The following is a 115,894-nucleotide window of genomic DNA, read 5'->3' as shown; positions in this document are numbered from 1 at the left end:
AGAAATAGGGAGACAAGGGCAGAGAGAGAAAAAGAAGAGAGAGGGGAGCAGGTAGGGAGGAGACATGAGAGAACAGGGGTGGGAAAGGAGGGGCCAGCCAGGAGGAGTGTGGAGCAGCTCACCGACAGCAGAAAGCCCTCAGGACACCTGCTTCTCATCAACAGGCCAGGCTGCAGTGAGGTTTCCATGCTATGCTGCTCCACACCAACCTGCAGAAAGAGGTTGCAGTCAGGGCTTCAGGCTTCTCCCAACCCTGAGGGGCTTCCTAGGGTGTACAAGTGGGGAGCACCAGCTGGAGATGGAGGGAGGAGAGGAGCTCTGGCCAAGGCTGCTGACCACGGGGAGGCAGGGTCACAGGGCCATGCTGACCTCGGCCCAAGGCTACCTCTCAGGGGAAGACAAGGAGACAGGAGGCCAGTCGGCCTGGGGAGGTGGCATTGGCTGCAAAGACCTCTGGGAGAAGGCCAGGCAGAACAGAATGCTCACAGCATGGGGTGTAGGGGTTGAGAGAAGGGTGTGTGAGCTGGGGATCAGGAAGACTTAAGGGAGGAACTGGGAACTTGAATACTTTTCATAACAAAGTAAAGAATGCGGGCTTCCCTAGTGGCACAGTGGTTGAGAGTCCGCCTGCCCGATGCAGGGGATGCGGGTTCGTGCCCCGGTCCGGGAAGATCCCACGTGCCGCGGAGCGGCTGGGCCCGTGAGCCATGGCCGCTGAGCCTGCGCGTCCGGAGCCTGTGCTCCACAACGGGAGAGGCCACAACAGTGAGAGGCCCGCGAAAATCAAATGGACAGAGAGGCTTAATACAAAATACTACAGTCCTCTGCCTCCCACCCTTCCCTCCCCCATCCATTCCCCAGAGGCGACAACTTGGGATGTTGTCAGTTTTTAGTTCTGCTGTGGTTACACATATCGGGCCTGCCCAGAACATTTGCAGGACCTGGGGCAAGGGTACATTTGGGGATGCACATAACATATGTCTAAATATTTAAAAGTTGTAAATCCTGCAAGCTACATAATATGTTCTATTCTCCTACCTTTACAAATGTTCCTTCATTACCACTTGAAGGCCAAGTTCAACTTTAGAATTCTTGTACTCCTTGGAGTCCCAGCCTAGAACTAGACAGGCAGGCAGAGGACTCCCCCACCTACAGCTGTCCTATTTCTCTTCCCACCCCAGGCTCCATCCTGTATCACGAGGGGCCCTAGGCATAGGGAAGTGAACACCGCAGCCCTCACACCCAAGCTCTGTCCACATTCCCTACCTCCCTCGAACTGACTCAGGCCCAAGGGTACACACACCCTGGTGTAGTTCTGCCTGGGGAGGAGTGGTCAGGGTGAAAAGGTTTACAGAGGCCCTGGAAGCAGGCTCAGGCCGTTTTATTTGGGCAGAGAGTTCCATGGCCCCAGCTCCAGAAGTTGGGGTGTAGGATCTAGGTGGAAAAGTCCCCTTGAAAGGCATGTCTCAGGTAGGAATGCCAGACAAAATACAGGGCACCCAGTTAGACAACAATAATTTTTTAGTATAAGTGTGGCCCCAATATTACATGGGACATACTTATACTGAAAAAAAACCTGGCACTGTAGGCTAGAGTCAGGACCAAGCTCTCTAAAGCCTGGGGCTCAGGGCTGGGGCCCCACTGCCTGGAATGAAGTGATATTGACCTGCATAAATCTAAACTTTATGCATAGAATACCTTGTCTTGATACAGAAACTTTTAGACAATATCTATGACTCTTTGCTATGCGTTGAATTGTATTCCCCCCGGAAAGCTATGTTGAAGTCCCCCAGTACCTCAGAATGTGACGTTTGGAAATAGGGTCTTTAAAGAGATAATCAATTTAAAATGAAGGCATTAAGGGGGGCCCTAATCCAATAAAATTGGCGTCCTTATTAAAAAAAGGGACACAGAGGGAACACCGTGTAAAGACACAAAGGAGGATGCCTTGTGAAGGTGAAGGCAAGTATTAGAGTGATATCTACAAGCCAAGAAACCCCAAAGGTTACCAGCAAACCCCAGAAGCTAGGAGCCATAGAGCGGGTGTTCCCTCACAGTCTCGGAGGAACCAGCCCTGCCGACACCTTGGTCTCAGACTTCCAGCCTCCAGCACTGTGAGACAGTAAACTTCTGTTGTTGAAGCCACCTGGGTCTTGGTGCTTTGTTGTGACAGCCTTAGGAAACGAATACACTCTTCTACGGAAAATCACGTTTTAGCTCACTTATATGCTCCCATTCTTCTCTCCCCCATTCCTCCTGAGTTTTGCTAGTTAAAATAGTTTGGGTTCTTCTATCGGTTACATTTGCGCTCTAAACGCTGCATCTTCCTTCCTACTCCATAGAGTGGAGACACCATCTAATGCCTTCCCACTATATAAAATGAGAAATTTACCGCTCCTATCTCTCCTCTTCCCCTCCCCCCATTCATCTGCCTCTCAACCTGTCTGTAATAGTCTTACATTTTAAAAGATGATAATATTTAAATGCTGTTTTGAAATCATAATTATGACAGTTGCATTTGTCCTTAGATCGGTTTTAAAAGTTAAAAAAATCAATAAACCAATATTACTATGCGTATAGTCCACTGCTGAGTGAAGGAATATGTACCCAAGGATTATATCTCCTTCCCTTCCGATCCAGTGTCGTGAGGCCCAGGCCACTCAAAGGGTGGCTGAGAATACACCAAGGTCGCATGTATTCAATTTCCTTAGGCTCCATCAACTACGCGAAGGCTTGCCATATTTTCATTTGCTTTATATTTGGGTGATGGCTGTTTTGTACAGCTTTTGATTTTCCTGGAGTTTCTAATTGCTTTCTTTATTCTTATTGTCAAAAGAATAATGTGCCTTCACCAAATCCTAAAAATGACCCAGCTTTGTATGCGTCTCCTTGTGCTGACATTGCCTCCTATTAAAAGCCCCTACTTTCCTAATGCCTCGCCTTATTGACATACGAGCTTCTTCTGTTTATTTTTGCTTTTCAAGCAGCTGGAAACCCTTTGAAACCCTGAAGCCTTGTCAGTTATAGATCCCAGAATGAGGCCAGGCTTGAGAGGACGTCTCATCAAACAGCCCATTTGAAGCTTCATGCTCCACCCCGATGCTCCACCATAAAGTTCCCTCTGGAACACCATCAACGCTAGGGAACTTTCTATTCCAAGGAGGCCCATCGCTTTGGAGAATTTTTAGGGTCCTCTTCTTGGAAGAACTCCAACCATCATCAATGTTTTCTGGAGCCCTTTGCCCAGTCCCAGCTCAGTGACTGCCCTCAGGAAATGCCCGGTCTCTTGGTTTATCTTTGTCTTCCCGCTTCATGAGGGTCTCACATGAGAGAAACCTAACTGTCCACCCAGGAAAATGAGAGCTCTTCACTGGCTCTTCTCCCTACCACGTCCCATTGGGCACTTTGGTCTTTTAGCCCATGAGACCTCCCTCCCAAGCAGGAAGGCTGGTTGGGGGTGGGAAGGGGGCAGAGGGGAGATGGAGGGCACCTCGATTCACCAGCTCCTCTTTAAGGTGTGTGAGCCATTAGGCTGAGGGTGACCCCAAATGCCAGGGTGGGGACATTGTACTCAGAGGCAGCAACACCTACACTTGAAACCCTATGTTTTCCAGGCTGTTCCTCTGATGATTCTAGGGAAGAATCCTCCAGTTTAGGGCTGGAAAGGGGTTTGAAAAAAATTAATTAAGTATACCCCTGTTTTTAACCTTTTTTTTTCCTACTTGAAAAAAATTAATTAATTATACCCCAGTTTTTAACCTTTTTTTTTCTACTTGAGGCAGGAATTACCAATGATTTTTGATTATTACCAAAAATCATATCTACCATTCTGTATCTACCATGGGCCAGACCCTTTATACAAACCATCTCCTTGCAACCACACAAAAGGTAGGTATTCTTTTTTTTTTCGGTACGCGAGCCTCTCACTGTTGTGGCCTCTCCCCTTGCGGAGCACAGGCTCCGGACGCACAGGCTCAGCGGCCATGGCTCACGGGCCCAGCCGCTCCGCGGCACGCGGGATCCTCCTGAACCGGGGCACGAACCCGTGTCCCCTGCATCGGCAGGCGGACTCTCAACCACTGCGCCACCAGGGAAGCCCCAAAAGGTAGGTCATTTTATTGCCCATTCTAGAGAAGGGATCACTGAGGCTGAGGTTAAGGAATTTGTCAATGTCCCCTTGCTTAGGAAATAAGGGGACCAGAGTTCAAACCCACCTCTGTCTGGTTCTCAAGGAGCCCAACAGGCTGGATTGGTTGTGGCTTCAGCAGGAAAGGGGAGGATAAAAGACATGAAGGTGGAATTTGACCACAATGTCAAGCCCCAGAGGGCCAGTGGGAGGAAGGGAGCCAGACCCAGCCTGCCTGTTGGCTTTTCCCTTGTGGATACCTAGGAGCCGGTGCAGAAGCTTGGATGTGAGCGCTGCAGGATAAGAGCTGGGATTTATGAATTCAGCATCTGGTGCAGATGAGATAGACTAGAAAGGGGGAGAGAAGGGGAAGGCGGGTACAGGGAGAGTTGTTAGAAGGCTGTGTCAATCGCCCAGAGAAGAAGCAGTAGGAAGGCGGGAGCAGTGGAGTGGGCAGGGGTGAAAGGTGGTGAGGAAAAGACCAAATAGGCCACAAGTTGGACCTGGGGTGAGCAAAGGGGCTTTCCCTGGGCTAGCAGAGAGGGCAGTCACTGCTTCTGGGTGAGGTTCACAAAGGGATGGTGAGAGGGAGCAACTTAAGCAGTCCAGAGACCCTCATTCATTCATTCCACTCTATCTCTTGGGCTCCTGTGATAAGACAGTAGTGAGCCAGCTTCTGGGGACAGAGAGCAGGCGATGAGCTTGACAGCAGGCTGCCTTCATGGAGCTTAGGGATGCCTCTGAGAGAGAACTTTCTGAACAAGGGTTCTCCGCTCCCCTCCCCCATCCCTTCATTTACTCTTTGAGAATTTTCAGGGCTGGGGGTGTGAGCTTCTGGGGGAAGGGAGAGTCTGGCTGATTCCCCTTCCTGCTCTTCCCCAAACACAAGCTGACTCTTTACCCAAAATATGCTCCAAGTCACGTACATTCCCCAGGGCCCTTTCCACACCTGTCCCATTCTCCGGTTTCACTGGGGGACTTTTCTTTATGTTTTCTTTTTGTCTCAGTTCCATTCGAGGCAGTTGTGAATGTCCATCAAAATGACTGCTGTAAAATGTTAAAGTAATGAAGTAGCACTATTCATCTATTAAAATGGCTGAAAAAGGAACATTGTTTAAAACTCTAAAATGATCAGGTTCTAGCTGGGATGCAGAGCAACTCATACATTTCTGGGGGAATGCAAAATGGTACAGCCACTTCGGAAAACAATATGGGAGTTTATATTTACTGTACAACCTATCAATTCTACTCTTAGGGTTACTCAAGAAAAATAAAAATACATGTTCATACAAAAACCTGCATACATATGTTTAAAATAGCATCATTCATAATCACCCCAAACTGAAACAACATGAATGTCCATCAGCTAGTGAATGAATTAACAGAAACATCAGGGGTATATCCGTAATACGGAGTACTTCCAAACAGTAAAAAGGATTGAACAACTGATACGCACAACATGGATGAATCTCAGAAGGATTATGCTGAATGACAAACAGGATGACCAACTTTTTAGAAAGACAATCCAAGACAGCTATGCCAGGCCAGACCAAAAAAAGAAAAAAAATTAACAATATAATATGTAATAAATAGACACAGATGAGCTATTACTTTTTAAATTTTACTATACAAATATAAAAATAGGTGCTTATTTGAAATTATGTATCATTCTGTATTGTTTGCTTTCTGCTACATAAATGCTATTATTTAAACAAAACAATTAATAATAGCAATTAGTGGTAATTAATAGTAGAATTAATTGACATATGTATGAGAAAAAATAATATTTTCATACTCTTTCTATCCTCTGATACAGCAATTTAGTTTAACTTTTAAACTCTATTATATATTTAAATTTTATAGACTAGGGACTTCCCTGGTGGTGCAGTGGTTAAGAATCCGTCTGCCAATGCAGGGGATACGGGTTCGAGCCCTGGTCCGGGAAGATCCCACATGCCGCGGAGCAACTAAGCATGTGCGCCACAACTACTGAGCCTGTGCTCTAGAGCCCACGAGCCACAACTGCTGAAGTCCGCGTGCCTAGAGCCCATGCTCCACAAGAGAAGCCATCATAATGAGAAGCCCGTGCTCCGCGACTAGAGAGTACCCCACACGCAGCCACGAAGACCCAACGCGCAGCAAAAATAAATTTATTTTTAAAAATTTTATAGACTAATTATTGTATATTCTTAAGATACATACATGTAACACTTCTAAAAAGGAATATATAAATGTAATAGTATCAGTTAAACAGATATTACCTATATTTAATAAAAAGTAACGACATATTTCCTTCTATCCCATGCTATGGTGGCATATTTTTACTCTTTCAGCTTTCTTTTCCAGTAACACCTCTCTGAATTGCCTGCAGCCTTTATGACATCGTTCTTTTCCTTTATGTAGTGGTAAAATGGAATAGAGACAAATGCACACTTTGACCTGCAGCTCTGCTTTTATCAAGCTCGCACTACACTGGTTCCTAGTGTCAGCTCAATGTGATGACATCGTGCTAGACAGCCTCTCAAGAAAAGTGTTTGAGACTGGAATACTTAGGATTTAACTTCTTAGCATCAGCAGATTTTTCGACTTGTAGGAATTAATCTCCCCCACTCCAAGAATGCCCATGCTCTTTGTAGGTATAGGCTTGTTTTGGGAGACTAGCTGTTTGTCAATCAGGTCTTTTGTGTCCATAAATTCCTCCTGTAAGCTCTCCATGTCTAAAATGTCCATCATTTTTTAAAACATCTTGAAGCACATCAAATGTCGTTGCAAGTTAGACCTCATTTCTCAGGAAAAATGGCTTTAAAGCATAGAGGCAATTTGAACTTGTGAAATTGAACTTGGATTTCAAATAAGTGACAGCAAAGGAATCGAGAAAGTCCTCTTCAACTTGGCTGTCCTTTACTGATGATAAGTTTTTGAGTTCTGAAGCAGTCTTACTTCCAAGAAATGAGTCATTTTTTTCACTGGATGAGTTTTTGTCCAACCTACACCTGAATGGAACTAGTCAGGTGCCCTCAGTTCATCCTTTTCTGCAGCCTCTTCAAAGATCATCAAACAATTTTGGAGAAATGGCATGTAGACTTCCATTTCACAGTAATCCCTTTCTCCACTCTCATGCTCAATGTAATTTTTTTTTTTTTTGGCCAAGCCAAGTGGCTTATGGGATCTCAGTTCCCCGACCAGAGATTGAACCTGGGCCGTGGCAGTGAAAGCCCAGAATCCTAACCACTAGGCAACCAGGGAACTCCCTCTCAATGTACTTCTAAGTTAGAGAAGGACATCCTTCTGGTCCCACGCTTGGAAAATATTATTTTAGAGCAAGCCAATGTTTTGTTTTTGTTTTTGTTTTTTTTGCGGTACACGGGCCTGTTACTGTTGTGGCCTCTCGCGTTGCAGAGCACAGATTCCGGATGCGCAGACTCAGCGGCCATGGCTCACGGGCCCAGCCGCTCCGCGGCATGTGGGATCTTCTCGGACTGGGGCATGAACCCGTGTCCCCTACATCGGCAGGCGGACTCTCAACCACTGCGCCACCAGGGAAGCCCGCAAGCCAATGTTTTAACATCTATTCTATAAGACATCTTGTAAGCATATGTCTAAGGAGGCTATCTCCTCCTGCTTCTATAAATTAAAAATGTCATTAAGTGCTTCTTCATGCTTTCAGGAGATGGAAAAGTGACCTAAAATTTCATTATGAAAATCTCAATATCATAGGTAAGCAAATCAGATCTCTTTTTAGCAGTGTTATGTAAAAGGTGTGCAGGACATTTAGCTGGTAAGATTTTAAAATTTTTCTTTGGTGAGAAATTTTTCTTTGGTTCATAGACTGAATGGAATTTTCCAACATTTACATTTGCACCGTTTGCCAATATGCAGACAGATGAATAAAGTTAGCATTTGGGTAAGATAACAATCTTTTGTTTCATATAATCTGTGATTTCTCTAAGATCTTCAGAGAAACCCAGAAAACACTTTAAAACTCTATCTTTCAACTCAAAATACCTTGGAGCTTGGGAGAACCTGTTTTGGTTGCCATGTTCAGCGCGCTGCTACAGAATGTGTGCTTGTTGGGACAGCTTACAGAATCAGTTCTGCCCTGCAAAGGGCCGACACATCTGTTAAGCAAAATTTCCCGGGCTTCCCTGGTGGCGCAGTGGTTGAGAGTCCGCCTGCCGATGCAGGGGACACGCGTTCGTGCCCCCGTCTGGGAAGATCCCACATGCCGCGGAGCGGCTGGGCCCGTGAGCCATGGCTGCTGAGCCTGCGCGTCCGGAGCCTGTGCTCTGCAATGGGAGAGGCCACAACAGTGAGAGAGGCCCGCGTACTGCAAAAAAAAAAAAAAAAAAAAAAATTTCCCCATTTGTTTCCCCAAAGGACATTTTCGTCACAACCTCTGAATCAGGAAATGTAACTTAGTTTCACAAGGCAATCGAGAAAACAATACAATAATCAGAGTTCATTTGTGTGATGTGCCCAGTCTAATTCAGTGGCTGCTGTGTTCACTTGAGCATTAGTGTCTTTTGGGATATGAAAAGTTTTGATTGATTTAGAAGTACCTGTCTCATCCCAGACTTGTAAACAGATCCCTCCCTCCCCAGCCAGGCTGCTGCACTCAGCCTGTAAGGTACTCCCCATTGCAAGGACCACAAAACAAGAGTGGAACAAAACAAGAGTGTGTCATCTCCCCAAACTAGAGCTGGGTTTCAGGGTGACTTTCCTAGACTGATGCACAGCTGGTCAACTGTGTAGCTGGAAAGATAGGAGGTGATGCTGTAATCAGTGTAGCTGCTTCTGGGCCTTACACATGACGGAGAGAAGAGGATTTCACTAACATGGTATCCTCAGTTCTCTGCATGGGGGAGGTGGGCAGGGAGAGTGAACAGATGCAGCTACTGGAATGCAGCCCACATTCATGGAAGAGGGAGCACGTTGGGTGCACAGATCAGTTGCACCTTTGTCATCAGTTACCCGTGGGCAGGCCTCTCTCTGCTCCATTCAGCTGCTCCTCCCCTACCATCCCACTGCGGACCAAGAAGATGCTCTGTCAGAGTGAGTTGGACCAGGGAGAGGTCAGCTGTTTGGAAACAGGCTAGGCCACCAGACTACAGGTTAGCTACAAGTGAGGTCAGTGGGAGGAGAAAAGTAAACCCCAGCCTGCGGGCTGATCACAGAGAGCCCACACCAGATGACGGGGAAATATCTCTTGCTGTTAATAATTACATTGTCTCTAGCTGTTCTAGGAACAGCTCAGAGAAGGAATAATCAGCTAAAATGGATTTAAATGATTTTTTTTCATTTAAATCGTCTCATTTAAATCAAGTAAAGGGGAGAGAAAAATCCATCAAAATTAACATCAGAGCATAAAAATGCATGGAGATGGGTGTTTGCAAAACCTCTCCGTGGGGAAAACCAGCGATTGGGGATGTTTAGTGACTAGGGACATTCATGTGTGCTCAAATTGCTTTGGACAAATATATTTTTTTTGCCACAGCGGAATGCTGGTTCAGTTGGACAATGTCATTTTTCCATGCCTCTCAGAGTTACAGACACCAAGGAGCTGGTGGAGATGTGGGATTTGTCAGAGGACAGATATGGGATCCAGAAATAGTCCAGAGCCAGTCAAGAGAGATGAAAAGATAAACAAGGCCTGACAAAGCCACCAAGGGAATGGGGACTTGCCATAGCAGCAGCTCTGGGGGAAGGGTGAACAGATTTTAGCCCACGGGGCTTTGTCAAGAGCAGCTGAGACTAACAGACCAGCTTCCTGCCTCAGTCACTAGGTTGGGCCAGGCTGCTCCTGATACACACGTATGCAATCTAGTTGCAAGAAGTTGGAGACGGTAAACATGGAGAAAGCAAGGCCAAGGTGACAGGGAACTCAAGTAAGTGGCAAAAATGTTTGCATCTCTAGCTATTGTTTTGGCTTTACTTGAGACTGTCATCATTAACCGTGTGACTCCATTGTTGTCACCCAGTCATTGTCTCCTGCAGGAGCAAGGACTTTAGAGATCTTCTTCCAAACGATGTAGCTCTTTTAAGTAACAAAATTTCCCACTCTGTGACTACGCATATTTCCAAGGTAGAGGATGTGTTTCCAGATTTCTGGTAGTTACAGCTGTGAACGGGCAGAATCTAGCTTCTAGGGAGAAGAAGGACGAGGGACCAGGCACCAGGTCTCCCAGCCTCCTTCTCTGTCTCCTGAGTTGAGCAACTGTTTGTTCATTCATTCATTCATTCATCCATTGAGGAAACACATATTTAGTACATCATGTTTCAAGAGCAGTCTAAGTTCTTGGAAAGAAAAGTAAGGGGACTATTCCTTCTGCCCTTAAGGAGTATACCTTCCAGGTTTCTGATGTTATCCAGGATTTTGGTCTCAGCAAATGATGACTATATCTTGTCAAATAAACGCAAATCCATGGGCTTCTCCAGTGGCGCAGTGGTTAAGAATCCGCCTGCCAATGCAGGCAACACAGGTTCAAGCCCTGGTCAAGGAAGATCCCACATACCGCGGAGCAACTAAGCCCATGCTCCACAAATACTGAACCCGCATGCCACAACTACTGAGCCCGCGTGCCACAACTACTGAAGCCCGTGCGCCTAGAGCCTATGCTCCGCAACAAGAGAAGCCACCACAATGAGAAGCCCACGCACCACAATGAAGAGTAGCCCCCCACTCACTGCAACTAGAGGAAGCCCATGCACAGCAACGAAGACCCAACGCAGCCAAAAATAAAATGAATAAATTTATTAAACAATAAATAAATAAATAAATAAAATATGCAGTTTAAAACACACACACACACACACACAAATCCAGACTTAGGTAAGAGACTTAGATAGAGACTTTAATTAGAAAGACTATTGCAATAGGGAGAACACTCGCATCTCAGAAATCTGCAAATGTATTAAAATCAAACAGAAAAAGGGTTTTCTTTTATAGGGTAGAGGAGAGGCAAGTATAGATAAGCATAATCTTTGGAGGGAAAGCTGAACATGCAAGGGGAAATACCAGTGAGGTTTGGCAGGAAAAGTGTTCCGTTGTGGTCGGGCAATTCTCAGGAGAGGCTGATGGTGGGGGGCATATCCCAGTGTTTTTGTGCTTGCTCAAGCTTGGGGGAAAGCAGGGTTCAGGGGCCTGGAGTGAAGACAGAAGCCTGCCTAAAGTGTGGTCAAGGTAAAGCAGAGGTTAACCAAGAGGCAATTGTGGACCCTTGGTCCATCTGCAGACACTTTTTTTTTTTAAATGTTGGGGGTAGGAGTTTATTAATTAATTAATTAATTCTTGCTGTGTTGGGTCTTCATTTCTGTGCGAGGGCTTTCTCTAGTTGTGGCAAGCGGGGGTCACTCTTCATCGCGGTGTGCGGGCCTCTCACTATCGCAGCCTCTCTTGTTGCGGAGCACAGGCTCCAGATGCGCAACCTCAGTACTTGTGTCTCACGGGCCTAGTTGTTCCACGGCACGTGGGATCCTCCCAAACCAGGGCTCGAACCCGTGTCCCCTGCATTGGCAGGCAGATTCTCAACCACTACGCCACCAGGGAAGCCCTCTGCAGACACTTTTGATAAGTGTCGGGTGGGTGGCCGAAGTCCAAGACCAGTGCTGATGAGCTGCCCTCCTGCCATTTTCCAATAACCATCCACTCACACACACACACACGGACAGACCCATAGGGCTCCTCTCCTGTGGCGATTTTGATTGCTTTACTCTATATTTTATATTTTTCTAGGCCACAAGCAGTAGTTTTGCTTCCAATGGGTAAAATTCAACCTAGTTATCCCCAAAGCACACCCTATAGCCAAAGAAAATGAGGAAACAGGTTCAGATATATTCTTCTGTCTCCTGGATAGAAAAGTCAGAAGAATGAGAATAGAATTTGTAACTTTCAAATCATGAGACGAAAAATAAAATAAATAAAACTTGACCAATCTAACAAAAAGCAAGAAATAAGGAGGGGGAAAAGGCAAGAAAAAAAAACACGGTAGAGAGAAAACTCAAAATAAGGTATTAGGAAGAGATATGAACATATTAAGTACAATAAATTATGAACAATTTGTTATCAAAGAAAAGAAAGGTGTTCAATCTGGATTTTGAAAATCCAGTTACATGGAATTGTGTGATTTACAAGCGTTCAGTTATCTATTGCTCCATGACAAACCACTCCAAAACTTAGTGGTTAAAGACAAAAATGTTTCTCACAGTCTTGTGGGTTGGCGATCTGGGCAGTTCTGCTGGTCTCGCCTGGGATCACTCACATGGCTGCTGCGTACCGCAAAAAAAAAAAAAAAAAAGGAGACATAAATAAACAGCATTAGGAGCAATACTGAGGACTTGATCATGTGGATAAATAAATACAAGAATTGGCTATAAAAACAACATTAACATATCACAGAGGAAATCCCAAGGAATCTGCAAAACATTCTTAGAATAACTGAGTTCAACAAGGTTGCAGAATGTCAGACTGACACACACAAAAATCATCACATTTTTATATACTAATAATGAACATGTGCAAACGGAAATTAAAAACACAGTACCTTTAATGATCACACCAAAGAAAATGAAATATTTATGTATACACTTAGTAAGATATGTACAGAAACCGCATGCTGACAATTACAAAATGCTCATCAAAGAAATCAAAGACAACTGAAACAAATGGAGAGACATATCATGTTCATGGATTAAAAGACTTGACATAGTAAAGATGTCCATAAGTTTAATACCATTCCTATAAAAATCCCAGCAAGTGTTTTTTTTTTTTTAAACATAGACAAGCCTATTCTAAAAATGTTAGGGAAAGGAACAGCCCCTAGAATCATTACAAGGAAAAGTAAAATGGAAAAAAATCACTCTACTTGACACTCAGTACTACTGTCTAGCTACAATAATTCATAGAGTAAGGTATCAGTCAGTGGAGGGATAGATACATAGATCAATGGAAGAGAATAGAGAACCCAGAAATAGACCCATTCCAATATGCCCAACTGATTTTTTTTTTTTTCCGGTACGCGGGCCTCTCACTGTTGTGGCCTCTCCCGTTGCGGAGCACAGGCTCCGGACGCGCAGGCCCAGCGGCCATGGCTCACAGGCCCAGCCGCTCCGCGGCATGTGGGATCTTCCCGGACCGAGGCACGAACCCGTGTCCCCTGCATCGGCAGGCGGACTCTCAACCACTGCGCCGCCAGGGAAGCCCCCCAACTGATTTTTAACAAGGGTGCAAAAGCAGTTCATTAGAGGAAGGATAGCCTTCTCAACAAATGGTGTTGGAGCAATTGGATATTCACAGGCAATGGGCTCTCCGCCTAAACCTCCCACTTTATACAATAATTAACTTAAAATGACTCATAGATGTAAATGTAAAACCTATAACTAGAAAACTTTGGGGGAAAAATAAAAGAAAATCTTCAGGATCTAAGGCTTGGCAAAGAGTTCTTCAACTTGACAGTAAAAACACGATTCGTAAAAGGAAAAATTGCTAAATTTGACCTCATCAAAATTAAAAATATTTGCTGTATGAAGAACTCTGTTAAGAGGATAAAAAGAAAAACTACAGTGTGGGAGAAAATATTTACAAGCCATATATCCAACAGAGGACTAGTGTATGGAATATACAAAGAACTTTCAAAATTCCACAGTAAAAAACCCAAAAAAATCTAATTAGAAAATGGGCAGAAGACATGAACAGACAGTTAGCTAAGAAGGATATGTAGATAGCACATAAACACATAAAAAGATGTTCAGCATCATTCACCACCCAGGGAACTGCAAATTAAAACCATACAATGAGATATCACCACACACACATCAGAATGACTAAAATAAAAAATAGTGACGGCACCAAATCCTTGTGAGGAGGCAGAAAAACTGGATCACTCATTGCAGTGGGAAGAATAAGGGCCCTCCAAAGACATGTATGCCCTAATCCCTAGAACCTGCGCATACGTTAGGTTACATGGCAAAGGGGAACTAAGGTTGCAGATGGAATTAAAATAGTTAATCAGCCGAGTTTAAAATGTGGAGATTATCCTGGATTATCTGGGTGGACTCAATGTGATCGCAAGGATCCTTAAAAGTAGAAGGGCACAGAAAAGAGACACAGAGATATGATGACAGAAGTAGGATCAGAGAGTCTAGAAAAACACACACATATATATATGTGGTCACCTAACCAATGACACAGGTGCCAAGGCCTTATACTGAGGGGAAGATCATCTTTTCAATAAAAGAGGTAGAGTCAACTGGCTATCCACATAGAAAAATATGAATCTGGACCTCACCTTACTCCATACACAAAAATAACTTCCAGATGACTTGTAGATCTAAATGTAAAAGGCAAAAAATAATGCTTTTAGAAGAAAACATAGGAGAATACTTTCATGATCTTGGGATGTGCAAAGATTTCTTAAACGTGGTCCAAAAAAGTTCTAACCCTATAGAAAAAAAATCAATAAATTGGAATACATTAAAATTAAGAACAGCTTTTCATTTAAAAAAAAAAAAACACATGAAAAGAGTGAAAAGAGAAGCCATAAAGAGGGAGAAGACATTTTAAATACAAAGGCTTCCTATCCAGAATATATAAAGAACTCAGGAATCAATAAGAAAAGGATAGACAACCCAACAGAAGAATGAGTAAAAGACACTTTACATAAGAGGATATCCAAATGGACAATAAATAAGTGTTCAACTTATTAATCATCAGCGAAATGCCAATTATAACCACAGTGCAATGCTGCTGCACATCTAACAGAATATCGAAAACCCAAAGCAGCGCTGAGTGTTGATGAGGACTCACTGCTGGTGCAAGTGTCAGTTGGTATATATTGCAAAACTGTTTGGCAGTATCCACCAAAGCCAAGTATATGCACACTGTATTGACTTGCAATTCTTTTTTTTTTTTTTTTGCGGTACGCGGGCCTCTCACTGTTGTGGCCTCTCCCGCTGCGAAGCACAGGCTCCAGACGCGCAGGCTCAGCGGCCATGGCTCACGGGCCCAGCCGCTCCGCGGCACGTGGGATCTTCCCGGGCCGGGGCACAAACCCGCGTGCCCTGCATTGGCAGGCGGACTCTCAACCACTGCGCCACCAGGGAAGCCGTTTTTTTTTTTTTTTAAAGGAAGTATTCCCTCTGCTTTTTCTTTTTCATTTTTTTTTTAATTGGAGTGTAATTGTTTACAATGTTGTGTTAGCTTCTGCTGTACAACGAAGTGAATCAGCTATATGTATACACATATCCCCTCCCTCTTGGACTTCCCTCCCTCCCCATCCCACCCATCTACGTCGTCACAGAGCACCAAACTGAGCTCCCTGCGCTATATAGCAGGTTCCCACTAGCTATCTATTTTACACATGGTAGTGTATAGATGTCAATCCTAATCTCCCATTCGTCCCACCCTCCCCTTCCCCCCTTCCCCGTGTCCACATGTCTGTTCTCTATGTCTCTATTCCTGCCGTGCAAACAGGTTCATCTGTCCCGTTTTTCTAGATTCCATATATATGCACTAATATACGATATTTGTTTTTCTCTTTCTTTGCCTTGCAATTCTGCTCCTATAAAAATGTACAAATTCTCCAAAGATATATACAGGAATGTTTATAACAGCACTATTTCTTTTGTCTTCTTTTTCTTTTTCTTTTTTTTTTTTACAAAACTAAACCAACTCTCAAAAAGTTTATTCATATTAATTTCTTTTAATTTATTGGAGTACAGTTGATTTACAACATTCTGTCAGTTTCAGGTGTACAGCAAAGAGATTCAGTTATATATATACATATATCCATTCTTCTTTAGATTCTTTTCCCATATAGGTTATTATAGAATATTAAGCAGAGTTCCCTGTGCTATACGGTAGGTCTTTGTTGATTATCTATTTTATATATAGTAGTGTGTATATATAACAGCATTATTTCTAATAGCCCCAAGCTGTTGCATAAATGTCCATCAACAGTAGTACGAATAAATGAATTGTGGTATATTCACATGATGGAATACTATACAACAGGGAGAATGAATATATGCAGTGATGTGGATGAATCAATCTCACAGACACTATAAATACAGAAAAAACTAATCTATGTTGTTAGAAGTTAGGATAGAGGGGGAAGGGGAGTGACTGGAATAGAACATGGGGAGGCTGCTAGGTGCTAATAATTTTCCTTTTGTTGATGTGAGTGCTGGTATACATGCTTTCTCTTTGTGAAAATACATTTCTGTATGCATGTTATACTTCAATAAAAATCTAACTGAAAAAGAATACATCTTCTGACATGCCTCAAAAATACACAATGTGAAATGAGCAAAATACAAGGAAAAATACATAAAGCCACAATCGTAGAAGGAGATTTGAATACATCTTTCTCAGAAATTAATAGGACAAGCAAACCAAAAAACTGGTGAGGAAATAGAAGATGTAAACAATAAAATTTAAAAACTTGATCTAATGAACATATAATCATGAGCCCAACAATTCAATAGTAAACATTCTTTTCAAATATATATAAACATTTACAAAAATTAACTACATACTATTCCTCAGAGCAAGTTTTTTTTTTTTTTTTTTTTTTTTTTGCGGTACGCGGGCCTCTCTCACTGTTGTGGCCTCTCCCGTTGTGGAGCACAGGCTCCGGACGCGCAGGCTCAGCGGCCATGGCTCACGGGCCCAGCCGCTCCGCGGCATGTGGGATCTTCCCGGACCGGGGCACGAACCCATGTCCCCTGCATCGGCAGGCGGACTTTCAACCACTGCGCCACCAGGGAAGCCCCAGAGCAAGTTTTAATAATCAAATAACCAACATCATACAGTCCTTATTCTCTGAATATAATACAACTATTAGCATCAAAAACAAAAGTGGTGGGGAAAAATACATACATTTGGAAATTTAAAAGCACATGTCTAAATAATTCATGAGTCAAGGAACCAATCTCATGGAAAGAAAATATTTAAAACTAAATGACAACGCAAACGCTCTCTATCAAAAATTGGGAGATGTTGTTAAAGTGGCACTTAGGGGGTCATTAATAGCTATAAATGCATACGTTGAACAATTAAAATATATTAAAATGGAGAAAGTTTTAAAATTAATGAATTAAGAATGGAACTCAAAATGTAAACACCGCGAGTTGTATTGGTCTGATTCCGAGGAAGCCTGTGCCACGAGTCCCTGCTGTGCTGCTCAGAGAGAAAAATATGTCGTTGGTACCAACAGGATCCTGGGCAGCCTCAAAAAAGAGTTCCGTGCTCCACTGTGGTGTGAAAGCAGCAAAAGACCTTTGTGCGAGGCCCCAGTGGAAGCTGAGTCCTGCCTGCAGACCTCCCAGATTTCACCCTAGCAAGCACCACCATCAGTCAGGCTGGCCCTGGGCCACAGGCTAGCTCCCTCTCCTGGGAGCACCTCTGCGCTGAGACTGTGCTTGGTCCCCTGTCTGACCTGCTCCAGGTGACATTTGTTCTTACAAAACCCTGGACCACAGTAGCTCAAGATGGAGGGGAGTAGAGCCCTAGACCCCTGGTGGGGTGTGGATAGTGGAGGTAACACCCTTCACAAGCACGGGGGAAACTGAACTGAATGAGATGGAAGCTCCCTGAGCTGGGGTTGTGTTAATGACACTGCTTATATTTCCATACAGATACATACATGTTTACAAATACATGCAAAAAAGGTCTGAAAAGATACATGCTACCCCAGTAAGAGTGGTTATCACTGGGGAGAGCTCTGAGATTGTGGGTAGTGGTCAAGGGGTTTCAGTTAATCAGCATTTAATTTAGGGCAAGAATGCATTCATATGTCACTTAATTTGTCACTTTAATTTCATAAAAATTCTTTCAGAATGAGACTGGATGGTTTTCGTTCGATGGGGTACTATAAATAATGCTATTTTTCTATATACTTCTGTATTTTTCAATTTTCTATTGAAACACTACCAATAGAACTCTCTGTGATGATGGAAATGTTCTATCTCTCTGCTGTCCAATATACAGTAGCCGCTAGCCATGTGTGGCTACTGAGTACTTGAAATGTGGCTAGTGTGACTGAGGAACCAAAATTTTCATTTCATTTCATTTGAACTAAGTAAAATTTAAATCTAAATAACCACATGTGGCTAGTGGCTGCTGTATTGGACACTGTGGTTCTATAATGACGTATGACTTTGTTGCTTTATTTCCAAGGGTTATTTTTCCACTTTTAAAAATCGAGGTATAGGGCTTCCCTGGTGGTGCAGTGGTTGACAGTCCGCCTGCTGATGCAGGGGACACGGGTTCGTGCCCCGGTCCGGGAAGATCCCATATGCTGTGGAGCGGCTGGGCCCGTGAGCCATGGCCGCTGAGCCTGCGCGTCCAGAGCCTGTGCTCTGCAACGGGAGAGGCCACAACAGTGAGAGGCCCGCGTACCACAAAAAAAAAAAAAGAAAAGAAAAAGAAATCGAGGTATAACATACAATAAAGTGCACAAATTTTAAGTTTGTAGCTTGATGAATTTTGACAAACCACCACCTAGATCCAGATATGAAACATTCCTTGCACCTCAGAACACTCCTTTGGTGGCTCCCACTCCTAGTCAGTGCCTTCCAATACTATTCTGACTTCTTTCACCAAAAATTAGTTTGACCCGTATTTGAACTTCATGTAAATGAAATCATGCATTGCATATTCTTCTTTCACTCAACATTATGACATCCATGCCATTGTATGTAGTTGTAGCTTTGTTCTTTTTCGTGGTTTCTTTTCGTGGTTGTGTGGTATTCCATTGTATGAATGAATATACCACAGTTTCCACTCCCCACCCCCAAATCTACTCTTGGTAAATAGTGGGTTATTTCTAATCTGGGGCTATTACAAATAAAGCCACTGTGAACATTCTTCTACTTGTGTCCACCAAAAGACTCGTTTGTCTTTGGTGGACCTAAGCATTCATTTCTATTGGGTATATGCCCAAGAGAGAAATTGCTGAATCACAAGCTATATGTATCTTTACCTTTAGCATACTGTCAAAATTTTCCCAAAGTGGCTATAACCATTTACATTTAGTCATGCATAACTTTTATAATTGGGGGGAAGCTATTTTGAGAAATGAGAGAGACAGCAAGAGAAACCCTTTTTCTAGACAAACTCCATAATTAGCAGCAAATTTAGCAATACTATGTAAAATACATCATCCCTCGCTGAAACTGATTTATATAAGTATTGGGAGGGAGTTTGGCTTGGTGTCTAAGAGCTCTGATGTTGGAGTCAGATAACCAAAGTACAAACCTCAACCCTGCAAATCACAGCTGTGTGACCTTCAGCAAATGACTAACCCTCTTTGCTCTTTGGTCTCTTTGCCTGAAAGTGGAAATAATATCACCTCACAGGATTATTTTAAGGATTAATAAAATAATGCTTATAAGTTCCATAGTATGTGTCTTAAATATGGTAACAGTTCAATAAATGTTAGCTACTATTGGTATTATTTGGTTAATTTTTTTTTTTTTTTTTTTTTTGTGGTACGCGGGCCTCTCACTGTTGTGGCCTCTCCCGTTGTGGAGCACCGGCTCCGGACGCGCAGCGGCCATGGCTCACGGGCCCAGCCGCTCCGCGGGATGTGGGATCCTCCCGGACCGGGGCACGAACCCGTGTCCCCTGCATCGGCAGGCAGACTCTCAATCACTGCGCCACCAGGGAAGCCCTGGTTAATATTTTTATTAACATTTGGTGACCAGTAGCATTTTTAGCCCGTCTTAATACATGATAGGCCACTTTTATTACAAAGTGTTGTTAATTAATTCTCCATTCCCATTCTTTCCCCATTTCACCACTGACCAATTCTTATGAAGTTCCTATCTGAGCTCTATGATTGTGGCAGTTTTTCTCTCAAATGGTTGGATGCCTTGAATGGCTTTTAGACTCAATTTAAGGACCAGTTTGCTCGAGTGTTGCTAAGAGAAAATGCATCTAATTTGCCAAAACCAAATTAACTCCTAATACATGAGGGGAAATGTTTAAGTAGTAAACAGTTGATAAAAAATATAAACACTTTTATTCTCCTTATTCCATGCGGGCTTAAACTAATTATTGAACTTACATTCACATGTCCAGACAAAGCATATGCAATTACCACAATTTAAAAAATCATACCATCTTCAAATTACCTAAATTACTTATTCAACCAATGGATGACACAAAATCTCTCCAACTAATTTAACCCAACAAGTCTTCCCATCATGGGGTCCTTGGATGGCTCTTTTCTTTTTTTTTTTTTAAATCCATATCAAGTCTCATGAGGAATACTGGCCATATTTTGAAACAAACACTAATATTGTAAGACATTTTATAATTCAATCTCTTTTATATGCCAGTCAGAGTAGATCTTTCATTTTCAATATAACGTTATTCTCTATTGAGTCATAAGGCAAAATCTTGTCATTGAACACATATGCATGGGTGGGAGTGTTGTAAATGCAATCAATTAATTGACACATTACAACTGAAGTGGCTCTGCTTGCTCCATCCTCAATTTTCCAGAATTTCTCTTCTTAATATCTTTATGTTGGAGATTTACAAGGTAAAGGTATTTGTCAGGTCAGACTTGGCAATTTATGGTCTCTACTTGGGGCCTTTCTTGGGGCTTGGCTTTTTCAGGAGAAAATGCATCTAATCCCTAAAAGAACAAGGTCTCCCAGTTTCTTTTGCTCAGTGCTCTTGCAGTCATGGTTCTTTCTCTGCAGATGATGCCTCCTGTTGTGCAGACAGAAGGTTCCTCTTTCCCTGTGGAGTGTCTCATAACTGGGGCTCTGATATTGACAAACCTGGAGCAAGGCAGTGGTAGCAAGATGCTACCTCCCTTTCCTCTGTGTATCAAAATGCATCATTCTGATATCCCGGAAGGAAAACCAAGATTAGCATCACAACCAGGGAATAGCAGTCCAAACATTTACTGACCCAAGTAATCTTCAGAGATGTTAGCTTTAGTTGTGGTTGTTATTAAGGTGTCGTGGGCAGGGCTGCATTCCAGACACAAGATCAGGAAGCAGAGGACCCTACACCAGCTGCTTCTTCCTCGAAGAAGCCCTGCCTCCCTTTGTCCTTTTATTAATGGACTTTCTCAAATGATCTTCAAGATGATTCTCATTCCAGCTGATTTTTAGGAGACGCTTGCTGGGGAGGACTCCTTTCAAATCACCTTTCTGCAGACAGTTTTCCAATCTGATTCAAGGCCACATCCTGGGCATCTGGTTTCTGTAGCTCAAAGAATTACTGCTCCTGACAAATTGCTCTGAGTTCCAAGGCTACTGCTGTCATATTGCATTCTCTGACCATTTTCCAGGTCCCCTCATACACACTCAGATTCTCTCTCTCTGTCTCTCTCTCTGTCTTCAACCCATTAGACTCCATTCCCATCCACATAAGTTTTATGACAAAATACACTGGAGAGAGTTAGCTAGCGCAGCACCTGAAGCATATAGCAGAGGCTCAAATATATGCATTGAAAGAAAAGCTTTGGAGCCCTGAAGTGAGGGATGGAGGTGGGGATCACATCTCCACACCTCTGCAGGTTCTCACAGAGCATGTGCCAATTGCAACATCAGGCCTGGGGGGTGGAAGTGAGGAAACACATTTTAAACTGCTCAACAACTGATTCCTTGGCGGGAGGGAGTGAATAGTGAGTCCCCATGTCTGGATAAATATAAACTGAAATTGCACAACCACCTGATGGGGACTGTGTAGAAAAGAATTAAACCTCAAGTGGGTAGTTGAATTAGTAAGTATTCAGTGTCCCTTCCAACCCTGGGATTTTATAAGATTCCTTAAGGAAGAAAAAAAAGGAGAGGCAGAAAAAAAGAGAACAGAGAGGCGAGAAGGGGAGGAAATGAAAGAATAAAATTTAAAAGGAGATAAGAAGGAAGGCCAGAGGCTGGGGACCGTTCTGTTCTTGAGCCAAACATTCGGACAGAAGATACAGAGTTCCTGAGAGGGCTGGTATCTCAGTGGGCAGTCGGCAGAGTGTCACAGCACCATGGTCCTCAGCCTCCAGCACCCACCCATTCCTGTCCTATGGGCCAAGCCTTTGGGCCTGGCTTCGTCCAGGGAGCATGAGGCCGAGCAGAGCAGTGATGTGTTCATTAGAAAGCTTGGCCTGGGACAAAGAAGGGGCAGAACTCTCCGCAACTCTGCACAATCCCTTGGGGGCACTCAGGATCCTAGGGGGTCTCCAGGAGGGTTCTCAATCCTTAGGACGGGGGGAAAAAGAAGGAGGCCTTCCCTCTACCCCCTCCTCCCATGAGGAGAGGATTGGGTGGGACGGACATTGGTAAGCACTCACCAGCCCAGCCAGGCCTATGCCCAAATGCAACTGTGTGGGTGGCTTCCTGAACCACAGGAATTGGGCCAGTCCCTGCCCCCTGCTCAAAGGCAGCATTTGCAGATAGAACAAAGTAGCCCTCTTCCTAAAAGATATTTCTGAGCTCTGTCCCTGACAGTGGTGTGGGCTGCAGTGGTGGGGCTTGGGCTGTGGTCCTCAGAGGGGAATTTTTCTCAGAGACCGCTTTGCTGGTCTGGGAAGGGAACCTGGGCTCGGCCCTGGGAAATGTCCCAGCTACTGCCTCTGCCAGGAGACAAGCTAGGACAGGATGCTGGGTGTCTGGACCTGGGCCTGGTCCCCAGACTGGCCTGGTCCAGTTAGGAAGACCTGCTACCCACAGAGAGGGTGAGGGATGACAAGAGATTAGAAGCAGGAAGAAAAGAGAGCAGAGATGGACTCTTCACCTGCCCCCCTCATTTCTATTCCTTTCCTCTTCCACCACTCTTCCTGGCTGCTCCCCATCCCCTGGGGGGATTCAGCTGAAATACAACCGGCCCAACCCCAGCACTGTAGGCTGGAGCATCCACTTTGGATCTCTCTGTCTCTCCTGTTCCCCACCCAAGAAGCCCCATTTCTAGGACTATTAAATCAGTGCGCTTCCAACCCTGATGGTACCTGCGCACCCACCTCAGCCCACACCAACAGGCACACGCCCTGCCAGGTGTCCATGCATCACTCACTGACCATAATCCCCCAACACACACACACACACAACCACACGCACACACACACACAACCACACGCACACACACACACACACACACGCATGGCTCCTGGGTTAAAAGCGTCAGCTTGTTCTGTGGAATCAACCTTGCCGATTTCCCCCTTTGCTGCTCTCCCTCATTTGCCTGCTCTGTAATCTGTGTTACTTGTGACATCTTTTGTGCACAAGTCTTGCCCCTATGCATCTTCAGAGAACCAAAGATGGTGTTCAGACACAGAAAGTAGGCAGTCCTCACACGCACAGCCACACCCCATCATAGTGACAGTGTCAACCCAAGGAGGACTGTGCACTCGCACGCACTCACACACACACACTCTGGAGCTCCCCGCGTTCAGTCTGCAGAGAGCCACCCCTCTCTCTCTGCAAGCCCTCCCCCACTCACTTCCAGCCTCCCCCATCCCACCTGGTTTCCCCCCTCCATTCCGGAGCTGGAGGCACCAAGAGCAGGCACCAGGTGCAAACACCTGGTAAAAATCACAAGCCAGTCAAACAAAAAATCACACAAAGGATCCCAACGGGAGGATCCTATGGGCTCCTTCCTTCTGCTGTTTCCTCCTGCATCCTCCAGGCTTCCTCCCCCTGTCCCCCGACAAAGAGTCACCAAGGCCAGTTCAAATCGATTGTTTTATTGACTGTTTACATACAGACGCCTTTAGAAAAGGGTGCGGACTCCAGGGGGCTATTCTGCCCCGGGCCGCACTTGTGCTGCGCTTCACGGACAGGGCTGGTCCCGATGCCCCAAACCCCCCACCCCAACCCTTAGGCTTTTCTGCAAGAAAGAAAAAAGACCAGCGCCCGAGTCGTCGCGCCGCGTCCCCTCTCCCCGCCCTCCCTCCCGCCCGCCTCCCTACACTACCCTTGACACACTTTTACAGGACACAGACTTTTCTCCTACAGAGCACGCTCGTCTAGGACTACAGCCGCGCAAATGTTACTATTCTCGCGGAAGGAGGGGCGGGGCGGGGGGGGGCGCGAGGACCGAGGGGCCTTTCTCCATCCGGATCCCGCCGCACGGTCACGCGCAGGCTTTGTGCGAACCGAGACGCTCGCCCCTCACCAGAGACCCGGTCCAGGAGGCCGGGGTTGGCTTCCGGCGCCCCTGGTGCTCCTCGAGCTGAGGTCTGGGCCGCATGCAGCAGCGGAAGCGGAGCTGTCGAGTCTCCAGAAATTCCCGACTCACCTACAACGAAATTGGCCCGGGACCAAGGCCGCACCCTCCGCGGAAACAGGGCGCGTGGTTTTGCGGCGCTTTAAGTTAGGAGAGAGGGCGAGAGAAGACGGATTCCCCCCATCCCCAGACACACACACACCCAGTTTTCCCAGAGGCTAGCAAGGGAGTGTTAGCACCAGATCCGGAGTGTCACTGTCTTTGAAAACAACGAAAATATGAAAATCGGAGCGCGGAGCTGAAAGGCGCCGCAGGCACCCGGCTCGGCTCCAGCTGGTCAGAAGCGGAGTGGGGGACGGGGGACAGAAGCGTTTGGTTCCCAGTCATAAGGGGGATTTGAAACTAAAAACTGGGGAGTTGCCACAGAATCCTGGCTTCTGGGATGTGCACCCCGGAAAGGGCGGAGTAGGGGTTGAGGCGGGACCCCATAGCGCTCCACGCTAAGGACATCTCCTGGGGGACCCGGGCTGACCCCCGAGCCGCAGCATGCCCATCAGATGTTTCCAAAGTCTTCTCCCATTTCCTCTGGCTTCCGAGCCCACTGTGGAGCGGGCTCGGGGCGGATTTCGCAGATAATTGCACTGGGAACGGAGAGGCTTGGATTTCGCCTCACGGTCAGCGGGTGGTGTCTTACCCAGGGAGGGAGGAGCGGGGAACTGTGCTCGCCATGGAGGGGAATTCAGCCCTCGAGGACAATGACCGTCGTGGATGGGACTGGTAAAATCGTCCCACTCCCCACTAGAAGTCCCCAGTAGTCAAGGTTAGGGGGTGGTAAGGGGGTGGAGTAAGTGAAAGTTGGGGGTCATAAATCCTGCCAGCCCAAGGCTTCTGCTCCCAGGCACCCAAGGTGGGGGATGGGAATGGGCTGCCAGACGGGCTGGGGGTTCAGCCCGCTGTCTGCCTGTAGTTGCCGTTAATCTCCTGGGCGATGTTGACCGCTTCGGCACCCAGGGGCAGCCGATCACTGTACTCGGAGCCCGCCTCGAACTCCTCTTGGTTGGCCTTGGACTGGCATTCCACCAGCGAGCAGGCCGCCAGGCTCTCCTCCCTCTGCAGGTCCCCACCTGGGTCGCCCTGCTCTGCTTCTTCGTCAAGACCCTCCCCGGGGGTCTCCTCTGGCTCCTCGCCGCCCGCCTCGCCGCCTGCAGGGTAGCTTTTCTCGGACTCGAGGTAGGAGGCACGCGGGTCGAAATCGGCGGCGATGCGCTTCTCCATGGGATCCGGGGCCTGCGGCCTCAGGATAAGACGGTAGGGCTTGCCCGGGTGTTTGGCCAGCAGATGGCAGCAGGCGGCGCCCAGCAGGGGCACGGTGGCCAGCACCAGGAGGAACACGCTCACCGCCACGATAACCAGCAGTGAGGGCAACTCTTTCTTGGTGGCGAACACCACTTGCACGTGGCAGGCCTCGCCTGCCAACGCCAGGCACACGGAGTAGTTGGTGCCGGGCCGCAGGCCACGGAACCAGTAGGCGTTGACGCCCTCCTCTACACGCGACCACTGCACGGCTGCGCCGCCCCCCGCCGGGCACAGATAGAGCAGGCGCAATGGCCGCCGTCCGGGCCGCCCTGCTCCCGCAGCCCCGCCGGGCCCAGGGCCCCATCTTGCCGCCAGTGGCGTCAGTTGCACCCGCGCCTCGCGCTCCGCCACGTCCAGCGCAATGACGCCCAGCTCAAAGACATGCGGCTTGAGCTCGGCGCTCTGGTTGAACGCGTGGTTGGACACGTACCGCGAGGGGTCCCCGTGGCCACAGCGCTGTTCCTCCACCGGGTCAGCAGAGACCTGGTCTTCCGCCTCTTCACCCTCACCTGCCTCCTCGTCCCCCTCCGGCCCCGCCTGTGTCTCCCCGAGGACGCTAACCCGGCCCAGGCCTTGGCTTTTGATTTTGCCCTCGGGCTTGGAAGGTAGGACACTGTTGCCCCGGGTTTTGGCTGTGGACTTACGCTCAGAGGTTGGAGCCTGCCCATCAGGGTCTCCCCCTGCGCCAGGAGCGTGCTTTGGGGGCCCTGCAGCTGCCACTGCCACGCGAACTGACGTGGAGTTGGCACCCAGCTCGTTGTGCGCACGGCATGTGTAGATGCCTGCCTCCTTGGCACTCAGGAGGGGCACCAACAGGGAGCCGTTTGTAAGGGCCAGGAAGCGCGGGGTAGCTGGGGGCGCGGGCCAAGCGGGTGCTGGAGTCGGGGTTGGAGCCTCTGTCTGCGTTGGCCCGTCCCCATCTCCTTCCTCCTCACCGTCTTCCCCTCCGTCCCCGTCGTCCTCCCCGCTCAGGATCGGCGGCACTAACACTACGGTGCCCCCCGGAATCTGAAGCTGCCATTGCAGGCGGGGCGTGGGGTGTCCTTCGGCGACGCAGTGTAGCATGAGCGTTAGGCCGGAGCGCAGGGGGCTGCCCGGCGCCTCAGGCGGCGGCTCAACACTCAGATGCACACTGGGAGGTGCACAGGACAGGGCGGGCAGGCGGTGCACCGGCACCCCCTGCAGAGCAGGAGGAGAGGCGCACGCGATGGAGTCGGGCTCTGGTAACGAGACCCGGGTGCTCGCCGCCCAGGCCTGTAGCCACACAAGGCTGCAACCGCAGTGGAAGGGGTTGTGATAGAGTTGCAGATGTGACAGCGCGCTTAGCGCATCGAAGGTGCCAGGAGCCAGTGTACGAAGCCGGTTGTTGTTGATGCGTAGGGAGCGCAGGTCGGGCAGTGCACCGAGTGCGTCCCGGGGCAATGAGCCCAAGCGGTTGTGGTTCATCTTGAGTAGTTGTAGAGCGCTCAGGTTACGCAGGTCGCTCCATGGGAAGCTGGATATGAGGTTGTGGCTCAGGTCGAGGTTCTTGAGCTGGCTCAGCACCGCCAGCGAGCCCAGCTCCACGGTGCGCACCTCATTGTGCGCCAGCCACAGCGACGTGACCTGCGTGACGTCGGCGAAGGCCCCACGCCGCAGCACGGTGATTTTGTTCGCCGACAGACTAAGCGTGGTCACGTTGGCCGGTAGTCCTTCCGGCACCTCGTGCAGCTCCTTGTAGGCGCAGTCGGCGAATTGGTGCGCGTACTTGTCCACACAGGCGCACGGCTCTGGGCACGCTCCGGCCACTCCTAGCAGCGCCCAAGCCAGCCACAGGGCCCTCAAGGGCACCATCGCGGATCCTGCAGGTGGAAGCCGGGGGAAGAGAGGAGAAGGTGACTCACTGAGCCCCAGCTTCCCTTCCCTAACCGTCTGCCTCCTCCGTAAACCCGTCTAGGGCAGGTTCCAGGGCTGCGGTAACTTTCTCCTCTGTGCCCAGGAGCCTCTCTTAGGCACGAGTTGGAGCTCAGTAAAAGTATTGGGATTCAATGCTTGCTCCCTCTCAGGGCCCTGACTTCCTTTTCTAGCCGCCTCGTATCTTGCTCTTTTTTCTCTACCTATCCCATCAGCCTGGGGCTGAGCCCTCCACAGAGTGGGCCGCTAGCAGGTCTGCCCTGGGCTTTGCATCGAGCCCTGACTATGTTTCTAAGCCTTCGTTTAACTCAGTGAAAGGGATACATAGAAAGGGTATTTTTGTCCGTGACCGCCTGTCTTCCCTTGAACTCTTTGTCCCATGGCACGGCACTTGCCCACACACGCCCACACACGCCCATACAAGCGCACAACAATACAAACACACGCCCAGGCACCTGCCATCAAACCAACAACTTCTGCAGGGGCTTAGGGGTTCACAACACATTTCCTAGACATACAAACACAAAGGCACCCAGACACAGACACAATATATCTGGAGACCTCATTGTTCTCTCAACTGAACACAGCATTTGTCCAGCGTTCTCCACCACGGGGCAAAGTGCTTTCCTGTTCATTGTGAGAATTGACAGACACCAGGGCACAAGTCCTCACACAGACCAACCCACACAGAGGGACACAGGCGAGCACTTGCGCCTGTACACAGCCCTCTCAGACTGAAATCCCAGCGGATCAGCAAATGCTGAGAACTTGCTGCAGGTGGCAAGAGGCTTGTGACTGGGGAAACAGACTAGTCAGGTCCCTTTTCGGCCGCAACTGAAGCCGCCTGCCCTGGGCTGCAACTCCTAGGAGGGGAAAACCATCAGGGCCCCTCGATCAACCTTCCTTCTGAGGAAGGAGGTCCTCCGAGCTGGGACCAAGAGCAATGGAGGGAGGTCACTAAAGATTCTCGCTCCCCCCTCTGCATCTTCCCAGACGGCTCCCATGGGGGCAGGGGAGTCCCTAGCCGATGGGTCAAGGGGGCTGCCACTAGCTAATCAAGTAGAAGGTTCAAGATTCTGCCTCTTTTCTGCAGCCCACAATGCCTGAGGACAAATCCCCCCCCCCCAATAAAAGATTCGTATCCGCAGTCATACAAACGCACTTACAAACAGATTCTCCGCTCCCACTTAGGGCTCCTGGCAGGTTCGGCAGAGCCCCTCCCACCCTCTGGTCTTTGGAACCCGCGTTCCCCACTCCCTCTCGCTCCGGAGGGAAGGCCCCTCCCCTCTTCTCCCCGGTCTAGCCTAGAGAGAGCCGGCAGGGTCTGGCGCCCTGGACGGGATTTACCGCCATCTGGGTCAGCGTTACGGGGTGGTCTCCGCTGCTTACCCGCTGCTCGCCGACTCTCCGCGCGCTGCCCTCGGGCTGCAACCCCTTCTCCAGACTTGAGGTCGCGGAGCCAGGACGACAGCTTAAGGGCGCTTCCCACATCTGTTGCTGCGACTGTGGGGAAGATGGGGGAGAGGCAGAGAAAGGGACAGGTAAGTTGTGGACTCCCCTGGCCCTGAGGTCCCACTTCAGTTTTTCCTTTCGCCTCTGTTCCCCCCACCTCTCACTGGCTGCAGATTGAAGAGTCCTTGCGCGCTCCCGGGCTCAGCAGGGACGCGCACAGCCTCTCCCACCTCCCGCATCATCTACATTTGTTAAAGCCATAGAGACTTCCCCTGGCCAAGAGACGTTGGTCACAAAGGGGCGCCCCCACGCCCAGCGCCCCGGCTTGGCTCTTTCCAGTTCACCACACTCCCATAACCCTCGTCCCCCCCCCATTTACACATCTGCAGACATTGTCACTATCCCTAATCACACGACTCCCTCCCCATTCAAACGCGTTGGCACAGACACAGACCCTCGCACCCTCCACACAGTCGCTCTTCATATGTTAGAATTACCCATCATCATGTAATAATCGCATCAATGTGTTGAGATCTCGCTACGTTCACACACATTTTCAAAGGCACACCTTCAACCGGGACGCTCAGCATTCCCCCCTCCTGCACGCACACACATTCATGCGCACTCACCCTCACGCGCGGGTCCCGCCAGAGCCCGTTAGCTTTGCTGCTTAATTGAATGCGAGCCTCTTTTACGCCCCGCAACACGTGAGACAAACCATCTTTAAGGAATTTGGGGGAAGGAAGAGCTCACGCCTGAAGGGGGAAAGCGTGTCTTCGCCTTAAAACTCTTTTTGCAAAGGCAGGCGGTGGCGCAGAGAGTCCTCGCGCGGGACCGGGTGAGCTGCGCGCCGCAGGGGTCGCGCGGACTCTTCCTTCCCGCACCCCCGCTGCTAGCCGCCTCCTCCCCGAAGCCACGTTCAACACGATGCATAATTGATAGTGTTAGCAGAGCGCCTCACCCTCCCTGCTATTTTTGCCTGGCTCTGGGCAGCTACGAGCCCTGGTTTCCCCAGCTCCCACCTCACCTCTTGCCAGTCCAACCTGAAGACTAGAACGCACCGCCCTACTGGGCGCTCCCCTGCCCAGCCTCCTCAGGTCGACTCTGTACGTCTCGCCTTTTGTGGCTAAACCAGCGCTGAAAGCCCACCGCCCAGCTCGAGGGCCCGTGCGCACCGCTGGGTGGGGCAGGGCGCGTTGGTACCAGCCTCCGCTCCCAGGAAGCCGGCCCGGACGCAGCCAAGCGCCTCGCCCTCAGGACTTGCCAGCTAGGGGCGAATGGGGCTCCGGGGCTGCAGCAGGCGGCGGTATGGAAAGGGATGGTTACAAAACGTCTGCTCCTTTTGAGCACTGTGGGTTGGAGACTTCAGGCTTGAGCATCTCTCTCCCTCCTCCGCCCCCGCCATCATCTTCACGGTCTAACGAGCAAACACACCATCAACCCCACACACTATCCCGCAAAGCCTCTGCGGCCCGATACCGCCCCAATGTTTCACACCCTCACACAACAACGGGCCTCAGCAGACTCGAATATTTGCTGTTCCGGACTCTCGCTTCCTGTCTCTGGCGAAACCCCGATATTTCTTTTGGCGACAAAGAAGTGGAAGCCCAGGGATGTCGAGGCATTTGTATAAAACACGATTTCTGTTCCCCCTCAGTGCCCATGGCAGCCCTGGAGACAGAGTTGCTGACCAGAATCGGAAAAGGGGTGCAGGCTTCGGGAAACACGCAGAGCACCTGCCTTCCCCGTTTTTTCCATAGACACTGAGCGCTCCGGGCGCACGTGTCCCCCCAGGCCTCACTCGGGCCGTGGCGGTCTCTGGAGGTGGGTCGGTTTGGGGCCTCTGAGATCAATCTTCCGATTTCAGTGTTGAGCATTTTAATGAGCTGGGGAGGTGGGGGAGAGAGACGGGTGAGGAGCTCTGCCTCTAAAGAGACCACCCGATCGGGGTTCTGAGGAGCCTTTATAAATTAAATATGAACAGACTGGCGCACACACACTTCGCATCCTTCCCTCTCTTCTGTTCCTGCGGTCGCTACAGGCAGCCCAGCCATCTGGGACCAGCGCATCTCGCTCAACCCAGAATTCAGAACCCAGAACTTCATTCCACCTGCCTGTGCCTGTAGTTCCCACAGACGCCCCGGGGGAGGGGCGCGGGGGCGCCCTGAGGGAGAAGGTGTCTTCGAGGAGGGAGGAGGAGTAAGAGGATCTTGACCCTGCGGTGGGGGCAACGAGAGCAGGTCCCGGGCGGTTTGGGCCTGACTGGGCGGGGGAATGGCGCGGCCGGCTGGCCCGGCACAGACTCTTTGTCTGCGGAGCAAGGGGGGCGTCCTGGGTGTGTTGGCCACGCGTCTTGGTAATCCTGAAGGCCAATTCGAGGAGCCTTGGCCGAGGAAGAGGGATCTGGGGAGCCGGGGACCCAGCAGCGAGGTTAGAGAATAGGGTCCTGTATAGGGTCCTGGAGACTTTCCCTGGCGGGGGGAGGGGAGCCTGGCGTAAAGGCAGTGACCGAGGCTCAGGCACGGAGGCGCGCGACTTGTGGACCCTCCACCCATTTTTCACCTCTCTTTATTTTGTGTGTTGGGGAGTTCTCTTTGCTTTCGGCTAGGAGGCGTACAGGGAGGCAAGCAGGGGATAACTTGGAAGGGTTGAAGGACTGGAAGACAGAGGGTGGGGAATGGAAGGAAAAATGAGCTCGCTCACTCTCAGCGGAGAACTTCCCGGACCACAGGGACCCCATCCGCCCGAGTCCTGGGAACCTTTGGGGCCCGAGAGCCAAGAAAGACCCACTTTCCTTGCTCTTTTGTCGGGGATGCAGAAACCAGGGGAATTCTGCAGGGAGACACGGCGTCAGGCGCCTGGAGGGCGACTAAGGGCGCAGTGGTCACCCAGGCGAGTGCGCCGACTCCCGCGGACCCCCGCAGCTCCCGCCCACTCTCCAGCAAGCGCTTTTGTTCCCCAAGCCTGCCCTGGGGGAAAGACAACCCTTACCCCCGCCTTGGACCCTGAAGAGGTCAGTGCCCGCCCTAGCAGGGCTAGACCCCGAGTCGCCCCGGGCAGAATCCGCCGAGGTCTGGGATGGGAGGTACGACTCCAGGATCAGCCTCCGAGCTCAGCTAGAAGACTGAGAGCATCTCGACTGGCGCCGCCGGGCGCGCAGGGGCCTCTAATGTCTGTAATGTTGATAATGGTACAGTTACTGAAGGGCTGGGGAACCGGGAACGAAGATAGCACCCCCACCGCCGCCCAAGCCTTTGATGGTTAAAGAAACAGACACCTAATTAGGTGTGTGGAAGTAGGGGAGAGGAGGGATATGAGGTTCCAAGACACCAGCGTGGAGGGCCCATATTTGGAATCTACCGAATCCGGGCTGAGGCTTTTTGACCAGGCTGGGGTGCCGACCCTAGATACACCCAGGGCGGAGAGCTGGAGCTCTGGGCAGCTTTTTGTGGACCTCTAACTTCGACCTTGCCGGCCCGCACGGTCTCGAGAGTAGGGCGGGTTAAACCCCCCCGGATCCCGGCACCAGCTACCCGGGTTCTGTCTATTCAAAGTCTCGGGCCCAGGCCTGGTTCGCGCGCTCCCCCTGCTGGAAACCGCCTGCCGGGCTCAGAGGCGCGGAGAGGCGCGGGGCAATGGCTGGGGTACCCTGGGCCCCGACGATGGGCGGCTTGAGCCCGGGACCCAGGCGTGCACTGCTCCCGGCTCTGCATCCTGTGGCGCAAAGCTCCGAAGTGGGAGACGCTAAACCAAGGCACCGAAGCTTTCCTTTCCATGCCCACCCAGCGTGTGTCCCAGGAATCTGCAGCCTCCTCACCCCTGCCCAACACAGGCACAGCCCCGGCGTCACACCCCATTGTGTTTTCAACGCCCAGGGCACAGTAGGCACCTTCTGGATGCTCGTTGAGCAAGCCAGTAAGTTTAGTTCTCCTGGGACGAAACCGTCCTGTACTCCTCCCCACCCTTCCCTGTGTGGCGTGAGTGCTTTCTCTTTGAGTCCAGTACCCAGGCCTAGAAGCCAGTCCTTAAGTCTTCTGACTTTGCCAGGGATTTATAAAATGCCCGAGATCTGAAAAAGAAAATCTTTTTCAGTCTCTAAGAGGGGAATAGAAAACTGCAAAGTTGGAAGTAATAGATGTTTGATTAAAGGTTTAGGACATGTAACACTGTGCAGACGATTCAGTTGCACCTGCACTCAGAGCTGTACATGCCCTTGTATTTAACGTGCCAGGTGGGTGATTTAATGAATGAGAGAGAGCCCCTGAGAGTAAGAAAGCCAGGACCCAGAAGGGCATCACAGATCCCCAGCATAGCAGCCTACTCAGCAGACCCTTCCCACCTGCCCTCCAACCAGAATCTCCTAAACACACAGCTTCCCACCTTTCAGCTTCTGGAGTCCCCGTTTATAAACACCCCCCCCCAACCCCTGCCAACTTCCATCTCTCCTTTCCCTCATACACATGCTACATAGTGGTTAAGAGGGAAGGTTCTAGCATGAGGCTCCACCATGTACTCACTGTGTGACCTTGGCCAAGTTACTTAACCTCTCTGTGCCTGGGGGTGGGGAAGGGGTATAAATAAGAATACCCATTTTATTGGGTTGCTTGAGGATTAAATGAGTCAATGCATGCAAAGCACCTAGTACCTGGTGCTTAGGTAGTGCTCAGAAATGAGCTTTTATTTTTTTCAACAATAGCTAGAATTAGCCATCATTATTACCTTGCAGCATTGGGTACAGGTATGATGAGATGTTCTGCTGAACCTGCTCCTACATGCTTGTGTCCTTCTTCCCCAGTAGGGGGAAAGACCTTGGCCCTTCCCCCAAATATCTCTCTTCACGCCCCCCTACACCTCCCACACACCATGGCATAGGTAAAAATCAGAATTACTATTATTATTTGTAAAGATCTCTCGTCTCAGATACTTAAACCCAGATTCTGACGTTTGCAGCTGTCAGCAGTGTGCCTCTTTGGGAAAAGAGACCTGCAGGTGCAGGCTTGGAGAAAGGTTTTTAATTAAAACCGCAATCTGTTGAAGTATTTATTGGGTTCTGTAACTTTAATTATTTTCTAGGGAAATACAGAAAAATCCACATCTGCATATGGGAAGACTGTTGATTTCTAAGGAGAGTAGCAACCTGTGGCAGTTTGCTGGAGGCAACTGGGAGGAATTTCCTGAATGGTTCAAATGAAGCTCGACATTATTAATAAGCTGGGATCCAGTTCATGACCTTCCTCCCAGTGCTTTCATGAAATGAGCTTAACTTTCTGGCAAGGCTCTTTATTGCCATCAAAATTAACGACAGCTCTTCCAGTGGCATCTCATGTAATTATCTGGCTCTGTGCTTGTCTCACCAAAGATGGGGAACTCCTGCCTGGAAGAGGCAACACTCCTGCCTGGGCAACGTGCTTAGCTATTCTACCCAGCCCAGGCAGGACTGGTTCCCCCAGAGTGGGAGTCCTGGGCAGCCAGCCCCTCCATGGCAGGGAGAAGCAGGGGAAGGGAGGTCAGGGAATTATTTATGATGCTTCCATCTGCAGATAACAAAATTCCTATCTCAGTGTTTTAAACTATTGAGTGTATCATCTCACAAGCAGGAAGCCAGGCTGGCGGCTTCAGGGCTGGTTGATTGAGTAGCTCAATGACATCGGCAGGCTCGGGTTCTTTCTGTCTCTCTCCTCTCCTTTAACAGGGCTTCAACTTGAGACTCATGTCCCTCAGTGTCATTGGAGGGCTTCAGCAGCAGCTGGAGTAACATGCTTATCAGTAGCAGATTCGTGGAAGAGAGAGACTCGATTCCCTTTCCAGAAGCCATCACCTCTCCTGAGGTCTTCTTGATACATATTGGCTTAGGACTCCCCATCTTTGAGCCAATCACTGGCAAAGGGGATGGAATTGATTGGCTTAGAGTAATCATCTAGCCCTGAAATGGATGTTGAGGAGTCAATCCCAAGATTCACTACAAGAAAGAAATCCCCTTGAAATAGAGGTTGGGGAATTGCAGGATCAGAGGAATCTAACATTGTATCAAAATGAATTGAGAGTGACATAATTATAATGAACTATAGTAGATACCCCCTTACCTGGAAGTTAGACCAGTCTATGGCCACAGTCCGTGACGAGGGTCAGGGCTCAGTGTGTGACCAGGATCAGGGAGCTCTTTTGGGTAGACATACAAGCGATTCTCTGCTTTCATAGAATTCTTGAAAGGATAAAAATCTGTTCTTGGAAATGCCTGTGCTGGGATCCAAAGCTATTTTGGGAGCAGTGGAAGTTTCAGTCGTTAGTTGGATATTTATGAACAGGAGACTTTTCTGAATTCAAAGATGTTCCTACATGACTTCGCATCCTGAACATGTCACCGGGTCCCATGGCAGAGGAGAGAGGCACGTTACTGTCGAGGTGGAAAACAGGAGGAAGAATTCTACGGGTCTTATGAAGAATGCAGAGACAGCACAAAGGTACCAGCTTCACAAATCTGCTGCGTGATCTTAAGCAACCCCTTGGCCTCTCTCATTCTGAGTCTCTACCATTGCGAAGGTAGAAGAATGGGCTAGATGCGCTCTGGGGCCCTTCCAGGGCTGCTGTCCTGGGGCGCTGTGGCTTGAGAAGCAGGTTTGCAGGTTGAATTGGGGCCTCTAGGGAGCGTCTGCCAGGGCTTCCTGCAGGAGGAGGTCTTCAGAAAGTCTGGGGATCACCGCTTACCCTCCTCCTCATGCCCCTGGGCAGTTTCTTTGTTTTCCCCACCACACTGCAGCCTGCCTCATCTCTTGAGACAGTCAGCACACCTGGGCCCAGGAGCTAACCACACCCTTCCCCAAACTGCTACGCACAACTCTGTGGGTAGGGGAGTCCTGCTACAAAACACTTCCTTCACATAGTAGGAGTGTGTGTGTGGCGGGGGGTGGGGGGGGGTGGGGGGGGCGGCAGAGCAGGTGATGTGATTAGAGATTAAATCTGACCAATGAATGTTTCAGGAGCCTGGTGTGTAGGCCCAGGAAGAAAGGCCAAAGCTGCCAGGAGCTCCCTGGCTGCTGGGGTGGGGTATGGGGGGGCGTGATGCAGAAGGGAGACACAACTCTTCCAGCAGTTGAGGCCACTCCTCTCTGTTCTGGGGCCCTCGACTGTCCATTGCCTGGTACCATCAGAGGACACGGAGAGAGGTCATAATAAATATGTAGTCAGAGACTCCCTCCCCGCAGCCCAGTGTGGTCCCCAGCAGAGCCCACAAGGGCAGGGCCCAGGGAATCTCCTCCTCCATCCCTCAGACTCAGAGCTCTTGGAGGGTCACCCAAGGTCTCTGCATCCACTGTCCCCATCAAAGCCCATGGGGGCACATGGCGGCATGGACTAAATTGAATTTCCTCCTGGATATCTTCAGTCTCTTGCTGTCACCAGGCTTTTCATTTGTTTTTGGATGTGGTTTCCCAGAAGCAGAGCTGAGACAAGGATTCACCCACCAGTGATCTATTAAGGAAATGCTTTAGCAGAAACCAGCAAGGGAAAAGGGAAGCCACGGAAGGGGAGGAAGCCAAGCCAGGGTGTGATTTCAGGCAGTCTCGGCCTGACCCCAGGAAGCTCTAGGCATAATCACACCTCAGTTTGCCCTGATTTGGGTAGGGAAGCTTGGCTTCCACAGACGCACAGCAACCGGACATTCGCTAGGGGCTGCCCTCGGGGATGGAAACTTCCAGGCATTTCCCTGTCTCTGTGCCTGTAGGCAATCAGTTCCAGTAGCTGAAGGACAGGCCTCGGAAGAAAGTCACAGGTATGAGCTGTCAGAAGTAAAGCACACAGAAGCAGAGGGATGGGCATGCAGAAACAGGTCTGCTACGCCATTCATTCCACAAATAGTAATTCAGTACCCCCCCCAACCCATGTTACCAGGTGCCCTGATTGGCCTGGGTGCCGCTGTGAACCAGGCAGAGAATGTCTCTGCCCTAAGAGAGCTTACAGACTCCCGCATCTCCCAACATGTTCAGACATGCTGTGTGCGTGAACCTTGGGGCTCCTGAAAGGCTAGCGTCCCTTGGACAGGCTCCGTCTCCTCCATCAGGTCACCTGGGGCCAAAGCCGGAAGGACTCTCTGAAACCTACACTTGTCTTAGACAAAGGACAGACAGGGAGTTGTCCAGAGTTGCAGAACATCAGAGCTCAGGGCCTGGAGGTCTTCTCTCCCTACCCCTCTGCTTTATTGGAGAGAAGACAGGCCAAGAGGGAGGTCACAGAGCAGGTAGGGCCGGGAAATGCCCCCAGCACTCAGCTTCTCTGAGTTGCCCTCCCCAGGGCAGTCTGGTCAAAGGCAAGCTGAGCTCAGTGGCCATCGCTGACCTTGCTGGTTAGGAAGCCCTTGAGACTCTCTGGAGTTGTGGCCTCTCCAATGGCAGAGGGCAGCTGTTTCTGGAGTGGGACGGGTGCCCCTACTTCAGGTGTCTTTTATTAGCCTGCTGCAGTCCTCCTCCAGGGCTCGTGGGCACCAGAAGCAGAGCCATGCACATGTCTGGGAGGGAGGAGGTTGTGCCCCGGATTGGAGCAGCCCTAATCGCAACACGCTGCTCCCCAGCCAGGCTGCCAGCTGGGGCAGAGGTTTGGAGGAAGGAGAAGAGCCCCGCCTAGGGTGGGTCTTGGCCCGATGCAGACGTGCCTTCAATCTGCACCCGGGCAAATCCAGTTCTAATGGCCACATCTCGGTAACAACCAGGCAGAGTTCAGTGTAAGGGGATCCAGAGCAGGCGATCAGGGGTTGGGGGCTTTTCCACTGACTTCCTGTGAGACTTTTGGAAAAGCTTCTCTCCCTTCTTGGTTCCAGTGTCCTCTTCTGTGCCTTGGCGCTAAGAATCCCTCCCCACTGCCTCAGCTGGGACAGTAGTTCACATTCTCCCTCATCAGGCCTAACCCTACCCAAATTCATCCCCAGGAGGGACAGCCTCCCCCGACCCCCCCGCAGTTCTCTGCAATGTCCTCTTTGAAGTTCCCCCAATAGGCTTTCCTGCCGCCTGCAAAACCTGCATGGACAGGCTGGGAAGGGTGAACCGGTGCAGCGCCTGAGATACCTCAGCCTGTCTCCCCATCAACCCCCCACCCCCAGCCCTTATCTCCAGACCCAGCTGGAAACTTGATGTGTTTATTTGCTTCTCCCAGGACCTCCTCTGTTCAACCCACATCTTTGTTGGTGCTGCCAGAAAGTGACCTGCCTGTAGATGGCTGTGTCTGGTACCCAGGTCGGGGCTGAGGAGGGAGGGGACCGTAAATCCCTCCAGCCTGTAGGGTGACTCCGTCAGGGTAGAGGAGACAGTGGAGGAGGTTTGGAGAGATGGGGACAGAGGCACCAGGAGAAGGATTTAGGGACAGAGTTGCCCAAATCCTAAATGGACTGGAACCAGAAGGGAGGGAGGGGAGGGAGGAGAGGAGGGGAGAAGCCTGCAGTGCTTTCCGGGAGTCAGCAAATGCCTTCTCCTCTGTGGCGTTGGATGTATAGAGTTATTTTTTTTTATTGAGGATTGCCAATTCACAAACTTTAGTGCTTTAATGACTCCTTTTTTTTTTTTTTTTTTTTTTTTGCGATACGCAGGCCTCTCACCGTTGTGGCCTCTCCCGTTGCAGAGCACAGGCTCCAGACACGCAGGCTCAGCGGCCATGGCTCACGGGCACAGCTGCTCTGCGGCATGTGGGATCTTCCCGGACCGGGGCACGAACCTGTGTCCCCTGCATCGGCAGGCGGACTCTCAACCACTGCGCCACCAGGGAAGCCCTAACTTTAGTGCTTTATGTATCTCATTTAATCTTCACAATTTTCTAAGTATGTATTGTCACCCCCAGTTTGCCTATGAGACCACAGAGGCTAAGTAGTTTGTTCAAGGTCACACAGCAGAGCTGGGATTTGAACCAGGTCCCTCCAATTCCACGTCCTAACTACTGCTCAGCATCCTTGCCCACCCCAAGCAGACTCAACGAGGGCACCACCACCGTGGGCCCAGCCTCACCCACCCACTGCCTCCTCTTTGGTTGGTCTGATTTACTCTAGAATCAGTCCACTGTGGTGTCCAGCCAGGGCTTTCTGGCTGTAGAACTCCAGGAGAGTGTCAGCCCTCGGGTAAATTCTACCCCCGGGCCCTCTGAACTTGGTCTGCACAAAGAACTCAGTTTTAGACGATCAGACAAGCGACACAGGATTTCACAATATTTCCCATCACACTGGTTTGGCTGGATAACTTTCTGGAAAATTTCTGTGGTTTGCTAGCTAGCTTTTGTAATCTGCTTGGCTATCGACTTTGGGATATTTATAATATTTATAAACTGACTTTAGCAAAGTCCAGGCAGCTGGTCTTTAAAGAATTCTTCTGGGCTGAGTTTAAGGAAGTTCCTTGAGCCAAGAATGAAGGAATTTCTCCCTGTGTGGGCAGCAAATGCATTTTGTAGGAGTGGGTAGAGATTTTCAAACTTTTTGTTTTGTTTTTCGAGAGGGGGAGTCAGTTGAAATTCTTGATCCTTCTCTCAGTAGAGTCCCCACAGGCATTTGCTTTATTCAGGTCCAAAAGGTTTGGAGCTGACACCTGGTTTCCGAGACAAAAATAAGTGCTGGTGCGGACCCCGTCCCTCCCTGTCCCCAGGCTCATCCTGGACCTGGGCCTGGAACTGAGTCCAGGACCAAGGCCACCCCGGGAAAGCATGTCCTCAGAGACCTCTGCCCACGTTCCCTCCCAGCTCCCTGTAGCCTATTCTCACCTCACCCCAAGCTGTGAACTGAGCCACGTGGAGGGACTAACACCCACCATGACGCTTCTTACTTGCATTATAACTGGGGATAGGCTCTTACCCTAAATCATGCATTCTCAACGGGGACATTGCCCCAGAGAGGATGAAAATTGGTCCAGGGTGGAGAGGGCACTAACAACCTTAGATATTCCAGTGGTTTCTGACCCTCCAAAGGACCACAGAACATAAACAGATATACAGTACATCTGTGTAAGGAAGAAGCAAAATGATCTCTATTTGCAGATGACCTAATCTTGTATATAGGAAATCCTAAGGAATCACAGTACTAAAATTTCATTGGGGGGGTCATGACTAGGAAAAAATTTGTCTAAAAAGCCTCCTCAAGGGGGCAGTAATGGGCAAAAAAGTTGGAGAAGCACAGTCCTTAAAGAAAAAAGTAGAATTAGGATAAGTTCAAATTCTGGGACACTGGGACCAGAAGGTTGGGGTGTGAGTTTGCTGGGCCCTGCATCATGTGAGATCAACAGACCAGGAGGGCACGGGAAGGAGAGGGTGGAAAACCACCCCCCCAAATGCATGGCAACGCATCGGGCAGTGTGGCCCACAGAGGGCTCCAGTGTAGGCACAGTCTCCCTGTGGGGCAAATCCCAACTCTGCCACATTCAAGTTGAATGACCTGGAGCAAGGTACCCCACCTTCCTGCCCTAACCCCCGTCCCACGTCTTGGACAGAACGAGGATGATGATGTAACTGCACAGGGTGTCTGGGGAGACTAAATGAGGTTAGCTGTGCTGAATGAGAAAAGAGTGTCCAGCACGTAGTTATCTTTCAGTCGTGTTAGCTGGGAGCTTTATTCACCTGCTTGTCCAGGAGGCTTTCACACCTGGATGGGATGGGTCATTGTGCTCTCTCCAGGGTTCAGTGAGCTTGGGTGGAACCCCTGCTGGATGCTTCTAGAAGAGGATGGGGAGGGAGTCTGACTACGCTTGAGGCTCTGTAGTAGGGGGTCCTCCTCAGAAGCTCCTGCCCATCTGTCCACAGTTTCATGGACTTTTCTGTTGCTAAAGTGACACCTGTATCTTGAAGAGTGACTCTAACTCCATTCCTTTTTTTTTTTTTTTTAAATATATTTTGGCCATGCCACGAAGCTTGCAGGATCTCAGTTAGTTCCCCGACCAGGGATTGAACCCAGGCCACAGCAGTGATGGCACTGAATCCTAACCATTAGGCCACCAGGGAACTCCCTATCTAACTCCATTCCTAATTAAATTCCTAACTCAGTTCCTAACCTTAATGACCAAATATGACCCTAAATTTGATATAACCCCAAATCTTAACCTTAGGCCTCACCCCAACTCCTAACCCCACCCCATCTTATTCCGGTTCTAACGTGGGCCCTAACCTTAGCTCTAATCCTCACTCGAATGCCCCTGGTAACGCAGTATTTCCCAAAATTAAGTCCCCCACTTCCACAGTCACAAGTTTTGCTATACCTGTGTTCCTTCGGAGCTTGTAGTTACTTCATATTTGTCTTTAAATTAGACCTGTAAAGAATCCCATTTTAGCGTCATTCTGAGCAACCGTGTTCCAGAAATCACGGTGTTGATGGGCTGGCTCTATTTTTTCTAATAGATGTTAAAATAAATACAAATAATAAAATACATCTAATAGATGTTAAAATAAATACAAATATATTTATATTATAAATATAAATAAAATAAATACAAATACACGTTAAAAATGTTTCTCCATGCACCATCTACCTAAAGATATCTCCCACACCACCGGAAGTATGCGTGGCACTTTGAAAAAGACTGCTGCTACCCAGAGCCTTTATCTGACACCACACCCCTCGCCATCCGCGGGGAGCAGCAGCCTCGACACCAGACCCTGTGGGGCTGCAGCGCCCTCTGCTGGTGAGTCTGGGAGCTGCTCTGGCTCAGCTCCCCTTCCATCTGGGCAGGATCCACAAGGTAGGACTCTCTCTGACTTGACATTTCATGTCACTAGCTGTGTAGTTCCCTTAATTGTGAGGACTGAAGAGAGGTGAGAAAGGACCCCTTCCTCTAGGTATAGGGCAGCCGGAGTGTGAGGTGGAGACAAGCCTAAGGTCAGAGGAGGTGGAGGGGGGAGCGAGGGGGGGCGGGACCTGCGGGAGGTGTAGGGTGAAGGGTCAACTCTGAATTATGGAGAATTGTCAAGATAGGGACTAGGGGTCAGAGTGAGTCTAGGGTAGGAATAAGGGTGGAGGTGGGGCCGGCCAGGGCTGGATGAGGGGAGGGTGCAGGGTGGGGGAACAGCAGGGCCAAGCACTGGAGCAGCAGCTGAGTTTTGTGCAGTTAAAAGGAAGAGCACGGTTGAGGTTAAAGCAGATTTTCAAGCGACCTTCCTGGGCGTGTCCCTGAGCTCTTGGGCCTCAAAAAGGGGCCTGAGAGTAGGGGAGGGCTGGGAAGGGCTGAGCTGGGCTGCCACAGGAAAGTTGTTGTCTGCTCCAGGGCTGTGTGGCTGAAACCTCCCATCTGGGTATTTTTGGGACACAAAGCCACCTACTGCTCAACCACTCCAAGGCAGACTCCCCTGCTCTCCTTCCTGGCTCCCTGGGACCCAGGACCCTCCAGCCCCACTAAGTTGTCTGCTCCATGCCAGATCTTGTTCTTTATTCCCCTGAAGACAAGCCGAAGTCCTCTGTTTGCTAAGATCCAATATCTGTTTATTTTTCTGTAACTTATAAAGCAATAACACTGTCATCTTTGTTGTCAGTAAAATAAGATCTTACATTTGTGTGGTTCTTCATACATTAAAAGGCTACTTTCAGAAACATTTTCTCATTGGTTCACACGAGATCCTATGAGGTAAAAACAACCCATATTATACCATTTTACAGAGTCAGAGCCTAAGCATCGACGAGTTTGATGTACCAGACTAGAGTCAGAGGCAACTAAGTGGGGATTGAAACTCAGCGCCCTGACTTCTAGCCCAGCAAACTTGTGGTTAGTTGACATGGATAAACCTGAGATAGGATTCAAAGATGAAGCACAAGAGACATATTTGGATTTGCAATTAGACACTAAAACTCCAGGACTGGAATTTGGGCACCTGGGACAGGTAGGTGGGGCTAAGGGCAGTGGCACTGCTCAAATCACATTACCTGGCTCATCACCCAGGCCAGGGGGGTTGCTAATTCCTACACTGCCTGTGCCAGGGGAATCCCTGCAGGCACTAATGAGAACTCCATCTGTGACAACCAGGGTACAGGATTTTCCAGCAGAGGTAAAGTTCCTACAGACCCTGGTCTCTGACTCCCTCTAGGGGGTAATTCTTGAAGTGGGTGCTTCTTTCCCTCCAGGTGGCTCCCCGCTTTGGACATGATCCCAGACAGGCCCACCCTGGTCTGCCCACTTGGAATGGGGTTTCTTATCCTGGAGGCCCATACCTGAGCAACAAGGGCCTCTCAGCTCTGCTAAGTCCTGAAAGACACCCCACAAAGAACAGATATGCCAGCAAGTGCCCCCTTTGCCAGGCAAGAGGCTGCTCAGTGGCTCCTGGGGTGGGCTGAGCAGAGTTTGGGATTGGGGCATCAGGCTTTGACGATTCACATCTTTATTAGAGGCTGTGACAGTGGAGAGAGGGCAGAACAGCCCTTTGCTGTAAAACCTGTGATCAACTCCATCTGAAGGTAGAAAGCATTGTGAGGCTGGGCTTGGCAGGCTCAGTCCCGAGGTGGGGCTGAGGGGAAGATGCCGTGAGGAGTGGTCCAAGCGCTGCCTTGCTGTTGCCAAGATGGTCATCACAGCCAGACTGAGGCTCCAGCCCCCTCCTCCCCTCACCCACCAGCCTGTTTTACTGAGCTTCAGAGCCAGCGCCTACTTTAAATCGGAATCTTATTTGAAATGCATCCGAGTTCACTGTTAGGGCCACAGCACTCTCAACGTGGCGGCACGTTCCTGCGTGACCCCTCAGTGGGTCTTCAGGGGCCCCCCGCTGGATGGGGGCAGGGGTGTGCGTGCAAAGCCTTCACCCACGTGAAAGCTGAAGCCATGGAGGCACCCCAGTATCAGGGGGCCAAGGAAGAGGGATGGGAGAGGGGCAGAGGGGAAGGGACCGTGGTTCTGCTAGTCACACGAGACTGGCCTGACCTGCCCGTGTTCTGCTGCTGACCTCTAGCGTGACCACAAGGTTGGGGACCTTAGCTTAGGGCTGGGACCAAAGGTTCAAGAATGAAAACCTCCTTGACCACTGCCTCAGAGGCCTGCTGTCCATTCCTAAAACCCCAGAATGGCAGAGCTGGATGCGAGCTCTAGGACCGTGCTGGCTAACCAGCCCATTTCACAGGTGGGGATGTGGGGGCTCAGGCCCTCCCCCGGGTTCCACTCAATGCACACAGTCAGGGCCAGGGCCGGGACCTTCTCTGCTTCTCCCTGGAGGAGAGTCTATCAGAGCAATGCTTCTGAAACTTGGCAGGCAACAGAATTGTCTGGAGAATGCACTAAAGCAGCTTGCTGGGAGATTCCAATGCCGTGGGTCCCTGGAGTCCACTGAAAGTGGCGCTGGGTTGGAGGACGCACCTCAGGAGGGCTGGGGGCCGGGGACAGTGCAGAGAACGTGAAGGGCAAAGCCTCGACTAAGGGGAGGCATCTGTGTAGGCAGGAGGAGGGAAGCAGGCTTGGAAGGGTTGCAGTCTGGAAGCACGGACAGGCATGGTGCAGCAGCCCCTGTCTCTGCTGAGAGGAGGCCCTCTGTGGGTGAAAATACTCCAGAGGGGAGGTGAACAGAGCTGGCCTCCGGGCAGGCAAAAGCTAGGAGAACCCAAATCCCTAAGGGGTGGTTTGGTTTGAAAGGCACTTATGTACCCGTGGGACCACTGGTGTTGCAGGCAGTGTCTGTGGGTGCTGTCAGAAGGTCCCCCCGGGGCCACGGCCAGGGGTCAGGGAGGAGCGGCAAGGACACCCTTGGGAGTGGGAATCGGGTGGCTGGGGCAATACAGGGGCCACTTCGAGAGCCCAGCGGCCAGGCCTTCTTCACCAGGGACCTCCCTGGTTCTGGCACCTGGAGGAGAGGGGCCAGGGGTCTGGTGAGCTAACTTTCCTGCGCTCCCAGGGCCGCACAGGGATCTGTGCGGTGGCTGCTTGGCAGGTGGCTGCTTGGCCTTGGAACCTTCTCTGTGGGATTTTTAGAGGAGAGGAATTTGGTCCCAGAGAAGGAAACTGATTCTGGACCAAATGACAAAGGAGAACTGGGGACCAGGACCTGGGATTGCTGTGATGGGCAGGGCCTGGCTCAGGGACCCCATCCTTCTCTGTCCCCAGAAGGGTCTGAGCCAGTCATCCCTTCCTCTCAGCTCTGCTGGGAAGCCCTTTCTGCCAAGCTATGGCCAGCCAGAGGGGGTTGCAATGCCTCCTGCCCCTGCGGAGGCCGGCCCTTCCAGCAGGCCTTCGAAGTAGGTGCCCAGAGCCTGCAGGTTGAGTGCAGGCTGGCTTGTGGGCAACGAGGGGGTCTGTAGGCTCAGGAAGCGGTTGTACTTCTTCAGGCCCCCCTGCGGGTCATGGCGGTGTGCGGTCAGCAGCTCCTTGAAGCTGACCAGGTGGAGGGCCAGCAGGCGGGCCTCAGCGCGGGGCAGGACAGCCGCCCGCACCAGGGGCTGCAGGGACGCAAAGCACTGCAGGCTCCTGAAGGAGTGGACGTGCGGGGCCAGCTGGGGGCCCGGGGACACCTCGAGGAGGCGGCACAGGTCGCGCATGGTCAGGACGGCTGCCAGGGCGCTGCGTCCACTCACGTTTCTCGCCAGGTAGGTCTTGGCCAGACTCTTGAGTTTGAAGCTGCTGGCCCCGGGCACGCACTCCCGGATGAGGGGCAGGGCGGCCAGGAAGCCTGAGATGGCGTTCTGGAACTCCCCCAGCTTGTTCATGTTCTCCAGGGCCTGGAAGAAGTTGGGGAGGCTGGGCCCCCACAGCTTATAGCAGGCCAGGATGGGCCGACGCATGCTGCCCAGGAAGCACAGGAAGTGCTGCAGCCCCACCTCCAGGGAGACGGCCTTGGAGTAGATGTTGAAGGCCTCGGGCTGGATGATCACGCGGAACTGGCTTTCCTGGTTCACGGCTGCCAGCTGGCTAATCTTCTGGGCTGGGCAGGAGAGAAGGGCAGCGTGAGGCCCCAAGGGCACCGCAAGGTACCACCGGGAGCAGGGGGTCCTCTAGGGCTGCCGATCCCCCCATCCAGAGACCCCACCTTGGGGCCTGCTGGCAGGAAACAAACATCAGCCTCACGTGCAGCTCTGACCCTGGCTCCCAAGGGGAGGCGGGGCTGCCCTCCACGCCCCCTTGCTCCCCTGCTGGGAGTCCAGCTCCCTCCTGCCCCGCCACCTTCCCGAGCTCACCAAACGCTTTCACTCCAGGCCCCTCCTGTCTGTCTTCTGCCAGCCTCCACCCACCTGCACTCGAGACCCCTCGCTGCCTCTGCCTAGCCCTCCACTCCCTTTCCCCTGGCCTCCAATCCCATCAGTCACATAGCTAAGGCCCTCAGCTGTCAGAGCACTGGGTCAGACAGCACACCTGCCCAGTCCACTCCATGCAAAGCATGGCCCAGAATCTTCCAGTGAGGTCTGCAAACTGCTTCTCTGTCCTGTGGAAACACCTGCTGCTTCCGTCTGCCTGGGCTGAGCACCACATTGAGTCCAGGCCGCAGGACAGGGCCTGGCCTTCTGCAGGGCCAGGGCAAACACTGTGGAGTTGAGGGAGAAGGGGTCATATTTCCCTGGGACCTTGGCTCTGCTGGCCTCCCCGTGCAGCTACCGGGGAACGAATGGGCCCTGTGTTCAGAAAGGTGCAGTCATGGCCTAAGGCTGTGCTTGGACTGCTGGTCTCACAGCAGCGACTTTCACATCGTGCTTCTGTTTAGAAGCGTGTTCCCAAGGCTCCCTAAGATGGGGGTGGGGTGGGCGGGAACCCCTGGAGGCTCTTGCCTTAAGCCTTTAGGCACTGGTCAAAGCAGATGTCCTTATTCAAAGAACCAAGTTCAAATGCCTGGGAGGCCCAGTGCTCTGCCCACTCTCTGGCTGCAGCCATCGGCCAGAGCTCAGGGCTCTCCCGGACTCGCAGATGGCTCTGTCTGCACTTATCCTGGGGACTCAGGGACTAAGCTAGAAAGGGGTGGGGGGTGGTCATTGGAGAACCCACTTTCATGGTCAATCTTGAGGTCAAAGAAAACCAGGGGCCTGTCTTCTGCCCGGGAGTCCTCAAGGCTGTTGTCCAGGACCCCGAGGGACGTGGGGCCCTCCAGCTGGAGGTCACTGGACTCGCTGCTGCTGTCGGCCAGCTCTCGGGAGGACTGCAACACAGAAAAGCCAACAGGTCAGGGGTCTGCGGGGGACGAGAGGGAGCGCAGTGGCGATGTGAGCCTGCGCCCGTGAGCAGGCGTGCATGCTTGTGCGTGCATGAGTGTGGCAGGGGGGACTCAAGCACATGGGTATGGTGGGGGATCTGTGTGCACTTGAGGGAGGGCATGTTACTGGGAAAGGGAAGATGGGTCCCCAAGTGAGCGCATGAATGGATGTGAACGTGCACGTGTGAGGGCTGTGCTTGTGAACCAGGACGTGCGTTAGTGCGTGAGTAGGATGAGATCACGTGAGCAAGTGTGAGTGTGCGTGAAAAATGTGTGGGAATGAATGCAAATATCGTGTGTGTGTGCATCTGGGTGTGCACAAGGGGTGTGGGATTGTGGACCTGTGTTGACACAAGTGTGTATGAAAGGGGTATGCACGAGGGGTGTGGGGCTGTGGACCTGTGTTGACACAAGTGTGTGTGAAAGTGTGATACTTTGTGGGCGAGTGTGCGCATGTGCGAGCAGGGCTGGGTGTGGAGGATTAGGGAAGGCACCAGGGCCGAGGCTGGCAGGGCCCGACGTGTCTGCCCCTGACGTCGTCTCTCTGAGCAGACTCAGAGCAAATATCATAAACCTGGGACAGGGGGAAGGAGGCTCATCTCGAACCTCAGGTGTCTCTCTGGAAGGGGCAAGGTACCTGGCTTTTCCTGTCCCCCAAGCGAGCTGAGGTCCCAGTGTCCTGCACAAAGGAGAGGGAGGGCTGCTGGGCCTCTGGGACGCCAGCCACATCTAGGGGTACACACAGAGCCTGGCTGTGAGAACAGTAGAGAGAAGACTCCCCAGGTCTGGCGTCCAGGAGATGGTGCTTAGGGAAGCCGGAGGCCAGGCCTCCTCCAGGCTGGCACCTGAGGGTCTGTTCTCTCCCTCACCAAGGCAAGAACACTGTTGCAAGGCCTTGGGGCTGGGGAAGAGCTCTGGCTAGAAGAGTTTAAACCCCGGGGCTGGGACTAAAGAGAGGGGTGGAGTCTTTCATAATGTAGATTGCACACCTGCCAAAGCCAGACGTTCAGTCTTCGGTGGCCTGCTCAGAACCTCCTGTGAATGCCACCTGTGGACACTAACCAGACACTGGGAGGGACAGGGCCAATGTCACAGGGCCAGTTGGGGGCACTGCTGGGACAGAGTCCAGAGAAGACCTCGATCGTTCCCCCTTAGGGACTGTCCCTGGTGGCTGATGGAGTCAGCCTCACGTGGGGCCATCTGAGGCCTCCCTGAACTCTGGCCTCTGGCTAACGTCCCTGGTCTGGGGCAGAATTAGCATACTTAGGCCCTTCCACCCTCCAGGTGAAACATTTGTTTTACCAAAACTTCAGCCAAGAGCAAAGTCTTTACTAATCACAATTAAAATGTGCTTCCTGAGAGGGGCTGATCTGTATTTGCCTTTCACAGCCCTGCCCCAGGCTCACCAACTTCCTCCTAGTCACTGATAGAAACATTCACTATGAGTCCATCTAGAGCTGGTGTTGCTTACAGCAGCCTGTGAGTTCTGGGACTTTATACCTGAGGCCCTAATTTGACAAAAGATATGCCTTGCATATCTGTATTCTCCATTTGACCATACATCCATCTGGCCTGTCTTGCTCTGAGTCTCTGTCGCGCTGTCACGGCTCCCTTGCCTCCCTATGAGGAGCCTTCTCCAGGAGTCTTCCTTAAAGTTGCTAGCCTGTAGACAGGAGACGCCGCCTTCTTCCCCCATGGGAGAATCAAGTTGTTTTCTATCTCCAATCTTCCAGTGCCTGTTCTGATCACAAGGCTGGGGTGCTCTCACACTTGGGCTGGTGGAAAGAGCTGGACTCCCCTTGCTATGGCCTCCCCTGGGCTTCGGCTGAAGAGCTGTCCCCTTGGCCAAGTCCTCTCTGCCATCCACCGACACAGTACGCTGGGCTTTTTCCCTTCTTCCTTCTTCTCTTTGCTCTAAACTGCAGAAGCCCTTGCAGTGGCCCAGGGTGCTTCCATCTGTCTTCTGGTACTGTCTCTTCAGGCTGCAGGGCCAGAGTCTTCTCTTCAGATATTCTCCTCCAAGGGTTGAGCTCCCTGGCAAGCAGCACACCTGCATCCTTGAGCTAACTCCCCCATCTTTATACCAGGGTCATCTATGATAGCCATGAGAACCTCATTTTTTAAGAGCCTCCCGAGGTCCTGGGGTCATTTTCTCTTTTATAGTCATGGAAATATCCTTCGTCCTGAACTTACTGAAGACCTGCTTGCTCCCTTCATAAAAGGACACTCCTTTCCACTGAGTTGTCGAGGGAAGGAGGGCTGAATCTTCCAGCCGTGACTCCTTTTCCTCCCAGATTCCTCTTGTCCTTGGGAACTTCCATAAAGTATGGCTACCCCATGGGACTGGTCTCACTGGAATGCCTCCCACTGAACTCCAGCCAGGTGTAAAGGCAATTCCCCCTCCCTGCCTTAAATCCCAGCAGTACAGCTGGGAAGTACTGACACAATTAAAAAAGACTTTTTTTAAAGACCCAGACTTAACAGAATCAGCACATAGAGGCTCCAGGGCAGGATGTCTTTCTGGCCCTGCTCATTTTCTGCCCCTGTTCCACACCCCGACACTGCCACTTCCCGACCTTATTCCACAATCAGGCTAATGGGGAGGGGGGGATAGAGAGGGAGAGTGGCAGAGACCAGAACCCAAGAATCTAGGAGAGGGCCTTTCACTGGAAAAAGCTGAGATTTGCTTGGAAGGGAAAGGAATGGCAGCAGAAGGAACTGGAGTGGGGAAGAGACCAGAGCCCATGTGTGAGGACTCTAAGTGAAAAGTGGGATGAGGCTTTGAGGGACCAGGGAGTGGCAGATGGTGAGGGCTGGAGTGAAGTGGTGGAGGGTTTAAGGAGTGCTGCTGTGAGCTAGGAGTTGGATCCCCTGTAATAGTCTCTGAAAGATGTGAGTAAATACTGGACACTTGGTTAATGGACTGTGTTTCTTTGACTGCAAAACTGTGTTCAGACTGAGCCACGTGGGATCTGGGATTCTTTTCGGGCTACACAGGCAACTAGGACACACAGGCAATCGGGTTCATGAGCTCTATTTCACTTATCTTCATCACAGTCAACTTAGCAGATCAGTCACATCCCAACTCAACACAGCAGGTGTAACAGCCATTCCAAGGTGCTCATAGGAAGCAGCTGGGTTGACATCACCTTCCAGAAGTCTAGGAGGTTTATCTGGGAAGAGCCAGTATTTCCCCTCCACACCTGGATCATAGCCCAGCAATGTACACCTCACCTCTGCTCAAGGCTGATACGTATACAAATGGACGGCATTTCTCTGACACACAGATGTGCAATTGACTCCCCCAATTTAGTGAGTCTCTACCTTGGTTGTGCATAGCAGCTTAAAAACATCTTGACGTCCAGGCTGCACCCCAGACCAAGTCAGTTAGAATCTCTGGGGGGTGGGACCCAGGAATCTGTCCTTGGTAAAACCCCCCAAGTGACACCAGTGTGCAGCCAGGATTGGCAACCACTGTCCTCATGACTGATGTATTCCACGTTCGGGCATCAGCAAATCAGACAGGAGCCAAACTCTTTGATATTTAACATCCTCACCTGAAGATACCTGTCTAGTATCTGACATTAATACTAATCGAGAGTCCGCAGCTCCTGAGGAACCTTCTTAGCACCCGAGCTGAAGCAACAGCTGGGATCAGTGGGGCAAGACACACACTGGTGTATTTTGCAAACACAAAACCACAGCTCTTGCAAAGCCTGAAGGCCCCAGAGATATTTCACATGTTATCTGTTAACCTAAACGATCCCATTAGCCAGCCTGTGGCCCCTACTGCCCTCTGCCCACTGCTCTGCGGGCTGCTGCTGCCCATTGGAGGACACGGCTCCCATCTTCGCAGCTGAGCACCTGTTTACTTTTCTGATACACTCATTCACCAGCATCACAGTCCCTCCCCTGGATCAGGTGCTCCCCACAGGCCTCCCTTCCACGGCTGGTCACCACTGCCACTCCTGCCAGGGGCTGCCCCCTTGGCTAGGCCGCCTGCTGATTCCACTTGGTCCTGCTGCTATCGGGCACGGGGGTGAGTCTTCCGTCCGAAGAGTGGAGGAGAGCATCTATCTTTTTCTGCTTCGGATCCGTTAACACAGGGCCCGCAGCAGACATGTGTCTGACCCACCTCGTTTTTAAGCACAGCCCTCACTCCAGGTCTCCAGCATCAGACCTGTGTCTTGCCCCTCCACCCCAAGACTACAGCCCCACTGCCTCTCCCGGCAGGGGCGAGGTCTCCTACAGAGCACCCCTGCTGCCCAGGCAGCCTCTCCCCAGCCCTGCCCACCACGCCAGGTCTGTGCCAGAATCGACCTGCCCCCACATCTCGATTCCAGCCACTGACACAGCTGCAGCCCGAGCAGGGGGCCTACACACCCCGGTACACTTGGAAGCATAGTATCTTAGCAGACCAGTTTTCTACAGCTCTCACACACTGGCAGGTTAGATAAAGGCTGCAGGGAGGGGAGGACAGGGGAGTCTGGAGCACCCTGCAAATGTTGCCCTGCTCCCTTCCTCCAAAGAACTCTGGGAGCACCAGGGATCTGGAAGGGGGTATCGAAGGTGGGTGAGAGATGCACCTACTTAGGGGGATCTAATTTGTGTTCTTTTAAATTTTTTTTTCCCCCAACAAGTTTTGGACTCGTGTAATGGTTGATTTGAAAAACTTGTCTGAAGAAGCCCTACACAAAGGCAGTGATCCTCTGGCTCTCTTGCCTCCAGACTGGCTCGCCAAAGGTGAGCAGCTGCTTCTAATCGTCTAATTCTTCCTAACCTGAAATGTGCTTCTCCTTCCTGAGTTGATCAACCTCAGATATCATCCAGTGGCTCCTTGCTGACAGCCGAGCACTAGACTAACCACCCCTGTCCCACCCCACCCCCCAAATATTGCTGGTTTCAGTGCCTCCACCTGGCACTCATGACGTCTGGCAGGACTAAGGGCGTTCTGATCCTTTCCTCGCTCTTTCCTTCCCAGGCTTCTGTCTCTACCCAAGGTCAGTCTTGTTTTAATGTTATCAAGATTATGGAATAGAAAGAAGTGTCCAGATTTCAGAGGAATTTAGAACATGGAAAGACTCAAAAAGTGATTGGCTGTGAGGAATAATAAAAAGCACAGGGGGGGTCCTGGGCAGCTCTGGGGTCTTGGATTCTGTAACTAGGCAGATGGTGCAATTTACTGAGAGGAGAGGAGGAGAGGTGAGTTCGAGGCTTCTATGGGGCATCTGAGTGGAGCTGTCAGGACGCCATTGGTTCTGTTGGTCCTGCGGGCATGAGCCCATAGTGAAGACGTGGGTGTGGCTGAGATCACGGGGAGTGGCGGGGGGGGGAGTACACAGACTAGAAAGAGAAGAAGGCCCAGACCTAAGCCAGAGAACAACAGTTAAAAGAACACAGAGACCTGAAGGGGGAGTAGGGAGGAGCAGCCAGAGCTGCAGGAGGAAGTGTCCTGAACCCAAGGGAAGCAGAGTCTTTCGGGGAGTTAGGACTGAAGGCGACCACTGGACCCGGAGGTGTGGAGGTTACCTTGGCGCTGGTGGCAGGGCTCACTGGCATGGTGGGGAAGGGCAGGGGAGTGGGGTGAGGAAGGAGCACCAAGGGGGTGAAGGTCCGGGGTGGGGGTTGCCGAGATAGGAAAGACTTTCTTCAGGGTGCCTAGCTGTAGCCCATAGAGAGTGTCTGAAGACACAAATGAGCATGGGGGGATGCAGTAGGCTCCCGAGGAGACAGGAGGGTGGGGCCAGGAAGAGGGGGCGTGAGTCCTACAGGGAGGTGGCCATCCCCACCATCCTAACAGAAGGAACGGGGGAAGGATGTAACCAGGTCGGGTCAATCTGTCATCAGAGAGTGAGACAGGGGCTGCTCCCATGCCACCTGTCAACCTCCGAGGGCAGAAGGTGCAGCCACCTGGCAAGAGCGAGCGGGGCGGGGATGAGGGACCAGAGCTAGGGAAGTGGAGGTGCAGTGAGGGGCCGTGGAGAGCAGAGGGGCGTGCTGAGGCAGGAAGCCAGGGAGCCCAGGAGACAATCATTTGTAGCTTTCCTCGCCTTGACTTTTCTCCAACACAAGTCGGCCTCCTGGTGGCGGCGTGGAGCAGGGGAACGCCACCAAATCCTTCCAGGGTTGTCTTTGGAGGACAGGCTACCAGGAGGCCGGCGGGTGGGGGAGGCAGGGCACTGAGATCCTGGTGAAAGGTTGGCTGAAATGGGGGACCTTGCTGGCTGGTGGGCAGGAGGCAGAGGCAGAAGGAGCTGGGAGGGAGAGGGCAGAGGTCCTGGAAGGAACGGGTTGAGAGCTCAAGCAGGAGGCTGTGGTCAGAGTCTGCGTGGGACAGTTTAGAGATGGAAAGTTCTCAGTGATGGCGAGGTCTGGGCGGAGGGGGCATGGGGGATGGGATTGGCAGCTGCAGGGGAATGGGGCAAAGATCCCTGAAAGCTCAAGGTGAGGAGAGACCAGGGTGGTGGATGTTGAAGTCACCCAGGAAGGCTGGACCTGCGTGGGGAGAGGAAACCTAGGAGGCAGTCTTCCTACGTGGGGGAAGGCAGGAGGATGTCTGAGATGAGCTGGGGCAAGTGGGGTTCATCTGGAGAGCCCAACCCTCAAAGGCACAGGGGATCTTGCCAGACGGTGGGACCCAAACAGGAGGCACAGACGGCCTGGACCCTACCTCCCACCTCTGATGCTCCCAGGATGTGGGGGAAAGAGGGACATAGCAGCCCCCCAGGTGAACCAAGCGTCAGTGCAGGGAGGAGACAAAAAACACCTGCAGGTAAGGGCTAAGCCCAGCAGGGAATCTGATGGTCATGGAAGAAGGGTTTGCAAGGGTGATCGTTCAACAAGTATTTATTGAGCAGCCGCACCTGCCAGGGCCTGGGAGCGACATAGTCCCTGCCCTCGTGGGCTTACATCCTGGCAGAGGCCCAGTGGGAAGGCTTGGGGTGGGGGGATGGGGCAGTGGGAGGTGCAAAGGGTGAGAGAAGCTTCCTTGTCTTGGGCAAAGAGGCCTGAGGATGTGAGGAACAAGGGCCTGAATCTCAGTCACACCCCCCTGGCTGTGGGAGGACTTGTCTCTTTACCCAGAGGTCCATGGAGCCATTCATGCCCTTGTTCACTCTCTGATGATGTATTGGATGCCTCCTGTGTGTAGGGCCTTCAGGTGCGTGGGCTGGGCTGGGTAGCAGGGTGGAGGGGCTTGGGGAGCAGAGGGGGTGTGTTGGCCACAAGGTTACAAGAGGAAGGTGACCAGGGTCAGGGCTGCAGAGGAGGGAGGCACTTGGGCTCTCAGAGGCTTGTCTGCGGGGGGCCCGTGCTCGTGGGAGGCCTATTTGGAGGGTGGGGTGGTGGGAATGCATTTGGAGGGACTTCCAGTGGGACCTGGACTTGGGGATTCTCCATGGGGGCTCTGCCAGAGTCCCCAGGAGAGACTCCTGCTCCAAGAGCCTGGGGTGCTCTGCCTCCCCCGACCCCCCCCCTGAGAGAGGCATCAAGTTGGGGAGCCACAGAGGAGAGCGGAAGGGCAAAGAAGTTGTTGAGCCACTGGGCCACGCGCGAGGAGCCCCGGAGGGAGCGGCCGCGGGATCGTGCTGCCCGTCCTGCCCGGCGGGGTTGGCTGTTGGCCATTGTGAGGCGGGCAGGACACTCCTGGGGACCGGCAGGTTGGCTGGGAGTCCCGGTGGTGGCCGGGGTGGTGGCCTGGACTGGCCCTTGGGAGGGAGAACAAGTCCACATGGGGGCACAATACACTCTGAGGGGCAGGCGTAAGATATGGCGAAGGCGCGGGTTTCTTTGTGCTCTGCGTGATAGGAAGTTGATCCCACGGTGGACGGCAGCTTGCTCCTGGTGAGCGGCAGGCTGTCCGGGACACACAGCATCAGGGACGGCAGCTTGCTCTGCAGGATGGTGGGGAGGCCAAGCCGGGGGTTGGCATGTGCCACGGGGCAGAAGAGAGGCCCAGCAGGGGTGGGACGCTCGGCGAGCTCTCGGCGTAGGCTGGGCTGGCGAGGAGGGAGGTGCGACGGTCTCCGTGGGCTCCATACGCTTTCCAACACAGAACCTCAGACTGAGGGCTGGAAGGGACCTCAGGGGCCACCCAGTCCAACCTTCCACTCTATTCCGATCCCTTCTGCCCCTGGACAGGTGACAGCCCAGCCTCCATTAACAAACCTCCAGGGACAGAAGGGTCACAACCCGTAAGGTCACTTGTTCCATTGTGGGATGGCTTTAAAGAAGTTCTTCTTACATGGAGTCACCACGTGCTTGTTTGGGCCCTGCATGGGGCTGCCCTGCGCCCTCACACCCCCAGAGAGCCCTCAACAGCTGCCATTAACCAGGGAATGAACGCTTGTCCACCCTCCTCACCGAGGACTTAAGAGGGCAGGAAACGCATAAGGAAGCTCCAGACACAGGCATTGGCTAGTCCAGAAATGAGACAGAGCCCTGGAAGGAAGCCCGCTCCCAGCTTTTCAGAAGAGTACATGTGATTACTGAAGGCTGCTGCCCTGGTATGGAGGAAGGGTCAGAGCGATCCAGACCACAGCTGGCATTTGGAGACTATCCTCTGGACAGCTCAGGACTCACTGCCTTGCTGGTAAATTCCCCAGGCGCAACGCGAGTCTGAGAGTCACCTGCTGTGGCTGCGGCCCCTGGGACCTGGAATGGGGGGAGGCAGGAGTCCTAGGCCGAACTTCTGAGCCACTCACCGAGTTTTCGGCATCTGAGTCTTCCGAGCTGCTGATCACCACGACACGCTCCTCTGAAACGGGGTAGGGGAGACAACGTTAGGGCCTGCCAGGGATGCCCGTGGACGGGGCCCAGGGTGTTCTCCCGTGGGAATCCTTGCAGGCCAGTGAACGGGGTGGGTGACGTGTGCCCTGCAACGGGGGATGTGAATGTTCAGCGTGTGTGCCAATGTGCATCTGCTTGTGCAGAGGGGTTATTCAAGGTGGACTTCCATCACTGCGTACTGTGCCTTGCCTGTGAACGCTTAATTCAGCTGTTGGCCCTGGAGTGATTCAGAATTTATTACCTGTGGAGGGGGCGTGACAAGCACCACCTGGTTTGGAACCTTTGGCCGTCCTAAAGCGGCACACTGGTTTGTTCCACTTCTCAGCTCCGTAAGCCACAAGACGTTTGAGTTAAAAGATACTTTATCGGGCTTCCCGGGTGGCGCAGTGGTTAAGAATCCGCCTGCCAATGCAGGGGACACAGGTTTGAGCCCTGGTCCCGGAAGATCCCACATGCCCCGGAGCAACTAAGCCCGTGCACCACAACTACTGAGCCTGCGCTCTAGAGCCCACGAACCACAGCTACTGAGCCCGCGTGCCACAACTACTGAAGCCTGCGCGCCTAGAGCCCGTGCTCCGCAATAAGAGAAGCCACCACGATGAGAAGCCCGCGCACCAGAATGAAGAGTAGCCCCCGCTTGCCACAACTAGAGAAAGCCTGTGTGCAGCGACAAAGACCCAACGCAGCCAATAAATAAAGAAACAACTTAATTAGTTTTAAAAAAAGATACTTTATCTAGGTTAATCAAAACCTTCTGATTACCAATAGTATTTGTGAGCAAGGATTAACAGTCAGGGCTGAGTGTGTGACCAGGGTCGGGGTTCAGTGTGACCAGGAACAGGGGTCAGTGTGGGACCTAGAATGAAAATAAAGCTGGACTCTGGGTAAAACAGATCCAGGAAGAACTGTCTTGAACATTCCAGAATTCTATGGGCTGACCTCAACTCACATGAAAGGACTCCCTCTCTGGCAGGGGCCGTAAAAGGTATCTAGGACAAACGAGGTACCTTAGGCAGGTGGCAGAAAAATTGGGGAACCGATGGGTGTGGACTTTACCCAAGTCCTCTCTGGGCACATACCAGGCACCCACCAACAAACATTTCTTGGGGAGACCCACCCCATGCAGAGGCACAGTGCTGGGTTCTGTAAGAGTGCGAAGACTGTGTTAGGGGAAGGAACTAAGGAGATGTGGTCTTTGGCCCGTCACGCTCGTCTCATTGGCATCCCAGCAAAACACAGGCTAGCTGAACTATCCACTCTCACCCCCCAGACAAACCCTGGGCTCTCCCTTCCCCGTCTGGTGGCAGCTGAGGGCGGGACACACAGGGAATGCTGTTGGCTTTGGGCTCCGTGGGGAGGGTCAGGATGCAGAAGAGGGGTCCCACCCAGCCCCTGGAGGACAGCGTGCAGGCCTCAGCCTCTGCTGCCCACGCACCTCCCTACCTGCCTCCCCAGGGTCGCTGGTCGCATGGTTGCTGTCGGGCAGGAAGGTCTCATTTCCTATGACGGGGGTCTTGGGGCTGGGGGACCTGTCCAGGTGGGGTGGCGAGACTGCCTTGGAGGTGCTGGGCCGGGGCTGCTCAGGGGAGCTCCGAGCCAACCTTGACTCCTTCTCCTCCTCAGACTCCATCTTGATGACCTTCCTGGGGCACTCGGTCTGGCAGGACTTCCTCTTCTGTGGTGTGGCTGTGTTGGAGACCTCCTGTGCAGCGGGGAGTCACAGGGTAGGGTCAGGAGCCTCCCACTGGGGCAGCGGGCAGAGACCAGACCTGGTGGCAGGAACATGTGCCCCCCGTGCCCTTTGCTCCTGCTCTTCTCTCTGCTGTCTGCCACCCAGATCACGCCTCTCTATAAAGGATGGCCTCCCAGGTCAGCATGCACACTGGCCCTGCTGGTGACCACTGACCACCGACCTCTGCTGGCCTCTGACTGCCCTGGGAGGGGCTCATGCTTGGAGAGGAGCTTCCTGACAGGGCAACCAAGAGCAGGGAGAGCGGAGAGTAGGTGCCTATTGAGGTCTGGATTCTCACTTCAGCTCCACCTCTTACCGCCTAGGAGGCTCTGGGCCCTCGGGAGGGGAGGGGGGAGGGCGGGGGAGAACCTTACCTCTCTGCAGGAGGGGTCTTTGATGGAGTAGGCGTACACTGGCACGGGGTGCGCCCCTGGCACCGGCTGTACCACAGTCAATCCTGGGGCCTGCACCTGGGCCCTCTGCGCCGCCTCTGGCTGCACAGTCAGGAAATGAGGGTAGTCAGAAATGACCAGGCAGCAGGACAAGGGCCAGGTCCCCAGGCCTGGGGTCAGCCCATTCCCCAAGGCCTCACCCAGAAACAGGTGCAGGCTGCCCAGTCCAAAGCCCAGAGCCTATTGGGGACCAGAAATCCTCCCCACAGCCTCCATGACTTCACTCCCTTGTGACCCTGAGGTGCTGGCATCCAGGGACCACTTCAATGCCTGTGCATCCTAACGGGGCTGAAAGATGACCTCAGGGATCACACTGCCCAACAATTCAAGGCACGTGTGACAACAGGCCCAGCCTAGACAACTCCAGGGACAAAATGCTCACTACTAATGGAAGCAGTTCGTCTCCAGCTGCAAAGTCATAACAGGGAGGAAATCCTTCCACTGAGCTGACACTGGCCTCCCCGTCACCTGTTCGCAATAGCCAAAAGGTGGAAACGACCCAAATGTCCATCAGCTGATGAATGGATAAACAAAATGTGGGACAGCCATTCAGGGGAATATTATCCAGCCATAAAAAGGAATAAAGTTCTGACACACACAACGTGGATGAACCTTGAACACATCAGGCTAAGTGAAAAGCCGGCCACAGAAGAATACATACTGTATGATTCCATTTACATGAAATATTCAGAGGTGCCAATGCACGGAGACAGCAGATTGGTGGTTGCCAGGGGCTGGGGGAGGGGAAGTGAGGAGCGACTGCTTCATGGGTACCGGGTTTCCTTTTGTGGTAATGAAAGTACTCTGGCACTAGAGGTGGGATGGTTGCACCAGACTGTGTGTACTAAATGTCACTGGATTGTACACTTTAAAATAGTTAAAATGGTGAATTTTCTTATGTGAATTTTACAATAAAATTATCGTTAAAAAAAAGAGGATGGTACTATATTACGATTATTGCCTATCCACAGAGAAGGAAACCGAGGCACAAAGAGGTGAACTGATTTCCTAAGGTCACATACCTAATAAGGGCCTGGACCAGGGCTTGAATCGTGTTTTTGAAATGCAAGCTCCCTTCCTGCACCCACTGTATCCTTTAACATCCCTCTGCACCATCTTTCTCTACCGTGTGACACTGAAGAATAAGCCGGACCTTTTGCTGAAACCAAGTGGGTGACGTGGGGAGTGTCCCTCCGAAAGGGGAGGCCCAGCCTCCGGGGCTCAATCCAGGGGCCCTGGCCTGCCACTCCTGCCTGCAATCCTGACCTCACAGGCCCTGTGCGCTCAGTGGATGACCATCCATCAGGAGCCTGCGGTCGGCCCACCCAGTGAAGGAAGGGGATTCCCACACAGCTGGAGGGGGCTCTGGGTTGAGCAGAGAAAAGCCAGGCACTGGGCTGTACGAGGATGAGGCCAGGGATGTGCCTTCCTCAGGACAAGCTCTGTCCCTCCCATGTGGTGGGGCCCACCCTCACGGGGTGAACAGCAGGGATTACCTGGCCGAGCCCAGGCTGGGGAAGGCAGGGAAAGCCCCGCACGACAGGCCACGTGCTGGGGACTGGGACCCTGAGGTGGGGCTCTTCTTGGTATCGAGTGCTTTCATGTGAAATGTGGGCTCCCAAATCATTGGCTATAATGGACTGATTTCCTTCCCTCCTCGTTTCCCGGGTTGCTTTTTCTCAACATCTTTACAGAAAGGGAGGAAGGCCGGATCAGAGAGCGCACCTGTGTGTGGGAAGGGGCGAGGGGATGATCTCCCAGGTCATATTCTCCCAGGCCTCTAGGGAAGGTACACAATCTCCACAGCACTCCCTGTGCCAGTGTTCTGCAAGCTACAGCTGTGACCCACGAGTGGATCATGAAAGCAATGTCATGACTAGCATTTTTTGGTATTACATGGAATAGTACAGAACAGAACATTAGAGTACCTCCCATGTTTATAAGTGTAATTTCTTTTGCAAAACTTCTGTTTTAGCTACAGGTATGTGCATGTGTATACCCTGTAGGTTAGACGTAAACTGTATTTTTTACAGTGGGTGGTGGTCAAAAAAGTTTAAACCACTCTTCACATTCATTAAGACGGCCACTATTAAAAACAAAGTGTGAATGAGAAATGTAGAGAAGTTGGAACCGCTGTGCACTGTCGGTGGTAACGCAGAATATGACGCAGCCACGACGGAAAACCGTATGGTGGTTCCTCAAAAATTAAAAACAGAATTAGTACATGATCCAGCAATTCCACTTCTAGGCAAATTTTATGTTGTATGTATTTGATCACCATTAAAAATGAAAGAGTTGAAAAGGTCCTGGTCTGTCCTTCATGTGTGTCTCTGTAAACTGCTTGGCATGTAAGAGAACCTCTTTCCACCTGGGCTGTGAACTCCCCCAAGACAGGGCTGGGCTCCTCTCCACCTCCGTTCCATCCTCCCTGACACCCCCTGCAATGTTAATGAAGCAGGGGACACACATGAGGGCTCAGTAAAGAAAAAAAGTCATGATGCCTGATTTATAGTTGTTTTACAGTTTTAAAACAATTTATTTTTTTCTCCATTGTATTGTGACATCATTGCAAAAAGAGCCTGTGAGAAATAGAGGAGGGAAAATGTCCGAGCCACTGTCCCACCCACGTGCTCCTAGTTAAGCCAGTTGGTGTTTTTCATCCTCTCTGCCTACAGGCACAGGGTGGCGATGAAAGTACACCAGCAGTTTCAAGAGGGATGAGTGTTGGCCCTAGGAGCCCAGTTCCTGCCTCCTAAGGCAGGAATGTGGGTCCAAGTGTTGCCTTTCTTCTGGTACAACCAGACCATGCCTGCCACCCTCAAGCGGCCACACCTGTCCTTTGCACGCGTGGTATGTGACCCACTTCCATTCCCCAGCTCTATCCACCCTCACCCCCAAGCCTATTACCAAAGTGAAAGCAAGAGACTTTTCAGGAAGAGGATTCTTCTGAGGCTCCAAGTTCAAACTGCTTAGTAGCTGGTAGTGAGAGGTCACAAGACAAGACCTGGCAAAACGCCTAGACCTTATTCACACAAGAGTACGGGCTCTCTTGTTGTTCATTAACCAGCGACTGGCACCTGGAAGACAGTGCACTCTGTGGACCCAGGGCACTTTCAACTATCATTCATAAGATTTCTTTGGGGACATTTTTCATTCTAGCACTGTTTGTAATGCCAAAACAACCTAAATAGCCAAGGAGTCAGCTAAAAATAAACATGCTACATCCACCAGTGGACCACTGTGCAGATGCAAAAAGGCATCAGGAAGCTCCCTGTCTACTGATAAGGTAAGAATTCCCAAATACTGGGGCTTCCCTGGTGACACAGTAGTTAAGAATCCGCCTGCCAATGCAGGGGACACGGGTTTGAGCCCTGGTTCGGGAAGATCCCACATGCCGTGGAGCAACTAAGCCCGTGCGCCACAACTACTGAAGCCCGCGCCCTAGAGCCCGTGCTCCGCAACAAGAGAAGCCACTGCAATGAGAAGCCCGTGCACTGCCATGAAGAGTAGCCCCCGCTCGCCGCAACCAGAGAAAAGCCCACACGCAGCAATGAAGACCCAACCCAGCCAAAAAAATAAAATAAAATAAAATAAATTAAAAAAAAAAAAAGAATTCCCAAATACTATTATGCCTAGGGCACAATACTATGTATATGTGGTAGTGTGCCACTTTTGTACAAAAAAAAAAAAAGGAAAGCAAATATATATAGTCATATTTGCTTGTAATTACATAAAGAAATTTTGGAAGGATATATAAAAATTAATAAAGATAGGAATAGGGGTATAAGAACTGGACAGACAGGGGACAAGGTGGGAGAGAGACGTTATTACTTTTAGGTTTTTGTTTCTGACCATGTGATTGTATTGCTTATCCAAAAAATGGGCGAACTGAAACTTGAATCATCTGTGCCTCCAAGAGGCTGAGAATGGGAGAGTTTCAGAAAATAAGGAGTGACGTATGCCTGCAAGTAAAGAATTGAGTGTGTGTGCAAAGCTTATTTTCTTTTATCTGGGCAAAAATTAAAACACATTCCTTGGAACAGAGCTGTTGCCGCCTGTTCTGCAGAGAAACTTTTCTTTTTGAGGGCTGTGGTGAATGGATGAACCTACGTAATAAAACTCACAAAATATTTTAAAAATATATAAAACAAAATCAAGTTGCTGGTCAGTCTTAGTGTTTTACAGTATTTGGGAAAACAACTGTTACAGTTTTATTGCTCTGAGTAACTGACAAAGTAGAAACTATCCAGTTTTTGTAGCAAAGGCGTCGCACGCAAACAAGCAAGATGAATGAAAAAGTCAAATGGTTTGCCTCATTCTCCAAGAGCCACAACTCACGCTGAACCGTGAAAGTGGTTTACCACTATCCTAGGTGATCTTTTTTTCCCTCTTCTGGTTTATTTTTTGGTTTGTTTTATTTATAGTCTGATTTAAAACAATCAGATTCAAGTTGGTTAATTTTAGTTATGTAACAACCTGACATGATGGAGGAAAACAACCTTTAAAGGGATTGTGTCTATGGTTTGATTCACTTAGAAATTTTATTTTCTTATAACTTAAGCGCAATAAAATGTGTTTTTTCATGTTAAAAAAAATGGGCTCAAATGTCCTTTTTTAACTTTTTTTTTTTTTTGGCTGTACCATGTGGCTCGCGGGATGTTGAACCCAGGTCACGGCAGTGAAAGCCTGGAATCCTAACCACTAGATCACCAGAGAACTCCCCTGGTGTTTTTTGGTTTTATTTATTTTTTTAATGGTTTTTGTTTTATTTTATTTATTTATTTTTATCGTTTTTTTTTTTTTAATGCACCATCTTATTTTATTTTTATTTATTTATTTTTTTAGGGTGTGCTGCGAGGCACATGCAATCTTAGTTCCCCAACCAGGGATCGAACTTGCACCCCCTGTAGTGGAAGTGTGGAGTCTTTACCACTGGACCACCAGGGAGGTTCCCCCCTGGTGTTTTTTACTTTTGTATATGGGTATATGGGAATGCAGTACCCAAGGCAGTTAGGAAGTGGCTTCAAGTCCTGCCCCTAGCTTGCTGTGTGGCCTCAGGTTAAGTCACACCCTCTCTGGGAGCCTTAGCTTCATCCTCTGTACAAGAGAAGGTCAGAATCCAAGATATCTCCTAGCTTTGAAACTCTCAGATCCTAAGTTCTGCCTCCTAACAGGAAGCCTCTCCTGATTGCCTCAGCGTACAGCAACCTCTCTCTCCTATAGGCCATGCCATGGCAAAGCTAGAAAGGCTGAACACCCTCACCCTAAGACTTGCTCTCCATGGAGGACCAGTCAGTCCTGGGCCCAGATCCTCAACAGGCACGTACACCTGCATGACCAGGATGGGGAGCAGACCAGATGCCCGGTCCAAGAAGAAACTGAAGAAGCTTATCCTGGCAGAGAGGAGCCACGCATGCAAGCACCCAAGAGGACAGGCTAAAGGGATGCCGCTGCATTTCCACCCAGGGACGCACTCTAAGAGCAGTCCAGCGATGGGGGTGGCTGCCTCAAGAATGAGTGAGCTTCCTGTCCCTGGAGGGTGTGCATGATAGCTGGACAGCCACAGGTCAGGGGTGCTGCAGAGGTAATGCCAACATTAGAGAGAGTGTGGGCACTTCCAAAGCCTGAAAACTATGGTCCTTGGAACTATGCTGGCCCTGAAATCACATCGATAGAACCCAGGCTGCTGTGATCACTGTCGGACTCCTGGCCCCATTCTCCATTTGTCTCCAAGATCCATGTGTGGGGGGAGACGAGGGGAAGGTCCACATACCTGGGGTGGGGCACATGGAGGGGAGGGTCATCTGCCGCATCTCTCAAGGGCCTGCCTACCAGCGACCACCTCCTTTATCTCCTGTCCATCCCTGGGCCTAACCCCTCCTGAACCCATCAAGAGCTACTTTGGCATTTAGGAGCCCAGAGCCAGCCAGCCAGCCCGCCCTTTGTTCCCTCCCACTGAAGGCTCCAGTCCAGGTCCTTGCTGTCCCTCTCTCAGGTGCTCTCTCTCCTCTACTGCCTGCAGACACAGGGAGAGCAAGACTCAGTTTCCTTCCTTACACAGGGGAACTCCCAACCCACCTGACCGGCAGGACATACCACATCCCCTTCAGACCTCAAGCCCATCTCACCGGGTCAACGTCAAAAGTGTCTCTGGGAGTGCGGGAAGCTTCTGGGCTGGCTCTCCTGTTAACAGCTGCATCTGGAGAACACAGAGAAGGTCACAGGCAGGTCAGAGACATCCCTGGTGAGAAGCATCCTGTCTCAGGACAGTGACAAAGGAAACATTCCCGTTGCTTTTCCTGGAGACCCATTCTCCAGGGCCTCTGGCAGCACTGGGGAAGCTCCATGGAGGGGCTGTAATTGGAAAGAAAGCTCCCTGACTATAATGGGCATGAACTCAGCCAGAAGGAAGAGAAAGGTAGCACTAGAGAGTGCTTGCCTTTGGCTCCAAACCCCAAGCACAGCTCTCTCCATCTTGGGGCTACCACCAAGGCAAAGCATGGACAATCCTAACACCGTTTACTGCTTGCTGATTTCTCTGCATAGTGAGAGCTCCGTGATACTCTTCTGACCTGCACCCTGTTTCTATTAAATCTAAATCTCTCATGCTTCAGAATAAAATAACTCCTTTCTCTGCCACTTCCCGGTTACAACACCCAAGGCAAGCTGTTTAAACTCTATGCAGGTCATTTCCTGTACATGGGTAACAGTCACCACCTAGGTGGAGAAGGCTAAGTCCATGCTCACTCTAGCACTGCACTGTTATAAGCCCACGTCCACTATCTCCAAGGGCAGGAGTGAGCAAGGTCTCCATCACTGGCACCTACCTGAGAACTCTCAGATTCTGTAGCCTCCCTCCCCTTACCCAGTAAGGGCATCCTCACACCAGCTGACCAGACCTCAGAGTCCAGCCTAGAGATTTTGCCAAAGAGCCATTAAAGCCTCCCCACCCTGGAGACCCTCTAGTGTACCCCCTGTGTCTCTTGGAACCCCCCTGATATCTCCAGCTCCTATAAAGGTGCTGCAACTCCTGGATTTGTATTGCAGAGCCAAGCACTGTCTCATTCCTCAGCTATGTCATGGGCCCCACCCAACCTTGTCTCCCAGTTGGACTGGACAACTCCAGGTCAGGAACTGGTGTGCTGTCTCCATACTTCCCAAGTGCCCAGTACAAGTCAGGGCCCATAAAGGTTGGCAGCTGGTCCAGATGGCGGGCCATCCCAGGGGAAAAAGGTCTCCTCCACGGAGCCCTAGCATGGTTCTGGGTAAGCACCCAACCACAGGGGACAGGGGGAGTGGTTTTCAGCTCCTCTGCCCATACCTCATGTTCAAGTTAACTTCTCTGTTGCTGGACACAGGTGGCTTAAGAGAACCTCCTAAAGTGGTTGGTCCCTCTGGGGCTAAAATGATACAGGGTCTGGTTCTCAGCTTTGCCGTTTCTTAACTTCCTCTAGGGTCACAAGATCGCAGCTAATCCACAGGACCTTGTTAATCAGTCAAACGTGACCCCTCCGGGTGGCTTCAGCCTCCTGTCAGTGCCTCCTCTCCCCCAGATTTATCCTGCACCCTGTAACCTATGATGTGATCAAACCCAAGAGACAATAAAAACCCCAGTTTCCTTTTCTGTCATACGGAACTGATCTTCTCTACCCCGCCTTTCCCAAGGGACAGTGGCAAGGCCCAAGCCCTTAAACGATAAACAGGCCAGCCATGAGGGTGGCTTACCTGTGCCCTGGGTGATACGAGAGACGAGATCCTGCAGGCGCACCTTGAATTCGTCGAAGCTGTACGTGCGCACAGCAGCTCGCAGGCTCTGGGGCTCCTCCTGGCGCAGCTGGTGGAGTGCCTCACGCAGGAAGCCGTGCATGTCCAGCACCTCCTGGTCGGAAGCATAGAGCCTCATCCTCTGCACAAGCATGCTGCCCGTACGGATGCGCTGCAGCACAGCATCCAGGCGGCCCAGTTGGCCTGCTATCTCTTCGTAATTGCGCTGGTACCCTGCATTCAACTCCTCCAGCAGTTGACGCTCCTGATCTAGCACGTGCTCCACCACCTGACGCACGCCCGCGCGGATCTGCTCCTCGATGTCCGCGCGCACGCGGCCCAGCTGGCTGACGGCCGAGGTCATTTGCGCCTGCGCCGCGCCAAAGGCGCGGTCCTGCTCCTGCAGGTCCTGGGTTATGACGTCCAGCTCCTCCTGCCGCTGCTGGATCTCCGTCCTGATGTCGCACTTGAGCTCGCTGTGGCCCCTATCCAGGAGCGCGCACGAGCAGCACAGCGGCTTGGAGCAGCCTCGGCAGTAGATGCTGCGGACACATAGGGCTGGCCTGAATTAGGGCTCGCCTGCTTTTTTTCTCTTTATATTTGTTATTAAATTCCCCTTCAAAAATTACAAAACTTTGAATCATGGTACGTTCCTACGTTCGTGCTTTTCTCAATTCAGTGTTTGTAGTTATGGTGATAGTATCCAAACTACCAATAAAACGTATTAGAACATCAAAAGTTACTAAAGTAATAATAGCTAGCCTCCATCCGTGAAACAATGCAAAGACGTACAACAAGAAAGTTAATCATCTCTTCCCAGCCTTTCCGAATTTCCTTTCCCCACCTCGGAGGCAACTAGGTGAGCACCCTGGGTGCATCCTTCACACCTCTCTCTATTCAAACAGCTTTACATAGATATGCAGATTATGCTGCTGCTAGCAGAATTCTAAGGACTTGATACATTTCATTCCACTTAATCCTCCGTTGAGTTTCTTAAGGGAGAATTACTATTATCCTCATTTCACAGATAAAGAAACCAAGACATTCAGAGTTTAAATAACTGGCTCAAATATCTACAACACTTTTGGGCAGGTTGATGTTCTTAAAAAAAAATAAGAACATGCTAAACCTTTGCAACTTCCTCCTTTAATTGAACTTTTGTTCAGGACACTCCTCTAGGTCTACAAGTATGGATCTGATGTATTCTCGTTAATAGCTTCTTTACGTTCCAGATGGACCACACTGATTCATTCATCCTGTTAATGGACATTCCAGTGATTTCCTGTTTGTGCATTTTTCCCCAATATGCACAATGCTTTCTGTAGCCTAATGCATGCATCCTTTTGTTTCTATGAAATACATTACAAAATAATAGGATTGCTAGATCAAAGAGTACGTATATTTTTATCTATTTAATATATTTTAGCCAGCAGACACTTCCATAGCATTTACTATGTGTCAGACCCTATTATGAGCATTTGACAAATATCAACTCATTTAATCCTTCTAACAATCCTATGGAGTGGGGATTATTATTATCCCTATTTTAAGGATGGGGAAACTGAGCAAGAGGTACAATAACTTGTCCAAGGTCACACAATTAGTAAGCGGTAAAGTCTAGGTGCAAATTGTAGTAGGCAGAATAACGGCCCCCATCCAAGTACTAATTCCTGGAACCTGAATATGGTACCTTACATGGCAAAAGAGACTTGACAGGTGTGATTACATTAAGGATTTTGAGATGGGGAGATTACCCTGGATTATCTGGGTGGACCCAATGTAAGCACAAGAGTCCTCATAAAGGAAAGAGGCAGGAGGCAGGAGAGTGAGAGAAGGGAGAGGTGATGATGGAAGTAGAGGTCACAGTGACACTACCCTGCTGGCTTTGAAGACGGAAGGGGATCATGAAATACAGAACGCAGGCAGCCTCTAGAAGCTGGAAAAGGCAAGACAATGGATTCTCCTCAAGAGCCTCCAGAAGGAACACAGCCCTACTGACGTCCTGATTTTAGCTCAATGAGACCCATTTCAGACTTCTGACCTCCAGAGGTACAAAACGATATATCTCTAATGGTTTAGGTCCCTAAATTGGTGGTAAATGTTACAGCAGCAACAGGAAACTAATATAAAAACCCAAGCAGCCTGGCTCAGAGTCCATGCTCTGAAACACTGCAGTGCTGCTTCTTCAAATATTACCAGGAAAAATATTAGTTACTTCCCTAGAAATACTGCTGTAATTTACTCTCACCAGGAATGAAAATAATAAGTTAGCCCACCTGAGGCCAGGAGAAAGGATTTTAGCTGGGGCCACTTTGGCTTGAATTACTGAGATCAACTTGTCCCAGAGCCTGCTGGCCGACCCAATTCTAAAATCTTGAAACCAGGTACTAGTCCCTCAGCTTTGCCAGCTCTCAACCTTCCCAAGTCACCCAAGGTGGTAAGGTCCCAGGGCTCGACCCTCCTGCTCAAACACAGGAGACTTATGCCACGATAGCAAAGCTTTTCTGGAGACAGAAAAGTGTGTGGAAAGTGGGATGGGGGTTGCCACTGGGTCATGAGCCTGGAGCTCCTCCAGCCTCAGGAAATCGGATCTAAGTAACAGAGACCCACATCACCCAGAGGCAGGACCAGTGGCTGTGGTAAGTGGCAGGTGGAGCAGAGAAAAAAGCCGGGCAGATGTGGATCTGACCTCAGCTCTGTGCCCTTCCTTGGCAGGTCATTTAACCTCTCTGCACCTCAGTTTTCTTACCTGTAAAATAGGGATAATTCCTACCTCATATGGGAGTGCTGGAGAGGATCAAATGAGGTAAGCCCTACATGAATGTTTGTTTAAAAGACTATGATTATAATTGCCTGAAATATTAGTGCTCCCTAATTAGACACTACTAATGAGAAATGTTAAGCAATTATGAAAGGAATGAATAACTCTACAGAGGGCAATTTGGCAGTATTCATCAAAATTACAAATGTATTTATCCTTTGACCCAGCACCCTCCCCCCTTCTAGATATCTTTTCTGCAGCTCTATCTCCATACATAAAAAATAACATTTGTACAACGTAACACAGTCCATAATAGCAAAGAATAGAAACAACCTAAGTGCCCATCACTAGGCAATGACTTACATAAATTACAATGCACCTGTACAATGGAGTACTATGCAGCTGAAAAAAACTGAGAAAGTTCATTATATGGAAAAATCTCTCTGGCAAAATAAGGATGATAATAGGAGTATTAGGAGGATTCGATGAGTTAATATATATAAAAGGTTAGAACAGTGACTACCATAGAATGTGTTCAATTATGACAATGTGTATTTTAAGTAAAAAAATCAAGGTGTAGAAGTGTATTATAGGGGACCTCTCCTGGTGGCGCAGTGGTTAAGAATCTGCCTGCCAAAGCAGGGGACACGGGTTCAATCCCTGGGCCGGGAAGATCCCACATGCCATGGAGCAACTAAGCCTGGGCGCCACAACTACTGAGCCTGCGTGCCACAACTACTAAAGCCCGTGCGCCCTAGAGCCCGCACACCACAACTACTGAAGCCTGTGTGCCTAGAGCCCATTCCCCGCAACAAGAGAAGCCACCGCAATGAGATGCAAGTGCACCACAATGAAGAGTAGCCCCCGCTCGCTGCAACTAGAGAAAGCCCGCGTGCAGCAACAAAGACCCAGTGCAGCCAAAAATAACACAAAAGTGCATTATAGGATGCTGCTTTTTGTGTAAGAATGGAAAAAAATAAGAATATATTCATATTTGATTGCATCTGAATAAAGAAACCTTGAAAGGATACAAATTAATAAAAGTATTTACAGGATGGGGCAGGGAAGAGGTGGAGTGAGGCATTTCACTGTATGCCTTTTAGGTTGCTCTCATGTTTGAACCTTGTGAATGTATTAATATTACCTATGTTTTTAATTAAAGAACAGAATTCTAATAGATGTGGGCAATTAGATAGGCTATAGAAATAAAGGGAGAACTAGAACCAGTTGTCATTTTCCTAGCTTTGGATCCATGGGAGAGGGGCTGAGACCGAGGTGAGTGACCTTTCCTTAGAAAGAGTGTTCCAGGCCTGGGAAGGGGACCCCTAGGGTGGCCTGGAGGGAGAGCAAGACTTGCTGGGGAGACCACAGTCTCTGCTGGGTCCTCTTCTTAAGCCCCTTCTGCCCCAAATGGGGTCTCCCCAGGGAAACCAGCCACCCCTGCCCCTCTGGATGGAAGGAGACAATTGGCTTCAGGTCTCTATTGAGGGGCCTGCATCAGACGCCCTGGGGTCCAAAGCCCCCAACTTTCTGATAAGACTGAGATGCAAACCCTGAATCAGAATGACCCATTGTGGGCCTGCCACCCAAGACCAAGGATGACCTCCTTGGCCTATGGTTCCTTCACCCTCATTCAAAGGACACTTACTGAGCACCCACTGTGTGCTTGGCACTTTTGGGGGAGACAGAGGTGAGGTGGGCACCTACCCACAAGGAGCTCCATGACAAGGACCCAGACTTAACACAGACAGAGAGGTGTAGCTCTGGAAAGCAAAAGGGCACTTATTTGCTTCTGGAACACTCGAAAGAATGAACTAAAACACCACAGAATCAACAAGAAGTTGCTCAGCAAAGTGGCTGGATTATACCAGAATTAAGAGAAGAAAACAGCTTAATTTTTTTCCAGCAAAGCAAATGAAAAGACATATGGAAAAATTTTCCATGTTCTCATTCACAACAGCAATTTTAAAAATGCTAAAAAAAAAAATACCTAGACATAATCCTAGCAAGAAATACATAGAACTTATATGGAGTAAATGACAAAAACCCACTAAGAGAGAAAGTCTAAAAACAGAAAATTGTATCAAGGTCCTGACTGGAGAGACTAAATAGTATAATATTAATTTTCCTCAAGTTAATATAAAGGTTTAAAGCAATTTGAGCCAAATTAAGAATGAGATTTTAAAACTTAACCAACTGATTCTAAATTTCACATGATGAAAAAAAAGAAAAAAAGAAAACAGAATAAATTTCACATGAAGGAGTAAACGGATCAAATAGCTAAGAAATTGTTTGAAAAATCAGTGTAAGGAAGGGGATTTTCTCTGCCACTGACAACATTATAGAACTACCATTATTAAAACTGTATATACTAGTCTAATAGTCAAGAGAACAATCAGCACAACAGACCACATAGTCCTGAAAGAGGCCCTGGCACCTATCAGAATGTAATATTTTATTTAATAAAGAAATGTCCAAACTAATGGACATTAAAGGATTTTCAACAATTATATCATGAAAACTGGCTACAGGGGGGGAAATAAATCAAGTTAGAGCTTTGCTTCATACACTACACCAAGATATATTTTTTGTTTTGTTTTGTTTTTTGGTTTTTTTTGCGGTACGCGGGCCTCTCACTGTTGCGGCCTCTCCCGTTGCGGAGCACAGGCTCTGGACGCGCAGGCTCAGCGGCCATGGCTCACGGGCCCAGCCGCTCCGCGGCATGTGGGATCTTCCCGGATCGGGGCACGAACCCGTGTCCCCTGCATCGGCAGGCGGACTCTCAGCCACTGCGCCACCAGGGAAGCCCCACCAAGATGCATTTTTGATGAATCAGAGATAAATATGAAAAATAACACCATGGAGATATAATAGTTGACTATTTACTCTCATGACGGTAAAGACCTTATAACCACTGAAGACGTGGATGAAATCGTACTATTAACAGACGCAGCTGCCTGAAAATTCAAAACTATTTTTTGGAAAGACGTTCATGACCTCCTATTATAAGAAAAGCACACTTTGTAACACTAAGTGTTGTTCATTCTGTTTTAGATGATTACAGAGACAGCAGGAAGGAAAGGAAAAAGTCTAGACTGATAGTAGTTACCTCTTTCTCTTCCTCCCTCCCCCTTTTTACTTATTGAGATTTTCCAAAAGTTTCCGTAATCAATTCTAAACAAATGAGTTTGGACTTTAAACAGGAGGCAATGGGGAATGGTAAAAGAACATCCCCTCTAGGAATTACAACAAGCTCTTTCTCTTCTGCCTTGTGATATATTGTTTCGTTTATCCCTTTATGACTGTTCAGCGAATTGACTGCATGATTAATATTTTAATAGAAACCCCAACATGTTTCCTCGGTTCTCAGTCTTCCCATCCAAAAGCTGCCTGTGTCTAAACCACCATCCCAGAGGCCACGTGACAGCAGACAGGATATGGGTTCTGGAGGCAGCCCGACCTAGGCCTGAATCTGAACTCTTCCACAATTCCTAGCTATGAGGCCTTGAGTAAATTACTTTCTCTCTCTGAGTCTTAATTTCCCCATCTGTACAATGGGCCTAAGGATGCTCTCTCATAGACTGTTACAAAGACAAGGGGCTGGTGTATGTGAAGTGACCAGCACAGTGCCAGATACACATCAGACATTCTGGAGCTGTGAAAGAAGAGGGGGCATTAACCACATATGTACACGTGGCAGGGGAGAGCCCTGCTGCTGGTGGGTGAGCCTCTCAACCTCAGGCAGTAAGGAAACATCACCACTGAGTGTGGTCTCTGGGCTCTTCCCTTCCCAGTAGGGACATGCCGCCCTAGACCAGCCACACTTCCCAGTAGGACCAGAGCAGCATGGTACTTCTGCTGTACTAGGAAACAGGGTAACTCAGAATGCAGGAAGCAAAAATCCTATGAAAACAGGACTAGTGGAGGAGAGATGGCCCCAGAGCAAAACTCCAGGGCAGGGCCTGGCTTGCCTGAATGGTGACAGAAAAAGTCTCCACTTCACTGCCCCCATCTCAACAAGGGTTGATGGGAGCTCTCACTTTGGTGGAGTATGGAAAGGAGTAGCCTCCTTTGGAAATTCAAATAATTAGCTAGAGAGTAATTAAAGGGATCCGTGGGTCATTTACACAGTAGTATGGATGCATTTAATGAGGCTGGTTTCCTGCCATCTCCAGGGTGACACAGTTGAGGAAATAAGATTTCTGAAACCAGGAGAGGAGATGAGTAATTGTAGAGACTGGGATGCTCAAAGAGAGTGAAAGCATTATTCCTGTTGATCTCCCCTCCTCCAACTATTCATTAATTGAGAAGGTGGTGACAGAGACAGGAAAACCTGCCGTCTCAGAGAGGAAGATAACAGAAGTTAAGAGAAGCAGCAAAGAGGGGCTTCCCTGGTGGTGCAGTGGTTAAGAATCCGCCTGCCAATGCAGGGGACACGGGTTCGAGCCCTGGTCCAGGAAGATCCCACGTGTCGTGGAGCAACTAAGCCCGTGCGCCACAACTACTGAGCCTGCACTCTAGAGACCACGAGCCATAACTACTGAGCCCATGCGCCACAGCTACTGAAGCCTGCACACCTAGAGCCTGTGCTCAACAAGAAAAGCCACCACAGTGAGAAGCCCGCACACCACAACGAAGAGTAGCACCCGCTCGCCACAGCTAAAGCCCACGAGCAGCAACGAAGACCCAACACAAACAAAAGTAAATAAATAAAATAAATTAAAAAAAAAAAGAGAAGCAGCAAAGAAAGAGGAGAGGAGGAAGCCTTGTCTATTTCACACTATGGTCTTATGCTGGTCCCACACCCAAGAAAGAAGAGAAAGTTTGTAGTGTTCCTTCCCCGCTCTTTTCTATGTAGGTCTCTGCTTTCAAGACTGGCACATCCATGGTGGACAGTGTTCTGCTGGGCCATGTCACTCATTCAGTAGGTAGCAGGTGCACTGCTGCATGGGTGCCCTGCCTCTCCTGCCCTCTCTATGGCAGTGAATGGCACTGCTGTTCAAAGGTCACTCAAGCCAAAGATCAAGGGGAATTCCAGATTCCTCCCCTCTTCGACTGCTTCAACAATGACTCATTATTAAGTCTTGTTAAGGTCTACCTTCATTTACTTAAAAAAAATTACTGAGTACCAGCTAGGTACAGGTATGGGGCTAGAATGCAGAGATGATTAAGGTAGAATTCTGGTTCCTAAATCTGTCACATCAGTTCCCATTGATACTGCCTTTGTTCTTGCCCCAATTATGGCTTATCTCCTTTAGCACTGTCCCCTAATAGGCCTCCTTGCCTCTGGTCTCTCCAATCAACCTTTCCCAGTGCCACCACATAGTATTTCTAAAATGTGATCATCTGGGAATTCCCTGGCGGTCCAGTGGTTAGGACTCCGTGCTTTCACTGCCAAGGGCCCTGGTCTGACCACTGGTCGGGGAACTGAGATCCTACAAGACGCGTGGAGCAGCCAAAAAAAAAAAAAAAAGTTATCATCACCATACACTGAGGTGACTGCAATGATGCCCCTTGGAAGTACAGTCAGAATAGCATCAAGTGCAAGAAATATCTTAAATAACACATAAGTAATATGTTAATGAAGGAGATTCAATTTTTGAACAAAGTTAGATCACTTGGGCAAATTCACTGAGTTTTATAATAATGCACTATAATTATATAGTATTGGATATTAGTGAACATGAACACAATTTGGATTTACATGCCAGTAAATATTGCAAGAGGACAAGGCAAAGTTTACATACAGTGATTACTTATTAATCTGATTAGGCTATTTCATTTAAATCCAACCTAATTTCAATAAATAAAACGGCAAAAGAGATGGAAATAGCTGAAACAATCAATTAACTAAAGCCGTGAATAAGAAAAATGCTACTGGATATTAAGATAACATTAACATAATACTGTATTAAATAACATATGGTATAAACAGACAGCTCTTCTATTTAGTTGTATCTATCTCAAAATACCTCCCCAACTCTAACAGCTTTGGCAGAACAAATCCAAACTGTAATACATGCCAAAGCGGGCTTCCCTGGTGGCGCAGTGGCTGAGAATCTGCCTGCCAATTCAGGGGACACGGGTTCGATCCTTGGTCCAGGAAGATCCCACACGTCGTGGAGCAACTAAGCCCACGTGCCACAACTACTGAGCCTGTGCTCTAGAGCCCGTGAGCCACAACTAGTGACCCCGCGTGCCACAACTACTCAAGCCCGTGCGCCTAGAGCCCGTGCTCCACAACAAGAGAAGCCACCGCAATGAGAAGCTCCGCACTTAAATGAAGAGTAGCCCTGGCTCGCCGCCAACTAGAGAAAGCCCACGCACAGCAACGAAGACCCAACACAGCCAAAAATAAAAAAATTAAATAAATAAATTTATTTTAAAATAAAAAGCCAAAGCAGGCATTTGTTACAAAATTCAATGACTATAAAGTTAATCATTAAATGTTAATAGAATCTGGTGACATAGGAAACAAGTTTGTGTCCTTATGTGACACAAACAATTTTGATATTCTCCAGAAGTACTTTTATTAAAATAAGTATAAAATGATTTCATGTAGCTCTGAGAGTATACTGTGGTTCTGATCTTTGTTACTCATTCAATACTCACTAAATATTTAAGTTTCCCCCAAACTGTGGTAATACTCTTAAGATTACTAATAAGAAAAAAAATAAAATCATAAATTAAAAACTGTAATACTCATGGTAATAGAGCAAGAGGAAAATGAGAAGGAAAGGAAGAGGAAGAAAGAGGAGGAGGGGTTATGTAAGAAAATTTCATTGAAATAAACAGAATTTTTAAACTAAAGGAGCAAGCCGGGTTTCAGAGTAATTTGATACAATACGTTCCACACCAAGACAGCTTGGTTAAATTGATACACTTAAGGAATGAAAAATATCTTTAGGCATCGAGACAGAAAAAGGAAATAAATTTGGCCTCAGGTCTCTCCTGGTAGACGTTTGATGCTGGAAGATAAGACAGGAAAGTCTACAAAGCTCTAAAGGAAAGACCGTGACCAGGTATATTACACCCAGCCAAAATGTCATGCAAGCGTAACTGACAGACATTCTCAACACCACGCTAGGAATTCAGAACACAGAAGTCCTTCTTGAGAAAAACTGCTAATTGACAGCATCCGTCCAACCAAGAGCTGAATCAAAACAAAGACTCCATGAAAAGTGGTATTAAAGTGAAAGGACCAGTGCTGTGCATTAGAGCCATTGTGATGTGGAACCAAGACTACAAACACGGGAGTGGACCATCCTGATCTTTCACGGCAAAGACTTCGTTACTGTCTAAAATGCATTCATTTCATTAAAAACTATAATGACTCCAGCCTCTTGATGCCTTAGTCATTTTTTTGCTTAATCTTAGAGAGGTCTTTTAGGAAATGTTTTAGGATGAAGAAATATTTCTTTGAAGTTTAGCAAGTCTAATTTTACTTTAGTATCTTTTTCTTTCATCAAAGTCAAGGAAAATTAAATTTAACATTGCTTAAATAGCATGCTTCCTTTGAATAAGCTAATTGTAAGGGAAGATACACTCTTGAGCTCGAAACAAGTAACTTGTAGAATCCTTTTTTTTTGCAACTCGGCCAGGTTGTTAGTTGAAAACTACCTGTATGTGGAGGCCGGCAGCACCAGGACAGACTCTGCAGAGTGCAGTCAGGAAATCCTGCGTCCTGTCCTGGCCCTGGCTCAGACAAGATCTCCTATTTGGGGATGAGCTCCCATTAATGTTCGAGCCTCTTGCAACAATTCTCTCTTCCTCAATAATCTTATAGGAAGGTCAGGGAAGTAAGGTAATAGCACAGGAAAAAACATCTCAAAAGACAGGAAAGTGCTTTATTGTGTTAAGAAGAGGTCAAATCCAACCAGAAGAGCCCATTCTCTGACCATATTGGAAAACGTTTCAGTTTCCTATTGAAAGGCGCTGCCCAGGTACCAAGGGATCGGGAAGCGTCACTCAAGGCTGGTTTCAAGCCTGTCCCCTGCACTCTGGTTCCTGCCACCACCGCGTGATGTCCACCTCTGCCCTGAACCCTCCCCTGGGCTGCCCAGGATGCCTCTCCCCACCTGTTGCCAATCATTCCAACTTCTGGTCTTGGGCTGTCTTTTCCCAGTTTATGATCTTATCATACGTCTCAAACTTGAATAATAGGTCTTTCATTTTCCCCACTCAACTGTAACTAAAGCTCTTCCCGCTACAAGTTTTGATGGTCCTCGATTAATTCCCCTACCCCATCCAGCCAAGCTTTGGGATCTGACACCCCAACATGGGTCTCAGCTCCATCAACAGTCCTAAACCCCCATTACCCTTGGCTGCAAGGCACTCCCCAGCGCTCCCCAGCACATGTGATGAAAAGGCTGGCAGCCACCTTGACCTCCAGGTCAGGCAGGCCATGGCCGTGTGACACTCTGGCCTTCTCCCCATGCTGCCACCTCTGCATTCTTGCAGGCCTCACCCCCACCTGCACCATGGCTCAGCCTCCTAATGTGGCTCCCTTTCCCCAGGTCCAGATTCTTTGCTTCAGTTCCGCTTGGGTCATATATCCAACAGTAAGGTGGTAAATCTCAAATTCTTTACAGAATAGGGTAAAATGTAAATAAGCACGCAGCCAAAGAAAAAAAATCCTGGTCTCCTTGCTCCTCAACTTGCCCAGTTCAATCAAAGTACCAGAGTGCAGAAAGAGGATCTGAACATTATCCCACTCTCTGCCTCAGTACCACCAGTGGGTTTCCAACAGAGTCCCCAAAGGTCCATTCACACTGTGTTCTACAGGATACTCACTGGTACAAGAGTAAACTGCAGGAAAACGGAGCAAACTGAGAACATTCTTTGTCCCGGAAATTGTAGGACAGAGTCCAAACTCTAACTCTCCCATGTTTGACCCTAGCTCACCCTTCCAGCCCCTGCCCTCCTGCACAGCCTTTACTTGCAGTTCCTGAAATGCAGCAGACTTGCTGGTGCCTCTGCCTTTGCACATGCTCCCTCCCCTTTCTGCTTCCTTACAGGCCAGGCTAAGTGTGACACCCCCTTGGAAGCTGCCATCCCCAGACAATCAAGGCTGGGCAGGTGGCCTTTTCTGAGATCCCATGCCTGGTGCCAGCCTTCCTTCTTCCTTCTGCCCTTAAATAACTGAGCACACACGGGATGTCAGCCGTCTGGCAAGGGAAAATATGAGGGAGAGGATGGTGTCTTATCACACTGTCCTAAGGGCTACTAGCAGCACAGAGTGACAATGGTAAGCAGGCTTCCTTGAAGCACTCTGCAGCCTTGATTGTTAACTGCAGACCTGGTTCCTCCACCAGGCTGTGACCTCAGAGGGCCAGGGCTGCATGTTTGTATTTATACCCTAGCACCTAGCAGAGGGCTTGCTACATAGTAGGAATGTGGGCTGAAAGAATGGACTCCACAGGTGTGGTTGATCAAATGCCAATGGCTCCAGGGAGGATACTCCCAGGCTAAGTTTGAAAGTTTAAAGCCACTTCCGATGCTGCTCCCCACTGTGAGCCCTAAGTCAGCTCAATGTCAAAGAATGGAACGGTTTATTACTGACTTGTAACTTGCAGGAAGTTGTCGGTTATTTATGACACTGAGGTTTTGTGCAGAAGAAACAAGTTGTTTTTCCAGTAACCACCGGTAGATTGTGAAACAACTGTGAATTGTGACTGTGTGTGTGCGATTTTTAAGCAATACTGTCAGGTTTTTGAAGCCATCTACCATGCTCAAGGGAAAAGAATCCTGTTCTCTTGCTGGCTGGACCTCCTTGCCCCTTGTACCTTGCCGACTGTGGAGAAATCCACCCCCCACACTAGAGGTGAAGCACTCTGTAAGCTACCACCATCTGGGGCTCTGGGAGAGGCCCCATCCTCACTGCAGGGTAGGAGATGTAAACTGTGGTTTATACAGTTGCTGCCAGCCCCTATCAGCTACTAAGACTGTGCAGTCTAGATGTCCACATTTACATGTGAGCAGACAACACAGAACTACAGGACCTATGAAGAGAATCAGCAGGCAAAATGGGGACCAAACTGATTCCTGGCTCACACTGAAAACAAGGGTAATATAGGAAACATAAACCTTCTAAAAATTCTAAGTTTGCTTTTCAGGGGGATTTAAGAACATACACTGAGAAAACAAGAACAGGATGACAAGAAAAAGCATCCTGAGAACACTGACCTTGTTTGGCAATTAAAAAAACATGACTGCAACTGTGGCAGCACCATGCATGGACCTAGAGACTGTCATACTGAGTGAAATAAGTCAGGCAGAGAAAGATAAGTATCATATGATCTCACTTATATGTGGAATCTAAAAAAATGATACAAATGAACGTATTTACAAAGTAGAAACAGAGTCACAGATGTAAAACGCAAACTTAAGGGTTATGGGGGAAAGTGGGGGAAGGGTTACAGGGGAAAGTGGGGGAGGAGGGATAAATAGGGAGATTGGGATTGACATATACACAGTACAATATGTAAAACAGATAACTAATAAGGACCTGCTGTATAGCACAGGGAACACTACTCAATACTCTGTAATGACCTGTATGGGAAAAGAATCTAAAAAAGAATGGATATATGCATATGTATAACTGATTCACTTTGCTGTACAGCAGAAACTAACACAACATTGTAAATCAACTCTACTCCAATAAAAAGTTAATTAAAAAAAAGCCACACACACACAAAAACGATAGTTATAAAAAGAAAAAATAAGCAAATGAACAGAAATCAATATATAAAAAAGTAGAAAATTTCTTTGAGCTGAAGAAAGACTTGAATTTTCAGTTCAACAATGTCAGAGAGGATTACTGAAAAAAGAAAAGACCTATAGCTTGATCAATCATTTTCAAGAATAAAGAAAAATTATATAAACATCCTTAGCAAACAAAAACATTACCCACAGGGGCAAAATAATTAGATAATAATTAAATTTCTCATCTGCAGCACTGGAGGCCACAAATTTATGAAGCAATGTGTATATACTCCAAGATGAAAGATTTGTGATTGTGACCTCAGAATTTTTACACCTAGCTAAACTTTCCTTTAAATGTGACAGCAGAGAAGTCCCTGGCGGTCCAGTGGTTAGGACTCCATGCTCTCATTGCTGAGGGTCCAGGTTTGATCCCTAGTCAGGGAACTAAAATCCCACAAGCTGTGTGGCATGGCCGAAAATAAAAATAAAAAATGAATTAAAAAATAAATGTGACAGCAAATGAAGGACATGCAAGTTAAGACAATCAAGATTCCAGAAAGTAACCTCTGAAAAGCAACCAAAAAAAAATTACTTGAAGTATTCCAGCCAAATGGGAAATTAATAACATTAAATAATTGAAGGAGAAGATATGTTATAGAAAAAATTATTGTGAGCAATGAAACTAATTAAAATCTAAGATTATAGATAACAAGTGGGTTATAATGTGATGATGACAATAACTGTCAAAAAAGGATGCTTAGAATAGAAAAGACAGAAAATTTGGTAATATCTAGAACTAAAATTTCATGTTATTTCAACTATATCTGAATGTGGGAAGAGAAAGAGGGGAGAACAAAAAGTATGCTAAAAGTTTTATCTTATCTGGAAGAACAGTTGTAATATACTCTTGATGGTGAGAGATACAGACACACACACACACACACACACGTGTGCACGCACGCGTTCTAATATGTTTGTTAAAAATTTAAACCAGAATAGAAAGAGGAGAGAGATATATGATATATCTCTACAAAAAATACACATTTTAAAAAAATCCTAGGAATATGCTAGTCCACAGAATATGGTCCAAGGCCCCAAAGAAAACATCAGTCCCAGATATAACTCAAATACTAGGTGACCATACTGTGGAAATTAACATCAAATATTTAAATCAAACATCACAAGCCACTTGAAAATTTTAGAAAACTCCCTCGCCCAAACTCTTCTATCAAAGAAAAAATGTTTAAAAAGAGAAAAGACTGAAATTATAGATATTTGAGAAATGACTGACTATGATTACACTACATCAAAGTTATGGGATGCAGCCAATGTCATACTCACAGGAGAAGGTATTAAACAATAAGGATAACAAATAAATGAATTAAATGTTCAGTTAGATGATGAATAATGAGAGACAAGTAGAAGAGAGAAAATAATGATGATAAAAACAAAATGATTAGTTAGGGCTTCCCTGGTGGCGCAGTGGTTGAGAGTCCGCCTGCCGATGCAGGGGATACGGGATCGTGCCCGGGTCTGGGAAGATCCCACATGCCGCGGAGCGGCTGGGTCCGTGAGCCATGGCCGCTGAGCCTGCGCTCCGCAACGGGAGGGGCCACAACAGTGAGAGGCCCGCGTACCGCAAAAAAAAAAAAAAAAAAAATTAGTTAGAAAAAAGGAAAACATTAATATCAGTAAGCAATAAAAGGAAAGACCAAAAAGCTAGTGCTTTGAAAAGATCACTAAAATAACCACAAATATACATTATAAAAAAGAAAGGGGACACAATTACAGGTATAGATGAGAGTTTTAAATTATAAAAGATAACTCAGGATGAACTAGAAAACATTCCAAACAATCTGATTCAAGATCCAAAAAAAAGGGGAAAAAACCCTACTCTTCAAAAAAGGTACCTGTATCAGATAGTTTTTCAAGAAACCTCTATAAGCTTGAATTGCTATGTTCTTTAAACTAGTGTACAGCAGAGAAATTCTCAGAGTAGCATTTTAACATTTATTGAGTATTTAATAGGTGCCAGGCACTATGCTAATCAATTTATACATATCATCACGTTCAAAAAAGCTTGCAAACTCATTGAAAGAGTTGTCTTATCAAATGAATAAGAAAACTTGACAAGGAAATCATACATATTCATAAAATTAAAATTAAATTTTAATTTTAAATTAAAATTAAAATAATAGTATATCATGACCAAATAGACTTTTTCCTCCCAGGACTTAAAGAATGGTTCAACATAAAGAAACCTATTGATATAATTCATCATACTGAAAGGTGAAAGGACATCTTCAGAGTCCAAAAGAACACCTATTCCTGAGTTAAAACTAAAACGAAATAACAGCAACAACAAAACTCTAAGAAAACTAGAAGTGGGAGGCAACTTTCTTAATGTGATTTTTAAAAGTCACCTACGGAAATCAATAATAAGCATCATACTAAACAAGAAAACATAAGAAACTTTCTTATGAAAGATAGGTACAAGACAAAGTTGCCTTTTCTAACCACTGCTTCACATTATTCAATACTGTCCTGGCAGTGCTGGCCAATCCAATGAAACAAAGCTACAAAGAGGTAATATGTATAAATACTGGAAAGAAAAAAGGTTTTATTATTTGTAGGTGATATGACTGTTTACCTAGAAAATCCAAAAAATCAACTGAAAATCTTACAAGAATAAAAGAGCCCAATAAGATGGCTAGATGTAATATAAATATACATAAATTAATAGCATTAGTGAATGTTAATGATAACCAGTTAGAAATTATAATGGAAAAAGATTCCATTCATAATATTATTACATATTATAAAGTTAACTATAATTTAAAAGTTCAAGATGTTTGTGAATAAAACCCAAAGATATAACCAGAGATGAGGACAATTCTTCCAAGATTTAATGTCACCTCAGTCAAAATCTCAATGAATATGTAACTTCTGAAACTGCATGAATTGTAACAGCAAAAGCAACTGTACAAATTGTGAAAGTAAAATTATTTTTGAAAAAGAATGGGAATTCACCCTATCAAATATAAAGCTACAGAACTCCTTACAGTAGTAAGGATTAGCATAAGAATAGTTTGGTGCAGAACAGAGATTTACAAACATATTCATGACTACATGGACATTTAGTACAAGATTAAAAGGGCATTTCAGATCAAAGCAAGAGTGGAGTATTCATAAGCTACAAGGATATATTGTACAACATGGGGAATATAGCCAATATTTTATAATAACTATAAATGAAGTATAACCTTTAAAAATTGTGAATCACTATATTATACACCTGTAACAAAATACTGTACTTGAATCAACTATACTTCGATTTTAAAAAATGGGAAAAAACAAAAAGAGTGAATTATTCAATAAAAGTTGTTGAGAGAACTGGCTTTCCATTTGGAGAGAAATGCAAAGCAAGGGTTCTTACCTTATACCACACACAAAAATAAATTCCATGGGAATGAAAATTTTAACTATAAAAACAAATTATTAAAATAGAGTATAAGTAAATATTTTCAACATTGGCATAGGAAAAATCTTTCCTAGGATGATCAAAGCCAGATACCACAAAGGAAGAGATTGAGGGATTGGACTACATAAAACTAAAAACTTAACACACAACACCTCATATTGAATGAATGACAAAGGTCAACACAGGAAAAATATCTGCACTATAACAAGCTCTTACAATTAAAGACTAATTCCTAAGAGTAAAGAAACAAACAAGCAAAGGCCCTCAGGATGCAATTTACAAATGAAGAAGCTCAATGGCCAAAAAACATATGAAAAGCCACTGGACCTCAACCTTAACAATAAACAAAGAAATCCAAATTCAAACAATAGTATCAGCTGTGGAGGAATCTGGTAGTACAGGTGGTAAACCTCCAAGCAGGAAGTAAGTTTAGCAGGAATGGAGCTCTGAGTGTGCCCCAACGGGCAAAGAATACTTTCACTTTGCAAGCAGATCCCCAAGAATCTTATACAAGCTATCTATGCGGGGGAGGGAGGATTAAAAGTTCACATAGGTATGCTACCTTTTGCTTAAAGGGGGAAAAATAAGACCTATAAGACTATATACTCCTACCTGTGTGTATATTCACAAACTCTGGAAACATTCAAAACTGGTAACCGTGGTTAAACGCGGATGGGGGAGGGAGAAGTGGTGGGTATTAGGCAGATGGGGGACAGAGTGGAATGGAGACTTTGTCCTCTCTATAAATTTTGTTTGTAATTTTTTGCACCATATAAATGTATTATCTATCCAAAAAATCCTGAATTAAAATCCTGTGCTGTTTAGTAAAAATCATTAATATTGGACATGACTTTTTTTTTCTCATACAGACACTCCCAGGAAGTGCATTGTTCCGGTTTTGACTTTTCAGACAGAAACTAACTACCCACATCTCATCCTAGAATCCAGCTATACTGAGACTCCATGGCAATGCTTCTGGAAAATTCCTCTATAAGACTTTCTAAAGGGCAGTTTGGCAACATGTATCGAAATGTAAAACTTTCATAACCCTTCATCTAGAAATGGCATTTCTAAAAATTTATCCTGAAGAAATGACTGGATATGGGTGAAAAGATGTTTCTGCAGCATTATTTCTTATAAGGGGAAATTGGAAACTACTGCTATCCATCCATTCGCACGGGACAGCATAAATTGCGGTCATCGCTATCGATGCTGCTGGTCTGTGGACCTTATTTTGAGTTGCAAGACGTTAGAAGCTCCTTTACCCACGTTCCCGGCTGTGAGACTTTGGATCTCTGCTCCCCGCAGCCTCTACCTCGCTCTTAGAAGCTTCACCCCACCCTGGGCAGGCCTGCTTACCTGGTCAGCGTAGGGTCGCGGTGGTTAGGGTTGGAACAGAAGATGTTGTTGGATTTGCGCGTGCTATCCAGAAACTCCCGCGCCGACTGGCTGCGGAGTTCCGCCAGTGGCCGGGCCTCGTGCTTGAGGAACCACTGGTGCGCCTCGACGCACTTGGCACAGAGGAGCTGCTCGCACTCGAAGCACCAGTAGTCGGCCAGCTCTTTGCAGCGGGCGCAAAGGGCCTGCGCGTCCACGATTTGCCGGTACACATGCAGGCGCCGCTGCAAGCTTTCGAAGAAGACGTTGTCCAAGGCCTGCACATCAGGGCCTGGGGGCCAGGGCGCCTGGCAGATGGGGCACTGCCTGCCAGTCTCCTCCAGGCATCCTGAACACAGCGTGTGCAGACAAGGCAGCAGCTTGGGGCACTTGGCTTCTGCCCGGCAGCCCTGGCAGTGCAAGAACTGGAACTCTTCCTCCGTGGCTTGCTGGGGGATCAGAGAGGGAGGCGAGATCTTAAGTCCCAGGAGTCCCCACCCAATGGACACCCGCCCCTATGGCTGGAGGCTGAGAGTGGGACTTCCAATGCCATACCAGGCTGTCATTGGATGATGCAAAACCCAGGCTTATCAGTACCCCAATCCTCCACTTACTCAGGCCTTCCCACTCTCACTCCACAATTTACTGAGCATCTACTTCTCCTAAGACACAGTACTAGGCCCTGAGATAAAAGGATGTATAGGACAAATCCCTGCCTTCAAGGAACTTAAGTTTAAAAATGAGATTCATTAAGTGTATATCACATAACCGCACATAAAGTGCTTAATACACTTTGATATTTCCTCAGAAAGTTAAACATAGAACTACCATATGATCCAACAATTCCACACCTAGATATATACCCAAAAGAACTGAAAACAAGTACCCAGATCCTTGTACACTCATTATTCTGTACACAGCATTATTCACAATAGCCAAAAGGTGGAAACGACCCAAGTGTCCATCAACAGATGAATGGATAAACAAAATGTGGTATATACACACAATGGAATATTATTCAGCCTTAAAAAGGAAATTCTGACACATGCTACAACATGAATGAACCTTGAAGACATTATGCTAAGTAAGATCATGCAGAGACAAAGGGGCAAATATTGTAGGAATCCACTTATAGGAAATATCTAGACTAGGCAAATTCACAGAGAAAGTAGATTAGAGGTTACCAGCCACTGGGGGAAGAGGGGAATGAGGAGCTATTGCTTAAAGGGTACAGACTTTGTTTGGATAAAAAAATTCTGTAAATAGACAGTGGTGAGGGCTATACAACATTGTGAATGTATTTAATGCCACGGAATTGTGTACACTTAGAAATGGAGAAAACATACATAATATATGTATTTGATAACATTTTACCACAAGAAAAGTGCTTAATACAGTACCTGGCCCATGAGAAATATTCACAAATCTTAACTAGTATTGTTAATATTATTCTGAGGTGTAAATGCAAATAATGAAAGTTACTGCAATTTGGTGTTATTTGTACTTTCATGAAGGACAGTAAAAAGGGCCTGGAAGAACATAGAGCAACTGATCTAAGTAGTTCCTTTGGGGGTCGGGGGTGGCTAGGGAGTTTGTGCAGGAGAAGACTAATAAACCCCTAATAAACCCCTTGGGGATGGGGGTTAGGGGAGCAGGGTGCTCCAAGAAAAGGACCCAAGAAGCTTCCTAAAGGAGAGGCCACAGGAACTCTGAGGCCTTAGCCAAGGCAAGACACCTCTCTCCCACTTTCTGATCTGGGAACTAGGGTTCTTGTTTTTCCACACCTGGGACATGCTGGGGGTTCCCAGGCCGGTGCAATATGGCTACTACTCTCCCTAACAGGTGGTCCTTCGTCTGAGGCAGGGGACGTCTGAGGCAGGGGATAAGAGGCAGGTCCCAGCGTGGGGGCGGAAGAGTCCGGTCCGGGGTGCCACTGACCCTCAGCATCTTACCCCCCTGCTCGTGGAGAATCGCAGCCCAGAGAGGCCCCCCCACTTACTTATCCTCGTCCCATTTTCTACCTTCCGTGACCGCTACCCCAAACCGAGAAGGTCAGGACCTCATGCCTGGTCTTCCTTCTTTGTGTCACTCTTTAAGGTGCTTGGCCAAGTTCCCCTGTCCCTCCCCACATTTCCCCCAACCAAAATCAACAAAGCCTGAACCCCATCTCCCCAAACGCAGTACTAGTACCTCTGTGGGGCTGTGGCTGTGCTCGTGGCCTTCGGAGAGGGACTCCGGGGGAGGCATGGTGGGGGCGTGGGGCAGTGCGGGGTCCTGCTGGGGCCCCGGAGATCCGGCGGGTTTAGGCTCCTGCTGCATGGAATCCAGCGCAGTTTCGATTCTCGGTTTTGATGCTGAAGGGCGGGAGAAGCTGAACCAGAGGCTTGCGGCTGATGTCTGAGCTCCCGAAGCGTCCGAAAGGGGAGGGGCCCCCAAGCGTCCGCCTCCCGAGAGGAAGTGAGACACTAGCTGTGGGCGGTTCTAGGGGCGGAGAAGTAGACTGTGGGTTCTGAAGACTCGCCTCGAGCAGGGAGGAGGGAGAGGGAGGAGAGGGGTAGACGCACAGCTGGACAGTGTCAGAGCTGACCGGGAAGGAGGCAGCCCCCGCCCTCGGTTTTGAAACATTCATTCATCTCACACTGGCATAGCTTTGTGCCAGCCCTCAGCTGGGAGCCGGAGACGCAGAGGTGAGCCACACGTGGCTCCTACTTTGGAAGAACCCCAGATCTAATGGAGGAGCAGGCCGCCAAAAGGAGATTTTCACACAGTATTGAGACTGGCTGGAAAGGAGATCCCTCAGCTGGGACATGAAGGAATGGTGGGAATTCGCCAGGGATTCAGAAATTGGAGGGACACTTTAAGCAGAGAGAACAGCACATGCAAAGGCATGGAGGTTTGAAACAGGAGAGGTTGTTTAGAAACTAGTTTTGAGAAAAAACAACTAGTTTTCAGTTTCAGTTTTGGTTATTTTCAGATTTAAGAGGGGACCCATGAGTAATGTTGACCCAGGAGTGCGCTGGGGCAAGGTGATAGCTAAGCAGATGGACAAGTACTGTGGGCGACAGTCGGTGAAGGGTTTGGAAACGAGGAACAACATGATCTGTAGTGTATATTGGGACAGTCATTCTGACAACCTAGGGGCAGGTGGCCTGGTCTAGGATCGTGGCCGTGGGATGTGGGGAGAGACCAGTGTCAGAGACACTAGGAGGACACTGAGTGGAGATGAGGGGAACAAGACGATGCCTTGTGTGACAGTTGGAAGGGCTGGTGAATCTGAGGCAGTAGGGAGTGGGGAGGGAATGGGAAGAGCTGGTGGGCAGGTATGAGAAGAGTGAGGAGAGACGCAGAGGTTAAGAATCCTCCTGCCAATGCAAGGGACAGGGGTTCGAGCCCTGGTCTGGGAAGATCCCACATGCCACGGAGCAGCTAAGCCCATGTGCCACAACTACTAAAGCCCGCGCCTAGAGCCTGTGCTCTGGAACAAGAGAAGCCACCGCAATGAGAAGCTGGTGCACTGCAACGAAGAGTAGCCCCCACTCACCGCAACTAGAGAAAGCCCGTGCACAGCAACAAAGACCCAACGCAGCCAAAAATAAATAAATAAATATATTTATTAAAAAAAAAAATGAGAGAGCAAGTTAGCTCTTGGCCAAAGGAGAAGCCCAGCTCCAAGCTGGTGAGGGGAGAAAGCACAACTCCAGGTGGCATCACTGGGCCAATACCCCTGTCTTCAAACTTCAAAGCATCCCAGTCATTGTGCTGACTCCCCTGTACCCATTTTGTGCTCAGTTCCAGTCCGGGACAGACTAGAGGGATGGTGATGGGGCCTATCTCTTGTAAAGTTTATAGTCTGGGGTGGGGGTGGGGGGATGCGGGGAGAACTAACTTCCCAGGGACAGTGCAAAGCCTCAGGAGCCTACCCTACCCTGCAGCTTGATCAGTGCCTCCAGAGGTTTAGAATCAGGCCATCAAACCAGTAAAAGCCAAAGATGGTAAGCAGCCATCTGCAGAAGGGACCTGGAAGTGGACTGAGGCGCCTGAGGGCTGGCATGTGTGAGACAAGGAAAGCTTTATTAATTTCTTTGCCCGCTTTGGAAGACAGCCTGCCCAACACCTTGTTGGAAATGAATGCTTCTCAGAGTAAATTCACCATTTGCATTTGGGTTTTCTCAAGCCATGGAGAGACAAGTTACCTCTGGGTACCTGGATCAAGGGGCATGCTGCTTCTGCAACTGCAAGACTGAGGATCTCACCTCTGTGATGCTCTGGAGGGCTGCCCTGGGTTAGCACTGTGCAATCCCCTCCTTCCTTACTCTGCCATGCTCCCTGAGGTCTGCACATGAAATTTCTTTCTTTTTGTGCCCAAGTTCAGGCCCTCCTGCCCCACCTTGACCCACAATGATCTGGCTACTCCTTCATTCAACAGATAAGCACTGAGATCCACTCTTTGCCAGGCCCTGCTTGCTGGGCTGAGGGGACACAAAGAGGAATAATTTGTTTATCATGCCTTGGAGAAAACCTAATTCCATATAAGGGCAACCTTCCCAAAATCCGTCCCTAGTTTTTGAGTTCGTGCTGAGAAGGCTGGTAGCATTTCCTTGCTTCTGGAGAAGATTCAGCTCCTGAATCTTACAAAGTTGAGCCCCTTACAAAGCTCAACTTCTCTTCCTGCTCCTTTTCTAAGGCCTAGTGGGAGCAAGGTGTAGGAGGACGGACTCCTGCGGGCTTCCAGGAACACAGACTACCCTCCCTCCCTGCCCCGCGGCCGCATTTCGGTCCTCCCAGCGCAGGGGGCGCTGTGCGACGGTGAGAGCCGAGCCCGTCCTGCCTCCTCCTTCTGCGCCAGGGCCACCGCCCATGGCCGCGCAGGCGAAACCGGGAACGGCGACCAGCAGGGGTGGGGCGGTGTAGCGGCCGGCTGGTCAGGCTGCGTACAGTGCTGGGGCGCGGGGCGTACCCCCGTTAGGAGTCATGCTCGGCAGGTCTGGGTACCGAGCGCTGCCCTTGGGGGACTTTGACCGTTTCCAGCAGTCGAGCTTCGGCTTCCTGGGCTCGCAGAAGGGTTGCTTGTCCCCGGAGCCGGGCGGCGTGGGGCCTGGGGCCGGTGAGTGGCCGCCCAGCACAGCGGACCTGGGAGAGATCGGCTGGCAATCCTGGGCCCGAACCCTCTGCCTCTCGGGAGTCAGCCGGTCTTGCGCGCTCACATCCTTACAGGAGGGACCGAGAGGAGGTCTCCACAATGTGGAGAAGGGCTTGCATCAGGCGCTGGGATGCTACTGCTAATCCAGCTCTCCTAGGGCCACGGGGCTGCAGCACCACAGGTCTCTCATCTTCCAAGAAGCGTCGCCCCACCTCGTTTCTCCTCGGCTTTTATCAGCCCAGAGATTTCAGGTTTCCATTTTGCCTAGAAAGAAACTAAGGTCTAGGCATAGGAGGTCACCAGCATGCCAAGGGCACTTGGCTGCAGAGAAATGGCAGAATCTTCACCTCAGGGGGCACCTCTAGACTCCCTAAGCTTGAGCATGTCCCTGTTCCCTGGTGGAGATGTGCAGGCCCTCAGGTGCCTGTCATGTCTTCCGGGCCCTGTCTTGCTCCAAATCCTTGAGTAATTCCCTTGGCCCATAGGCCAGATCCCACATGCCACAGCCTAACAACCAAAACCCCAGAGGATGTGGCCCCTATGTGATCCTCCTCTAATGACAGATGCCCCTATCCAAGGGTTCCTTTCCTGCAGGGGCCACATGGGTCAGAACGAGGCAGGAAAGGAGATTTAGCATTCTGGGGCCCAGAGAGCCCGGAAGTACAGGGTTCCTGGAAGTGTGGAGCCGAGGCTCCTGTCTGCTCTCTGTTCAGGGTTGGGAGAGGAAAGAGAGCAGAAAATAACCTCTCCCAGATTCTGGGGTTTTCTCAGCTTTCACTCCCATCTGGGCTTCTGGTTCACGGGGGAAGGGACCTGTGGTTCAAATGAATCTCATTTTCCTAGCTCTCCGTCCCCCACCTCTCACCTAAAGCTGCTTCAAGCGAGGCATGGCCCAGAGGGCATTAAAGGGGGGTGAAGAATTGTGAACTAGGAAAGAACATCTTTGCCCTCATCTCTGGCATCTGTTGAAGAGCAATTGATGCTTTATCCCTTTAAGCTAAGGTCCAGTGATGCCACCCTCACCAGATAGCCTTAGGCTGTCTCCAAAAGGACTCCTTGAAAGCACACTTCTGGGGCTGATAGTAGAGGAGGTGTTATGCCAGCAGCATTCAGTTCAACCCAGCATGTGCTTACAGATGCCCAGGTACTCCTGGCTTTGCCAGCTATGGGAGGCAATATAAATCAGACAAAAGGATTGACTCCTGCTCAGCCCAGTGAGGAGAGCATCATGTGATTGGCTTCTCAATTCCAGTGACTACTGTCTCGCAGAGAATAGGCCTTGTGAGGGTGGGACTTGGGACAGATTTGTTTTGGTGTATGGGAGGAAGGAACAGTCCTTAACTAGCACCTGCCCAAAGATATGGGAGTAGTATTAGGTTCTTAAGGCACGGCACTAAAGTGGAGTGAAGAACTGTGAGCTTGGAAAGAACATCTTAGCCCTGAAAAGGAAGGAGCCACTGAAAGGGGAGGTGGGCAAAAGGTACACTTGACTGAGTTCACCCAGCCAGCAGCTGTCCTGCCAGACCCAGTCGGTATTCCTTGACCACCTCTGCTCTCTTGTCCCCAGATGCACCTCAGAGCTGGCCTTCCTGCCTCTGCCATGGCCTCATCAGTTTCCTGGGGTTCTTGCTGCTGCTGATCACCTTCCCCATTTCTGGTTGGTTTGCCCTGAAGGTAAGGCTGGCTGGATCAGCCCCCAGAATGGTTGGGCCATGTGGAGAGCTTTGGCATTGGTGGGTGAATTCCCCATCCTCTGCCCCCTTCCCCCAAATATCACAGCTCTGTGAAATGGGCTGGAAAATAATTGTTCATTCTCACCTTTCAGATGAGGAAACTGAAGCTCAGACTTGTCCAAAGTCATACTGGCAGCCAGTAAGTGGCAGAAACAAGTCTTCCCAAACTCCCAAGTTTGGGGGTCTGAACACTGGCTTTAAGGTGCACACAAATATCTTCCTCCCTTTGGGTTAGGCTAAATTAGAAATGAAAAACACTCAACCTGGCCCAGCAGGTGATGAGTAATAGGAATTTCAGGCCTCGTTTTCAACAAGGGATGGTGCAGATGGGAAAGGATGAACTAGAGTTGAGGATTGCACCTGAGAACTGCAGTGAAGGTGGAAGCCTACCCTCGTGTGGCCCCAGGCAACAGCCAGTGTCTCTAGAAAGCTTGGGGTTTGGTGTGGTCTCGAAGGGAGTCCTTAGAAGGTCCTAAATCCTAGTCCCCAAACTGCCACTGAAACAAGTATTATGTGACCTTGGGCAAGTCACTGCCTCTCTAAGACTTCATTTCTCAATTTGGACATATTTCCTTGTTTGAGGATTCCAGGAACCTGAAGTTGGCAAAGCCCTTTGCTCGGGGCTGCTATTAGAGCAGCCCAGCTTTTCCCTTAACTAAGACAGGGCAGACAGTTTCCTGGTTTGAGTCATGTCTAGCTTCAGATCACACAGGTGAAAGGTTTCACTGAGGATCAAGTCAATACAGTATGGCAGTTGAGGGCGTGGCTTTTGGAGTCATTCAGAACTGCGTTCAGATCTCGTGTGTTTCACTTGGGGGCTTTGTGATTTTTGAGCACGTCAGTTAACCTCTCAGAGCTTTGTTTTTTTCATCGGAAGACAGAGCTCAGGATACCTGACACTGAACAAGGCCAGAGGGAGAGAGGAGAGGGAGGGACCTGGGGAGACATCATTGCCAGCAGCAGCTCAGTGCTTTCAACCCTTTTCCTTGCTGCTGTGGACAGATCGTGCCCACCTATGAGCGCATGGTCGTGTTTCGACTGGGCCGGATCCGCACCCCTCAAGGACCCGGTATGGTTCTGCTCCTGCCCTTCATTGACTCCTTTCAGAGGGTGGATCTGAGGACACGAGCCTTCAGTGTCCCTCCTTGCAAGGTGAGGGGCTTCTTGGCTCCTGTGGACAGAGGGAGTGGGGGCTTATGCTGGGTGTATTGGCCTGTGAGTAGCCATTAGGGGTGAGGAATGAGGAAGATACCAGAAAAAGGGGGAGGGGGCTGGGAGGACAGCCTTGATCCATATACCTAAGCCCACGCACTTGGGGATACCATTTTGCTCCTGAGGAGCTAGTGACCAGGCGAGTGGGTCAGGTTGGGTGGTCTCAGTGGGCCTGGCCTCCCTGCGCCCCCAGCCCCTCTTTCATGGCCTCCCCCAACAGTTGGCCTCTAAGGATGGGGCTGTGCTGTCTGTGGGGGCTGACGTCCAGTTCCGCATCTGGGACCCGGTACTGTCGGTGATGACAGTGAAGGACCTGAACACAGCCACACGCATGACGGCCCAGAACGCCATGACCAAGGCTCTGCTCAAGAGGCCTCTGCGGGAGATCCAGATGGAGAAGCCCAAGATCAGCGACCAGCTCCTGGTAGGCAGCTCCACACAGGGCAGGGTTCGGGGCTGGCATCTCAGCCCAGCTCTGCCTGCCAGGGCACTTTAGCAGAGCACCAGATCGCTCTGGGCCTCAGTTTGCCTTATGTCCCAAGAGTGTAACAACTTTTGAAGAGTCAGTGGTCTGGGTGGGACTGTGAGTCGAGGAACAGAAGATGGCACCGTAGCAATCTTAGGCAAATCTATCCCTGAGAGGTGAAGGGGCTGGGACAGGGGAGTGGCCTGACAGAAATTCTTGGGTCCTGCCCCAACTGCCTGAGGTTTCACTCTTCACTGCTCTGCAGGCATTGCCATGACAACACTGGGCCTCAGGGGCACTCAGCCCCTCATGGGGCAGGCAGGTGGGTGAAAGGAGCAGGGGCCTTCCTGGCCTAGTCACCTTCAGGGGAATTCCATGCTCCCCGAGGCAGCATGTGCATTTTTGTGGGTTTGTGTTCTTTGTTCTGAAGAGAACAAAGGGACATGAGGGCATTTGGGCCTTTTTCCTGCCTCTTCTCTGAGTGTGAGCAGTTACCCTGGAATTCACCTCAGATCCCTCCTGTGACAAGATGGGGTTGAAATACATGTGTGAAGGCGTGTCCCCTGCTCCTCATGTTCACCTTGTGCTTTCTCCCATGTCCTGGCAGGGGACCGTGGGTGAAGTTTCCCCTCGTTCCCCTAAGATCTGCTTTCCCCAGGGTTAGAGGACAGGAAGGGGAGTGGGGTAATAATGCCAATCCTGGAGGTCGCAGTCCCTTCAGGAAATAAATCAACTGGGTGAAATTCCCAAGAGGAGCTCTCACATGCATAGCATTTTGCCTGGCTCGGTGTATCTCTGCTTTACATTTTGCTGCAAAGGCTGGTATTATTGTTTTATTTTGGAGGAAGGAAACTAAGGCTCAGATATTATTTGACTTGCCCCTTAGACCTGTGGTCAGGGCAGAGCTGGACCAGAGCCAGGTCACCTCCCCCCAGCCCCCAATCCAGTGCTCAGTCCTATACAACTCAGATCACAATTTGATAATTTTTTTTCATGAAACCACATTCCGTTTTGATCTACCTTTAGAAAGAGAAAATTGCTGTCGGCCTTGTTGCACATGGCTTTGGTGCAGCAAAGCCAAGAGAGGCCATCTGAGAGAGTGAGTCCCATACCAGGACATTAGAGTCATGTAGGGCCATTGCCCAGATTGAGTTGGCTCCTGGTAAAGTGGGGTCATTGCCTGGCTAAAATGAAATCTCCGGAAATCCAGCACACCTCCCTAAGGCCCGTTTCAGGCATACGTTTCTCATTCTCACCGCGCCCCTGCTTCTGCGTACTTTTCCTCTAGAGGGATTGCACGCTCCCCACCTCTCACTTGCTGGGCCCTCCTTAGCTGCTCCAGGCCAGCCACTTCACCCCTCACTGCCCCAGCCCAGCCTCCCCCATTGCCACAGGCCTTGCCTCTTAATTCTCAGGAGAAAACACTCTAGGGTGAGAACTCTTTCAGCTTCCTCTAGCATCACCCCTTCAAACTCATCTACATCTGTGCTGTTTCCCTGTCTCACTGGAAGCATCTGCTTCCTCTGCACCGGGCAGTGCTCTGGGCTCAGGACTCGGCTCCCTCCCTCAATTCAGCCTCTTCTTGCCTTTTTGTGAGGACACATATTTTCCCTTTGTCCCAGACCCCCTCTAGCTCTTAACCCCTCTCTCCCCTTTCCTTCCTCCCCTCCTGTCCTTCATCTAGGCTCCCCCCATGCTCCTAAGACTGACGTCACTGCCGACCTCATGGTGACCTCCCTCTTGCTAGCACAGGGGCACTTTTCAGTCCTTCCCTTACTTCACCTGGAGGCAGCCTTTGACTCCATGGACCCATCCTTCCATTATTCTTGGATCCTCTGCTTCCATTATTCCACACTCCTGGTTACTCCCTGTTCTTCTGCCCTTCTGTTTCCAGGTTTCCCTCAGTGGTCTCTTCTCACCTGTGACCTCCCAGGAGAGCTTACCCACCTGGGGCTTTCTGCTAACTCTAGACACTAATTATTCTCAACACTCCGATCCAGTCCCACTCTGCCCTGCTTCCTGGCCCCACTTATCCAATTGCGGTTGGCCGTCCCGTAGACACCTCAAGCTTAACGTGTTTAAAAAGTCACCATTCCTTCCCTACCCACCCCCAAATCTGTGTCTTCCTCTGTGTATGCTCTCTGGATAAACGCCCGCGTTCCTGATCCGTGCAGGCAGCCATACTAGAAACGTGGCTCCTCACCGCCCTCCTTGTTTTCGCACATCCGGGCAGCCGATAAGTCCAGCGGTTCTATTTCTCTAGTGTCCTTCTGTAGCTTAATAGAGTTTACAGAGTTGTGCCCCTCCCCTGGTGTGTCTCGGCTCACAGCCGCCTCTCTGCCTGACACCGCATCTGCATCACTTTTGCCTGCGGTTTGAAACAATGTCCTAGCTGGTCTCCATGCCTCTACTCTTAGCCCCTCCAATCCAGTGTCCACACGGCAGCCAAGAGAATCTTTGCAACAAGCAAGACTGCTCTGTCCCTTGCCTGCCAAACTCATCTCCGGGACTCCTTGTGCCTCAGAATAGATCCAAGTGAGCGGGAGCAGCCTCCTCTGAGCCCTCGGCTGTCTCTGGTGTCCCAGGCCACAACTGAGGGTCCAGCTAAATGGAACTGTGGTTCCTCACGGTTCCCCGAGCATTCGAGGTGCTCCTTTCTGCATTTTTGCACCTGCTCTTCCCATTGCCTGGAAGGGCCCTCCTTTGATGCCCCTTCACCTGGATGATTCCTCCTCCTCCTGGCATCACCCCCTCCTCCCTGCCCCACACCCTCTCCTGATTGCTCACTACCAGCTGCCCACAGCTGGGTTGTAATTGCCCTCTGCCTCCGTCCCAGGCTGGGAACTTCTCAAGGGCAGGCCTGGTGCCTCATGTGCCACCATGGCCATACCAGCCTGCCTAAAGAACGTGCTCTGGAAAGGTTTGTTGAATGAGTGCCATTTCTCCCCACACCATCCTGCAGCTGGAGATCAACGACGTGACCAGGGCCTGGGGGCTGGAGGTGGACCGCGTGGAGCTGGCAGTGGAGGCCGTGCTCCAGCTGCCCCAGGACAGTCCAGCTGGGCCCAGCCTGGACAGCACCCTGCAGCAGCTGGCCCTCCACTTCCTGGGAGGAGGCATGTCTTCAGTGGCAGGAGGTGCCCCACTCCCCGAGCCAGGTAAGGAGCCTCGGGGAAAGAGTGAGGGTGGTCCCCGGGGCGCTCAGCTTGGTGTCCAGCACAGACTGAACTTTGCTACTTGTTCCCTTAACCAAGCAGCTTGTGCAGTGCACACCCCGCCCAGCTGTTCAGGCCACCCCGATTCTAGAGCTGACCAGAGCTAAGGCAGTGAGAAGAGTCCAGGTGTCTGAGTGTGTGGAGGCCTTTGGGAGCCTCCATGGGAGGAAGCAACAGCATCCAGCAAAGAGTTTTGGATTCAAGGCCGGAGTAGCTTAGAAATGGCATTTGGGGTTATGGCTCAAATCTCAAGGGCAGCTTCTTAGGAAACTGAACGTGGGCCTGAAGAGGGTGTAAGACGGAACTGCCGCGAAGGTACGGAGGCCACACGTTGACCTTGGCAGCACGTTGACCTCCTTCTCTCTGCCTCCCTCCCCAATCCCTTCGGCCGCCCCCAGCAGATACCTTGGATATGGTGAACGAGGTTGAGCCGTCTGCCCCTCATGGTGGTGCCGGGTCCAGCCCCAAGCAGCCTGTGGCCGAGGGGCTGCTGACGGCTCTGAAGCCCTTCCTGTCTGAGGCCCTGGTCAGCCAGGTCGGGGCCTGCTACCAGTTCAATGTCGCCCTGCCCAGTGGCACCCAGAGCATCTACTTCTTGGACCTCACTACAGGTGCAGCTGCCCTCCCTGCTGTCTTCCTTCCACCTGGGTTGCTCGTAGCCCCGACCACCCACGGTCCTTTTTCAGACTGGGCCCTGCTCCTGCCCCCAGTTTAGGGCAAACCCATAGCAGTCAGGGGCTCCGATGCCATTTGCAGACAGTGACTACCCAGGCCTCGGTCTCCCTGCCCTGTCCTCGTCAGCAGGACAACTCAGATGGCCGAGCTTCCTGTGCCAGGCGCCCCACACACGTTGTGGTCCTGTTCACGGCAGGCTCAGCGCGGAGCATGTTTTGTGCGTTATCCCACCTACTTCTCATCATCAGCGTGTGATTTAGGGATTATCCTCGTCATCCCCATTTCACCAGTTTGGAAACTGAGGCTCTGAGCGGTCACACAGCCAATGGGACTTGAACCCAGGGTATTAGAATTTGAACGCTTAACCACTCTTTCCACCTCTCCCAGTGGGACATGCTAACCTCTTCTACCCCCTGCAGCATAGTCGTCCCCCTACTAATGCTCAGTTTTCTTTCTCCCCACAGGGCAAGGGAGGGTGGGGCATGGGGTGCCTGCTGCCATCCCTGATGTGGTGGTGGAGATGGCCGAGGAGGACCTGCAGGCTCTGTTGTGCAGGGAGCTGCGGCCCCTGGGGGCCTACATGAGCGGGCGGCTGAAGGTGAAGGGCGACCTGGCCGTGGCCATGAAGCTGGAGGCTGTCCTCAGGGCCTTGAAGTAGCAGGTTTGGCTGACTGTCCATAGCCCAGCCCCGAGCCTGGCACCAAGCCAGGGGGGCATCTTGGAGGAGGAGTCATTGACACTGCACCTTGGATTGTTGAGGCCCTGAGAAGTTTCAGGCCCAGCAAGAGCCAATGAGTGGAGGCTGGGAGACCCTGGAGACTGGGAAAGGCTGAGTCAGGCGGCCCTGCCCTTCTCATCCACAGTGGTTCTCTGGACAAGCCTTTGCTGATCCTGGTCCCCTGCCGCGTACCCGGTCTGAGCTGGGTGCACAGCGCGATGACAGGAGAGCCAGGCCTGCTGTGCTCTGCTGCCTGCCTGACTGGAGAGCCAGGGCTGACAGAAACAGCCTGACAGCAGCTGGCTTGGTCCCAGTGTGAGGGAGCAATGCGTGCAGCTCAGGCTCCAAGCTCCAGAAGCGGGCTCAGAGAGGCTGGAGGAGGGAGAGGGAAGGCGGCCCCCGAGAAGAGGTCCCTGCGGTGGGAGGGGTCTGGGGATCGGCTGGGTCTGCCCTGCTGATTGCAGTCCAGGCCCAGGCTGGGGGGATGGGGACAGGAAAGAGTGGGGCTGGCTGCTCCCCGGCTCTGCTCTTGAAGACGTCTGTCTTGACTCATCTCCCAGCTCGGTCTTGCATGCCTGACAGACTGGAGCCCGGGGCAGCATGAAGGAGAGCCCTGCTGTTGCTTTGCTTTCCGGAGGTTTGAAAACCTTAAATAAATGTGATGTTTACAATGTATTTGGAGAGAAATAGGGGTAATGGAGGTGGGTCGGAGGGTCTCTGAGGTGATGCCCCTGCTGCCGGACCGGGGCCCAGGCCCTGAAGGGTGACACAAGCCCTGACAGTGCTCTTCAGTCACCCACAGTTCCACTTCCTGCCAAGGGCCTCAAAGCAGGCAGCAGCAGGGCACTCTGTTTCCCTTTATAGTCAGGGTAGAGGTTTGGCAGGAAAGAGGGGGTGTGGGTGTGACAGAGCTGGTCTGGCAAACAACCTAATGAAGGCAGGGCTGGGGGCTCGTATCACATTCAAGAGAGGGGTAGGAGCTGCTATCAGCTGCCCCTCCTGTTATACCCCTGGTCACTGTTTCCCTACTGTTCTGGCCCAAACCTCAGGGACCCCAGAGAAGGGGGGCCTTAGACATCTCGGGTTCTGAGAAATGGCGAATCTCACATCCTGGAGAGACTTGTTAAAAAAAAACAAAAAAACACAGAAATTTGAGGCTCCTCTTTGAGGCGCAGCCTCTGGCTGCGATCTGGCTCCAGGCCTTCCCCCTCAGGGCCCTCTCCAGCTGCCTTGGCACCAGGCTCCATCCAGTTTGCCCTTTTGTTCCTGCCAGTGCCCGCCTTGGCCTCTTGTAGAGGTAGACCAGCGTAGACCAAACCACCATTGGGTTCAGGTTTCAGCCCCAGGGCCCCTTCCTGGAGGGCCAGAGCCCCAGGTTGCTGCCCCTGCTCTATCCCTCTCTCCACTCCTGGAGGCCGCCCAGCCAGGGCTGCCTGTTCAAAAGCCTTCCCTCCAATCCCCACCGGCCACACTCCCGCTGCCCGTGAGCCCTGGTGGGGCATGATCTTCTCTGCTTGGCCTGGGCTCCCCCTCTACTTTGGCGCTGTCGTTGTGCCTATTCCCCACTGTGTCTGTCACTGTTCTTGTGTAAGTGCCTGCCCTCCCTGCTGGACCATGAGCTACATGCCCGAGCCATCCATCACTGTTCCCTCCATTGTTACTGCACACAGTGCCCCAGGGGGAAGAGGGGAAACCCCACGCATCTTCCTCATGAAAGCTTAAGGGAAACCAAAACTCAGATCTTCTTTGTGGCTGTTGGAGGATCAGCATCACAGGGGAAACAAACTTTTCTAGATGTCTGTGTGGGTGGAGAGCAAAGCCTGCTGCCAGCCGTTAATACCCTCCTGTCCAGGGGAACTCATTCCTTGGGGAGGCCAGCACTCCAGGAAAGGGAGCCCACAGGTTCAAGGCCTCTGAGTTTCGGAGGACCCAGCAGACTTTGTAGTCCCCAGTGGGTGGACGAGGGGCACCTAATGGGGCCAGGGTGTGGGGAGGGAGGGAGAAGGGTGTCCATCAAAGAAGGCTTCCTGAGGAGATGTTGCCTGAGACTCACAGCTACATGGAGATGAGAGAAGAAAGGAAATGGGGGGAAAGACATTCGGTAGAGGGGGAAAGTCCCTGTGAGAGCACAGGAAGAGGTAGTGGGCACCTCCGATTTGGGAAACTGGAACCTAAAGTCTGAAGGGGGATGTATGCAGGGATTTTGGGGGGACTGACGCTGTGCCAGGTATGCCCCTGTACTGCATGAGGCACTTCCTATATTTGTTTTCCTCAAGATAACCTGATGAATAGTGATAAAGAGTTATATTATTATGCTATATTGATATATAATGTATTATTCTGATGTTATTTTAAAATAAGTATTTAATTTTGAATAGAGAGTTTTAAAAAGGCATGCTATGAAAATTGTCCCTCACACTCCTGATTCCATCCACATATTTTCAAACAGGTATCCCATGGTATTAGTTTCTTGGTTATTCTTCCAGAAGTTGAGGTTTAAAAAAAATACATTTACAAGAAAATCCAAATATATTATTCTCTGGACGGGGGTTGCTTGTTTTTTGTTTTTTTTACAGAAATGGCAGCATAGCAAATACAATGTTGATCTGTTCCCTTAACCTTACAGTTGAGGAGCTTTCCGTATTAGCACACCTAGATTTTCCCTATTCAGTTTTGTAGTTACATAGGATTCCATTGAACGGGCGTATCATAGTTTATTTAACCTGGTTTGCATTGATGGACATTCAGATTTTTTGTGTGTGTTTTGCTATTTCCAACAATCTTGCAGTAATAATCTTTCACATACGCTATTTCACCTGTGGTTGAAGTTCATCTGTGGGATAAAGTCCTAGAAAGGAAATTGCTAGGTCAAAGCATTTCTAATTTAATATTGCCCAAATGCCTTCTCTGGGGGTTATTCTAATTTACGCTCCCATTATCAGTGAGTGAGAGTCTGTTTTTCCTCATAGCCATGCCAACACAACGTGTTTTTAAACTTTTGGATTTTTTGACAGTCTAGTAAGTGAAAAATTGCATCTCAGTATAATTTTTTAAAGTTGTTCAATTGCTTATTGCTTTTTAAGACTTGGATTTTCAGTCCCAGCAAAAGCAAAGGGTTTTTGCTGGCTTTCTCCAGCGTTTACTTTTTAAAGTATGATATGATAAAAATGCACCCATTTTAAATGTGCTTGATGTGTTTTGACAAATGTGAACACCGTGTAACCACCAGCCACCGCAATCAAGATATAGAACATTTCCATCAACTCACGTAGCTCGTGTCCCTTCCCATTCAAGCCTCGCTGTCCCCGCCCCCGCCCCCCCAGGTCCAGGTCACCACTGGTCTGCTTTCTGTAACTCTGATTAAATTTCATCTTTCTAGAGTTTCATACAAGTGAAACTATACCATGTGTACCCTTCTCTGTCTAGCTTCTTTCCCTCTAGTGTTTTTGAATCATCTGTGTTATCATGTGTATTTGTAGTTTGTTCTTTTTTATTTTTAGTGATATTCTGTTGTATGGATAGATGTGTACAATTTATATATTCATCTGTTCATGGACATTTGAGTAGTTTTCAGTTTTGATTATCAGACCTCCTCTGAACATCTGTCTGTGTACAAGTCTTCGTACGGATATATGTTTTCATTTGGGTAAATACTCAGGAGTAGAATTTCTGGGTCAAGAAACTAACAAACCAATTCCAAGATAGTCGTGCCAACACTTGGTGCTGCCAGTCTTTTTCACTGGGTGTGATTGATGACTTTGAGCCTCCTTTGTGCTTATTAGGCATATGTCTTCTTTTGTGAAGTGTCTGTCCAATATTTTTTCTCACTTTAAACAATGGCTTATTTATCTTATCAGTATAGATTCGTATTAGCTTTAAGACTTCCTAGTAAATCCTGGATACATGGTTTTTAGCACATATTTGGAATATTTTCTGTCAGTCTGTAGCTTGCCTTTCTAACTTCTTAGTGCTTTATCTTGAAAAGCAGTAGATTTTAATTTTGATAAAGTCCAGTCTACAACTTTTTTTTATCCAGTTTTTTTCCCTAAATTTATTTATTTTATTTATTTTTGGCTGCGTTGGGTCTTCATTGGTGCACGTGGGCTCTCTCTCGTTGCGGCGAGTGGGGGCTTCTCTTGTTGCAGTGCACGGGCTCTAGGTGCGCAAGCTTCAGTAGCTGTGGCTCGCAGGCTCTAGAGTGCAGGCTCAGTAGTTGTGGCACACGGGCTTAGTTGCTCTGCGGCATGTGAGATCTTCCCAGACCAGGGCTCGAACCTGTGTCCCCTGCACTGGCAGGCGGATTCTTAACCACAGCGCCACCAGGGAAGCCCTATAACTTTTCAATGGTTAGACGTTTTGTGTCATTTCCTGGATGTCTTTGCTCATCTTTGCTCACGGTCTTGAAGATTTTCCCCTATGTTTTCTTCTAAAGTCTAAAAGTTTATAGATTCAGCTATTACTTTTAGGCTTGTGATCCATTTTGAGTTACTTTTTGTGTATGGTATGAGATAAAAGGCTGAGGTGTTTCCCCCCCCCGCCCTCCCCCGCATGGGTATCCAATTATTCTAGCACTTCTTGTTGAAAAGATATATTTTCCCCATTGAATTACCTCAAAACTTAAACTTTTTCATTTCTTTTATTTTGTGTGAAGTTGAATATTTTGTAATATGTTTAAGAGCCATTGTGTTTCTTTTTCTGTGAACTGTTATTTCATCTACTTTGTCCATTTTTTTAGTGTTGGTTGTTTCTAGTTTTGTTTTTACACCTGGGAGCTCTTTAAATGCTAGGGAGATTAGCTGTTTTTTATATGAGTTGTAAAAATTTTTTAACCCAATTTGTTGTTTGTATTTTGACTTTGCTTATACTTTTCCATGAAATTTGACAAATGTATTTGAAATGACATATATTTTATTTTATGGCTTTTAGGTTTTAAGTCATAAGAAGAACTTCCATTCTGAGATCATAAAGGAATTCCATGTACTCCCATTATTTTATTTTTTACATGTAGCTGTTTGACCCACTCGGGATTTAAATGAGCATAAAATATAGAACCACATTTTTTTTTCAATGCCATGTATTTCTGTTTGTCTTGGGGTCCATATCTGGGTTTTCTGTTGTGTTCCACTGGACTAATGTTTTTCCATGCACTGGGGCCACATGGTTTTAATGATTGAGGCTTCATAAAATGTTTAATATCTGTAAGATTAATTCTTTTTAATACTTCTTAAGAAATTCTTCCTGGGAATTCCCTGGTGGTCCAGTGTTTAGGACTCTGTGCTTTCACTGCAGAGTGCGTGGGTTCAATCCCTGGTAGGGGAAGTAAGATCCTGCAAGCCGCGCAGCCCGGCCAAATTAAAAAAGAAAAGAGAAGAAAAAGAAAAAAAAATTCTTCCTGCCTGTTCTTCTTCTTCTTTTGTTTTTTTAAAAATAAACTTTAGAATTACCCAGTCTAGTTAAAATAAATTGTTTATATCTTTATTGAGATCATGTTAAATGTGTGAAGTAACTCAGAAAATTGCAATCTTTATGACACTGACTCTTCCTATCTGTGAACTTGGCATGTTTTTAATGTCTTTTTTTAAATGTTCTTCAGAAGTTTTACAGTGTTCATATTGGTCTTGAACATTTCTTATCAAGCTTATTCCCAGGTACTTTACCTTTTCTGATACTATTACTATAAACAAGGTCTTTCCTTTCATTATATTATCTGGTCAGAATGCAATTTACTGCTCTGTAGGAATTCTGTATGGTACTAACTTAATTCTTACCTTACTAGCTGTATTGTTATTCATAGTACTTCATCTTCAGTATACAATCACCTGCAAATGTCACCTCATTTCAGTGCTTTAAAATGCTTTCTCTTGTGTAATTGCATTGGTTAGCACAGAGGTGGGTAATTTTAAGGTAGAAGTGAGAGGGTATTATGCTGAGGGGAAAGATCCAGTAGGGAGAGAGAAAGGGAGACTCTAGAGGAAGAGACGGGAATGGTATCCTGAGCCCTGATGGAGGGATTAGCTGTGGACGAAGACTGACACCTCCCTCAACCCTGGAGAAAGAAGGGAGGAAATAAGGATGGGGGCAAACCCCACCCCTCCCCCCACGCACAGCCTAGCACATGGGGACGGGGTGGGGTAGGGGTGCGGCTCTGGGATGTTTAGTAACTGTAACAATTTCAAGGGAAAGAAGTGCTAGTTGTAAAATCTTAGTCATTGGGTCATTCACACAGGCCTCGCAGGGTTAGCCTTTCGGTGGGGCCTCCAAGCCAAAAACCATGAAATGAGAGTGTTGAGGGGGTGGGGACTTGGGGAGATTTGCGTGTTGGAGGGGTAGCTGGAAGGAGAAGTTTTCCGGCTCATCGTGGTGAGTGGTTCTTGATTCCCATCCTAGGCCAAGTGGAGTCCAGCTCCCCAGCCAGGACAGCAAGTCATTTAGTGATGGCCACAGGCCAATGTCTTCAAGACTGACCAAGAGAAACTGGGAGTGCGAGGTGATCCTAGAAGGTGGCCAGGTAAGGACAGTCCTGTAGAACTAGGGTGCAGAGCTGGAAGGGAGCAGGAGATGATTGGTCCACAGATGGGAAGACCAAGGCCCAGAGAAAGCCTTCGCAGAGGGATTTGGCATGGCTGGGCCCAGAACCTATGTCTCATACTTCCTAGCCCATGACTCTTCCTCTACGTCAGTGGGGGCCATGGGGCAGTGGGAATGGCTTAGAATAAAGGGGGTCTCAAGATCCTGGGGCTTTGTGTTGCTCTGCTAAGCCCTACTCCACTGTATGGGGATGGGTGTGGACTGTGTAGGGGTAGACAGAGAGGGGCACGTTCCCCATCTGCTGCCCCAGATTCTCTGCCACTCAGCCAGGAGAGAGGCTGGAAAGAGAGAGAGGAAAGGAGAGAAGACGGGGAAAGAACAGAGAGGAAAGGGAGGGGCGAGGAGAGGGAGGAGGCTGAGGATAAAAGGGACCTGCCCACCACAGTCCTCTGCTGGGAGCCTCTTCCCCTGGACTGTGCTGTCATTGGCTTTCCAGAGCCTGGCACAGTGTCTGCCATATAATGGGCACCAGCAACTGGTTTTTATTTTTTAATAGTTATTTCTCTTTTTTTCCTTTAATTTTTTTGCGCATCGGGTCTTAGTTGAGGCACGTGTGATCTTTCGTTGTGGCGCGGGCTCTTCGTTGTGGCGCATGGGCTACTCTTTAGTTGTGGCGTGTGGGTTTTCTCTCTCCAGTTGTGGCACACAGGCTCCAGGGCGCTGTAGATTGCGGCCTGCGGGCTCAGTCAGTAGTTGCCGCGCCTGGACTTAGTTGCCCCGTAGCATGTGAGATCTTAGTTCCCTGACCAGGGATTGAACTGCGTCTCCTGCATTGGAAGGCGGATTCTTAACCACTGGATGACCAGGGAAGTCCCAGCAGCTGGTTTTTAAAATGGACTTGTTGAATAAGATTTACCGAGGAAGATGGAGGTAGAGAGAGACAGACAGAGGACAGAGGGAGACAGGTGGGGATAGGGAGAGATGAGAGACGGAGGGAGAGATGGAGGGAGAGACTGAGGGAGAGGGAAAGATAGAGACAGACAGAGGGAGGCTGGAAGATGAACAAGGAGAGACAAAACAACAGGGAGACAGGGACAGCAAGAGGAAGTAGGAGCCAAACCACTGTGCCTGCCACAGGGCCCAGAACAGGGCCCTGAGAGTCACCCCTGAGGAGCAGAAGATGCTTGCGAGGAGGACACTCGAGTGGTCTCCTGGGCGCTTGTCCTCCTGGTCTGAGTCTCCGCTCCTTGAAGGGAGCCCACAGAAGCCCAGTCATGGGCTTGTGGCACCATCTTGTGGCAGTTTGGGAGATGGCTGGTTTTCTCTTTCCAGATGTGCTTTCAAGGGCTGGGAAGGATCTTGGGGACAGAGGAGTTGCCACTGTGGAGAAAAAGTGCAGAGCAGAACCAGAGCCTGAGGTGCAGGCCTAGGTGATGCTCACCTTGCCTGCTGGTTCCCATACACATACACACATCTCTGTGTGCACCCAGGCCCAGAGCGGGCTGAGCGGTGATGGGGTGAGGGACAGGCAAGTGCGAGAATTTGGCCAGGAGAATTGGGGGAGGTTGACCAGAGTAACCAGGAAACTGCAGATCATGGAGCTAAATCTGCAAAATGGGGCTAATTATATCAAAGGCCATTTTAAGACCTTCCTAGGATAAGGTGCTATTAGTTTTGGAGGTTCCTCCCCCAAATCAATTATTAAAATGCACAGAATTGCTACATTAAATATATTACTGTAAAATAATATGAAGTGATTTTTGTAAGTTTGCCTTGGAAATTATTTGGCTAAGAGTAACTCATTCACGGTATAATTATCTGCAAGTTCTCAGCACTCCGTGGGCATTCGTTTGCATTCTGGAAGTCCTTGCAGAGTTTTAAAAAATCTAATCTACAAATTAGTTTCAAATAGAATGAAATTCTTATGAACACTACATTTAATGATTAAAGAAATTGGCACAGAATTAATGACATAAATTAACAATTGATGACAGTTTGTAGACATTTGATTAAACATTTATTCATTTGGGTTATTCTGTAGTTTTTGTATTTTGGAGTCAGACTGTTCTCAGGTTTTAATCATTTATGTAGGTTCCTGAGAAGCTCTGGAACTCTGGGCACTGTGTCCCTTGGGACTACCTTACCTGAACAATTAAGTGGCCCTGATAATACCTACCCTGTAGGAGAGCTATAAAGAATAACAATGGGATAATATATGAAAGCATTAAGCACAATGCCCAGTAAACTCCAAGCACCCAATAAGAATTAGCAGATGTCATTCAATGTATCTGCACACACGCATAATCCCCTATTCTTTTAATCATTCATTCTAAAAAGTTGTATTGGGCACTCACTCTGTGCTGGACAAGGCAATGTCATAGGTGTTGGAATGGTAGTGAATGAATAAACTAAGATGCCTATCCTTGTGGAATTTACATTCTAGTTTGGAGAGCCAGACATGAACAACAAGCATTAAGAATAAGAAAGGACATAGGTACCGCATGAGGGCCTGCTCATCCGGAACGGATTTTTACACCCATGCTGATCGGGATACTGGGCTGGGAAGAACTGCAAACAGCCTCGATTATCCAAACTCAGCTTTGGCACCTTAAAAACCGAGTGTGCGACTCAGGCACAGAGGATGAAGGTTTCACAGGGCAGCTTATGTTGATACCAGCTCCCCTGATCACTGCCCCTTCGCCTAAGTATACATTATTTTAAAAAAAAAGTCATACAGTATGTTAGAAGGCCACCGGTGCCTTGAGAGAGGGCCTGGCGTGTTTTGGAACAGCACGGAGGCCAGTGTGCCTGGAGTGGAGAGCGGGGGAGAGTGGGAGATGAGGCTACAGGTGAAAATGGGGCCAGTTCATGTGGAGCCTTGTAGCCATTGTAAGGACTCCGTGCAGTGGGATGCTGCTGGAGAGTTCTAGGAGAAGAACTGACTGTACAAACAGACAAGGGCCAGACCACATATAAAAACAACTCTGATCCTCAACCTGCAGCAACCTGCCAGGAAACCAACCCCTCATATGCAACAGTCAGCCCCGAAATCCAGCCTGCCGGAAGTCAGACTCGCAGGAAGCCAGCCTGCTATCTCGAGTGACGATCCAGGAAGCAAAACAATAACTTCCGTAACAATCAGCCCCCAGTGGTCAGGACTCGATTAATAACTCACAGCTTCACTAATTTTTGTCCCTGCTTCCAACTTGGGACCAACCAGAGAAAGCCAAATATGCATCCCTAACCAATCACATAGGCTGCCCCCTTCTGGTCAGCCCGCCTCCAGCTCCTGGGGCTCGCAGCCCCCGGTCAGGGCACACCTGAAGCCTTCCCTGTTTTCCACTATAGAGCTTTCCACTTCTCTGCCTGTCTTTGAGTCTCTGCCAAAACAGAGCCATAATGGCTGACTCCCTTGCAAGCTCCGAAAAAATAGAGACCCATTAAGAGGCCGTTGTAATAATCCAGGCAAGAGATGATAGTGGCTTGGACCAGGCTGGCAGTAGGGCAGGCGATTAGAAGGGGTTGGATTATAGTTATGCATATTTTATTATTTTTCTTTTGAAATTATAGATTCACTAGCAGTTGCAAAGAAATGCACAGAGAAGTCCCATGTGCCCCACTCCCAGCCATCCTAGCATCTCATATAACCACAGAACCGCATCAAAACCAAGGAACTGACATTGGCATAATCAATCGAGTTTACTCAGATTTCACTGGTTATACGTGCATTTATTTGTGTGTGTGTGTGTGTGTGTAGCTCTACACAATTTTGTCACGTGTGTAGCCTGGAATAACCACCACAGCAATCAAGATGCTCGATGGTACCATCACCATGAGATCCCTGGTGTCACCCCTTTATAGCCACACCCCTCCTTCCTGTTCCTAACCCTGGCAGCCACTAATCTGCACTCTATCTCTGTGATTATGTTACTCAGGATTGTTGCATAAATGGCATCACGCGGTATGTATTCTTTTGAGGTTGGCTTTTTCACTCAGCACAATTCCCTGGAGATGCATCCTAGGTGTTGCCTGTGTCAGCAGTTCACCCCTTTATTGCCGAGTGCTATTCTGTGGTGTGGATGCACCACGGTTGGTTTCACCTTTGCCCCTCTGAAGGACGTCTGGGTAATTTCCAGGTTTGGGCTATTACAGGTAAAGCTGCTGTGAACAATTGTGTACAAGTTCCTCCATGAAAATAAGTCTTCATTTCTCTGGCATATGGCTGGGCCCTTGTTAAGTCTGTTTTTAGTTTTGAACTGGGTATATTTTAAGGATAGAGCCAAAGGATCGCCTGATAGATTGGATGTGGGCGTGAGAGAAAAAGAGAGGGGTGGTTTGAAATGGGCTAATGCACTTAGTGCTGGAACATAGTAAGGGCTCAGTAAATGTCAGTCAGCTACACAAGTGACAGCAAATACAACCCAAACCGTGGGGAAATAAAAAAACTCATGAGATATACGCCACAAATGTCGCCCGAGAAAGCGTTAAGAATCACTCAGAGGGCACTTAGTGTACAGAAACCCCTTTGATTATTTGCACGTATAAGTGAGAGGAGTTTCGCTTCCTCTTAGGATGTCGAAAGCCACAAGAAAATGTTACTCCCATTCTGACAAGAAGAAGAAGAAGAAGACAGGTAATTTGCAAAATTTTTTAAACCCATCAGAGAACTGAGGTTGTCACAGACAACCAAGAGAACTGAATTCCAAAGAGCCCCAGGGTTTTGCCTTGGGGAGAGCACGTATGGGGGTGGGGAGTTTTCCCCACCTCCCAGCTCTTTCCCAGGAGGAGGATTGGAGGCAGAGCAATAGTAGGAGAGGGAAGAGACCCCCTTGGTGGCACAGACGTGCAAGAGGTGACTGGCTGCTGCTGGAGGGCAGGCTCACAACCTCACTTTCTTCCTGAAGGAAGTTCTCCCAAAGCCACTGTGTGAGAGGGGGGCGAGGGCAGGCCGCAGCAGACTTGGTCCCAGGGCTGCTGAAAGAGAGGCAGAAACTAAGATCCACTACTTTTGGGGGAAGGGTAAGTCAACGCACCCACTTGTCCCTGTGGGAGGGGCAGGAAAGGTTCTCCTGTCCAAGACCCACAGACAACGGACGGTCAGGAACACTGCCAAGGCCCACCCTCTGAGCCCCAGGTGCGCAGGCTCAGTGAGGCTGGGCCAGGAGGACCGAGAGACAGCAACAGCAGTCTACCACCAAGGGGCGAGGAAGAGCATCTAGAGGGACCAGCTCCGAGGTGGAGGCAGGCAGGGACCTCTGCAGGCAAACAGGGGGGGGAAAAACCCTCCAGACCCCAAGGCTGTCTACAAGAAACCCATGTTAAATATAAAGAACTAGTTAAAAGTAAAAGAATGAAGAAAAGACGTGCACTGATCCAAAGCTCAAGTGTCCATATTAACACGAGACAAAGTAGACTACGGAACAGAGAATATTTCCAGGAATCAAGAGGGGCAGTACATAATGATAAAGAGGTCAAGTTCATCAAGAAGAAAAACAACGTCAAAGTATATGCACTGGAGAACAGACCATCAGGACACATACAAGTACGACTGATAGAACTCAAAGGAGAAATAGGCAAATCCACTTGTCTCTCAATATTTGTTAGAATGAGTGACTAAACAGAAAATCAGCCTGGCTATGGATAACTTGAATAACACTATTAACCAGCTTAATCCGAATGACATTTATAGGATTGACTCCACCCAACAACAGCAGGATACACATTCTTTTCAAGGCATATGGAACTGCACCAAGTTAGACCATATGCTGAGCCATAAAACAAGTCTCAACAAATTAAAAATAATTAAAATCACACAAGTTTGTTCTCTCACCATAATAAAATTAAACTATAAATCAATAACCGAAAGATATCTGGAAAAACCCCAAATAGTTGCAAATTAAACAACACATTTTTAAATAACTCATGATTCAAAGAAGAAAAAACCATGAGAGTAATTAGAAACATTTTAATTAAAGTGAAAACACAACATATCAAAAGTTAAAGCAGCACTTAGAGGGAAATTATAGCGTTACATGCTTTATATTAGAAAATAGAAGAGAATATGACTGTTCAGGTAGAGATTTCTTAGATAAGGTAAACAGTACAGTCCATAAAAGAAATAAAAAACATGATTATATTGGCTTTCACCAAAATCAAAAACTTCTGCTCTTCCAAAGGTACTGGTAAGAAAATGAAAATACAAACCACAGATTGGGAAAAACTATTTGCAAAACATATAACTGATAAAGGATTTGTATCCGGAATAGATAACTCTTCCAACTCTATAATGACAGACAAGTCAATTAAAAATGGGCAAAGGATTTGAAAAGAAACTAAATCAAGCATGAGATACGATGGAAAATATGTATGTGAACAGATGCTTAACATGATTAGTCATTAGGGAAATGAAAATTAAAACCACAATGAAATACCACTACATACTTACTAGAATGGTTTAGAAAACACACACAGGATGCGAAGTGCTGGCAACAGCCACTTCGTGGAGCAATAGCCACTTTGGAAAACAGTTTTTGGCAGTTTTTTGTACAGTTAAACATAACACTTATGTGACTAAGAACCTAATTCCTAGATATTTACCCAAGAAAAATGAAAATGTATGTCCACTCAAAGATCTGTAGGTGAATATTGACAGCAGGTTTTTTTTTTTTTTCATAATGGCCCCAAACCGGAAACAACCCAAAGACATATCTTCTGATAAATGGAAAAACAAATTGTGGTCCACACAGTGGAATACTACTTAGCAATAAAAAGGAACAAACTATTGGTACATACAACAACATGGAAGAGTTTCAAAAGCATTATGTTAAGAAAAAGAAGACAGATACAAAAGGCCACATACTGAATGATTCCATTTATATGAGATGCTGGAAAAGACAAAACTGTAGGGACAGAGAGCAGATTAATGGTTGCCAGGGGATGGTGGGTGAGGGGAGAAAATTGACTACAAAGAGGCATAAGAAAACAGGTGATGGAATATTTTACATCTTGATTGTGGGGGGTTTTCTACAACTGCACATACTTGTCAAAACTCGTCAAAATGTATGCCTAAAATGGGTGAATTTTACTGGATGCGCATTATTCCTTAAAATGCCTGAATTATATTGCAAAAGTGAAAGAGACAATAGCTGTGAATCAGAAATAAGATGGCCTGGGGCTTCCCTGGTGGCGCAGTGGTTAAGAATCTGCCTGCCAAAGCAGGGGACGCGGGTTCGATCCCTGGTCCGAGAAGATCCCACATACCACGGAGCAACTAAGCCCCTGTGCCACAACTACTGAGCCTGTGCTCTAGAGCCCGCGAGCCACAACTGCTGAAGCCCGTGCACCTAGAGCCCGTGCTCCACGACAAGAGAAGCCACTGCAGTGAGAAGCCCGCGCAGCGCAACGAAGAGTAGCCCCTGCTCGTCGCAACTAGAGAAAGCCCGCGTGCAGCAACAAAGACCCAACACAGCCAAAAATAAATGAATAAATAAAGTAATTAAAAAAAATTATCCTAAAGAAATATTTCTAAAAAAAAAAGAAATAAGATGGCCTTTGATGTCACATATTCTGGAAATAGAGTCCTGTGCTATCTGGTGGCCTCCAGGGTCAGTGGCAGTCCTATTTGCTGGCTGAGAAACTCCCAGGCTACTGGGACCCCAGACAGAGGCCAAGGACCCACCTCTCTTGTCTGCCAGGGGTGCGCTGCCAGCTGGATCAAGCCCCTTGGGCCCAGGGTTCTGTTGCCCAGGTCCCCACAGTCAATGTCCCCAAGTTTTTTGGGGGGATGCATATTGATACAGCCAAGAGGGAATTCCGCCAGGACTTAACTATTTAATCAGACGTCGCCAAGCCCAGCAGGGAGAAAGCAGAGAATGTAACATTTAAAAACAAACAAACACTTAAGAACTTCTCAAAAAGGAAAAGAAATGACAAATTATCAACCTAACAGAGTATTCTAGCTGACCGCAAGTTTCCAACAAGTGGCAAGTATTCAAGCTGTAGCCTTTTTGTATTTTTGCAAGCTTTGCACACCTGCTCCATTTTATTTTCTCTGCTTCCTGAGAGGGGCACCTAGGACCATAAAAAGGGAATGTTGTGTCCAAATTGCCTGGATCCAAATATCGGGTCCAGTTTTGCCCCAGCACAGATCTGGGGCACGGGGAAGCGTGCCAAACACTGGGTGCTGGACAATTGTGGGCAACGCTGACTGCATTAGGCAACACCATAACACGGGGTTCCATTTGCTGGCCTTTTATCCAGGGTTTTGTATCCATTGCCAAAGTAAAACTGGTCTGTGGTTATCAACACGAAGGTGGGTAGGGTAGCATGCTTATCTTTGTCAGATTTGAGTGTCAGGATTACGTGAGCTTCGTAAAATCAATTCGGAAGCATAAAATCCATCTATCATTTCCTCCATATGCTTGGGAAAAGTTTAAATAGAGAAGTAGAAATGACCTGTTTTTCCAGTTTGAAAGAATTCATGCGAATACTCTCTGCATCTCGGATCTATTTTAGAGATGACCTGTAAAATTTCTTCTGTAGTTATAGGTGTTTCACTCACTGAGTCAATTTTGGCAATTTACAAATATATTCCTAGAATATTTTTATTTAATGTTGAAACACTAATTAATAAGCATGGAGAATGTATGTACTATTCTCTTAAAGTTCAAAAGTCAGGGACTTCCCTGGTGATCCAGTGGTTAAGAATCCATCTTCCAATGCAGGGAACACGGGTTCGATCCCTGGTCGGGGAACTAAGATCCCACATGCCGCGGGGCAAATAAGATCCCACGTGCTGCAACGAAGACCCGACGCAGCCAAATAAATAAATATTTTTTAAAAAGTGCATTAACAAAAGTCATCTCCACAGCTGTGTTAATATTTCCTTTCTAACCTTACATTTTGTAGTATTTTTCTTGATTAGACCAGTTGATGGGTTGTCTATTTTAATTTGCTTCTTCCCATAAAGAACACTCTGAATACGAATTCCACTACTTCCAGGAGGAATTATGCTTCTCCTTGCCCAGCCACTTTTTGAGCTGCTGTTTCCAGGAGTCATGAATCCAGAGAGCTGAGGAGGAAGGAGATGAAAGTTTGAACAGTGACCTGGCTGTGCTTCAAGGCACCGGCATGTGGCTTTTTGTCTGGTTTCAGATGCCTTTGAGGATCTGGTGGAAGCCACGCCCCTGTCTCCAGAAATTTGCCTGCGTTTGAACCCTGGCTCTCCTATTTACTTAGCTGAGGGACCTGGGGCAGGTTACATGACTCTCTATGCCTCAGCTTCCCCATCTGCAAAATGGGAGTAATAACAGTGCCTTCCTCGTAGGGTCACTGTGAGGATTAAATAGGATAACCTTTGTACAGCATTTAGGGCAGAGCCTGGCACATGGCTAACTGTTCAGGAAGTTAAGCGTCCTCGTCATCATCATTAGTGGTATCTCCTGCTGGCTCTTTTTTCTCCCTCCACCCCCAGGACGTACTTGTGCTTCCCCACGCCAAGGGCCAGATCTGAGGTGGCTTTGGTGAGCCAAGGCACACTGTGGGGTGATGGAAGGTTGCCCCAACTAGGAGGAGGAAAGGAGTGAGGAGTTAGGGAGGTTGTGGTGGAAGCAGGCAGAGGAAGGAGGTCGAGACAGCTTCCCCCAGACTTGGGACATGGGGGCCATGGCTCTGCTAGTAGCAAGGAGGGTGTCCTGCTCCTGGTCGTGCCCTGAGCAGGTATGAACCTTGAGGGACACGCTGCTTGGGTGTCCTTGTGCCCAAGCTTTGCAGGAAGTGGAGACACCCGCCCTCGGGGGTTCAGTCAACAAGCCTGAATGCAGTGACTAGATGGGACCGAAGACCGCAGGGCCCCTCTCTGATGTTCTGGGCCTTTTGAGGCCTCCAGGGTGGGAGTAAAATTACTCAGCACATTGAATTTCCCACCTGGTAGCCAGTGGCTCAAAATGGATTAAATTTCACTTAGAAATTTTTTTTAACTAAGTGATTTCACATAGCCAGGGCGTATGGGAACCAAAATCCATGCCTGCTTCCCCTGCCTTCCATACCTGAGTTTCTTTGTTAAAGCTTTTTCAGGACTTTCTCACTCTTAGAAAGTTCTACTGCTATTTCCAGGGTGATGTGTGTCAGGTGCACCCTTGGGTCCCCGGTTCTGGCTGCTCTCCTCACCCAAATCCCCGGACTTCAGTGAGGTTTCCAGGGTGTGGGCACTGCCTCTCATTCTCCTTGGCCAGCTGGTGCCAGCCCTGCCCGCAGACACTGCCTGTAAGACTAACTCTGGGGGACGGCAGGGGTTGGTGGGGAGGCGCGCAGGGCTTCCCAACAAATGCTGTGGTTGGGTGTGTACCTGATGCAGCCACGGTGCGGAGCAGCTGGGGAGGCCCCATCCCTGGACGTGACCAGCAGAGGCTTTGGAGGACGGCCTTGGTATCTTGACCATGGAGGGGAGATGCCCGGTGGGAGCTGGGGAGTGATCCCCCTGCCCCAAGCTGGAAGGGCGGATGTTGTTAAGCTCACTCAGCCTGATTCAGCAGGGCAAGCAGGAACCTTCCTCAGGAGGCTGGCCCAAGGGGTGGGCATCAGGTGTGGGGCCGCTGCAGGGGCCGTGGAAGCAGGCTGAGGGACCTCCAGCGCAGAGGGGAGGGGCTGGGCACACAGGCACTGCCGTGGACCAAGAGAGAGCCTCTTTGGCACCCAGCCCCCCGCCGCCCAGGAAAGCCCCGTACTGTTTTCTTGGAATACGGCTTCCAAGGAACAACCCTTTTTTGGTTCAGGCACGAAGGTGGTCTGCTTCTCCTCCCCTTCTGTTCCTCCTGCTGTGGTCTCGCTCATCCTCACCCTCTAGCCCTTCCGGAGCCAGAGCACCTCCTCCCCGAACCAAGAGCCCTGTGCCTCCCCAGGAGCCTCCCTTGAGCATCTGCTGACGCCTGTGGCCTCCGTGGGACAGGCTCCCATTCTAGGCCTCAGCTTTCTGACCTGGGAACTGGGGACTTTTGACCCTACCTCCTAGGTAGACCTCCTGGAATTTGGGGACCTTGTCTCAGCCCTCCCCTTCCCTCCTGGGGGCACCTAGAAAGGAGAGAGGTGGGGCTGGAATCAGGACAGCACCTCTGAGGCACACATGGGTACAGGGTGCAGCAGAACGGGGACCTCTGGCTGACAGGCTTCTGCCCCCACCCCTTCTCAGTCCTGCCACCCGGCCCCAGATGGAGAGGGGCAGAGCCGCAGCACTCACCCCACGCCAGCACAGACTCAGTGAGGGAAGGCTAGAGGGGCTGCAGCCACATTCCACTCCATCCCCCGCCTGGGCTGGTGAGGGGCCCAGGGGCTCCAGTGGGCTGGGGCCGGGTCCTTCTGGAGGTACAGCCCGGCTCCGAGAAGCCCTCCTTCTCCACCCTGGCAGAGTACCTACTTGCTGCCAGGGACCCTGAGGCATGAATCGTGTGAGAGCCGAAAGGGGGACCCCCTTCTCCGTGGAGGATTCTGAGTGCTGAGTGCAACGGGCTGGGGAGACCACAGTGATGTGGAGGGGTGGGTCCAACACCCTGCAGCTCACCCAGTACCTGACTCTGCAGGAGTAGCTTACCGGCTCTCCAGGTCAGCATGTGGGCCAGGCAGGAGAGCATTCCTGTCTTACTGATGGGGAAACTGAGGCCCGGAGGTGTAGTATGCCTTGGCCAAAGTCACACAGCTCACACAGTGAGCAGGAGAACTGGCCCTGGAACCCAGAGCCCTGGTTCTTGGACCAAGTTTCTCTGCCTTTCTCACTAGTGTTACTCCCCTGGGAAGGAAGGGAGCTGGCAGGAGGCAGGTGGGTGCAAAGGTGTCCTGAGGGCATCTGGGAGGGGAAGGAACAGGAGACGTGCCTTCCTTCTTCTTCTCCCTGCCCCGATCCAGTGTCCAGGAGCTCGGGGTACCACTGCCAGGACAGGGGCTAGAGGGCCACCGCCCCCATCAGCCTTCTCCCTTCCTTTCCTGGGAGACGCTGCCTCCCAGATGAAGGCTCCACGGTTGCCCCCAGGGGCTGTCTCACTAGGTATGGGGTTCACACTGGTGGG

At 49.3% G+C, this 115,894-nt stretch overlaps 3 protein-coding genes across 22 annotated transcripts; 1 reads left to right on the top strand and 2 right to left on the bottom strand.

The window, feature by feature from the left end:
• Positions 1–24,053: 24,053 nt before the first annotated feature.
• On the bottom strand, positions 24,054–41,307 carry ISLR2 (immunoglobulin superfamily containing leucine rich repeat 2). 3 transcript variants are annotated; one of them, XM_060153758.1, is made up of 3 exons: positions 41,210–41,307; positions 28,938–29,051; positions 24,054–27,496 (listed from the first exon to the last, which is right to left on the bottom strand). In XM_060153758.1, exon 3 carries the CDS (start codon positions 27,486–27,488, stop codon positions 25,245–25,247), a length of 2,244 nt encoding a protein of 747 aa, XP_060009741.1. In that variant the 5' UTR covers positions 27,489–27,496; positions 28,938–29,051; positions 41,210–41,307; the 3' UTR covers positions 24,054–25,244. The 3 variants fall into 3 exon arrangements, with proteins under 3 accessions (XP_060009741.1, XP_060009731.1, XP_060009721.1); XM_060153748.1 differs by lacking the exon at positions 41,210–41,307 and adding an exon at positions 30,028–30,249; XM_060153738.1 differs by lacking the exon at positions 41,210–41,307 and adding an exon at positions 29,498–29,533.
• Positions 41,308–41,317: 10 nt separating this feature from the next.
• On the bottom strand, positions 41,318–86,561 carry PML (PML nuclear body scaffold). Of its 12 annotated transcripts, none has more exons than XM_060153673.1 (10): positions 86,342–86,561; positions 84,134–84,600; positions 65,790–66,370; positions 64,193–64,263; positions 57,987–58,106; positions 57,324–57,582; positions 55,796–55,848; positions 46,889–47,039; positions 45,490–45,836; positions 41,318–41,341 (listed from the first exon to the last, which is right to left on the bottom strand). In XM_060153673.1, the coding sequence occupies exons 1-10, from the start codon at positions 86,468–86,470 to the stop codon at positions 41,333–41,335; spliced, it is 2,187 nt and encodes a 728-aa protein (XP_060009656.1). In that variant the 5' UTR covers positions 86,471–86,561; the 3' UTR covers positions 41,318–41,332. The 12 variants fall into 12 exon arrangements, with proteins under 12 accessions (XP_060009656.1, XP_060009652.1, XP_060009635.1 ...); XM_060153669.1 differs by lacking the exon at positions 41,318–41,341 and adding an exon at positions 41,959–42,561; XM_060153652.1 differs by lacking the exon at positions 41,318–41,341 and having other exon boundaries at positions 41,959–45,836.
• A 2,443-nt stretch (positions 86,562–89,004) lies between these two features.
• Positions 89,005–102,754, top strand: STOML1 (stomatin like 1). 7 transcript variants are annotated; one of them, XM_060153632.1, is made up of 8 exons: positions 89,005–89,133; positions 90,859–90,965; positions 91,117–91,226; positions 92,027–92,176; positions 92,457–92,660; positions 95,665–95,860; positions 96,316–96,528; positions 97,057–102,754. In XM_060153632.1, the coding sequence occupies exons 1-8, from the start codon at positions 89,123–89,125 to the stop codon at positions 97,248–97,250; spliced, it is 1,185 nt and encodes a 394-aa protein (XP_060009615.1). In that variant the 5' UTR covers positions 89,005–89,122; the 3' UTR covers positions 97,251–102,754. The 7 variants fall into 7 exon arrangements, with proteins under 7 accessions (XP_060009615.1, XP_060009611.1, XP_060009607.1 ...); XM_060153642.1 differs by lacking the exon at positions 89,005–89,133 and adding an exon at positions 89,233–89,255; XM_060153649.1 differs by lacking the exon at positions 89,005–89,133 and adding an exon at positions 90,707–90,771.
• The last annotated feature ends 13,140 nt before the right edge of the window (positions 102,755–115,894 follow it).

This window comes from Lagenorhynchus albirostris, chromosome 1, assembly GCF_949774975.1.
Source record: "Lagenorhynchus albirostris chromosome 1, mLagAlb1.1, whole genome shotgun sequence".
NCBI lineage: Eukaryota > Metazoa > Chordata > Mammalia > Artiodactyla > Delphinidae > Lagenorhynchus > Lagenorhynchus albirostris.
The sequence above is the reverse complement of the archived record's forward strand: the minus strand, read 5'-3'. Positions and strand labels throughout refer to the sequence as shown.

Excerpts from the sequence above, each read along its gene's own strand:
- ISLR2 (XM_060153738.1), bottom strand. Across the intron at positions 27,497-28,937 it reads GGAGAGTCGGCGAGCAGCGG|GATCCGCGATGGTGCCCTTG; the intron begins GTAAGCAGCGGA and ends TTCCACCTGCAG.
- PML (XM_060153652.1), bottom strand. The coding sequence starts at position 86,470 with ATGCAGCAGGAGCCTAAACCCGCCGGATCTCCGGGGCCCCAGCAGGAC. Across the intron at positions 84,601-86,341 it reads ACAGCCACAGCCCCACAGAG|CAAGCCACGGAGGAAGAGTT; the intron begins GTACTAGTACTG and ends CTGATCCCCCAG. Across the intron at positions 55,849-57,323 it reads CAGCGACCCTGGGGAGGCAG|AGGAGCGTGTCGTGGTGATC; the intron begins GTAGGGAGGTGC and ends ACCCCGTTTCAG.
- STOML1 (XM_060153624.1), top strand. The coding sequence starts at position 89,123 with ATGCTCGGCAGGTCTGGGTACCGAGCGCTGCCCTTGGGGGACTTTGAC. Across the intron at positions 92,661-95,664 it reads AGATCAGCGACCAGCTCCTG|CTGGAGATCAACGACGTGAC; the intron begins GTAGGCAGCTCC and ends ACCATCCTGCAG. Across the intron at positions 96,529-97,056 it reads CTTCTTGGACCTCACTACAG|GGCAAGGGAGGGTGGGGCAT; the intron begins GTGCAGCTGCCC and ends TTCTCCCCACAG.